Source organism: Marmota monax, unplaced genomic scaffold (assembly GCF_021218885.2).
Source record: "Marmota monax isolate L192 unplaced genomic scaffold, Marmota_monax_Labrador192_F-V1.1 WCK01_AAM20220418_F8-fsc00174, whole genome shotgun sequence".
NCBI classification, from domain to species: Eukaryota; Metazoa; Chordata; class Mammalia; order Rodentia; family Sciuridae; genus Marmota; species Marmota monax.
The window spans coordinates 3,351,900-3,496,078 of NW_026694860.1; the positions used below are offsets into that span (position 1 = coordinate 3,351,900).

Genomic DNA, 144,179 nt, shown 5'->3' on the forward strand with positions numbered 1-144,179 from the left:
AAAAGTCTCAGCAGGTATACTGGGAGCAAGACAAAAAGCCACAACAAAGAAGTGCCCAACCAAGTGAACTTTCCCCTCTGCAATAAGCTGAGGTTTCAGGACTGACAAATTACTTTGAAGAAACTAGAGACCCATTCTACCATTATTACAAATAAAGCTAGTAGAACTATTTTGATGTTTTGTTCTTAACATGGTCAACAATATTTTTGAATGACAAAGGTATTTCTAAAATATCATGTTTGGTTGGCTTAAATGATAGATGAATGAAATAAATTATCTGTGACCCTAAATAGTTCTCCACCGTACCCCACTGATTTGTCTAGCAATAAAATGTTACTGAAACAACAATAACAAATGTAAAACCTGCCTATTTTCCCTTCCTAGTTAATGTGAGAAGAAAACACCTGCCAGTTTCACTCCTACAAAAATGGTTTTAATATAGGGTCACAGAAAATTCAAAGGTTTTATGGCCCACTATAAAACAGCTCTTTGTCTTCTCCCACTAATCCCCTAGTGTCACGTTTAACAAAACAAGGAAACTACAGATAATAGAGGTGTTTGCAGATTAGCCTTCCAAGCCATAAATAACACAGGGTTTTGCTCACCTACAAATATTAAGGCAGCTTATCAATGTTTAAGCCCCTTCCTCTTTGTAATGGTTGCTAACATTTTAACCCGGACAATTTGAGAATTTTTTTCTTTCCTGTCTTCTTACATTGACAGAGTACACATTCATAAGATTCTATGATCAGATTTCGGGGTATAAAGAGTGAGACATCACCTAAACTCCCACCTGCTACCTGAGAGCCCCTGACTTGGAAGATGCATCTGCTTTCTGCTCTTCTTGTTTTGTTCTCTCTTAGTGACGGTTTCAGTCCTAACTGTCCAGGAAGATGTAGCTGTGATTCTGAGCAGTCAGTGCAATGCTACAGAGTGATGGAGGTGCCATCAGGTATTCCTCCCACCACCAAGAGACTCTACATCAGCCATAGCAAAATCCAGCACCTCCAGGTAACTATGTCATTCTACACTCAAGTTGCTGAAGTTTTATTTTGTGAGACAGTGTGTTGGGTGAGTGTGGAATTGTTAAATTTGATTTAAATATCATAATTTAGAAGCCCTAGTTACCAAGTTAGGGCAGTTGTACTAGCTTCTTGTTTGTTGTATACTCCTGAGATGGCATATGCCTCTGGGTATTTCTTTTTAGGAAAAAAAAAAAAAAACATGGGAAAAAAAAAACAGAATCTGCAATTAGTAATATTTTATTTCAATTTTTGAAAAAAATTAAACTATGTTGTTGCAAAATAAAAGAAAAGAAGGGCCTATTTCTTAACAAAAAGAGCATATTGTCACTTTATATCCCTAGGGTTAAGAATAAGTCCTTCCAAGGTAAAACTTTTTATTTTATGCTATGCATGGCAGATGACAGAGCATCATAAGGCTATCAGGATGAACTCAGTATATCAGAATAATTCACATAAACGCACATACCAGTCAAGTATCAGTGTCTTTGTGGAAACTAATACAGAGGAAATATATTTTTGTTGTGTCAAGTTATCTGCATATCTCGTTCTATGTTCTTTTAATTATGACTTTTATTTTTATGCTCACCTATCCAGAGGACACTGTAAAGAGTGCTATAAATTTTTCTAACTTTTACAACATGAAGGAACTTTTATGTTTGATCTTTGCTTTTTTGAAAGGCATCAACAGACTAGGGTTCTCATCCTAGTTTTCTCAGTAATTAGAAAATCTTTGGGCCTCGCTTCTTACCTTTATAAAGTGAAAAGGCTGAATTAAGTAAGTGATTTCAGGCCTCTCCTAGATAGAAAATTCTGTGACTCTCTTGAGTTTCCCTTTCCTCTTTGCTGCTTCTCCCTCACAGAACCATCCTAAGAAAATACCTATTAATTAACCAGGTACAGAGAGGTAGCAGGTGGATATATCTTCCCATCAAATAGAGACAATCCCATCCTGCATTTGGTTAAAAAATTTTCATGTAGGTATCAGAATTTAATATAAGTGCCGTGGTATTTATGTCCAGGCTTAATAGGCATTGTTGCCTAGTTTCCAATACAGTAGTACCTAAAGCCAGAATGAGTCTGACCCTTTAAGGTCTAAGCATTTAAGCAAGACACCTGGTTAAGTGGTAACACATTTCAACTTGAGCTGTCAGTGAGTTGGCTGTCAACTAAGCCTAATAATGATTCTACTCTGCCACTTTGTAGCCCGTAAGATGAAATAATACCTCTCATCAAAATCAGATTGTCATTGACTTAGTTTCCTTAAACCATGGCATTGCTACTCCTCTGACTTTACCCTACTTGTCTCTTGGAAGGACAGTTCACATCAGAAAGACTAATGAAAGACAGAATTATTTTGTTAAGGAAGTAAAAAGCCCTGAGCAATGAAACTTCTCTTTTGAAAATGCTCGGGTTTTAAATGACCATATTTTTCTTGTCTTTGGTGAATATAATGTATATCCTGTTTATTTGGTTTGAACTTACAGAATTAAATGCCTTTATTTACAGAGAAAAAGTGCCTTAAAATTTGAATCTTCAAGATTAATAAAAATTAGATATAATTATGTTTATATTAATAAATATATATCACATTTAAAATGCTTATATGACATTCCTATAAATCAACTATGTTTGGGACTATGAATGCTGTATTTGAGGCTGAATATAAAATATTAAAAATTCATAGTTTCTGCCCTCAGGAGAGATTTTATTTACACAGTTATCTGCAAAATTCCCACTTCTTTGAGGTGCATGCCATTGGGCGATAATAGTCTTTCTTATTCTTTTGTTTTATACTGTGCCTCTGATCCCTTTCCTGCTGGCTGGTAGTCCCCCACTCCCCCCTCCCCCCCTCCCCCCATCCCCCCATCCTAAGGCCTGCATCTTCTTGGGCACCTTTTTTTTTTTCAAGTTAGATACAGTCTTTTTATTTTCCCCCCTTTATTTTTATTTATTTATTTATTTATTTTTTGTGGTTCTGAGGATCAAACTCAGGGCCTCACTCATGTGAAGTAAGCCCTCTACCACTGAGCTATAATCCCAGCCCTTCTTGGGCAACTTTAATGTCCATGTGCATGGCTGGTCCAATGTCCCAGTCTCACACTTCCTTGAACTCATAAAAACAAGTATCTACCTTTATTTCAACTTTATTTCAGCCATCCTGATTTTATCACTTAGTCATATCATAATCATGTATCAGACTTCTCTACCGAGAAGATCTTGAATTTGGTCATTATCTCCTTGTCTTTTAGCTGTCAATTATCTTTGTACCTTGTAAAGACTTCTTACCCTTTATACTTGCCCATGCTCTCCCAGATAATCAGTGTATTTCTTTTCTCGATTCTTTCCCTACTAATTTCCTCTCTGCATTTCACAATTAGTTATCTCAACACCTATCCAGCAAGGCCTCAGTCTTATTTATTCTTATTTTCACTCTTATTTACTTATTATCTATAAATTCACTCATGTCTGGTTTCTATCTATTCCACACAGTTAAACTATTCTAAAGCATGATTGCTCACTTCTATTTTCCAGAAATTCTTACTTTTTTGCCTTCTGTGATACCACACTTTTATGTCCTCATTATTCCTTTCTTATATGTCTTTTCTATTATTTTGTAGTTTCCTTTCCTCTAATTCTCCTCCCTTTTTGGAGTATCTTCAAGGAATCTCAATCCTCAGCCATTCTTTTTCTTCTTACATCAGCTCTGCTTAGGTGACCTCATTGTATCTAAGTGACAATGGCTCCCATAATTGAATTTCTAATGCAGACTTCCCATGTTTCAGATTTATCCAGATGCCCACTGGACTTCTTAGATATATGAGAAGGATCTCAAAACCACATGTCCCAAACTGAATTCAGTCTTTTCCTCTAAGTTTGTGATCTTTTGTGACTCACTTCTTTTACTTAGCATGTCCTCAGGGTTCATCCATGTTGTAGCACTTATAAACCTTTCCTCCACTTTAAGGCTTACTGGATTCCATTATATGTATATACTAAATGTCATTTATTCATTCATCAGCTACTGGATACTTGAATTGTTTCTTCTTTTTTGCTATTATGAGTGATGTTGCTTAGAATATTCGTATTTCAGTCTACCCAAGCCACTCCTATTTTGAGGCATGCAGGCTTAGCTCAGTTCTTTGTGTCCACACATGCAAAACATAACTAAATTTACCTCATTATTACCATTCACACAAGCCAAAGGACATTTTCTCTTCAAAGGCAGAGGACAAATGCAAATGTAGTTTGCACTTGCAGACAGTATTTTCAGACAATTAAAATGATTCTATTTACATCTTTTATGAAAGGAGAAACTGCATCTAATTTCTCCTTGGTAAGACACACATAAACAGTTTATAACAAGTAGTGGGATTATGAATTATTTTTATTTTCTTCCCATATTTTTCCAGGATTTTAAGATGGTTTTTACAGAACAAATGTTCAATTCCAACGTTATTTTACAAACTCTTCACTGGCTTGGTTTACACAGGTCTGAGGCCAGGTCTCTGTGGGTATATGGCACATTGGACCTATAAGGATCCCAAGAAGGGTGTGTGGCCCTCTACTGCTCAGAGTAGAGCCTGCACTGAATGGAAACTAGAAACAAAGCCTTTTGTGGGAAAGCCAGCAGGAGCAACCTTGTGCTCTACTTCACATTACTTGCCTTGTTTTTTAAAGCAACATTGAATAAGCTGTCAGCAGCTCCAAGGTTAGCTCTAGGGCAAAAGCTTCTCTTTTCACATCTCGTGAATACATGCTGAGGCCATGGAAATTAAAAACATTAGGTCTGGCAGATTCTTCCACCCATTAATAGCTCTGCAAACCCCATAGGAAAGTTGAAAATCAGTGGGTATCTTCCTCACTGTTTGTGACACAGGACTTTATATTCTTGCTAGCAGGATGAATTTGGATGGGTGATTTCACTTTCTTAAGCCTTAGTTTCTCTGAAACAGCAATAATAATGCTATGTGTATATATAGGGCTTTATAAAGATTAAACTTTGTAAATGCTTAGAAAATGGTAGCCATTTTAATAATAACAATTAAAACTAATCTTTATTGAGTCTGACAAAAAAGAAAATGAACATGTTTTCTTTACTTAAAGGAAAAAAGCTAGCTACTAGATTCAGGTTAAAAACATGAAGTCTAGTTTTGATTCCCCTTAGTTTCTATACATCATAAATAGAAAGGCAAACAAACAGAAATTTTGACGTCACACTTTGTCTAGTTCCAAAATAAATTGCCTGTCCAGATTCCTGTCATCTCTCAGACTTACCACATAGTCAGCAATCTTTCAGAGATTGCTGTCATTTGCATACAAGTGGAAGTATTAGTAACATCAGGTTCTTCTTTTGGGAGTTCAGCAGTCCAAGAAGTAAAGATCCATGACTACAGCTACTTCTGAATTCATGTGACAGAATGGAACATTTCAGAATGGAACCCAGATTAAAGATCTCTTGAATTTTAAGCAGATCATTTAACTTTTTGTGGCCTGAAATCTACCGCTGAAATGGTAGACTTAGACTTATTAGTTGATAAAATATTTGTTTTTTGAAAACTTTGTGATTTGTGTTCAGTTCTTGAGTCTTTTTTAAAAAACATTAATTTTAGGTCAAATGCAATAGAAAATGAAATGGTGACACCAAGAAAGAAAAAGCTTTAGAGCACATAGACCTTATTCAGTTCTTCACTCTTTCATTTCCTAATACCCTTATCAGGAAGCTAGTGTTGACGAGAGCAAACTTGCAACATTATCAGAAGATTGATGATAACATATAAAAAAGCACTTGGGGGCTGGGAATATAGCTTAGTGGTAGAGAGTTGGCCTGGCCTGCAAACAAAAACAGAAGCACTTGGCATTGTACATACTCAACAAATGCAAGAATAAAATTGCAAGCATTTGGGGAATAGACAAATTAATACAACTGATTAATTCTTAAGAAAATGTCAAATATTGGCAGCAATATACAATGCAAGGCAGCTGCCAAAAAATTTGGAGTAAAAACTTCCATTAATGGAAATGTAAATCCCATCCATTTATGGGATTTTTCTAAAAGAATAATATACTAGAAGATGCTTATGTACCATAATACACATCATATGTCTTTCCACAATATAGATACCTATAATAAATGTGATACAAAATGAACTCACTTTGAAGGTCATACATTGGTATTATAAAAGGGCTCAACTGCATAGTTATATCAAATATTTAAAGACTATCGATAGTAAAATTCATAAAATTGTACACTGAAATTTTCAACTAAATCAAATTCTACAGAAGATTGAAAATTTTGTAAATATTTAGCAACCTGAAGAAAACTTTTAGCAATTCTTTCTGTTTAAATACAACCATACTCTTACAACCAAATACAAATGATTGTATCATTGAAGAAAAAAGGTGGATGTTAAGCTAGGAGGTTGGCAGACGTGGACAGATGGAGGAACTTGCAAAGCATGAGGGAATATATCAGAATTAGTAATTATGTAAATTCTTGGAGAAGAATAGCATTAGTTCTGGAATATTTGGATGAATGAAGCTCTTTAGAGATGGCGGAGGATTCATTTATAAATTCGTTTCTTTGTGGATTTTTTAATTGGCAAAGTGCAAACCGTGGATAGGAAACAGGTAAGCTCATTTTCCAAATTATAATATAGCTGAAAATGTTTCTCAGGTAAGTATATCTTACTGATAGTGGAATCTAGAACATTTGAAAGTTTTAATTTTTTTAAAGGGAAAACATTTTTAAAATGTCATAATTTCAAAAGTCCAAGCAACTCAAATATTCTTGTAGTCTTACAAAGAATTACGAACTGTTAATAGTTTGGTGAAAGATTTATAGATTGTTCGATTTCTGGCTATGATAAGATAATGCAACAAAAGAATACTCTAGTGCACAATAGATCATTGTGCAATTTGTAAATACTTCTGCCTAGAAGCAAATTTGTGGGGTCAGAGAATACACAGTAAGAATTGGCCAATATTATATGTCTAAAGTGTGTGAAAGTGCTTAGAATATTTTTAATATCTTAAATGGATGTTAGAAATCATAAATAAAAGTAGTCAGGATCTAAGTATCAGCCCTTTTCCAAGAGGTCATTTTAAATAGAACCTGAAAGGAAATCTGGAGTATCATTAGCATCATAACAATAATTTATAAGGAATTTTTTCACTACAATCTTGTTTTTTCCCCTTCCTTGCCCCATATCTTTTGTAGCAATCTAACTTCACCAGAATGTTGGCTCTGGAAGATTTTATTCTTCTGGCCAGTGGAACAGAGTCTGTAGAAAATGACACCTTCAAAATTCTGAATACCTTGAAGACCTTAGAACTCTGGAAAAATAAGTTAAGACGAGTCCCCAGTGCTCTCCCAGCCAGTCTCGAAGTGTTAAAACTAAATGATAACTCAATATATGTCCTACATGGATCAGATTTTGAAGGACTGAAGAAATTGAAAGTCCTTGAACTTAAAAACAATCTGATCTCCTCCCTGTCTCCCAGCATGCTCTCCTCCCTTGTCAGTTTGCAAAGTTTGATGGTGGATGATAACAATATAGAGTCTGTAACTGGACCCTTCATTCTTCCCCATCTGAAACACATGAGCATGGAGAATAATAAGCTACATCTTATATCAGGTGGCTTCTTTACTTCTCTGCAGTCTTTGCAGTTTCTCAGTTTCAGTGGTAATTTTCTAACTAAAATTCCTATTAATTTACCCAAATCCTTGCTATCTTTAAAGATGGAGAGAAACCAGCTCAAAGTGGTTAGGTTTCAAGATATGAAACACTTGGAGAACCTTTCCCATCTTTACCTGTCAGAGAACCTCCTCTCTTCCATTGATGGGGCACAGATCCTTGCCAATTTAACTACTCTTGAGGTATCCCAAAACCAACTTCAAACACTGCCCTTCAGACTACCAGTAAGGCTACAGAAGCTTGACTGTAGCAACAATCTGATCCAGAAAGTTACAGCACAAGACTTTCAGGACCTTCCAGACTTGAAACATCTATTTCTGGACAATAACGTTGTCAGCTTATTTGAAGCTGGGGCCCTTCAGAAGTGTTCTCAGCTGTCCAACCTGGCCCTGGAGCAGAACCTGCTGTTGTCTATACCTTTAAGGTAAGTGAGTGTTGTCATTTATTGTAACTACTATGAGCATTTTCCAAAGGTTGGGACATAGCAGCATATTGCACAAACAACAAAATGAGTCAGCAAACATAACAAAGGCTTAGGGATAGAAATTTTAAGCAGAGGTTTAGAATCTGCAGCCTTCAAACTGAATCCAATACTAACTTAATTTATCTCATATGTAGGACAAGATTCCAACTGTTGATATCTATACAAACAGAATGTGATAATATTGTAAAAATCATCAAGACTTCTAAGTATGTGGTATAGATAACCAACAGGCAGAGCATGCATGAGTGGCCACTAGCAAGGATACCAGGAAAAATTGGGGGGGCATAGACATTAAAATTTATATTTTTAAAATCATTTACGTAGTAGTTATGGAGGAAAATCAAAACTTTACAGTGTAATTCTGTATTTGTTTTGAATTATTTATTGAGGAGCGTCATATTCTCAGTGCTCTGACCTTTAAAGGGCTTAAGCTGGCTCTGCTTATTTCTTCATGTGTCTGTATGAGTGAGTGAGTCCATCTGTGATGGTCTTACTTTCTGTTTTTGGCTATCTCTTTAGCTCTTTTTTTCTCTATTCTTTCCTTTCTCCTCACTTCCTTTCCCTCTCCCCTTCCTCATCCTTCTCTTTTCCTGTTTTGAAAACTTACCACATGTCAAGTACCAGGTACTTGGAACACAAATGTAATAAAAGAGATAAATTTGCAGTTTTGTACAGCTTAAATTCTAACAGGGGAAGACTGACAATAAATGTAATATATAAGTAAAGTATATAACATTTAGACCATGTTGATATTATAGTTATAACAACAAAAAAGACACAAATATACCAGGTCTGCAGAGTAGAAGATGGAGTGGCTGGTTGCCATTTTAATTAGGGTAAGCACAGTAATCCTTATGAAAAGGTAAGATTTCAGCAAAGACTTGGAAGAGGTGAGGGATTTAGCCATGAAGTATTTTTGGAGAAATGTGTCTTAAATAGAAGAACAGCCAACACTAGCCTCTAAAGCAAGAACAAGCCTAATACTTGCTATTTAAATAATTTATTTAGTAGCCTTATTTTATATTACTGAATGGTCCTACTTTAAGAAAAAAAATGTATATAAAAATAAAAACCCATAAATCAGGATAAGAGGTGACTATGTCACATAAAGATATGACAGCAGGCTGTGACAGCCATGGGCAAAATGGTATAGTCAATGGACTTTTCTACTCAGTGACTTTTAGAAAGCATTTAGTTAACTAATCCTGCTAAGTTTAATGAGTAAAAATATCTTAATTATATACTCCTATGAGAGTACTTGTATGTTTATAAGGGACTGGAGAAAACACAATGCTTTTATTCAGTGGAGTATATAATAAAATTGCAAACCTCAACTAGCCATAGTTCTCAAATCTGACTTCACAATATAATTATCTAGAAAAGCATAAAAAAGTATACTCATACCCAGGCCTTAGTTCAAACCAGTTAAGTCAGCTGCTCCAGGGTTGGGACCCAGGCATCGATATTTTTGAAAAGCTCCTCAAATTAATTTAATTTGAAGCTGGGATTGAGAACCACTCAGCAACAATGGAGCTTGGGAGGTGGGAGTGGGATTTTCATGAAGTTTAATTTAAGCAACACAACTGTATGTTCCATCAAGGAACTTGGCCACATAAGATAACAGAATTCCTGTGATTTTTAAGCACATCCCAGCATTATCACCCCCACTCCATGACTTTTCTTTATACTAGACAGTGAGAATTATCCAGAAAAGGTTCTCTGTGGTTTTCCTCTGATAAAGAACAAAAACATAATAATATTCATTCCCTATATTTGAGTTTAAACATTTTTATTTATGACCTTTAAACAGCACACCTTTTCTATTTATTTTCATGCTTCTTATTCATACGTAAAATCTGTACTATAAAATTCAGTTGTCTATACATAGTAACCTGCTCCTATTACAATAGGATTTTCATGAGCTCCTTCTTTTTCCTATCATCCTCCATTCCACAATTCATCTAGAACATAATAGTACATGATTTGGGGTGCACATATACTCAAAAAACATAAATAAATTTTGTGTTTATATTCACCTCAATAATAGTAAATGATATCTAGCATTTATTACATGCTTGCTAAAATCAGCAATGAAGTTGCTATAAATACATTTGCTATTCTTTGTACTCTATACAACAATCCTATAAAAGTAAGTTCATTGTTTGACCTATTATTTTACAGATTAGGACACTAAGACTTAGAGGTAATAAGAAACCTGTTGAAATTCATTATCATAAGAGAGCCATGCCATTAACACAGGATACATTTATGTCTTTCCACAATGTCAGAATTTATTGAATAACAATAAATTCACAAGCTATATTACTTCCACTGGTTGTAATTCACTGAATACTCATGGGTCACTTAGTCCCAAGAGCTGACAATCATTCTTTATTCCAATCTTAATTTTATCATCTCTAACACTCAAGTCACAAATTACAATACTTTACATAATGATAAATAGCTTATGGAAGGGCTAAGAAAGGGTTAAGACAGCTACAGGATTTTTAAAGCCACACTGAAAGCAAAGACAGCAGATTCAAATGCAAAGAGTCACTGCAGGTAGTCAGATAAAATTAGGAACCAAAGAATTCTTTCAGGATGCAGAGCTGACAGGACACACAGAACTTATTCTAGGCCAGTGTCTGGATGGCAGGCAATTTGGAAAGAGGCTATGCAAGCAGGGAGATGGAGCCAAGCTGAAGTCTCAGGATAAAGTCAGTAGTTTGTGTTGTCTGCCAGCGTCATAAAGTGTTCACCAGATGGACTGATGACCGGTCAGTCTGTGCCACCATATCACCATCTTAGTTGTCTCTCCTTTCATGTGTGTTTTTTTTTTAATTTTTTTTTAGTTGTAGGTGGATACAATATCTTTATTTTAATTTATTTATGTATATGTGGTGCTGAGGATTGAACCCAGGACCTCACGAGTGCAAGGCAAGCACTCTACCACTGAGCTACAATCCCAGACCTTTTCATGTGTTTTAGATGAGGGTTTTGCATTATTTATGTCTGGTTTCCTTGACCTGGGTTTGATATACTCATGGTTCCATATGCCTCTGATTTAATTTGACAGGTTCACAGGTTGTCTTTTTTTTTATGAGCACAATTCACTTATTTATTAGTTTTTGTCTTATGATTGTGCTATTCTGATGGTGGCTGTTTACTTGTACAAACAGGGATTAGTGGATTTTGCATCAGCATTTGTACTCAAGATGGAATAACTAATAGCAAAGTACTGCTTTGTAAAATGGAGTAACTAAGAGCAAGGCACAGCTTGCTCTCCATGCACATCCTTAATAAATGGATTTAAACACAGTCATTTAACTCCAGACCCAGGGAGTTTTAGCCACCTCATGATCCCACCTTTGTGATTTACTCTACTGTCAACAATACTATACTAAGAATACCCAATATATTCACCTCAATAATAGGTGAATTATATTGGGTTCACTTTTTGCTGCTTCACATTTCACCAATCTGCATCTTAGTGAACAAGTAGAAGTAACATCATGTCTTTTTTATTCTCCCTTCAGTTAATTCAAATTTAGAATAGCTTTTCACAACATAAGGCAGTTAGCATTTAATCTTATTTACACATAAGCACCATCTACTGGCAAAACCCAAAGAATATATGATGGTATTTCTAGAGGCATGTTTACCTTCAAATCACATCAATCTTTTAATATGAATCATATTTACATAGACAAATTATATTGAAGCAAAAAGTAACTGTCAAACATTTATAAAACCAGGATAATTAGTATTTTTTCTTATGACGTCATTTTGGCTGTAACTTCACTAGAAACATGAAAAAGGGGAAAAGGGAGGAAGGACGGAAGGAAAGAAAGAAAGGGAGATGCCTAAAAACATGTACAATTTCTGCAAACAGCCAGAACTGAATAATCGTATTTATTTAAAAGAAAATATGGCTTGTTAATTTTTATTAGCTAACATTTGTATGTGACTTCTGTGTAATGAGCACTTTCATCTGTTAGGGTGGAAAACCAGAAGCTTCAAGAACATAAATAACTTACCTAAAGCCACATAGTGGTAAATAAAATGACCCAAGTTAGAATGCAAGTCTTAAAAGTAGGTATTTTTTGACTCTGGTTTATTACACCATTTTTCCCCAATTAGGCCCTGTTGTCCTCTGCAATGGAAGTAGAATCTTAGTCACTGTTGCAACTAAAGTCTATGAATAGTTCATCTTTCCTTAGGGAAGTAACAAAATAAAACTATGAATAAGAGATTTTCCCATATATTTTTTTGGAGACTCACCTTTTATAAATTGGTATATGAGTAAAGTTGTATTTTCTTGAAGATTAACTTTAATACTGAATTTAATGCTCAAACCACTAAGTATAAAATATTTTCCCCTGGTAAATTAATCTACCTTGTTAGGTAAATTTTATCCCACCTAAGAAGATGATATTTTAAATAATTAAGGCTTTAAATAGAGTCATGTGTCACAAAACAATGATTCTATTAAGGATACACTGTGTATACCACAATAGTCCCATAAGATGATGTCATCCAGTAATAGTTGTGATGTTTGCACAAATGAAATCATCTAATGCCACATTTCATACGATGTATCCCCCTATCATTAAGTGTTGTGTGACTGTACTAAAAAAGCATAAATGCTTTTGTGTGTTGAGGTACTGTGTAGTTTGGGATATGAGTACAAATATAAAATGACCGATTTAATTAAAAAAGAAAAGAAAACCCAAGATCAAAATTTAGGCTAACTGCCAATAATTTAGGCTAACTGAGAACATTTTTAGGAATGATATTCATAAAAGAATAATACTATAATAAGCAAAGGTAGTACTATCATAGAATATGGTTAACTTGTTTGCTTTCTCTCTTCCATATAGCAATAATATAGCTGGGTCTGCCATAAGTTTCTGAATACTAAATACATGAAGGTCCACCTATATGTTCAAACTATATGCAAATAATGTAACAGAAAGAGTCTCTAGTTCATTCTGATTTTTGAAAAGATTTTTTATCAATAGGCATTAGCATGACATTTATCAAGCTGATATCCAAAGTATTAGAAAAAATTTTCCTCCTGATTATTATAAATAAACAACTGATCAAGGTTGGAAACTTAGTGTGCCAAAATTAATTTATTTTTTAAATTATAATTGCTATAATTGCTCAATCAGAACCATGTCTAGACATAAGAACATAATCTGTTTTCACATATTTGGGGTCATTCGACTATATATTTTTCTACTTAATATTATAGAATTTTTTTCTTTTTTCCCCTTTTCTCTCTTTTTTCTCAAGTACTGCTATAGACTCCCTCATGCATCTTAATTTAGTGTGTCATAATCATGTGCAGTTGCTAGTCCCTTTTGATGTTCTCATTATCCCAAATTTGGCAGCGGGAGTCCTTCCAAGTGGCTCCTGTGTTCATGACACATGACTCAGTTGATTTTTTTTTTAATTGAACTCAGGAGCCCTCACCCACTGAGCCACATCTCCAGCTCTATTTTGTTGCTCAGTGCCTTGCTATTACTGAGGCTGGCTTTGAACTCGTGATCCTCCTGCCTCAGCTTCCCACGCTGGTGGGATTACAGGCATGTACCACCATGCCCCACTCAGTTGATTTTTAAAAGTTGTGTTAAAATACACCTAACATAAAATTTACCATCTTAATCATTTTCATGTTATAAATCAAAACTTTAAAGAGCTTTATGATTAGGAACCAGAAAAATCAGGGGGTTAAAAAATAAGACCTATGACCTGAGGTGCCTGGTAGCTCTAGTAGCTTTCCAGGCATGGTGCTCCACCCTGTCTTGGTCTTCTTGGGAACAACCTCCCATCATGCTGAATTGTCTTCCAGGGGCTGTTCCTATGGGGCCAGTCACAGGGCCAGCCCTGTCTCTCTAGTCACATATTATATATGCAAGGAAGCTAAGAATACAATTTTTCTTGATGATTTAGGTTTTAATTTTGTTTTCATTGTGTCTGACAAGATACAGTTATGATGGTTCCACAATTGTTATTTTAATAAATACATTAAATTTAGGTTTAAAAACAAGAAAGTAAGACCTATGAAAAAGAGTTAAAGACCTATAGGATCAGACAAGTTGGTGCTTATATTTAACTTTCTAACATAAAGCTTGCATTCTAACTTGATAAGAATTGTACAGAAGAGGCAGGTGATGCTCAGTTTCTGGTGCCTTGATGGTTGAGGAATGATGGTTGTGGTCTCCTCTCCCATCCTATCTTCATACTTTGCAGGCTCCCCAAGACCTTAGCCAGGCTGGACCTAAAAGGCAATGCCATCCAGGATATTGCTGAGAGGGAGCTCAAGGATCTCAAGCAGCTTCAGGTTCTAAACCTGAGGAACAACAAGATCTCTGCCTTAGATCTCAAAGCCTTGGAGGGTCTGCCTCGCCTCAGGCACTTGTACCTGGATGGAAATCCGTGGAATTGCACCTGTACTCTCCTAAGAGCCAGGGAGATACTGAAGGCCAAGGGCACAGATGTGAAGGGAGGACGGTGTGCAGCCCCAGCAGAACAACAAGGGGAAAGCTGGATGTCTTCCAAGAAGATTATGAAGCAATGCGAACAGCACTTACACTTGACCGAGAAAAGCAAAGAGGTCAAAAAGAAACCCAAACCGGAAGACTCCTCCAGCATCAAACTCATCATGGACGATGATGATTACGATTATGAAATAGATTAAGTATGAGCTTTGTTTACCGCTTAGAAAACAATTTTCAACATTTAATCTCTTAAGCAGAAATATACTAGACTTTAGATATATAAGCTTCTCTTTTGTAAGTAGTTTTTGTTTTCATTTTTTTTTAAAACAAAATGGGAATGAGGGTTAAGATAAGTTGAGGTGGGGATTAAAGTAGTAGAAAAAAACATTAGTAACAGGTTGTTTTCCATTTTAAAAGTAATTTGTTTATGTTTTATTCTGAAACCTAGGCAAATAATAATGTCAAATAAAATCTTACATAACTAACTTCCTGCAAATAGAGTATTTTATCAAGTAAGGATTGGTATGATAGGTCTACACTATAAGCTGGGTACTACAGGCTTTTTGGCTATATGCAATAAAAATGACCTCTGATTGACTTAAGCATAAAAGAACTTACTGGAAGGATTTGGGGTAGGTAAATCCAAAGAAAAACTGAAAAACAAAGCAAGGACATTGCGTTAGTCATTGTCACTATGACAAAATACCAAAGATAAACAGCTTATAAGAAGGAAAGGTTTATTTTGGCTCATGGCTTCAGAGGTTTTCATCCATGGTAGTTTGGCCTATAGCTTTGGGCCCATGTTAGAAAAATACATCATAGTGCAAGCACATAGTAGACAAGGACTGTTCACCTCCAGGCAGCCGGGAAGCAAAGAGAGAGAGAAAGAGGCCAAGGTCCCAATATTTCCTCCATTGGCATGCCCCAGTGACCTAACTTCCTCCAACTAGGCCCCACCTTTTAAAGGTTCCACCACTTCCCAATAATGCCACAGGTGGGAACCAATCCTTTGACATATAGGCCTTTGTGGAAATTTCAGATCAGAACTCCCCCAGGGCTTCTTGCAGAAGGATGTAATGGAGAGACCCATAGCTTCTTCCAGAGCTTTCCTGCTACAGAATGAAGTATCTCCCACTATTTTCAGGGTCTGCTTCCCTCCTTTTCAAGATTCTTGTCCTCAGAAGGAGCAGAGAATTGGCCTAGCCTGACTCACATGTGTGCATGCCTCTTGGCTAGGTGACAGAAAATCTTGTTTGACAGTTTCACCAAGACCAAAGGGAAACCAGAAAGGGAAATGCAACTGGTACCTTAGAAAATACCACAGGTGTTCCAAAAAGGCCTTCCAAAAAAGAGTTGTGCTTTCATTTATATTGTTTCCCTGAGTTAACCACAGTCCCCACAATGCCTTCCTTTTGATCCATGGCATGCTTTGTAATAGAGGTATGGCTGTAGAAAAACATTTTTCTTTCAATCTATTTGTAGATACAATCTACTTATGATTATTAGAAACTATATCCAAAACTAGTTTATGTTCTCATTAGTTAAGATTCACCTACTGCAACACTTAACAAGTTTTCCATCAAAATACTCCTAATGGCAGAGAAAGTAGAAATTGTATGAATGAGCAAAGATGCTAGCAGAAGATAGGACTTTCTCCAGAAAGTCATGTTTTAACTTAAAATCTCATGCTTTATGTTCATATTTTCTTCCTTCAAATTTTATAAAATTGACTTCCCTTGGAGAAGAACCATGTTCATATTGTGGTTTCTTGTACTCCCTAGCACACTGACAAAAAATACCCTCAAAACACAGATGTATAAGAAAACATCTGCATTCATCTGCTTGGAAAGCCACAATAAAATATTACAGGCTGGATGGCTAAACAGCAGAACTTTTCATTTTCTCACAGGTCTTGGAGGCTGGAAGTCCAAGATCAAAGTATATCCATGTTTGTTTCTGGGGAGGGCTCTCTTCCTTTCTCTTTCTGGCTTATAGATAGCCACCTTCTTGCTGTGTCCTCATATGATCTCTTCTTTATGTACACACAGAAAAAGACATTTCTGGTATCTCTTCCTCTTTTTATAGGATACAGACCTATTAGATTAGGGGCCCATCCTTATGATCTTAATTTTAATTACCTCTCTAAGGCCCTATCTCCAAATACTGTTACAGCAAGGATAAGTCTCCGATTTGAATTTGGGAGGAATACAATTAGTCCATAACAGTATTCACCTATCTATCTACCTACCTATCTACTTCTGGTTCTTAATTAAGTTTGTTGATTAATTTACAAAAAAGGGGGAGCAACAAAGTAGAAAGGGTAAGGAAATTTTAAAGCTTGATTATCATATATTTATACTTGTGTACAGATTTTTAAAGAGCCATTTTGGAAAGTAGCTAGAGATCAGAACTGGGATGTAGGGCTTGGTAAAACCTGGAAGAATGAATGAAATTCGAAAAAATTGCTTTAAGGCCCTGGAGAAGAACCATGTGGAGTAGGTTAAGTGTCACTGGATTTGAACAGACCAGTCCTCTTGGCAAAAGGGTCCATCTGAGGCCTGAGGAAATGAATTTATTAGGGACAAAAGAAAAGGGCACTTGCAGAGACCAATTTTTTCTGTATGGCCTTTTAGTGATTTGTTTCCTCATCTGTGAAAACATGATTATGAAAGTGCTATAATTAAAATTTATGGAAGGAAAAAATTTCCTAACACCCCTATGATTAGCAAATCTGCCCCTCTCCAAATGGAGATATTGCTCAACAACCCAAATGCCAATTATATTTCTCATGTAAATAGGGTTATGCAGTGGACAGTGTGAGCCCAACCAGAAGAGATTTCTCTTCCCTTCCTGGAATTGCTAACACCTCAAGTCATGCCTGCTTAGAACTGCAAGAGTCAGAACTGAACCACACAGCCTGTTCTTACCATCAGCCCCCTGCAACACCCATTCCCAAGTGCTCCTTTGGTAATATAAATTCTGACTTAAGCTTTTACATTGCCTCCCTGTAGGGATTTGATTGTTTTCAGATGAAGAATAGTTTCCCACTCAAATCTCGAAGGAATGTTATCCCAGTTTGGAACTCTAGGAAGAATTCCTAAAATAAAGGATCTGAAAAGAGTGTGCTGATTCTCCTTTCTGGCACACACATGTGGTCTAATGTGAAAGAACTACTTTCATTAGAATCAATATTTTCAGTAAAGGAAATTTTTAGTTTTTACTCAGAAATGTTCGTAATTTACAAACTTTGAATGGTTTCCTCACAAACTTTTATTGCTATGCAAAGAGCACAGCAGGAGATGCTGTACACTTGTCTCCCTCCAATGTGTGGGCTTTCAGCTAAGGCCTTTGCAAGGTGGTTCATGAGTTTCAAAATCTGCTTATTGCACCTGTGAGTCTCCTTCTTTATTTCAGAGAGAAGAAGTCTGTGGATGTCTTGGCTTTATAAAGGAAAGATCTCTTCGAGTTTATTCTCAAAAAAACTTCTTTGGGTGCTTCTGTTATAGCTCTTTACCATGTCCCCCTCATCAAATAATGCTCTCGTGGTAAGGCTGTCGTCCAGAATTCTGATCTTTTCTTTTAAAAGAACCATTGGTGCGCACATGTTGGGAGGGGGTTGCTGAAAGCATTTAACTCTTTCATGCCTTTTATATATAGGTTATATGGATTTCACCAGCACTGAAAGGCTGAATTGAATATATATGCTCAGCTGAATATTTAAAGTTCTAGTCAGTCATGGATAATAGTTCAATATAATAATAAGACACATATCACTTAATTAGATATTTTGATCTTAGCTAAAATTGCTTAACCAAATACACAAATAAAATAATTATTGTCTTTGAAGTCACTCAGGACTCAATATTTTTTCATCATATTGTTGTGTGTTGAATTTAATAACTAGATTCTTGCCAGAATATCAATCCAAGGGAAAGGTAAAAGTTTCCCAAAGCACAATTTTGCAAGAATAAACTTTTCATGACTGGTGTCATCCTGTAATAATAATGGATTATCTTAACAGTTTAGGGATCTTGAACTCTCTCTGAGCCCTAGGCTTGCCTTTATTTTAGATGGTATCTGTTTTTTGGCAGGAAAGAACCAATATGATGGATTACCCTATCTTCCTCCTCTCTAAGGCAAGATATTGTTTTAAATATACTCAATGTGATTCTACAAAACACTGTCTTTAGGAATTCAATATAGATGATTTGATTTAATAAACACTATTCAGCTTTTGAAATAGTCACTGACAATTACCTTGAGAGTGAGGGTGTGTTCTTAACAGATCTATCTTGAACTCAGAAAAACACTCTGTAGTTAGCTATTCTCTTCCCCCACCACACAGTCCCCACATCTACCTACATCCTCCCTGATCCTGGACTGGATCACTCTTATTTAGACCTACATGTGCTAGGCGAGTGCTCTACCGCTGAGCCACAATCCAAGCTCCCCCCCTTTTTTTTTAAGATAATGACCCTCTTTTAAGATAATAACCCCTCGGTGCAAGAATTAAAATCAAGAATCAATAAATGGGATGGACCCAAACTAAAAAGTTTTTCTCAGCAAAACAAGCAATCTGTGAGATGAATAGAGAGCCTACATGTTGGGAGCAAATCTTTACCCCTCACGCATCAGATAGAGCACTAATCTCTAGGGTATATAAAGAACTCCAAAAGTTAAACACCAAAAAAAAAAAAAAAAAACACATAACCCAATCAATAAATGGGCCAAGGACCTGAATAGTCACTTCTCAGAAGATGAAAAAATTGTTCATCATCGCTAGCCATTAGAGAAATGCACATTAAAACCACTCTAAGATTTCATCTCACTCCAGTCAGAATGACAGCTATTATGCATACAAACAACAATAAGTGTTGGTGAGGATGTGGGGAAAAAGGAACACTCGTACACTGCTGGTGGGACTGCAAATTGGTGCAGCCAATATGGAAAGCAGTATGGAGATTTCTTGGAAAATTGGGAATGGAACCACCATTTTACTCAGCTATCCCTCTCCTTGGTCTATACCCAAAGGACTTAAAAACAGCATACTACAAGGACACAGTCACATCAATATTTGTAGTAGCACAATTCACAATAACTAAACTGTGGAACCAACCTAGATGCCCTTCAATAGGTGAATGGATAAAAACACTGTGGCATATATACACAATGGAATATTACTCGGCAATAAAAGAGAATAAAATCATGGCATTTGCAGATAAATGGATGGAGTTAGAGAAGACAATGCTAAGTGAAGTTAGCCAATCCCAAAAAGCCAAATGCTGAATGTTTTCTCTGATATAAAGAGGCTGATTAATAGTGGGGTAGAGAGAGAGAGGGAGCATGGGAGGAATAGACGAACTCTAGATAGGGCAGAAGGGTTGAAGGGGAAGGGAGGGGGAAGGGAGGGGGAAGGGAGGGGGAATGGGGTTATTAATGATGGTGAAATGTGATGGACATTATTATCCAAAGTACATGTATGAAGACATGAGGAAAAAAGGAAAAGAAAGGTGGGGGGTAGGAAGGGTGGTGATCACTTGAAAAACAAAGGAGATAAGTAGAATAGAGGAAAGGGACCAAGAAGTGGTGGGTATCGAAGAGAGAAGGAAGTGCAGGGGAGTGATATTGGCCACATTATATTGTTATAGTGTCACATCCTTATGTAACAACAAATCCCAATATTATGTACAACAACAGCACACTGATTAAAAAATATAGATAAAAAATTTAAAAAAAATTTTAAAAAGATAATCACAGATGAGGCTGGTGTTGCAGCTCAGTTGTAGAGCCCTTGCCTAGCACATGTGAGGCACTGAATTTGATCCTCAGCACCACATTAAAAACAAATAAATAAAATAAAGAATGTTTGGAGCATTATTTTCCCTTTAAAAAAACGATAATCACAAATGCTAGAAAATTATTTGACTAGGCAGTAAATTCCCATTTATTATATGCAAAGTAGTTCATGATAATGATTCATCTGGAAATGTAATAAAGTTCCAAAATAGGATCCCTGTGTTAAAGACTGTGTGTGTTAATTTTAATTCATCAAAGATTATGGTTGCAAGAAAATTTTACAAAGATTACTTTCTTCAAATGTTATATCAGCTCATGTTCCTATCAGCAGTGTCTGTAGGTTCCTGTTTCCACAGTCATCAGCATTTATCCTCAGTCATCACTTTTTGCTAATCTGATGGGTAAGAAGATGTGGAGTAAATGTATAGCATTTCTGTAGCATTTTCCTGACTACTAGTGAGGGTGAACATGTTTCTGTAATTTGTTAGTGTTTGCATACATACAAATACATACATACACTAAGATCATGTTGATATATTGTTTTATATAAATGTATATATATATATATATCAATTGATCAAATGATATATATGTGTGTATACATATTATATATATATATATATATATATATATATATATACATCAACTGAACAATGTTTTAGTATTCTATGTTGCTTTGACATTATCTATATAACTTGATTACTCAATTAACCTGATTTAATATTTTTTCAAGTTCTTAATTACTTAAGAAATTTGGAAGTTCTATTGAAACGGTTGAAATTTATATAGTTCTAAATTGTTTAGCATATAATTTAAAAATTTTCCTAATTTAAAGAATTAAATTAAACTCATCTGAAATTATCCATTGCAAAAAGTTCAGGAAGTTTGTATTAATAAGTCTCTTAATGCAAAGGTAAATCCAAGGAACAGACTCAGGGACTTTTAAAAAACCAACCCAAACTGTCAAGCAGGTTATTTAACAAAGAATTTTGAATTCTTATCTAAAAATGCTTTTTGCCTAGCAATTTCTGTAATAAAAGGATTTCTTCACCTTAAAAAGTCAGCATGTATGCTGGTAGCAGGCCCGCCCTGGCCCCTGGGGACTCAACCCCCAGTTCTTTGTTCTGCATGTCAATGTGGCCAGCTCACAAGGCCGTGATGCGGGCTTGTGGTTCCCTGTTTATTTGCCTAGAGCATATGTGTCTCTCGGGAACATCTTGACCTGTTCAAGCCTCCTGATAGGGGACGGTGACGTGAAGGTAACCCAAGGACGCAGTTATTACTCTTCCCTCCTCACTTTTGAGTGATTTCCCGCAGCTGTTAAGAAGATATATAAGGGGAACAAATTTGGCAATAAAGCGCGCACATGCTCCCTCCTGGATGAAGAACCTTGGTGTCCTGTGTATTTTTTAACCCCGCCGTCCCTCGCCGGACTCGGCTCCGTTAGCCGGACGCGGCACATGTAGTTTCTTATTTCTGGGTATTCCAGAACATCCCACCCAAGGTGCCATAGACCCAAGAAAATAGGTCAATAGATCCATGATTACATAGAGTACCATTTATTCAGTGGACTTACAGACAGAAGTGTGGTCCTGGGCCACAGCAAGACCAACTGAATCCCCATAACTTCAGTCAGAAAGAGAACAGAAACTGGTTAGGACAAAAGTGACTTCATTCCAGCTGGAATGCACCTGGTTTATCTTAATGCTAACATCAGAGTCAGACACATTCCTGGGCTCCAAGGTACAGCTGTAGAGTTCCACATACCATTCTAATGGTTTTGTCTAATTATTGCTTGCTGGAAAACTATGCAGGGAAAACTGACCAGGGTCACTCTGAGACAATCATGTTGGTTATGACTCAAGATGGGCACAATCATGTCAAGCCAAATCCATATACTGGGAATTCTGAGAACTCTAGGAATAGTAGACTTTCATAAGTATATTTTAGATTCTAGAAACCAATTGGAATAAAGCTCCTTTTACTAAGGAGACTTTATGACCTAAAACAGGTAGTGGAAATCTTTTCATGTAAATAAATAAATAATATATATTTCAGATTTTGTGGGCCTTGAGTTCTCTGTTGCAACCACTGACCTCTATCATAAACTATTCATAAATGAATGGATGTGGCTGTGTTCCAATAAAGCTTTATTACAAAAATAGTAGGTCAGACCTCTCTTCCCAAATTGCAGTGACTAGGAGTTAAATACTGAAAAATTACAACTTGCTGGAGCATGAACTTATGAGAAGAAACCTTCAAGGGAATCAGTGAAGAGGGTAGGAAACCCTGAATTGTATTTGATGAATTGCTGTAGGCTCACAGTGAACAAGTTTGAAGATTTAAAACCCCAAGGAGGCCCACTCATAGGGGACCCAAATATTTCCATGAGTTTTACCTTTAAGAGTTAGACCAGGTTCTCCAAGTGAATGTTTGAGAAAAACCCCTCCTGCTACCATCAGAAAGGAAAAAAGGACCATTTTAATACATAAGAGAACACTGTTCTTATTAACAAGTCCTGCCCTTAGAGAAACTATATTACCAGCGACTCAACTACTGAAGTTTTTATCAGAGCCTAACCAAGGAAACAGTTCCAACCCATTCTAGCCGGGCTGTCCTACCTAATGCAGGATGTTGACCAGAGTCACAGGCTCACTAAACAACTGAGACCTAATCATAGGAAAACAGGATGTTTTTGCTCCTCACCTGTATTAGTTAACTTTTTGTTGCTCTAACCAAAATACCTGACAGGAATGACTTAAAGAATGCAAAGTTTATTTTAGACTCATGGTTTCAGAAGTTTAGATCAGGGTCTGCTGACATCATTGCTCTGGGCCCAACGTGAGGCAGAACATTATGGCAGAAGGGTGTGGTGGAGGAAAACTGCTCACCTCCTGGTAGCCAGGAAGAGGAGAGAATGCAGGAGGAGCCAGGAACAAAGTACATAATCCCCAAAGGCATGCTCCCAGGGACCCACCTCTTTCTGTCATCCCACCTGTCTTGTAGTTACCACCCAACTATTCCAAATTATTAATCTGTCAAATGGATTAACCCACTGATTAAGTTACAGCTTTCACAGATTAATCGGTTCACTTCCTGAGTTCATGCAGGAGATTTTGGGAGATACTTGGTGTCTAAACCATAACACCACCCTCCCATCTTATCTTTACATTACTAAAGGCCTATTTATGGCAGTTCTTTTTACTCAGCTTACCATGTCTGCCTATCAATAAAAATTGTGAGACATAATAAAAGGAAAAAAATACAGTTTGAAAGAGACAGAAAAAATCAAATATTGACCTGGCAAGGATGTTGAGATTATTAGACTAAGAATTTAAAACATCTATAATTAATCCCTGTGGACTCAGGCAGGATATAGTTCAGTGACAAAGCTCTTGCCTAGCATGTGCAAGTTCCTGGGTTCTATCCCCAAGAAAGAGAGAAATAAATACCCTATGGTCAAAAACACATCATGTAAGAATAAATGGGTTATGTAGGCAGAGATGGAGCTTCCAAGAATCATAAAGAAATGTTAGAGATTTAAAAACTGTATCAGAAAAAAAAAAAGAATGTCTTTGATTGGCTCCTTAATAGACTAGACACAGCTGAGAAAAAAAAAATACCTCTGAGCTTGAGCATATATAATTATTAGAAAATTCCCAGAAAGAATAGCAAAGAGAGAAAAGGTTAGGAAAAGAAGGAACAGAATATTCACGAACTGTAGGACAGCTACAAATAGTGTAACATACACTTAATGGAGAAGAAAGAAAGAAAAAGAAAATATATTTGCAGCAATAACAGCTGAGAATTTCATCAAACCAAAGATCTAGGAAACCTCAAGCAGGATAAATGACGCCCCCATACCTAAGCATATCATATTCTAAATTTTGAAAAGTCAAAGATACAAAAATTATTTAAAGAAGCCAAAGGAGAAAGACATTTTATCTATAGAAAAAGCAAAGATAAGAATTACATCTAAATTCTTCTCAGAAACCATGCTAGCAAGAAGAGAGAGGTGAAATATTTACAAGGTTGACAGAAAAATCCACCAAACTAGAATTCTGTATCTGCAAAATTATCTTTCAAAAGTGAAGGAAAGTAAGGACTTTCTCAGACAAAATTTAGGGAACTTGTTGTCAGCATATCTACCTTGCAAGAAATGTTAACAGAAACCCTTTGGAAAGAAGAAATATAAGATCAGTTAGAAATTCAGATCAATATAAAGAAAAAAAGAGCATTGGAGAATGAATACATGAAGCTAAAATTAAAACTCTTATTCTTCTAATTCTTACTTGATTTAACAGAAAACAGTTTGTTCAAAATGGCAGCAACATTTGATTATGCACATATGTATTTGATTATGTCTGTATATATATTAAATATGTATGCACATATATATGCAAATGAAATCAATGACAGCAATGATAAAAGGAAATGGGAGGGAGGAATTAGGATTACCTTATTATTTTTCAGGATTAATATTACCTGCAAAGTAGTACAATGTTATTTGAAAGAGGACTGGGATTATTTATGAATAAATATTACAAACTCTAGCACAACTACTAAAGACTGTATAAAAAATGGAGGATAAGTGATATGCTAAAAAAGGAGAGAAAATAGAGTCCTATAAAATGCTCAATTAAAATTACAAATGGCATAAAAAGAGTGGAAGGTACAAATAGGAACAAAGAACAATGGAAAAAGAAAACAATAACAACCTGAGCAAATATTGGTCTAACTGTACATCACTAATCACTTTAAACACTAATGGTCTAATTACACAATCAAAAGACAGATTGTGAAAATACATCAAAAAACAAGATCCAACTAAGCCAGGTATAGTGGCACATGAATATAGTACTGGCTACTCTGGAGGCTGGGGTAGGAGGATTACTGGAGTCCAGAAATTTAAAACCACACTGGCAACAGAAAGACCCATATTTACAAGAACATGATCCAATTATGTTATCTAAAAGAAACTGTAAATATCAAGACGCATATGGTAAAAAGTAAAGTGATGGAGAAAGATACACCATGCTAATACTACTCAAAAGAAAGCAGGAATAGCTATATTAATTTCAGACAGACCAGACTTCTGAGCAAAGAAAGTTATCAGGGAAATTTACATAAGGGTAAGGTCAATTCTTCAAGAAAAAATACAAATCTTTTATGTGTATCTGCTGGGAGCCATTAGCCAAGTAGGTATGACAATTTCCTTGCCAGCGTACCCCATGTTGCTGACATGTTGCAGTGACATTGAATGTAGGTGACCTTGCTCAAGGACCAAGGCAGATTAGGGTGTTCCCGGTTTTAAGATAATCGTGTTTAGGGCGTTCCCAGTTTAGGTTCCAGGTTTAAGGTTTAAGATTATTCCTGCTGGGAATAGGGCGTATCCTGCTGCCTGAGTTCCCCTTGAGTTCTCATGGGATTCAGACAGTATATATTTTGGAGATAGAAGCCCAGTGGAGGTGGATTTGGGCAGAGAACGTGGATTTGGGAAGAGAACGTGGATTTCCCCAGAACGTGATTGTAGACGGCTGGTGTGAGTTCGGGAATAAAGAGTTGCTGTTTGAATCTACAAGCTGTGTGGTGGCTCGTGATTGTGTGCCCAGCCAGACTGCGGCATTTGTGCCCAGCCAGACTGCGGCATTTGGTGGCCCGTACGGGGAACTTCTGAAGCTTAGAGGTAAGTGAAATTTCTCACCCCTGAGGAAGAGAGAAAGAATGGGTGAACATTTCAAAAAACAATGTGTTATTGTTTTGATTTATTTTGTTTTTATTTCAAGTTGCCTGTTCCTAGAACTTTCTCAGGCAAACTGGGGAAAATGGGTGACTCAAGGTTTGAATTTGTTCGCCTCCGAGCAAGAGAAATTGTTAGAGGAAGGAGGCACCCCAGTGAGACCAAGAACAATTAGGGCATATGTTGATACAATACAAAAATGTAGCCAATGGCTTTTTAAAGACAAGTTATTAAGTATATCAATGGGACCATCATGGTATCCTGTAGAAGGATTTTTCTTCAAGAAAGAGATGACTAGTTCTGTTTACTACATTTGTCTAAGATCTTGGTTTTTACAGACATCTGATTAATTTACAAAGCTAAAATGTTGAAACATCAACCACTCTTTACTTATTAAGTTACATAAGGTAATATATTTAAGCATGTGTGTTTTCATAAATTGGTGAATGGAAAAAAGGTTTAATATTGCTTTGGTCTGTGTCTTTGCTAAAACAAGGTTACTAAGAGTTAAGATTCTATCATGTGTAATTTATATACAAAGAGTATAAGAAGTTTCAGTTGGGTTTCAATTATAGTATTATAGTATCATAAAAAACATGAAAGTCTTTCATCTTATTAAAGTGGAGTAATTTGTCTAAATCAGAAATTTTATAAGAGTTGTTTCAAAATGTGAATTTATAAAAAGGGTTAACGGTTAAAAAGAGATAGAAAAAGATTCAAGATGTGGAAATATATTTTAATATAAAAGGTTAAAGGAAAAAGAAGTGTTTCTAGATAAGATAATCTGTGTGGTAAAGTAAAAAGTTGTAAAATGCCATTTAAAAAGATTTTGAGGAAACTAGACTTAATTTAAAAGCTTGAGAAAGGAAGAAAGAAGAAAAAGGTATTTGTACATGGCAGATTGAGACAAAGCTTCTCAATGGAGTTAAAAAAAAAGCCTTTGGTTGAAGGGCAGCCATGTAAAATAACATTAAAGCGATTTAAACAGAATCTAAGCCTCGTTTAAAAGAGTGAAGTTGTAGGTGGTGAAAAAGTACATTTAAAAGTACAGTATAGATGATAATTAAAAGGCTTTAAAAGGTTAAATTGAAGGTGGTCGAGATACCTTCATGGCGGAAAAAAGATTGCTTTATTGCATCATTCGAAGCCTAGTTAATCTTAAAGGCATTACTTAAAAAATGGGAAGATAATAGGATAAAAGATATTTAGATAAAGAAGATTAAAAATTTAAAGTGAAAAACTTTAAAGACAGAAGTATAGAAAGTTAAAAAGAATAAAGATAAAGAAGATGTAGAAAGATAAAAAAAAAGTAGGAAGACAAGAATTTTATACCCACAAAATAGGAAAAAAAAAAAACTAGGAGAAAAATAAGCAACTAAGGGTAAAAATACAAACCTTAGGGAAAAAAACTAGAAGATAGAAATAAGATAGAAAATGGTTGAAAATGTCAAGTAAGGTATTACACAGATAGAAAATGCAAAAAGCTAAGACAACTATTAGATACAGACATATACTTATTAAAGCAAAAAGAGGGAATTGGAAGGGGGTATATATCCCCCAAAGATAAACTTAAAATAATGCTTTTTACTCTAAACTTTTTAAATTTGGATTCATCAGGACTTAGTGCTGCGGAAAGGCATATGTATCCAAAAAATGTACATAAGCCTAAAGTACTTTGGAAAGATATTCTAACAGGACAATGGAAAGGTCCTGACCCAGTGATTGTCTGGAGTCGGGGGTCTGTTTGTGTTTTTCCACAGGGAGAACAGCAGCCCATTTGGATTCCAGAGAGATTAACTAAAACAGTTTCTACAGATCGAAAAGAAGATGATTTGACTCAAATCCATAACAGCTGATATCCAGAACTCCAGCTTGGCCATTCTTACATCTGTGACAGTGATTAACCAGGATGCTTTTTTTCAATAGCTATTTTATTATTGCATTTTTCCACATCATAAGGTTCTATTTTTATTTTTTGAGCTCATACAAACCTAGGTTAATGTTTTTCTGATCATTTTTATTTTTTGACTGTGGAGTTTTTAAACATTGCAATGGAGATTTCACCTAGGTAAAGCTACAAGGCCTTTACTATTTTCTTATGTGTTGTACGTTTGTGTACACTCTTGTGTTTTGTGTTGTATGTCTGTATGTGCGTATGTCCATATTTCTTATATGAGGAGCGCTCATGAAAAAATGGATCCGAATTATTATTATTTTTTTATTCACGTGATTTAAATCGTTTAATTTAAATTATGTAAACAGCTGTTAAGGATTGTTTTTAAAGGTGGTTAACAGATCTGTTTGTTTACTAGTTTAAATTAGGTAAAAAGCTGTTAAGGATTGTTTTTAAAGTAGGTTAACAGATCTGTTTGTTTACTTTCACCTTTCCTTTTCATTATATTTAATAATTCTTTTCAGGATAATGTCTCTTTAGCATCATTGCCAGAATTCCTATCTCCATCTCAGTGCTGGTGAAGAACTCAACAAGTAATGCTCAATCAAAGAGTCAACTTACTTTGGGAGGAAACGGATTTTGGGAGGAAATGGACATATTGATAGATTCCTCTGCTTTGAACTGCTTGCAGAACTTGCCTGGACTATGTAACTATCGTTTGATGGTGTCACTAGTGATGCAATTTTTATTTCCTTGCCAGCGCACCCCATGTTAATTGTGGTAGTGCTGACATATCTTTGCTGATGGTGTCACCAGTGATGCAATTTTTCCCAAGGAGCCGTCAATTGGCTTGGTGTCGTGGCATTTCTGTATCCTCCTCCCTCCTGCTAGTGATGGTCTAAAATTTGGGGGCCAATGGCTTATGCTGGACCAGTAGTCAGTGACGGGTATGATCCAATTGCAGTGGTATCAACCTAAGACAGGAGGCTGACGCCTAAAGGTCAGTTTTCCGATGACGGGTAAGAACCATATGTTGAATTGGACAACCTACCAGGCACGGTCCATAAGCCACATTAACCTCACTCCCCCACTGGCACCAAGGCCAAATTTGGGGGCCAACAGAGGTGAGGCAAAGAACCTCACCCCCCCACTGGTGCATAGACCTATCCACAAGTATGGCTGTATGCTGGACCGGTAGTCAGTGACGGGTATGATTCAATTGCAGTGGTATCAACCTAAGACAGGAGGCTGACGCCTAAAGGTCAGTTTTCCGATGACGGGTAAGAACCATATGTTGAATTGGACAACCTACCAGGCACGGTCCTTAAGCCACATTGCTTGTTGTTTAATTAATCAGAAGGGGGGAGATGCTGGGAGCCATTAGCCAAGTAGGTATGACAATTTCCTTGCCAGCGTACCCCATGTTGCTGACATGTTGCAGTGACATTGAATGTAGGTGACCTTGCTCAAGGACCAAGGCAGATTAGGGTGTTCCCGGTTTTAAGATAATCGTGTTTAGGGCATTCCCAGTTTAGGTTCCAGGTTTAAGGTTTAAGATTATTCCTGCTGGGAATAGGGCGTATCCTGCTGCCTGAGTTCCCCTTGAGTTCTCACGGGATTCAGACAGTATATATTTTGGAGATAGAAGCCCAGTGGAGGTGGATTTGGGCAGAGAACGTGGATTTGGGAAGAGAACGTGGATTTCCCCAGAACGTGATTGTAGACGGCTGGTGTGAGTTCGGGAATAAAGAGTTGCTGTTTGAATCTACAAGCTGTGTGGTGGCTCGTGATTGTGTGCCCAGCCAGACTGCGGCATTTGTGCCCAGCCAGACTGTGGCATGTATCCACTTAAAAGAGAATGTCAAAATATGGAAGGCAAAAACTGACAAAAATGTAAGAAAAAAAGAATTTACTATTATCGTTGGAGACTTCAACATGTTTAACAGAAATGGGCAGATCCTGGAGGCAGAAAAATCTGTAAGGACATAGTGGATCTCAAAAACACCATCAAGCAATTATATTTCATTGACATCCATTGACTATTTCATCCATCGACAGCAGAGTACACATTCTTCTCCAAATCACACGAACAATTCACCATGATAGACCACATTTTTGGCTATAAGACATACTCCTTTTTTATCGTAAAATATAATATATTGCTGGGTGTGGTGGAGCACGCCGGGAATTTCAGTGGCTCTGGAAGCTGAGGCAGGAGGCTCATGAGTTCAAAGCCAGTCTCAGCAACTTAGCAAGGCCCTGAGCAACTCAATAAGACCCTGTCTCTAAATAAAATACAAAAAAGGGCTGGGGATGTGGCTCAGTGGTTAAGTGCCCCTGACTTTGATCCCCAGAACCAAAAAAAAGTAGCATATACAATATGCTATAAAACCATATTGATGTACTAATTATATATTATAACTAGCATTTTCTTCTTTGTTAGACCTTTTCAGCCTAAACAGATTTTTTTTGTTCTTTTTAGATATACATGAGAGGGGTGTATTTTAACATATTATACATACATGGAGTATAATTTCCCATTCTTGTGGTTGTACATGATGTGAGTTACACTGGTAGTGCATTCATATATGAACATAGGAAGGTTATGTCTGCTTCACTTTACTGCCTTCTTATTCCCATTCCCTCCTCCCTTCCCTTCTTTACCCTTTGTCTAATCCAGTGAACTTCCATTCTTCCTTCCTTCCCCGTTATTGTGTGTTAGCATCCACATATCAGAACATTGGCCTTTGTTTTTTGGGGATTGGCTTATTTCACTTAGCAGGATGGTCTGCAGTTCCTTCCATTTATCAGCAAATGCCATAGACTCATTCTTCTTTATGGCTGAGTAATATTCCGCTGTGTGTATGTACCACATTTTCTTTAGCCATTCCTCTGTTGAGGGGCACCTAGAATAAATAAATAAATAAATAAATAAATAAATTAATTAATTAATGGCTATGGTGAGTTGAGCTGTTATACACATTGATGTGGCCATGTCAATGTAGTATGCTAATTTTAAATCCTTTGGGTATCTGCTGAGGAGTGGGATAACTGAGTCAAATGGTGGTTGGATTCCTAATTTTCTGACGAATCTCCATACTGCTTTCCACGTAGTTGCACCAATTTACAGTCTCACCAGCAACATATGAGTATAACTTTTCCCCTATATCTTTACCAACATTTATTGTTACTTTAATTCTTCATAATTGCCATTCTGACTGGAGTAAAATGAAATCTCAGTGTAGTTTTAATTAGCATTTCTCTAACTGCTAAAGATGTTGAACAATTTTTTTTTTTCCATATATTTGCTGACCAATTGTATTTCTTCTTCAAAGTGCCTGTTTAGTACCTTTGCCCATGCATTGATTGGGTTATTATTTCTGTGTGTGTTAGTTTTTTTGTGTGTGTGTGTTTTTTTTATGTATCTTGGCGATTAATGCTGTATCTGAGGTGAAGGTGGCGAAGATTTTTTCCTATTCTGTAGGTTCTTTCTTCATGTTCTTGATTGTTTCCTTTTCTATGAAGAAGTTTTTTTTTGGGGGGAGGTGTCTTTTTTATTAATTAATTTATTTATTCTAATTAGGTATATAAGACAACAGAATGCATTTTGATTCATCGTACACAAATGGAGCATAACTTTTCATTTCTCTGGTTGTAAACAATGTAGCGTCACACCATATGTGCAGTAATACATGTACCTAGGGTAATGATGTCCATCTCATTTTACCATCTTTCCTGCCCCCATGCCTTCCCTTCCCCCTCTCCCCTTTGCCTAAAAGTAGTGGTTATATGGGAATTCTCGGTGCTGTATGTCTTTCTTTCTTTTTTTCCAGTAATTTTGTTAGTCAGATTTTTTACTTCTGTGACCAAAATACCTGAGAAGAATAACTTAAAAAAGGAAAAGTTTATTTTGGGCTCATGGTTCAGAGATTCAGTCCATGGTTGGCTGATCCAGTGCTCTGGGCCAGAAGAGAGGCACAGCATCATGGCAGAACTGCATGGCTGAGAAAGCTGCTAGTTCACTGCAGCTAGGAATGGGGGTGGGGAGATGAAGAATGAGAGAGAGAGAGAGAGAGGGAGAGAGAGAGAGAGAGAACACATGGGTGTGCAGGAGTAACCAGGGACAAGATATAATTCCCAAGGGTACACCCCAGTGACCTACTTCCCCCAGCTCCCTCACCCACCTATAGTTATCACCCAGTAATCCATTCAAATTATTAATCCACTAAGTGGATTAATCCACTGATTAGGTTGCAGCTGTAATAATCTTATCATTTAACCTCTGAACTTTCTTGCATTGTCTAAGATAAATTTTTTTGGGAGGGTCAATTCATAGCCAATCCATAACAATAAGTTTATTGACAAGTTCAGCATGCTGAAACATGTTTTCAAGTATCATTTCCTGTCATTATTCTTGTTTTTAGTTTGAAGGTTTTAGGCTTTCATTAGCAAGGATATCATTACAAATATTAATTAAAATTTAGTCTCATTTTGGGGGCTTGTAAATTTCACAAACTATTTTAAATAATCTTCATTTTAAATTCTTAATCTCTGCTCTATTCTTAGAATGTGACTCAATGGAAATCAAAATTTGCCGTTTGAGTCAACATATTTTTCTCAATATTATCATTCTTTTTGCTTCAAGATCCAGCAGTTGAACTTGTACCGTGTCTCTTTATTTTTACTTACAGGATTTTCACCTTTGAATGAGAACATCATCCATTTGAATGGCTAGTTGTATTAGTTCAACCACAGGGTTACAATTGTCTAGAATAAGTAATGTACTATATGAAAATGCTCTTTCTAAATCAGAATATTGAAATTTTGTCTTTTTTTTTTCTGCAATAGATTAAATTACTGAGCTTTCACTATTGACCAGACAGTGCTAAACAGTTCAAAGCCCAACATCAACTTAGTTTTTACAACAAATGAAAGGTCAGGTAACATAACCCTCTCCACAGCGTCATCTCCAGTTTACAGATGAGGATGTGGGAAAAGAAAAAGGATGAGTAGGTTGAACCCAGTTTGTTGAGTCAGAGTCCAACTCCTTATTCACCATCTCAGTAGCCTGACAATCTCTTTAACAATTTTCCTTTCTCTAAAATCAGGATGGTTCCACTTGACCAACATAGTTCATATTTTGGTGGTGAGGATTTAAGTTAAAGTAATGTAATTTTGTAACTGAAAGAAAATAAAATACTTTCCCTATAATGTTTGAGACTTAACATCTTCCTTAAGGTGCATAAATTTTTCTACATTATTCTTCCCCTGGGCTAATTTGGGGGGTGGAAGTTTAAACATGTTTAAGAAGTCCAAATTTTATATTTTGATCTCCCCAAATTCCTAAAAGTGCCACAATTACTTTTTTTTTTGAAGTTACAAAATAAGAAAATCTTCAGGAGAGGGAGGACTCCATGATTTTGGATTGAATGTATATACACAGCAAGACATCCAGTATGGTTTTCTTGTCATTTCTGAATTAATGGCTTAAAACAAAAGCCACTGATTTTACCTCCTTTTAAATGTAGAGAAGCAGCCATAGTTGGGAACAATTATTAAATACAAAGCAGGTTTGCCTTGCTCTGGTTACCACTTTAGCTCCCTGGACCTTGGACTACACTCTGACTACTACCAGAGACTGGTCAGGCAGAACACCTACACACAAGTTACATGAAGTGTGTTTATTAAAGACAGGAAGGAAGGAGGCAGGAAGGGACATCAGAAGCCTAGGATTCCTGATGAGTCTGTACCCCAAGGATCAAGAAAGCTGCCCAGGGAGAATTGAGTCTCATTTGCATGTGTCTTCCACTGAAGGTGAGGGACCCAGAAAACATCCTGGTGCAACTTGAAGTAGCAAGTACTGGGGTAAAGAAGTGAGTACCCGAGAGAGGTGGCAGTGTCAGCTGTGTGGGTGGGGGAATAGTGTCTGAAGAATACATGGCCAAATCTCAGTGAATGTTTAGGGAGCGTCCTTAGCTGAGCATTCTTTGTTATTTTTAGTTATAGATGACAGTAGAATGTATTTTGACATATATACAATACATGGAGTATAACTTCCCACTCTTGTGGTTGTACATGATGTGGAGTTACACTGGTCGTATATTCATATATGGACACAAGAATCTTTCGTCTGATTCATTCTACTATCTTTCCCATTCCCATACCTGCTTCCTTTTCCCCATTCATCTCTGTCCAATCTGGTGGATCTACACTCCTCCCCCATCCCTATTGTGAGCAGCACCCACATATCAGAGAGAATATCTGGTCTTCAGTTTTTTGGGATTGGCTTATTTCACTTATCATGATTGCCTCCAGTTCATTCTTCTTGATGCTTAGCCGAATATTCGGAGGCAGCAAAAACAGTAAGTTATGACCAGTGAGGAAGAAGATTGCAAGCTTCCTCCCAGTTCTGGCCTTTCCCCTCATCCTTTTGTCTATGATCAGAAGAGCCTGTCCAGAGCAGACAGAAGTGTGTGAGGGGTGAGCCTGGTGTCCAGCAGGTATTTCCTCAAGCTAAGCTGCCAAAGGGGAGGAAGACTTTGAGACAGACATGAGATTCAAGTTTTAAAATAAAGTGAAGTAAGCCTTAGAAATTCAAATTAGACTAAATGTAAAAAGGACAATGACCAAAAAAATTAAGGCATGTAGCCCAAAAGTCAACCGACGTTTCCCAGTGGGAAAAGGAGAAAAAGGTAGGTTATGACAAATGCAATTGTGTATATGTGTATGTATGTACGTATGTGTGTGTGTGTGTGTGTGTGTGTAATGAGTATGTATCATGTAGGCTAATACTTGAGAATTGGTTGGGATTTGGGCAATAACTGATTGGGAAACAGGAATCCAGAAGGGGAGAGTTTGAAAAAAAAGGAGAAGAATAGTACAAAATAGATTCTGGGAAGTACCAAAATAGCTTAGAGGACCACGCAGAAGTCCAGCCTGGTTGTACACTGGGTTGTATAAAAGGTATGACAAGGCTTGACGTGGTGGTGACTGGGATCCGATGCCATGCCTATTTTCCTCCCCATTCTAAACTTAACTCCAAGCTCTGGGTCAGTAAATCACTGAATGACAAATAAGTATAGGAGGGAAGTGATTGGATCACCGGGCAACTGAGTTTCTCTTTTATGTACTAAGCAATGGACAAGCCAGTAAGGATTCCGTTTTGAGAGGGTGTGTTTCAGGATCTTCAGTGCCATTAAGAAGAGAGAGTCTAGGCTGGGAGGTTGAACAACCAGTAGTAGCAGAACCTCTCTAAGAGATACATCCCAGTCTTTGGGGACAGTTTCCTTTGGGGGACCTTGGTTGATCCCCAGTGTTTACACTTGCTGAGGACTGCTTTCCACCCTTAGATTCTTTCTAGTATCTTTAATTTCCTAACCACTTAGATCACTTACTCTCCTTGAAAATCGTTTCTGTTCTGGCCGTCAAAGGAGACCGACAGTATAAGACTCCCAGGACGCCGGTCCCTGGAGCCGCCCATTCTACCTAGGACACGTGTGCTTTTTCTGGGGTCCCTCCAGAAATGGTCGATTGCACCCGCTCCTTGCCCTCCACACGACCAGGGGGCGCACTCGGTCCGGGGCCAGCCCAGTTTCCAGGCGCACGCCCTCTCTCGCCGCGCAGGGCTAGGCCTCATCCTTGGGCCCAAAAGCCGCGTCAGAGCTCCACGCCAGCCAATCAGAATTGTCCATGTACTAACGGAGGCGGGGCCGCTAAGGGAGGAGGAAGATGGCGGCGGGGGCGAGGTGAAGTGTTGGCAGTGGAAAGGGGTTCGGGCGCGGGGGGCGGGGGGACGCGGAGTGATGGCCCGCGACGGCAGCAGGGGAGGATAAAAAGCCATCACGCCGCGGGTGTGGGTGGGAGGGAGGGGTGGGCGCCCGAGCGCCACAAGAGTATGACGGGGCTGTACGAGCTGGTGTGGCGGGTGCTACACGCGCTGCTCTGCCTGCACCGCACGCTCACCTCCTGGCTCCGCGTTCGGTTCGGCACCTGGAACTGGATCTGGAGGCGCTGCTACCGTGCCGCCTCCGCCACGGTCCTAGCGCCGCTCGGCTTTGCGCTCCATAAGCCCCCGGCAGTAGGCAGGAACCGCCGTCACCACCGGCACCCGCGCTGGGGGCCGGGTCCGGCCGCCGCCCACCCCCGGCTGCGCTGGCGCGCGGACGGCCGTTCCCTGGAGAAGCTACCTGTACATATGGGCCTGGTGATCACCGCGGAGGAGCAGGAGCCCAGCTTCTCGGACATCGCGAGCATCGTGGTGTGGTGTATGGCTGTGGGGATCTCCTACATTAGCGTCTACGACCACCAAGGTGAGGCATGGTGGTGGGTGGGCTGCCAGAGACATCGCTGACCTCCAGCACCCACTATTTGGCAGGTGTGCCCAGGGTACGCGCATACGGTCGCTCTCCCGGCCCTTCTGTGCAAATCACAGTGACAGAGCTTTCGAGGAAGGGAGCTTTATTGAACACCTATTAAGTCCCTGGATTAGATTCAGTAACTTAATACTTAAAAAAATGTGTCATTATTTACAATATCCCAGTAAGATAGATGGTTTTTGTATACCTTTGTTTCACAAAAGAGGGACTTGAAGTTCAAAAACATTAACTGATTAATCCAAGGTCACAAAGGTAGTACAGGGGAAATTGGAATTTTAGCCAGTTACCCTTTGGTTACACTTCACTTGTTTCCCAAAGAGTTTCGAGGCACTGCTCTTAATTGCAGTCAGGCTTTGTGGTAAGTGCTGGAAATGGGAGTGGTAGGGGCCAGATATCAGTTGACCCAGTCTTATGAAAATTGTGATAGAAATTGAGTAGGCACCAAGGACAGTGGTTCCCTTCTGTCTTTGGAAGCCTGGGATCCTGTGTGATTCTTGGTCCTCAGTGACCAGGACAGTGCTTGATAGGATTGTCCCTCCATAAGTTTTGATTGAGAGAATGAACTTCAACACAGGCAATTTTTATAAGTACAGAAATTCAACACTTATTGCGTGAAAACAAGCCCAAAACACTGTGCCAGACATTCCTTGGAATCTTGCCTTTAATTTCATGGCTTCTCAGGCTTGGGGAGAAAAGTACATACGTAGGTGACATGGGGCATTTTTTGAGTAAAGTAACTACTATGAGAAGAGAGGAGAGAAATTCTGAGTGGAGGAACTTGAGAGTTGCATAAAGAGGAGATGGGATTTGAGCAGGCTATTGAAAAATATCTAATTTATAAGGTTGAGGAGGGCTCTAAATGTCAGGTTTGGGTTTTAATCAAATCCTGACTGCTTTGGTATTTTAACTCATTTTGTCCCATTGTCCCAGATGTTAAAAATGCATGAAAACTTCAAATGAGCAACAAGTATACCACTTATGGTCACTTTGAAATAATGATTATGTTTATAGAGGTCTATTCTTTTGAGAAAAGTAACAGAAGAATGATTAGAGCATTTAAAAAATACATAAAGGATATAGGTTATGATTTAGGTTATGATTTCCAACCTATTTTAAATAAAGTATTCACAAAATTGAAAATTTGGGACTTAATGGGTTAATGATAAAGGTGATGGTTTTGGAGTACTGGTATGGAGGAAAGAAAATGAATGTTTTATTCTCTGTTCAATAACATAGATTACCTGTGTGCTCTAAAGAAGCTACAACTTGATTTTTACTTTAAAATCTTCATCATATAGGTAGATTTAAGTGCAGGGTTTCTTTAGGATAAGTAGTAATCTCTGACTGCCCTATCATCTTCCTTGCTGTCAGCAAGGAATATGATTCAGTATCCTATCATCATCCAATGATGATTTGCCCTATAGGGTAAGGTTTAATATAGCCAGAGACAGACATTATAGAACTTGCTAAAAAAAAACAAAACAACTCAACAGACCAATAGAGATTGTCAGGAGATGATACAATCATTGCCTAAACCAATGTAATCCATATTATCTGGTTAATAAAATAAAGTGAATTAGAAATGGAAATTAAAAATATTGAGCAGTATGCTGGATTGACTTATATCCAAGTGATTCTTTTAAATCAAGTACCTTTATCTTCCTATAGGGGAGGAAAATGTATAGTTAAATTGTTTGACTTTGTGACTATCTCCTAGCTCAGGTTATAATATTGCCACACTTCCTTGTTCCGGCAGTTCCTGCTATTGAATTTCTGATGTGATTCATACATATCTTGTGTCATACTGGCTAAAAGCAAAATGATTGGTAATGAAAAGGTAGAAGTCAAATTGAACCATGTTTTAGCTGAGAACTAAATGGAGGTTTAAAGATTAGAGAATTTTGTGTCCTACTCTAAAAGCAGGTTTTATTATTATTATTATTTAAAGAGATGAAGACAGTTTCACTGCTTGATTAAGAGACCTTCAATTTATCAATTTTGATTAATTCATTCACCAGTTTACAGTTGGGTATCTAAGTACCAGATATTCTTCCAGGCATGGGCATGAAGAAATGAACAAAATAGACAAAAATTCCTGGCTCATAGAACCTTAGATTTTAGTAGGAGTCTTGTCAATTTGTATAAAATATTTAGTACATTATAATTAATATAAAACATTTGGTATTGCAAGTGCAAGGAGGAAAAATAAAGCAGAGAAGTGGGACAGAAATAGGAGTGTTGAAGGTCAGTAATGTAGAAAGGGGTGCCATTCTAAATAGTGTGGCCAGGGAAAGCCACAGTGACTTGAGTATAAATCTAAAAAGAGGTGGAGCAAATCATGAATATGTAAGAAAAACTGGGCTTTTTCAGGGAAGTATAGATAATTAAGCTTGATTCAGTTTTTTCCATGAAATGTTTGTTAAACCTATATCTTGGTAAATATTTAACTTTTAAAAATCCTATTAACATACTCATAAGTGTTATGTTATTGAATACTATACTGTAATACAAGGAGTAGAAGAAATAATGCTCTTAAGTTTACACTCAAGGAGAGCTATCTAAAAAATTAATACAAGCTAATATATAAATGTTAAGTGATTGAGAAGAGACTTTAGAGAAAAGGGAGAATTCCTTGGGGAGCAGCATTATTCCCCATATGTCCTGGAAAGAAAAGGAAATGACATTTGAGCTGGACCTAGCAAAAATAGGTAGAATTTGGATTAGCTTGAAAGTGTAGTGTTCTTTGAGTGTGTGTAAATAGGAGTTCCCCAAAGGCATCGTTCCCAATAGCAATAACATTGAATGGAATGTGGTGATTAGTAAATGTAATTAGTGAAATTAGTGAAAGTTATTATAAGATGAAGTTTGGACAACTGTTCTATTATCTGTTGCTTTGTAAAACTCTGCCCAGAAGTATAACTTTTTAAAAAAGTTCATGTGTTGATGCAGTTCAATTGGTCAGTTTTCTATAGTCACTCATAGTACAACTGCAGACAAGTTGGCACATAAAGGATTTTTTTTCATGTCTGATGCATGGTTTGTTATGACTGGTATAGATGAGAGCAGGTTGCTTTGTCTTTATATGGTTGTTTCATAAGGCTAGTTTTAGCTTCCTCATTTTATAGTGGCCTCAGGCTAATCAGACTTCTAACAAAGTAGTGGACTTCCTCTGGATCAAGTGTTCCCAGAGACTGAGTCCAAGACCAAAGCTGTAAGACTTCTTATGACTGAGCTTGGGAAATGAAAGTCATGCATCTGCCTTGAGTTAAGGAAATGGAGAAAAGGATTTCAGTTCTCAGTTGAAAAGTGGCTTAAGCAGAAAGGTGGGGAGTTGACAGGGTTGATAGCAGCCATTTTAGAAACAAGCTTACCACCTTTATTTTTTCCTGTCCTATATCCCTTTATCCAAATATTTGTACTTAAACAAGTATTCATTCTAATTATGTGGGTTATAAGTTATTTTTAATCTTTAGACAAAAACCTCCCATTTTGATACTTAACTTGGCCTGATGTTATAAAAAAGCCCCTACTTTTTTTTTTTTTTTTTGAACTGGGGGTATCAAACCTGGACTTTCTGCATGCTAAGCAAGCCCTCTACCACCGAGCTACACACCCAGCCTGATCTTTTTGTTTTTTATTTTCTCTGTAATTAATCTTTTTTTCCATCTCTCTCTCCTTTTCTTCATACTAGGGATTGAACCCAGGGATGCTTTACCAAGGAGTTACATCCCCAACCAGTTTTGTTTTGAAACAGGGTCTAAGTTGTTCAGGCTGGACTGAAATTTGTAATCCTTCTGCTTCAATCTCCCGACTAGCTGGGATTACAGGCCTGCAACTCCATGCCTGGCTACCTGCCCTATTTCTTTTTCTTTTTTTCACATTTTTTAGCAAGAATGTGTTGTTTTTATTTGTTTTTGTATCAGAATAGTACATAGCAGTTGTGTTCATTTCAACAGAGTCATACATGCATGGAATTTGATTTACTCCATTTCAGTCCCCATTCCTCTCCTTCTCTCCCTTCCCTCCCCCATTCTCCTTCCTCTACTGATCTTCCTTTATTGTGTTTATTTATTTGTTTTTGAACAGTGCTTTTTACATGTACATAAAGCTAGGATTTCCTGTGGTATGTTTATATATGCACATAGTATGATTTTGTTAAATTTATTTAGCTTTTCCTCACCTTTTCCATCCCTCTTTCCTCCTCCTAGATCATTTTCTCCACTGATTTTCCCTATATCTTCATGATATCCGATCCCCCACCATTTTGCCCTTATTTTGCTCTAGCTTCTGCATATGAGAGAAAACATTCAACTCTTGATTTTCTGAGTCTGGCTTATTTCACTTAGCATGATGTTCTCCATTTCCATCTATTTACCAGAAATGCCATAATTTCATTCTTCTTTAAGGCTTCAAAAACTTCATTGTATATATATACTTCATCTTCTATTGATGGGCATCTGGGCTGGTTCCACAATTTGGCTAGTGAATTATGCTGCTGTAAACATCGATGTGGCTGTATTGCTATACTGTGCTATGCAATATTTCTTGATTATAGTAATTTCTGCTGGTATTTCTTTCATCTACTTAAAATCGGAGTTTTCTTAGATCTGATCAGGAATTTTTTGAGCTCAGAATTCTAGTAAGAAGATTGGTATTTTATTTACATGATTATAACTTAAGAAATTATTTTAACTGGACTTCAAAAACCAGTATGTGGGGCATGACTGTGCCTTAAATGACTTTTGCTGTTTGAGTCTTAGGGGTGTTATGCTTGCCTGTGTTTTACTTCAAGTACACCTAACGTCAAGTTATCTAATTATATTTTGTTATCTTAAGTGTTAGAACTTGTTGATTGGCTGGCTGTATTGGTGTCATGCTAGTAACCTTGCTGTAGGTCAGTCTTTTTCAAAACATTTGTGAATGAGTAATTGGGGATGCTTCTAAGAAATACTGATTGAAAATATTTACTGTTCAGACTGAATGAAGATAGTAGGACCAGGACATCTCTGTTTTAATCAAGTTATTTGTATCATTAAATCAACAGTGATCAAAGGGTACTCTGCAACTTGTTTTATATAAGATTATGCATCATGTTCTTTTTTATAAGTGAGGTTAGTTTAGAGTGGACTTAGTGTTATTTATTATAAATTGAAACGACATAAAGTAAGGCATTGCTTTCTACATAAGAATTCAGCAAATCTTTAGCTGTTTTATAAATCAAGAACCCAAGAATTAAAAAGACAAGACCTATGTTCAGCTATTAGCAGTTCTAGAGTTTGAACCAGATTTTATTCCAAAGCTTTTTTGTGTGTGTGTTGGGGGCCTGGGTATTGAATGCAGGGGCACTCAACCATTGAGCCACATCCCCAGCCCAATTTTGTATTTTATTAGAGATAGGGTCTCACTGAATTGTTTAGCACCTTGCTGTTGCTGAGGCTGGCTTTGAACTGGAGATCCTCCTGTCTCAGCCTCCCGAGCCACTGGGATGGCAAGCATGTACTACCAGGCCTCGCTCAAAAGCTTTTGTACTTTTGTATTGATTTCCAGTAAGAGACACTGACCACAATAGTCATTTTTTATACTAATTATGTTGGTTCATCTTAAAGCCCTGGTGAAGTGGTACTTATCTACAAGTGATAGAAATTACTTATTAAAGAAATTATTAAGTCAAAATAGAGTTCTCTTAATACACCAATATATAAGTTCCTCCTGAATCATAGGACACACTTTTATTTAAATCAACTCAGTTTAATTTTATAGAGCTCTTGCTCTATATTGAGCTATTAATTTATCAGATAAGCACAGTCTGTGAAGATTTTTCATTTTTAAAATGTGCAGCCTGAGCTGGGAATGTAGCTAACTAAAGCACATGTCTTACATGTGGTAGGCCCTGGGTTCAATGACTGGTAAACAACAACAACAATAAATGTGCAGCTAGAAGCTGAGAAATCCACATGGCTTGTTCATGTTATTTATCTCCTGTGCTGATGTGCCTGGACTTAAAATCCAGTACTCATTCTATCATCATGCTGTGCCACTATTATACATATCTGTTCCCTTGCTAGAGCACATTGATTCCAGTATGATTGCTGTTCTGTGAGGTTATCTGGAAGTTCTCTTGAAATAAAATAGTTAAATGGCTTCTAGGATTTATTTGGTTATGACTACTTTAGTTATATAAATTATTAATTTTTTTTATTTTAAATAATTATGTCATAAGTATATGTTTTCTTCTCTGAAGAGTCCCCTGTAGTAGTGTTACAGTTGGGTTGTTAGAGAAGTTAAATGAGGGTAACCCCTAGGTCACTTATTTAGGTGTCTAATTAAAAAAAAAAAAAGGCAGTTGACTGAAGAATGGGTATTTGTTTATATATAAGTGTTGCTTTACTTCTATAGCTGGTGAGATGCTTGATAGCCAGGACAATTTTTCCCCTGGTATTTGTGATCTTACTTTTCTTCCTTCCTTTGCCCTTGTTAATACTTGTAGATATTTCTTAAAAGATCTGTCACTGTATTCAAAAAACCTAATAAAAACAACACAGAGGAGGAAAAGTTTATTTTGTCTCATGGTTTTAGAAGTTCATTCCATGGTCTGCCTACTCTGTAGCTGTGGGCCTGAGGTGAGAAAGAACATCCTGGCAGAAGGGCATGACGGAGGAGAACAGCGCAGAACATGGTAACAAGGAAGCAGGGAGAGTCCACTTACTAGGGACAAAACATAGCCCAAAGGCACGCCCCCAGTGACCTGCCTCCTTTAGCCACACCCCAAAGTTACAGTTATCATCCAGTTAATCCATATCAACTCATAGGTCACAACTTTCATAATCTAATCTTTCACTCAAAATTTATTGCATTGTCTCACACATGAGCTTTTGGGGGATGCCACATATCCAAATCATAACAGGAATGAACAACAACAGTAAAAATTCTGATTTCATATTTAAGACATATTCGATGTATATTTTTATTTTTATGAGCCATGTCCTCAGCCCTATTTTTTTTTTTTTTTTTGAGAATTTTTTTTTTTTTTTTTTTTTAGTATTTATTTTTTAGTTTTCGGCGGACACAACATCTTTGTTTGTATGTGGTGCTGAGGATCGAACCCGGGCCGCACGCATGCCAGGCAAGCGCGCTACCGCTTGAGCCACATCCCCAGCCCCTCAGCCCTATTTTATATTTTATTTAGAGACGGGGTCTCACCGAGTTGCTTAGCGCCTCACTTTTTCTGTGTCTAGCTTTCAACTCACAATTCTCCTGCCTCAGCCTCCTGAGCCACTGGGATTACAGGCTTTTGCTACTGCACCTGGCTCAATGTGTATTTTTAGAGTCTCATTTTATAGAATTGATCCTACATTTCACATAAATTTTAAGAGTCAGTATTTAAGGAGTACAGACAAGATTTGTAACTGCCTACTTCTTTAAACTCCTTGTTACTTGGTTCCCTTAATTTGAAAAAAAAGGAATGTCATGTCTATTACCTAGTACATGTTTGGGTTTAAGGGCAGACCAACTATAGAAATCTGTAAATAATTTCAAATTGTCATTTTATCTCTTGTAACAGAGTCTTTTTTTTTTTTTTTTAACTTTTATCTTATGTTGGATTTATTCCTGTGCCTTGTGATAAGTTTTTGTTTCCTCAGTTTCTTCTGGAATATCTTTTTCTTTTGTGCACCTCCTCTTTTGGTGTAGGAGCAATTTGTTTATTTTCATTGAGGATCATCTCAGTGTGGCAGGGAAAACTCATGTATGGGTTAATCTGACCATGAACTCTAAGTATGGTGGCACATCTTGAGGTGCATCTGGAATTGTTCAATGACTAGAGAATCTACATCTAAACCATTATGTTCAACATTTCTTTCTGCATTTCTAAGCATGTGCAGCAGAAATACAACACTCTTTTTGGGTCACCAACTTTGTGTCTAGCACCACTGGACACAACTCCCAACTTCATTGTCGAATGGAATGCATTGTTTCTTTAAAGTGGCATCTTTCAGATACTTGGGACTTTTCAGATACCTGTACCTTTGTTGGTCTGGGCATTTTCATGGGTGTTCTTAAAGTGAACATAAAGATTTGAACATCTTGATTTGCATGTTTTTTTAGGGTTTTCTGAGATGAGAGTAGGGAACCATTTTTACAGATCACTTCAGGCTGCTTTGTTGGAAGAACTCGTGCCACACAAACTTGAAAAGATTTTAATAAGGTGTCTGAAAGAAGAGTATAATCTAATAGGTAGATCGGGCGTATTTAATTTTATTCTCCTTTAAAACATTTTTTGCTCCTGACAAGATAACCACATGTGCTTAGATTTCTTCCTATTTCACTACTTGTTCTATCTGAATCTTATGTCTGGCTTTTCTTCCTTTGTTTCACTTCTAAATATCTTGTAGAGTTTTAAGCTGTATGTATGTTGTTGTTTTTCTGCTTAGCTGGGCCAGTGTAGCCTGAAAACAGCCCTGAGTGAAAGGGTATGACTGCTCCTATAGCAGGAAGTTATCTGACCACTGTCCCAGATAAACTTTCCAGTCTCGTGATTGTAATTATCATCTGTGTGCTGACATGCAGTTTTGTATATCCAGCCCTAATTTCTTCCACAGTTCCTAATTTCTATATCCAACTTCTTTGTAAAATCACTTTTATTTTATTAGGCTTCTCAACTACCTAACCTATTTAAAACAATACTCTTAAATGTTGTCCCAGACCTCCCCCCTCATATTTTCCTCATCCCACAAAATACTACTTCCATTCAGTTTCTCAGGCTAAAAGCCTCATATTGTGTGAGTTCTCTGACTTCATGTTCTACTTGTAATCTATCAATAAATAGGCCACCTTGGCCATCCTTCTAGAGTATATGCCAAATCTACCACTTGTTTTGTTCTCCTTTGCAGTTAAGTCTTAAGTTTAGGTTGCAATCATCTTTCACTTGTATTCCTTCAGTAGGCCCTTGCTCTTCATTTATACTCTGGCCCCTGTATAATCCATTCTTCATCCACTAGCAAAGTTAATCTGTTTTTGATAACATCACTCAAACTTTAAATAGATCACTGCAATAGCTTCACGTTGTACTTAGAATGCTTATAAATTAATTACCCAGGCCCACATGTGCCTTAATGTTATAACCACTTAATATCTGTTGTCTCGTATTATATACCTCTGTATTTATGTATTGCTCATAATGGTATATTTCTTTTCCTTAAATACCATAAATTCTGAATTCTGTGAGAATATTCAATTATTTCTATAATAGTAATCAGTTGGTGAAGTACTGTTTTATTTTGGTGCTGGGGATCAAAGCTAGTGCTTCACACATGCTAGGGAGTATTCTACCGCTAAGCTGTACCCCTGGCCCTTGAAGTACTGATTACTGTATTTTAAGAATTGAGCAATATCAGCAAAGTCCTTTTTTTTTTTTTTTAAATAATGCAGTGTTAAAAATAAACATGAGTCTGTCACCAAGAAAGTATATATGTTATAGAAGTGAAAAGAACAGGTTACAAAGTTGCATAATCATGTATACCAGGTACATCATGTATACCTTGTGCATGTGGACAAGAATTAGTGAATATTAAAAAAGTGAATAGTTGTCTTATGATGGAAAGTTAGGGACACTTCAAACTATTGAAATTGTGCAGTTCTCCTATTGTCTAAACTTTCTTTTTATAGTTTTTAATACTAGAATTTAAAACAGATGTTTCTTTGACTATTAGAAGCCTACATTTGGTTCTTAAAGCGCATAGCTAATGTTTCTCAGAAAATACCAAAAACATTATAGTCTTAATGGGGTGTAGCTTTCCTAGCATAATATTTCCCTCTTTTATGGAAATTGGAGATTTTTTTTGCATTTTGTTTTCAAAAATGACTTTCATGTGCCTTTTCTATATATATTTTATATTGTTTATTTTTTGGAAATTGAGTCTTCATGAGATATAGTTGCAGAATATGAGATGATATAGTTGCCATATGTGAACATAATGTGAAATTCCTTACAGCATTATTGCAAAGACTTATTTTAGATTCCCGGATCACTCTTAAAGAATTCAAAATACATATTTTGTTTACCCTGTAAAACCTCAAAAGCCTTTTATGAAAGAGCTGTTGGGGGGTGGGGAATAGAGCTGTAATTCTACTTTTTTCAAAAAATATTAATTATTTCTAAAAAGGATCATTTTTACTTGACAGTATTTGATTTCTTAAAGAGAGGAAATTAAAATTTAGTAGAATTGTTTAATAGTATTGTTCATTTGTCAGAGTTAAAAATAGTTACTGAACTGAATAGTAATTTAAGTCAGGACAAATTCTTAAGACACTTCAGGACAATTGCTTGACCATTCTGCATCTATTCTTCATCTGTAAAGGATACAATAATATTATTCTTGAAACTCAATACTATATAATTCTGTAAAATAATAGTTTTCTCAAAAACTTGAGAATGTTTAAATGCTTTTTCCTTAAATCACTTATTTTTGAATGAGTATGATCTTAACTTCTGTTTGTATAAAATTACTTTTGTGATAATTTGTTTACGTTTATGCCATTATTTTGACTTTAAATTCTGGAAGGCAAACAGAATGAATTATATGAGAAAAAGAATCTACATATACTATGTTATCGCTATAGAAATTTCTTATTTCAATCAAAGCCTCCCTTATATCTTTTTACAGTTCGTGTATATCTTGTGAGGTATGCATATGTGTGTATTGCCTTTGAATCCTAAAGAAAACTGTAAGTTGATATTATTATTTGTGGGTAAAATAACTACCATAGAGTAATCAGATTTCTTGATGGGAGTCAAGCTACGAAATATTGGGAATCATCTTTCTCATAATCTATTTCATCTAAGAACATAGCAGAAACTACATTTATTTAACTATTTTGTGGTGTTGGGGATCAAAACCAGTACTCAAGTGTAGGAGGCAAGCACTTTACTACTGAGCTCTACCTTCAGGCCTGAAACTATACTTTTTAGTTTCATCTCTTCATCTGGATCACCAAGACAAAAGTTCTGTTTAAAATAACCTTATGAAAATCTTCTTTATAAAAAATATTTTGTAACTGTGTCTGTTATATTCTTTTTAACAGAGTTCCTGCCTGTGTGCAATAAGGAAGTGTCTGCTTTTATTGTGAGAGGTTCCTGGAAACAAAAAAAAAATTTTTCCATTCAATGGCATGTCCCTTTTGATGGCATCTTATGCATTGATAATTCCATTTATAAAGTAAATATTGAACTTCTGTTAAATGGAAGTTCCCTTAAAGGAATAGATGAGAGGAACACAAGTTTACAAGTAAGAATATAGTTAGTTCCTGTTGATGGTGTGGTTGGTTAAGATATTGCTGTTTTAAAAATAATAGTATTTGTTTTCAAGGGGTTTGAATAAAATGTGGAGGATGGAATAAAATGGGACACATCTGAATAGGGTATTTGGACGGGCTCTTAAGGGAAGTGACATTTCAGCAGGCGTGTGAAGAAACAGAATTTTACAGGTATGCCATTCGGGAAGTTAAAGGATAGGGGTTAGAGTCACTCCATCTATTTTTTGAGAAACATAAGGCAGTTCTTGCTTGCTGGGATACAGTACTCAAAGAAATATTTTGATGTTTGTTTCATAAACATGAATTATTTGCCTCCACCAATTGTCGATACACAGGCTGGAATGCTGTGGTTGAGCTGAGCTGTTTGTTATTAATACACTAGTCACTTTAGGAGCCATTGAAGATACTGAAGTTGGATTGTGCCAAGATTGAAGATGACCTCTCTTCTTTAAGAAGACATTTATTTGTTGAGTTTTTGCTCTGTGCCCCAGGCACTGTGTTAGGCCTCAGGAGAAAAACAGATAGGATCCTTTACCTGTATAGTTCTTGTATATACAGGTAAAGTACTTCTGTCTCATTACTTTTATTGTTAACACCACCTAAATATTCTGTTTTTTACTATCTAAAACTGAATTTTTTTCCTTTTACCCAGTTTTTTTTTTTTGTAGAATTTGCTCATTTTTAAAAAATATTACAATTTTCTGCAACCTAGGATAAAAGACTTGGAATGTTGTACGTTCCCCTGTAAGCCATGTACTATGTCCTCTCAGTTCTTTGTGGTGAGTCCTTCTTTCCATTGCCTCAACCTGTAGTAGTCTGCTGCCTGCCTATGATTAATGCTAGGAAAATTTCCTTAAAGGTATAAATTTCTACACATTTCCACATTGCTCACAAATTATCTGTTACCTGTCTGGTAGGCAATATGGAGTATAAATTAGAACTATCCTCTTGCCCTTCTCTCTTACCCTTTGCATCAGCAGCATTTGTCTTTTGAACTTTCCAAACAGTGCTTTTTCTTAAAGATTTTCCCCTTCTATGATGGTGGAATGCGATGATCATTATTATCCAAAGTAAGTTATGAAGACACGAATTGGTGTGAATATTCTGTGATACAACCAGAGATATGAAAAATTGTGCTTTATATGTGTAATAAGAGTTGTAATACATTCCACTGTCATATAAATAAAAAAGAATAAAAAAAAAAGATTTGCCTCTTCTAATGTCCTCTCCATTTTTTTCCTCTTTACCTTTCTTGAGTTCAGCTGGCCCAAGGCTTGTTTCTTTTATAAAGCCTTATTCCACCCAAAGAGACTGCTTTTATAACTACTGCCACACATATACTACCACTTTGAAGTGTGCAGCAGATTCTTCTACCTGTCTGTCTCTCCACCCATAGAGAGAGGGGAGAGAGAGAGAGAGAGACAGACACACACACACACACACACACACACACACACACACACACACAGTTCTCGTTTCTGTCTCCCAGCTAATCTTTACTGCTACTTTAACTACTTACCATTACTATTAACTACCATCAGGCCTGAGAGTATATAAAGTAGACCACTTAGATCAAAAAAGCAGTGTTAACTAGAAAACTGCCTCTTCAAAAATAATCAGAAACTTATATTTTGAGGTAGAGCTGTATATTACATGTACATTAAATGTATGTCCATTGTTCCTTTGTCTTCCTCAGTGACCTGATGGTAAATTTTTTTGTGTGTAGTTGGAGGAACAAAAACTGTTTTATATAGTTTATTTCTGTGCTTTTTTCGAGTTTATTAAATTTTGATTTTATTACTTTTGTCTATTCTGTACTTTTTACATAATTCATGTAAGTTCCTCTTAAGGTTAAAAAATCAAATTGAAATGGAGCTAGTAGTATTTAATATACATAGTAAATGTGCAGAGAAAATAATGGAAGGTTGGAAATCAGGAATAAATAAATTCTTGGACAAGCTTTTTAAGGACATTGCTTTTTTTTAATCTGTAAATGTTTCAAATAAATGAGCTTTTAAAATTCCTTTCAAGGTCTAAATTTCTGTTCTGTTTACATAGCTTTTTTTTTTTTTTTTCCCTGACTTAAGACTGAAGCCAGACTTTTATATTAACAAATCTCATCATGTTTTCCTTATATATTCTGATTTAGGGTTAATTCTTTTTGTTTTATTTCAGATTTGTTCAGTTCTGGATTTAGTATTCTTTTGACAATCACCCATTAATCACTGAAGAAGATAAATGAACCTAGTTATGATTTGCATGCTTTTTCTTTTTTTCTTTAAGGTATTTTCAAAAGAAATAATTCCAGATTGATGGATGAAATTTTAAAACAACAGCAGGAACTTCTGGGCCTAGATTGTTCCAAATACTCACCGGGGTTTGCAAATAGTAATGATAAAGATGATCAAGGTAAGCATGAGTGTAAAATTGAATATGTAACACTTGAAGATTTATGTTTATGTTTCAAAGCAAAATCTGACATTCATTTTTCATTGGTTTTTGCTCTGTTAGTCTTTATTGTTGGCATCTTTAATCATCAGATTGAGACTTTCCCTCTTTGTATTTTTAAAAAATGATTTTCAATAAAAGATAAAAACAGTTTATAGATACTAAAAAGTGAACATGTGCTAGAGATATTGGTGAATCAGACATATTATTCAATAGACAATCCAAAGAGTGTTTTTAGATCAATAAATGAATATGTAAACACAGGAAAACTGGCTTTTCTTGGGGTGGGAGGAAAGACCATGGAAACTATATCAGACTAGAAAAACTTTGCATTTCTATAGATAAAAGATTTTATATTGTTATCAGTTAACAGAATTCTGTCAGTTGAAAAGCAGCTCTTAGGGAATCAGATAAGGTGTGTGCTATTGATAATGCACACATAGTTCACTGAAACACAGTTTTTTCCTACAATTTTCACTCTTCTATTTTGTTATTACTACTATGATTATATATATGAATATATATATGCATAATATATATATTATGATTATATTACTACTATGATTATTATATAATCATATATATGTCATATACTATGACATATATATGATTATATATGATTATGAGTAAAATTCCTATTTTATAGAAAATTTATGCACAGTACAAAGTCATTCTAAGCACTTGGAAGATAAGACAGTATAATAAATATATACATAGACATTATTTTGAGTGCTTGATCTTTTCAGAGAACAGCCAAGTATGTTTTAATATTGAAATTTTAGGGCATTAATGATTCTTACTATAAGAACTCTATTTTGTTCTGAACTTACTATTCATAAAACTGATTTTGAAATAAATCTGGAAGAGTGTGTTTTTAAAATGTCTTATTTGTTTTTTCCTCCAGTTTTAAATTGCCATTTGGCAGTGAAGGTGCTGTCCCCAGAAGATGGAAAAGCAGATATTGTGAGAGCTGCTCAGGACTTTTGCCAGTTAGTAGCCCAGCAGCAAAAGAGATCTACAGATTTGGATGTAGATACGTTAGACAGTTTACTTAGTAAGTAATTTTGTACCACAAGTGTATATTATGAAAGGAAGTATTTAGGTTCCTTTCATAGTATATAGCCTGATATTTGTTTTTATACTCTATTAAATTTAAAGGACAGACATGTGAAATGGTTTTGAAAGAACAAAATTTGTAGTCAGCTCACATACATGAGAACTTTTTGATAAAGAAAAGGACTTTTGAGTTTTTTTAATACTAATGAATATTCTGAGAAATAGGACTTCTATTTACTTTTCCCCCTTTCTTTTCTTTCTTTCTTTTAATTTTCTTTTTGGCATGGGGGATTGAACCTAGGAGTGCTTAACCACTGAGCCACATCCCTAGCCCATTTTGTTTTTTATTTTGATTAGTGTCTTGCTAAGTTGCTTAGGACCTTGCTAGGTTGCTGAGGCTGGCTCTGAACTTGCCATCCTCCTGCCTCAGCTTCCTGACCTCCCCCCCCACCCGCTTTTTTTTAGTTTGAACTTAATAACTTTTTACAAGGTAATCCCAAGAATATAATCTTACCATCATCCATGATTACTTTTTTTAAAGTATTTTTTCTGTACCAAATAAACCACTATGTTTTTCGTATTATACCAAAGTATAACTCTATGTCTTTCCACAATGTGTAAATGCCTTTGGTTTTTTTTTGCTTGCTTATTCCCTATTGAGCTACTCTAAGAACTTTTTGCTTTAACATCCTGATCCTTCTAACTAGAAAGGCAATCTTTCTAACAAGTACATGTCCATTCATAGGTTCTATAGCCATATGGTATCAGGGCTTTTATTTTTTATTTATTCACATTTAGTGTCCGTTTACCTTACTAAGTATCCATTTTCTAACTCAGTAACTCCTCATTCTTTGTTTCTTCTACTTTGACATGGCCATCATTGAGTACAGTCCCCCTCTGTTCTCTTGCTCTAACTTCCTACTTTGACTTTCACTTGTTGCCTTTATTCGTTTGTGATTGTGTAACTATAGTTGGGCTCACTGAGAAGTGGACCATTGTAGAGGCACTATGGCTAGAGATTACTGGGATATTGACTGTTTCCAAGGAGGCAGTAATTTATGAGTACATCCTTAAAGTTGTCCTTGGCCAAATAGATGGTCTTTAGGTTGGTTGCCTGTGGGAAAGTGCTAACGTGTTGAACCCAGGTGTTGCCTTCAGGTATTGTAAACTTATAACAAAAGAGTATGTATGCTGTCCTTAACCTAATTAATATGACAGAAACAAATACTCTGAATACTGTCGTTCCCAAAAGTTCCCTTGTAACTATATTCAGTTTCTACTTCTACCTCCCAAACCAGGTAACCACTGGTTTGCTTTCTGACATAGCATTGTGTTTTCTAGAACTGTTATAGAAAAGTTATCATATAATGTATAGTCTTTATCTCTTACGTACTCGGCCTAATATTTTTGAGGTTCATCCATGTTGCTTGCATTAATAGCTCATTACTTTTTATTGTTGAATAGTATTCTATTTTATGGATAATACCACATTTGTTTATCCATTCATTAGTTTATGTATATTTGCTTATTTTCAGTTTTTTAATAATCAGGTGACTATTGACATACATGTCTTTGTGTGGACATGTTTTCTTCTCTCTTGAGTAGATACGTAACAGTGGAATTGCTGTATGTGGTGAGTGAATTTTTTTTTAAAAGGTATTTCTGTCTCTCTTTTTTTTTTAATATCTTTATTTTATTTTTATGTGGTGTTGAGGATCGAACCCAGCGCCCTGCGTATGCCAGGCGAGTACGCTACCGCTTGAGCCACATCCCCAGCCATGTTTAATTTTTTTAGGAAACTGTCAAACTGCTTTCCAAATAGACTATATGTTTTACATCCCTACCAGCAAGGTAGAAGGTTCTAATCTCTCCAAATCTTTGCTAAAAACATCTTAAATGTATTTTGGCCAGTCTAGTGTGTGTATAATAGTATTCTGTCTGGTTTTAATTCACATCTTCATAATGACTAATGATGTTGAACATTTTTCATGTGTTAATTTGTCATCTTTATCTTCTTTGGTGAAATGTCTGTTCCAATGTTTTGCCTATTTTTAACAGGTTGTTTGTGTTATTATTGAGTTTTAAGAGTCTATATATTCTGGGTACATGTCTTTTATCAGTGATAAGATAGGTACACTTACAAATACTTTCTCCTAGTCCATGGCTTACTTTTTCATTTTCTTAACTGTTTAAGTTTTTAATTTTTATAAACTCCAGTTTACCAGGTTTTTTTTTTTTTATGGATTGTGTATTTGGTATCATATTTAAGAGATCTTTGCCTTACCCAAAGTCACAATTTTTTTTCTTGTGTTTTCTTCTAGATGTTTTAGAGATTTTGTGATTATATTTAGGTCTATAATCCATTTTGTCTTAACCTGTGTTAACAGTATGAGGTTAAAAGTCCTAGTTATTTAATTGTTTTTTGGCTATTTTGGGTCCTTTGCATTTAAATGTAAATTTTAAGGTCAATTTTTCAATTTCAAAGAAAGAAAGAAAGAAAAAAGACTGCTGGGATTTGGGGTTAAGTTGAATCTGTCCCTCAATTTGAGGAAAATTGTTGTCTTAAAGATATTGAGTCTTCCAATCCATAAACATAGTTTCTCTCTCTATTTGGGTCCTAATTTTTCTCTCAGAACTGTATAATTTCAGGCTTTAGGATTTCAACTTCTTTTTAATTTTTAAATTTTTATTTATTTATTTTTATGTGGTGCTGAGAATCGAACCCAGTGCTTCACTACATACTAGGCGAGGCTCAACCACTGAGCAACAACCCCAGCCACTCAATTTCTTTTGTTAAATTTATTCCTAAGTATTTTATTCCTTTTGATGCCATTGTTAATGGAATTATTTTCTTAACTTTATTTTCAGATTATTGATAATACTTGTAAATAGAAGGTTTTTAAAAATACTTATTTTATATCTGACAGTCTTGCTAAAATTTTCTTAATCTTGATAGCAGTTCTTTCTGTAGAGACTTGGAATTTTCTAAATATAAGATTATATTGTCCATTAAGATGACAACGACCATCTTTGTTTGGTTCTGTTGTTGTTTTGTGTTTGTGTGTGCATGTGTTTTTTAAATTTGCTTGTGGTTTTTTTGGTCTGGCTTCCTGTGTCTGCATAGTTGAGTGGTCATTCAGTGATTTGCATACAGATGCTCAGACACCTTAAGTTTGTAAGGCTTAGGTGATTTCTGTGTGGAATTGGAAAAAAATTGAGAACATTTTTAAGTCTCTTTCACCTTTACTTTTCACTTCCTGCCCTGCCCTCTCTCCCTGACTCTCTCCTGTGTAAATAGTTTTCCGGTCAGCTGTAGAAGTATGAGATTTTATCTGAGATCTTATTTCCAGGATCTTCCTGTTAAATTTTTGGCCAAGGAGTCTTCAGCCTCAGGCCAATAGATATGAACTTCCTTATTCCTTCCCCTTTGAGTCTCCAGATATGGATTATCACCATTCTCTTCCTCCTGGCTACAACTTTCAGTTCTGAATTGAGTCCTTTTTTTTCGCTATAAGAAGCAAATCTACTGATTTTTGCCATCAGCCCTGTGCTAGAAAAGTTATAGTTCTCTGCAATTGATTGGGTATAGAGTTGTGGGGGATTGGGAGCAATCCCAGGTAAGAAGGCCATAGACTTCTGCCATTCTTACCTGGAGTTCTAGCTGATTTCCTAGCTGGTTTTAAGAAACACATATACACACACACACACACACGCACACACACACACACTTTTTTTTAAAGAATGATTTTTTTTTCCCCCTTTAGCCAGTATCCAATGCTTTTGAAGGACAGGTTTTGTCTAATTTAATACTTATTTTTTATGGAGAGGATTTGGAATCCTCTTCAGGAGTATTATTTGACATTTCTTTTCTTTCTTTCTTTTTTTTTTTTTTTAACTAAAGAGGATTGCTTTTTAGATGGTCGAGGAGTTCTGCTTAGTCTATTTGCTCTACCACCATGAACTTTAAAGGGGATTTGTCATTGAAACAATACCTCAATATCTGCCTAATTCCTCAGTATTACTGCCTAATCCAATCTCCTTGCTTGAAAATGGTCAAGCTCTAGGATACTGTGTGGCAAGCAAGTGAGCTGAGGGTATGAGGAACTGTTAGAACCTGGGTCCCTCAGATTATAGTATCTTATCTGCTATACCAGTGACTCTTTTAAACTTTATTTTGAAGCAGTTGAAACTTCCTTATCTACCTCTGCCCCCCTGAAAAGACAGGTCTCATAGGAAAACCAGTTCATAATATAGATAAAGAATGTTCATGTATTTGTTGAGGCTGGAGTAGTCTCTTTTTCCCCTTTGAAGTTGCTTAGGCTCTAGGGAACATTGAAGGCATTGATCTTGTGGCCCAAATCAACAGTTGGGCCACAAGATCAATATTGCCCTAAGAGGAGTATCTTTCCCAGGATGCCAAGCGAATACCTAAAGTAAGTCTTAAAAGATAGAGGAAGTTGGTGTTGGTGAGGGTGGGGTACTTATTGGGTTTAGGGTGAAAATTGGGTTACTTTCCTTATCAAGAAATCCAGTTAAATGGACTTTTGAGAAAATTTCTACATTTGGGATGAACATAAATATTAAATTATATTCAAGAGTGATGTGAGGGGAAAACATACAGATAGAAACACAGGTAAAGCTTCTGAAGAAAATGGATATGTCAGTTTATTTAGCAGATTTTATCCTTGGTCATTGTTTTGGTAAGCAATGCATGTTAATTTCATGTGTGTATCTTTATTTCCAAGGTTCAAATGGTTACCCTGATCCTGATTTAGTATTGAAGTTTGGTCCTGTGGACAGCACATTAGGCTTTCTTCCCTGGCAAATCAGATTGACTGAGATTGTGTAAGTAATTAAGTGTAATGACTTGTTTTGATTCAGCCCAGCACTTGTTTTCTTGAGCCCAGTACTATATCTGGTGGAATTTCCAAAAAATTATGTTACTACATTCTTTACCTCAGGTACTTCACAGTACCAGTGGCTAAGTAAATACCCAGATAAACAAATAAGTTAGACCTAAGAGAAAATATTGTTGTATACATGTTTGATATTGACATTGAGTAGGAGATCAGGAGGGAGCAATATCTCTGTGGACCTGAGTTGTTGATTCTACAGAAAACATGACTTATCCAAGTTATATAAAATGGATATAATTTTTGTATTTAGAATAAAGTGGTACATGTAGATGATAGGAATAGAAACAAAAGAAAATCTGGGGCACATTTTAAAGAAATAGAACTGGCCCCACCAGAACAGAGTATTAGGCAGTAATATGAAATTAAATTAAATAGTCTAGGGGTGTCAAAGGTTGGAAGGCTTTAAATACCAACATAAGGAATATGTATAATTGTAGACAGAGACTTAGAAATAGTTCAACCTGTGGCTAATATGGGAATGGTGGTTTTAGAAGATTTTGTTAGGCAGGTATATATTAGAGCAAATTGGGTTTGGGAAACGATGGAATATAAGGACAAGTGAAGAGGCCACAGCTGTAATTTAAGAGAAGAATATAGTGAAGAAAATGAAATTGTTTATTTAGAACATGGTTTGTCAAACTTTTTCTGAAAAGGGTCATATAGTAAATATTTTAGGCTTTTTCAAGTCAGTTAGCCTCTTGCAACTATCCTTCACTATTCTAATGACTTAACTCATCTAGTACAGCTAAACAACCACAGACCATACATGAACAACTGGGAATGGCTATACTCTGAAAAATCTTTATATATATATTTTTTTATAAATAAAATCAGGTGCTGGCTCCAAGGCTGTTATTGCTGACTCCAGCTTTAGAATAAAGGAGAGACTTGGTAGCATTAAAATGTATTTAAATTCCTGATCTTAGAAGGATCAGATTCTGCCAAGAGAAGTATTTACCAAGTGTGATCACAGACCTAGCACTTTTCTAATTATGGTAAATGTGAGATAAGAAAGGAAATGGTTTCTACTTGGTAAAACCGAAGTGGTGATGTGTATTGGAGTGTTATTGAGAGGAAACCAGAAAATAAAGGGAGCAGTGCTTTTTGAAAGGAAGATGTGGATTATTTTGAAGTCATAGTCTGTTTATGTGGAAACACTTAGTAGTAAAAGGTGTAAATTTTTTTTGGTGACTGAAGTCAAGACTAAAGATATGAACATCTTTTCATTTGGGATCATCAGTAACTAGGAAGTCGTTTTGAGTATAAGAACAGAGAAGCTCTCCAAAGTGTACCAAAGGTCCTCAGAAATGCAAGCTTGGGGGCAGGAAATAAAAAAGTATCAAATAAATAGGCACAGGGTTCATGTGGTGTGGTAAAGTAGGTAAGGACTGTAGATCATCTAGTCCTACCTCCTCATTCTACAGGTGAAAAAAATGGGGAAGAGACATTTTTCAAGTTTGTAACAAAGTGGATAAGAACCTAGGTCTCCAAACTGGGTGTCCCTAGGGTGAGCATACATGTGTTTTATTTGGTTTTCTCCAGGGATTTTCCAAGTCATTCATTTCAGGTGCCTTTTAGGTAGACTTTAAGAATGGCAGTAGTGATAGTTGAGTGGTCTGGAGGGAAGAAAATGTTTTAAAGCAGATAGGATAGATCTTGGTTTGAATTTTGGCTATGTAGTTTTATAATGTGGTTTTGGAAAGTTAAAACTTCTGTTTTAACTTAAAATGAAATTTGTCAAATGGACATTTTAAGGTAGAGGTGGGGATTTAAATCTGATAATGGAGAACAGATTCTTGAATATAACAGACTCTTCCATTGGACCTATTATTTCCATACATCTGTCACAGGCTCTCTCTTGTTATGTTGAGGCTTGTTCTCTGTCGATTCTCCATCAGACTGAGCATAATGATGGCAGGGAAGATACCTTAATGATGGAGAAGTAGAAGATTCGATCCCTGATAGAGCAAACTGGGACATAGACAGCTTCTGAAGCACTGACGGGTAGTGACTCTCAGTGCTTCATGAAAAGTTAATAGGAGACAAAGAGTGTTGATGAGAAGTGTAAACTGAGGCAGACTTTGGAAAGTGGGGAGTTTGAGGAGGATGGTTGAAACCAGCTTTAGCAAGAATGCCATTAAATGTATCTTTTGAGGATATCATTTAAGTAGAAGATGAAGATATAAGATTGATAATAGATATTACCCAGAGATATTATTTGATGTTATGAAGAAATGATTGGAAATGTGAAGAAAGTGGGTGACTTGGTTCAGAATTTCTGTCGTCAGAGGGAAAAAACATGGCTAAAAGGAACCACAAGGTCAGGGCAGGAGTTCTTCTCTGAAAAGTTTGTGCACTCTGTGTGTTTGTGTGTATGTGTTACATGTAACCATTAAATTCTGAATCTGACTGTGTATTTGATTCTGCTACCATTTGGCATTTCCAAATCTCATTTTAAAGCTGTATAAATAGAGATTTTTTTTCATGTTAATTGTTGAAAATTATTTTAAAATAATTAAAGGGGAACCCTCTGATTGTATGTTTACTCTTGTCTTTAAAATGCTCATTTTCACACTATAAGTATCTCCTTGAACAGTTGAAAGTGGTAGAGTTAAATTAAATATTCATTTATTGTTTACTCACCATATATAACTTTAATATATCATCATGTGGGGCATTGTGATGCTCTGCTCAACATTAAGCCTGGCTTTATAAACTGTTCACATAGTACTGGCTTCACTCTGTGATGAGTACTACAAGTGGATTCGAGTGAGATCTTTATACACATAGATCTCCAGCTTTATGTTAATCTAGGTTTTGCTTTAACGGCTTATGAAGCTAACTTAATATAGTTGCTTTTCTCTTCTGTTTTACAATAAGTTTAGCAGTCTTTTAGTAGAGATGGCTTAACATATTCTGCTTATAATTTATTTTCTTCTGTCCTTAACCTCATTTTCATTGTTATCCTTTGTTTCCCCCACCAAATTACAGTTTATCATCTAATTGCCTTTTTTTTTTCTCTTGTGCTTTCTTTACAGCTCTTTGCCTTCCCACCTAAACATCAGTTATGAGGACTTTTTCTCTGCCCTTCGTCAATATGCAGCCTGTGAACAGCGTCTGGGAAAGTAGTGATCCCTGGTTGCATAATTTGATTTCAGGCTTTTGGAGAAAAGGACCCAAGTGACTCTGATGTTTACAAAGCACCTATGAAACCCTGTGCACACCTGGTTCATATTCCTCATAATTTATCAACAAACACAAAAAAGTGTCTTACTTGAGAGTGAGTGTATGGCTGTGTGTGTGTGTGTGTGTGTGTGTGTGTGTGTGTATGGAATTAAACTTATAAATGGGGGAAGTATTGGATAATGAAATATATAGATCTACAACTTTGAGCATATAGCAATGTTATAGGAGCCAAGATTTCAGATATAAAGCTTTGGGCCCCTACTACTTCCCTGTTTTTGTGGGGAGTAGAGGGAGAGAGTGACTAGAACTGTTTGGGTTGTTTGGGGAGAAGGGAATAATTTTTTTTCAGTCTTTCCTAGTGACCAAACTTTAATTTTTAAAAATAATATATTATTAAATCAAGGTATTCTCAGTTTGAGGGAGTTGCAGGGGAGTGGAGTTCTGTGTTGCTCACTTGTTAAAAGCTTGCTCCTCTTCAGAGGAGAGAGAATATCTATCTTGAGATATCCGTCCACTTTCATTTCTTACTTCATTGTAGTTAAACAATGTGACTTGAGAATGTTGCTCTGGTGTCTGTGTTCTGTGTTGTGAAGAACATTTGAAAAGAACTCTTGCTACTCTGAAATGCAGAATTTAAAAAATTTAAATGTTGAATTAGGCAGTCAAAAGGGAAAAAAGTTGAATAAGTTGTAATCTTAAAAGTAAACATGGAAAATTTCCTAGAAAAGTTTTGATTTCCTATTTTGTGTAATGAGTATGCTGCATACTATCGAAAGTTGGTTTAAAAAATATTTCCAGTAACTATTTTTATTTAAAATGAGCATTTGAGAGAAATTATTAGGGCAGCTCTTTTCCTTAGTAGTTACCTATTCATCTTTAAAATAACACCTGGGATTTTTTTTTTCTTTTCCAGTAAATTCCAGTGGTGACTTTGCATAAAAAATTAAGTAGGATTGAGACCTGTGTGTGGGGAAGAATATTACCAAAGTCTACAAAAATAATTTAGATTAATTTTATATGTTCTCTTTTATGACAGAGAACTCATTGGTTCTGTTTTTTTAAATGAATAAATGATTTCTTGAAAGGTGTTTAATATTTTCCCCTCACTGCTGATCCTTGGACAGAAACCATACTTTATATTTGATGGTCTGTTTTCAGAAAACTCTCTTACAACAAGTGTACAGTAGTTATCTAAAATTGTACTTTTAAAATGGAGTAGTGTAAATACTAGGTCTCAGAAGTCTGAAAAACAGCAAAGAAGACTGAATTTGGAAAGCATGGTCTGGAATTGCTTGTCAGATTCTAAAGTAATGAAGAATAAATGTTTCAACTTTGGATTATAAAACCCCATTTATGATTTTAAAAATACACTTGAAATAAAAATGATTAAACTAAATTTTGGTCCATTGACATTCCTTTGCACTTCATAGTTCTTTATTCAACCTTTTTCAAAGTCTTAATTTATTGCCAAAAGTTTTGTGTGAGACTACAGCATATCTAAAATTTATGGGAGACTTTTTCATTTGTTTCTCTGTGCTGTGATCCATGTTTCATTAAGAGTCTCTGTTTTTGTTTTTGGCTAATTTAAGACAATTTTTGTCTTTTACAAATACTATAGATATGTTATTTATAATCATTCTGGAGTATATTCAGCTTTAATGAATTAAATTAATTGTCCCAGTTGAAGTGAAGGGTTGTAATGTTTGTTAAAATGAAATTAGTCAAATAGATTACCCATTGGGATATAGCTCAGGTACCTAAAGAGTTAATATTGAGTTTTTATACTTTTCTCCTGTTTCATAATAGTGTTTGTACATCAAAATAAATCTGTAGCCCATCACCTGAGTCTAGGAAGAAATACTTGAAACATGTTGCTAAAGGTTCTGAATTTGAATATAGACATTCCAGGACCTTCTCAAATGAGTTTGACTTCTTGTACAATCTGTACAATTTGAATAACATTGGTCATTCTATCATTCCTGCCAAAATTATCACAGGTTCTGCATCTTCAGAGCTCCCTTTGCACTCCCCCTACAAGAATTGATAGCTGGAAAGAAAAATGTTGTCTTTATATGTATTGAAGTTATTTTCTTTCAGTTTTTCTCAACACTCGCCACAATGGAAAAAATTACCAAATTAAAGCTACTATATGGATGGCAGCTTGTAGCATAGCAAGAAGTTGGAGAGTTCGAATCCCATTCCCAATTCTGGTTGTGCTTTGCTTCTTAAAACTAATTGGTTCTGTTATAAAGTTTAAAAGCTGGTTTTAATGTGAATAGCAAATTCTGGTATATTGTGACAAAGGCTTTAGAATGCCTGTCTCTGAGAAGATGTCATATTAATGAGCAGTGCCAAATACACTGTACTATCTTATAATTTAATCTTTGAATGTATATTACTTAATTAGCTCCCTCCTGTGATGGTACCATGCATAGAGTCAGTTAAATCCTTGTGATGTTTTGTATGGCTGTAGACTTTGGCGCAACATGTAAATAATGTGTACAGCAAGTTTTTATGATTAAGGAATTAAATTTATTGAATTTTATTATTGAGAACAACATGTATGAATAAAATCCAATAAAAGAATATACTCTTTTCATGGACTGTAGTATTATGTGAATGTTACATTTATTCTGAACATTTAGGGGCTGCAAAATGTAATGAGAAACTCATGACTAGATAGAAATACTATTTTTAGATAGTATGCCCTTGATTCAAATGTATTCTCATTTTTAACAGGTTAAACATTTGAAATCTTAAAATGTTATTTACTTTTTGATAGATAAAATTCAGTTTTGCAATTGCTAGAATTGTCAAAATTCCACGATAATTAAAATCTGAATTGATTTTCATTGTATATGGAATCGCCAGGCTAAAAATGTATATATGTATACCCTTTTAAAAAGGAATCTGATATTTCTTGTCAAGCCAGGAAATTGAAAGGTAAGAGCTATGGTTTATCTTATGCTGCATAGAATATTACTCACTTTCTTACTTGAAAACCTAATTGTAAGGTTTTTTTTGTGCATAGTTTTCATCTAAAATTAAGTTTATCAAAGTCGACTTTAACCATGGTTAATAGTAAATGCCTTTAACTAAAATTGCCAACCGTTACCAATATTTAACAAGTATTTTTGTTAAAAAATTAACAAAAAGTAATTACTTCTACTGTAGTAGAAGCTTAGGATAGCATGAAATAAAACCCAGGAAATTAGATTAGTATCAGCAGTTGCTCAAGATTCTAGCTGATAGATTGGTAAAATTTGTGGAAAAGGGGAATGCAAAGAGAATTTGCTTAAGTTTTAAAAACATTCATGTTTCAAGAAAATCAGAGGACTGAGAGGAAAAATAAACTGGTTGATTACATTTTTGGCGACAATCCTTCCAGAAATATTTTGTATTTTTATTTAAGAAATGTATCCTGCTGTACCAGGTTTAATAAATTCTTTTAAACTATAAGCCAGAAACTGAGAGTTTTGCATTGTTTTGTATTTTGTTATTGTGTCTGGATATAAACAATTTTATTAGTCCATGAAAATAAAATATTTGGAAAAAATATAGTTCACATGCAGTTACCTTTAATGAATAACCTTGGTTCAAATTCTCAAAATAATTTCATGCCTATTCTTTAACAAGTCAGGGATTATATTACTCATTCCAGTGGATTGCAAAAAATAAAAATTAAATGTAATCCTAGTTTCAACTATTTGGATTATTTGCTGTTGACCATATTTATATTGCTTTTCATTAGTACTAGTAATTTAAGTTGCTGTTTTGGGAACAACAAAATACCTTTTTGGTTTAGGGAAGGAAAGCCTGAGTAAAATGAAAAATTCAGAATACAGGATATCTGTTTCCAATCTGATGAAAATTTATTTCACTAGCTGTATCTTTTGGGGTTTGATTCTAGGAACTCTTTATTTTCATGTGTATTTACCATGTTAATCTTTGTTAGCAGCTATACATACTAATTTTTTTTCACATTTAGTGGAGAAATATAGGGATAATTGTAACTGCTTTCTCAAGTAGATTTCAGTTAATTAAAATAGAACATGAAAAAAATACATGGAAGCTACTTCAAGATGTTTGACAGCACGTGTCTCCTGTAGTACTTCTCAGCTAGAGTGATTTTATGCCCTCACTGGACATTTGACAACATCTGGAGAAATTTTTGTTTGTTGGAACTTGGGGAGAAAAGGGATATTACTGGTGTCTATTAGGAAAAGGAAAAGAGTGTTGCTATGGTGCACAGGACAGTTCTCACCAAGGAATTACTCAGCCTTAAATGTCAGTAATAATGTGTAGAATCTGGTCTAGAGTGATTTCTGTAGTTTTGTCACTTTTTTTTAATTTAAAAAGTGGTAATGCTAGATGTTGCCTCCAGTATGCTATAGGTTAATTAAAAAAAAATCAGTTTGTTTATATTTGAATCTGTAGCTCTCAGTTTAGAGATGAGGGAAATTGTATATTTTAACTATATGAAATAAATACCTTTTTCTGCTTGTGGTTTTTATTCACTATATTTACATTTTTCCTTGACATTTTGCCCATACCAGTTTTCCAAAGGCTGTCAGCTTGTTGTCTTAAGTTTATTTGAAGCAAGTGTTTTTTGAAAGATAGTAATATTTTATCTGTAAATTATAAGAAGTCTCATGCTTCAAATTACCGATTGTGTAAACATTAATTTATCCTATAGGTAATTGTGATTTCCACAATTAAACTGCTTACATTGTTCTTAAGAATAATCTTTAAAATGCTTGTTTTAGACATATTCCATGCTTGTTTCGAGGTCACATTTCCAAGAAAAATGACTATTAGCTTTCCTTTGCTGTTACAAAATAATTGAAGGAAAATGAGGAAAGGTTTATTTTGGCTTGGTTTTTCAAGTTTCAGTCAATGGTCAGCTGGCTCTGTTCCTTTTGAGTTTTTGGTAAGTCAGAACATGGTGGGGTGCAAAGCTGCTCATTTCATGGCTGCTGAGAAGCAAAGAGAGAACAAGCTGGGGTCCCAATATACCTTTCAAGAGCACACCCAAATGACCCATCTTCTTTCTCTAGGCTCCACCTTCCAAACTTTACCAACTCTCAAAAACCATGCAAGCTGGAGACTAAGCCACATGTGACTAGGGGGACACCGGAGACACAAACTACAAAAATGGCTAATTTTTTTTTCTTTTATGTTAAAATAATTTGGTGGCCCATTTTTTGCCTTCTGAAAGTAGCATTGATCAAAGTGGTTTCAACCTAGTGGGATTTCCACAAGTTTATTAATTGCAGTGCAAGTAAGTAATTAAAGGGTATGATGTAAAGAGATTTCACTTGGGCTGGAGAAAGATGACTTCCAGTGGACAATTATAGGGAAATACACCTCCTTGTGTTCAGGTACGTATGGGATAGAAATGTATATGAAAAAAATAGTTCTGATAACTATCATTTACTTTGGAGTGTGCAGTACAACATCAAATTTAAAGAATTTTGATTAATGGGAATGCACAGAAAATCTCCAGGCAAATGATTTCGTTAAATATTAATTTATGAGTTACTTGGAAGCTGAAACTCATACATAAACATGCAAAATATCAAATTGCTTGTAAAGCCAAACCTTATCAGATGTTACGATCAACCAAAGTGCTAATAGCATATCAATTTCTGATGCTTTTAATTAAAGAGTCATGGCTTCCTTGCTGCCTAGTTACCTGAGCCCTGGAAAAGAAAAGCAAGGTTAACAAATGTGTGCACTTTTGAATGTGGATTTCTTTCAATTAAAAAAGATAAAATTTGAGTTAACACAAAACAGTATTATCTACTTGCCTGCTAAGCTGGTGATTATGTCCCAAAATTCTCTGCATTTAAAAAAATTTGTGTTGTCCAGAAAGATGAATTTCACAGTTGGTAGTGGGCCTGGGTTTTCTGCCCCTAAATGCCTTCCCCTTTGTAAGGGAGAGGTAGGTATATTTCTCTTGTCACAACCAATAGCTTTTATTCCTTTCTTCAGGATTCTTTTTTCTTTTCCCTTAACTTTTAAATATCTTGAAAGCTTTTAACAATATATCTCCTTATTTCCTCCAAATTCCTCTCTTACTTTGTGCCCATATCATGTGTCACCTAAGGTACTATGTGATTTACTTAATTATGGAGTTATCTTTTTTTTTTTTAATAGCTTGCCTGCCAGCAAAAAGTAAGTTTATTCAAGACAGGATTTTAAAAATTTTATTTTAATTGACAAAACAGGTAGTGTGGATTAGTATTGACAAGGAGAACCCTTTTTCCTCAGCAAGATGTTCTGAGGTTGTGGTAGACACATAAATGCATAATTGTTCTGTAGTACAGTAAGTGTGTTACTTAGCTTTATATTGCTGTGACCAAAATACCTGAAAAGAAAACTTAGAGGAGGAAAAGTTTATTTTGGTCTCAGTTCATGATCAGCTGACTCCCATTATCTGGCCCTGAACTGAGGCAAAACATCACCGTGGAAGAACATGGTGGAGGAAAGATTCTCAGCTCATGGAAGTCAGGAAGCAGAAAAAAGAGCCAGAAACAAAATATAACTCCCAAAGTTATGTCCCCAATGACCTACCTCCTCTAGTCATGCCCTATGTGCCTTCAGTTACCAACCAGTAATTCATTCAAATTATTAATCCATCAAAGGGATTAATCTACCCATTAGGTTATAGCTCTCATAATCTATAATTATTTCACCTTTGAACATTCTTGTATTGCCACATGAACTTTTGGGGGTATACCTCATATTCAAACCATAATAGTAATCATGGTCACTTCACCATGTTGGATTAGGGAGTATTCTAATCCAGTGTGGTAGTTGGGAGGGCAGGAGAGAATTCCAACAAGAAGTGATATGTGAACTGAATAGAACTGCCTGTTAATAGCACAGTGAGAGCAAATAAGATCTTAAGAAGAATTTTAAAAAATACAAAGTGAACAGGGAGGGACATCTCAAATATTTGATGTTACTGGAATGTGAAAAGTGTGGAGGAGAAAGTAATAAAAGGGAAGCCAGAGAGGGATTCATGAATCTGAATGCAAAATTTTAAAGTTTAAACTTTACTTTTACAGGTAATGGATTAGGGGTTGAAATGGTTGGGATTACACCTTTGATCATTCTTGCAACTGCAGGAAGAAGAGATTTGAGAGGAACTATACATTGAAAGAACAAATTTTGTGTAAGGAAACCAGTCTTTAACCTTCTCATCTCTACATGCATTATTTCAATAATCTCATTCATTATTGTGGCTTCAGTTTCCATGTACAAATGAATGATCTTCAGTTTTTTTTTTTTCTTTCTGTTCCCAGTCTCTACTATTGAGTTCCACATGCTGAGCACCTTATAGAGATTTTCTGGATACCTTCCACATCTAACCCAAACTGACCTTACTATCTTCCTTCCAGACTATGACACTTCTCTTTCTGCTGTTTCATCTTAAGTTCTCTCAGTGATTCTGTCTATAAAATCTTATTCATGTTTGAAATACACATTTTCTTGTCCCAGATTCACCTACTTGCTCAATTTTAATTCCTCATTTCCAAAGCTTCTGGCATTAGGTCATTATGTCTTGCTGAACTAGTACAAAAACTTCCGTTGTATGCTGAATTATGTACAAATCCATCTTTTTTTAGAGAATTTTTTAATATTTATTTTTTATTTTTTAGGTGGACACAACATCTTTATTTTATTTTTATGTGGTGCTGAGGATGGAACCCAGCGCCCCAGCATGCCAGGCGAGCCGGCTAAGGCTTGAGCCACATCCTCAGCCCAACAAATCCATCTTTTACTTTAACTCCTCCCTATCCCCTATGTGATAGTATTTGGAGAGTGAGCCTTTAGGGAGGTGATTAAAGTTAAGTTAGGTCCTGAGAGTGGAACTATAATTCAATAGAATTGGTATCCTTATCAGAAGAGGGAGCTAAATCAGATATCTCTCTCTCTTATTCCCTTATTCTTAGGGTTCTTGAGTTATTTTTGCTTATTTACATAATGAACTTTACAATAAACCTATTCACTTACAGAACATAAACTTTCTTTGTTATTTTTATTTATTTTAGGTTAAATTTATATAGTAACTTGAAAAGAATTGACATTTTTATGATAAAGTTGGCTTTCTAAGAACAAGGAGCTTCATTTCTTCAAGTTTACTCTTGAATCATTCAGCCTTTCAAGAGTGTTTTAAAGTTTTATTTATATGTGTTACAAAATTTTAACCCAAGTTTATATTTTTAAGTATTTCATCTTGTTTCTGTTCTTTTTGTAGTTTTGGTATGTTAATTTAATATTCTGCCATCATACTGAATTCTCATATTTTTGAGCTTTACCTTTGTTTTCCCTAGATTTTCTGTTTATTCTTATAAATTAGCAAACAAATAATTTTAACTCTTCCTTTCCAATTCTGTGTCTCTGTTTTTGTTTTGTTTTAATCTTTTTCTAATCATGTTGGCTACTACTTCTAATAAAAAGATTGGTGGAGACATGATATCCATGCCTCATATTGAACTTCGGTGACATTGCCTCCAGTGTTTTCCCATTAGTGAGATGCTGATTTGGGTCTATGTGTGTGTACATCTATAGATCTATGTTTTCGTTGATTAATTATACTAACGTAATTATGGTAAGGAAATAGTCCTCATTTTCTGTTTAAGTATTAGTACTGGATACTAAATTTTGTTGAGGATTTTTTAGATTACATAGAGATGATCATAGGATTTTTCTTAGATCATTTGTAATTTGTACTAATGGGTTTAGTAATATTTGAATTATCATTAGACTCCCAAAATAACTCACACCCAGTGGATGAATTATTCTCTTTTTTTTGTAATGTGTTGTTTGATTCTATTTGACAATATTTTGATTAGAATTTTGCATTGATCTTCTTAAGTATGATAGGTCAGAAGTTTTTCATTTCTTTGCAATATAATTCAGGTTTTGGATTCAATATTATATTTTCTTCATAATAATAACTAGGAAGATTTTTCTTTCTTCTTTTTTTTTTAACAACTGTTTAAATTTCACTAGGATTATTTGTTCCTTGAAGATCTGGGAGATTTCTCTAAAATCACCCAACTTGGTGTTTGTTTCTAGGTTAGTCCTTTGATAAGGTTTAAAATTCCAATTTATACTTCCTGTTTTGTCAAATTTGGTAAGATTTGTTTTCCTAGGAAATTATGTTTAATCTAATTTAAATTTTCAAAGACATATATTAAGTACTTTCATGATTTAAAAAATATATTATTGATATCTAAGTCATTTTTCTCTTTTTATTTCCTATTTGCATATTTGTGTTCTTTCTCTCATTTCTTCTCTCCCACTCCTTTTCTTTGATTAGGTAACTAGCAATTATTTCTTTTGGTGATTAACTTTAAAGAATCAGATTTTTAAATTATTAGTTCTGTTATTTTGTTTCTAGACAATTACTTGTATGTTACGTTTATTTTTGCATTTTTTTCTTTCAGCTTTATTGCTGTTTTTATAGTTTTTGAATGAGTAATTCAATATATGATTCATTTTTATTAATATAAGTATATTATAATTTCTAAAGTTTCTACAAATATTGGTTTTAACTTTTTACATTCTAATATGTGATTTTTTTATTGTAATTTTTTTTAAAGAAAACTTGATAGTTTTGATTTTTTTCCATTCTGATCTGAATTATTTGTTTAATGGTGAATTTTGAGTTTTTCTATTTTCAGGTGAAGTAACAGTTTTGGTTTTTAAAAAATTCTTTTTTCAGCTTTTAAATAGACAATACTGTGATCAAAAATATTTGCATTTTTCTTACTTTATACAACTCTGAAGTTTTCTTTGTGACATAATATACAGTCAAATTTCTTGAATGTTTCACATTGTTTGAAAAGAAGATAAGATTCTCTAATATCAGGGTACAATTTTGGAGATATATATACTTTAGTGAGTATGTTTTTAGTTATTTACTTTAGTGAGTATGTTTTTAGGTCTTTGACATACTTATGTTTTGTTGTGGTTGTTTTGTTTTTTTCCACTTGATTTATTTGTTTCATTTGCTTTTGGATCTGAATTTTCCTTCATCCGATATCAAGTTCACAATGTTTGCTTTACTTTTATTTGCAATTGCCTAGTCTACTTTGCCTATTCCTTTATTTTTATTTAGCCTTTTTTTTTAAACAAGGCAAATGAGTTAGGCTGATTTATATTTATTGATACAAATTACTGGTGACTCTTAAGTAGAGTGTCAATCTGAGACTTCCAAATTCATATGAGCCACAACTTAGGTAGTTTTTACATTTCTGTAGCAATGCTAAATATTTTACTATTGATGATCTTGTCTAACTTGCATTTTCTTGAATTTCATGAGTAAGAAATATTTGGTAGTTTTATCAAAAGAATATGGCTAACCTAAATCAACAACTTAATAAAATGTAGTTTCAAAATCATGTAAGAGAAAATGATGAGCTTTGGAGTAAGAGTAGAATGTATATTTTTTTATTATACATCGAATTCAAATGGTCAAGCAGCACACCCAAATCTGCTAGAATAGCAGTCACTAGGGGAGAATAATATCTAGGGTATGCCATTGTCTAGGCTAGTATTTACATAGAGGTTTAGCAGGGCTAGGTATTCTATTCTGGGCAAGTGATTACTGGGGTAGTTGGACTTCTATGGTGCATGACTATTTTGAAAGCAGGCTTCCTGCTGGTGTGATCAGGGGTTGGGGGAATGTAGCCATATCCTAATAACTCAGGCCTTAGGCTAGGGTGCATATATAGAGTGTGGGCTGAAATACTTCTCTTCCTTTGCTGTAATCAGGGACCTGGTTCCAAGTGATATGATATGCCAGTAGCAGGATTTGTTTACCCTTCCTCTAGTATGACCAGGACAACAGGGTCCAAGATTTGGGGTTAATTGATAATAAAGGCCTTAAGTACTAGTAGACATAGCTATTTTTCATGAAGTATTGCAAGTTCCAACTCCTTCTCTGAGAAACTAGCCTCTTAGGCAAATTAATAATTAATCCTCTATTTCCATTACAGAAAAATCATTATCAATTAATATTTATCTCAAAGCAATGTATGTGTATGTAAAATTCCTTAAATATTTTAAATGTTTTCCTTTGATTGGTCACCAGATCATGACTTAAATCTGGTCAATTGTGAGTAAGCTACACAATTTAAAAGGCACAACTTAATTGTGCCTTTTAAATTTGGTAGTTGTTACCATGGGGGGAAAAATACAAATTCTCTTTTTAAAGGAACTAAACCATATGGATATGAAATGTGCTTCCTTGAGGGGAAAATATTTTGTGCAAATAACTTCTAGCACACAACATGCTTCCGCAGACTTGTTACACTAGTTTCCATTATACTTTATTGCCAACTAGCCAAGCTGGCGACCTATGCTGGGTTCACAAAATCTGGCTACCTCAATAACTAAGAAAATGGGGAAAGAAGCACACAACACACAGAAATACCTTTTGCTTGCAGGAATCAGAGATGGCTCTCAAGGACTGCTCTCAACCTTAAGGGTCTATTGGAAAGAGAGAGTGAACCACCTGAAAATCCTCTATTTATTGGGGAGAAAGATATTTGAGAAAGTTCAACCCAAGTGAGGCAAGGGATTGGGTTTTGGGGGTGTAGCCCAGTCTCATTGGGTGATGCCCACTCCCAGAGCAACATTCCCCTGCCAAGTGGAGGTGGGATCCACCTGCCCTCCCCTGGGAGTGGAAGCCAGTCCCACACCTCCCTGCTCAAGGTTAAGGATCCGTGCTCACTTCTGTGTGGCAGCTCCCAACAGTACTTCAATTTCTCTCACAAATGGCACAGGGCAAGCATTTTTGATGTACTCCAAGGAAGAGGAGGGTAGAGAGAAATAAACTTTGGTTGTAGTTTGGGGCAGATATTTAACTAATTTCTTCACATTTTTAAAAATGTTAATAACTTTTATAAAAATGAAACTGATAATTCTATTTCTTTTCCATGTTTCATGCTTCCTAAATTTTCAATAATTTATATTATTTTTATCAAGTGAATATTATATTAAACAAAGCCATGTTTCTTTCTATATTTCACACATATGGCATATATTTTATTTTACTAATATAAAATATTTTTTGTTTAAAAATATTCAAATATCTATATGAAATTTGTGTTTTTTCTCCCAATGATAGCTGAAAAATCAAGTGTGTTAATGTGTTTGGTATTTTTATTGACATGTTCTTTTGTTCCTTTTTGTTATATCTTTCATGATAATACAATGACATGCTTATGGTGAGGAGTTTTTTTTGTTGTTGTTGTTACTGGGGATTGAACCCAGAGGCAGTTAACTACTGAGTCACATTCAGCATTTTTATATATATTTTTGAAAGTTGCTGAAGCTGGTCTCAAACTTGCAATCCTCCTGCCTTAACCTCTCATGGTGGTTCTTGATGAATATGGATAAATAAGTGACTGCAATATACCCTCTCTAAGGCAACTATAATCCCTATTTGAATATGTCTCTGGAACCAAATTTGTGATAATTAATTTAATGTCAACCAGACTGTGCCATGTAATGCCCAGATATTTGATCAAATGTTATCCAGGGTATGTCTGTGAAGATATCTTTGGAAAAGATTAGCTTTGGAATTGGTAGACTTAAGTAAAGCAAATTGACCTTCTTAATGTTGGTGGGTCTCATTTAATCAGTTGCAAGCCTCAGTGGAATAAGAAGATTCACTGTCTTGGTGAGTAAGAGAAAACTCCTCCTGTCTGATTACTTTGAGCTGGGACATTTTCCCTGCTTCCTTTGGACTCAAACTAAAACCTGGATTCTTCCTGGATCTTGGGTCTGCTATCCTTCAGGCTAGAATCTATACCACTGACTTTCCCGAGTCTCTAGCTTGCTGGCAGTGGACATTGAGACTTGATACCCTTCAAAATTGCATGAGCCTATCCTTATTATAAATATCTCTCTTTTGCTTTAAGTGTGCACACATGAACACAAACACACACACACTATTGGTTCTGTGTCTCCGAAAAGACTTAAAATACCTAACTACCGTTTGTTTTCATATGTAATTTAAAATACAAATATTCAACATTTCCTTGAACCCACTTTCCCCTTAAGTTAAATGTGTTATTCTTATTTTGCTGGGTACTTCTGTATACATATAAAACTTGTATAGAAATGAATATTTAAACTATATACAGAAATAGATTATTATGGTTATATCAGGTTGAATAGTAGCCACCAAAAATATCATATCTGAATTCCTGGAATTTATAAATGTTACCTCATTGGAAAGAAGAGGATTTGTAATTAAGGTAAAGATCTTGAAAAATGAGATTAGCCTGAACTATGTCCCTAAAGGCCATCATATTTTTCTTATAAGAGTGAGGCAGAAGAAGATAACAGACATGCAGAGGAGGAGACACACAGATGAGGAGGACAAAATTTCACTGCAGGGGGGGACTGGCGTGGTGCAGCCATAAGTCAAGGAATACCTGCAGCCACTAGAGCTGGAAGAGCAAGGAAGAGGTTCTCCCCAGAGCCCTCAGAGGGGTTGTGGCCCTATTGACACCCTGATTTAGAGTTCAAGCTTCCAGAACATGAGAAAATTATCTTCTATTTTGTATGTTTTAAGCCATAGAGTTTGTGAAAGTTGGTTACAACAGATAGAAAAATATGGAAAAGTTACTTAATTGATCATTATAATGGCTATTGTAATAGAATATAGCCTGACTGGTTAATGTGTTTATGTGGAATAACTTTACAAGTAACCAATTTGTTTTACCATGTAATTAATTAAAGTCTCTATTCAATCTGCTGCTATTTCAATGATCTGAGTTTATGCAAATAATTGTAGTAGCGTAGCCAAAAGTTTTTGAGGCTAATTGCTTAAAAGGCAGAGTCCTTTTCAGGCTGACAAAATGTGAATTTGGATTCTAAAATGATTAAGGTATGGATTGTCCTCTTATGTCATTCAACTGACAATCACCTGGTGATACTTGCTTTTTTTGAACAAAATAAGGTGGATGCCAATATCACCACCAATAGCATGAAATCCTAATATCCTTCCAATAAATTCCCTCTTTACTTTAAAGGCCAATATCATTTTCTTTCAATTAAAAGATTTCTAAAAGGCATAATGGTTTTTAGCACCTATCTTTGTTCCTAATATTCTCTTAGCAGTTTAGGCTCTGTTAAATCCAATAAGGTTTCTGATTCCGAGATAATGAGCCATCATGTATAGGCTTAAACTTACTGGTGTTGATTATCTCCTTTCAAGCCATATAAAATTGCATAAAGTAATTGAAGCTTGTAAGCAAGGTTTTTTTTTGTGTGTTAGTGTGCATGTATGTGTGTGTGACAAGCTACCAGGTGCCTTTGCATAATTATATCATGCAAAGTAACAAGAATTTTGATTAGTGCTTAATATGTTAAATAAGGTATTTTTTGTTGAAAGAATAGATGAATTATATGGCATATATAGGAAATTATATGATAGATAAACGTTACTGAAAGCTTGCTTCATACCAATAATTGTTTTAAGCATTTTACATACTTATTTAATTCTCATAATAATTTTATAAGGAAGGTACCTCATAAAATTATTTCAATTTGCACATAATAAAATGGGGGCATTGGCAAAAAAAAAAAAAAGAAAAAGCACAGCTGATAGTTTTATTACTCCCCAGTGCTTCAATCATTACTAGTAAGTCTGGCCTATAAGTCTATAAGATTTTCTAGCTTCTTAAAATGCAGCTAGGTCAGGTAACTTTGCTGCTATAAGGTTTCATGTGCCCTTTGCTGCTTAAGTATGTATCTCAAAACAGCATCGCATGCAGATGGTGCAGCTGGCCTAGCAGATGTAGATTGAAGCCATCTGCAGAATTTCACAAATGAATCTGTAGTTTAATTTGTTCATATGTATAAAAGTAATAGTAATGTGCTATCTTAATGTATACATTAATCTTTTTTTTTAAGGAACACCTTTCTCATCTAGAAAATCATTTGGGATTACTTAAGGCAATCTCAATTTTATAGCTCAGCTGGAAACATAAGGAGAATCTTGATATAGCAGTGCCGAATAAAATTAAGTCAGTTATGGTTGAGGTTTCATGATCAAATTGGCAGAAATAGATTTCTTTTTTGGCTTCATACCATACTTTGACCCAGTAACATTTTACCTCTTTCAGGGTGGTGGGCTACAGGTGTCATGTAGATGGAACGGATGGTCTGAAGCCTGCGTCTGTATTTCTGGGATTCTCTGGCTTCTTCAGTATTATGCATTCATCTCAACTTCTTTTGATCTTTAATTTCTTATTCATTCTCATATTGCCTCTTACCACTTCCTCTTTTTGACCCCACTTTTTCTCTGAAGCTGAATCCTTTAGGTATATTCCAATCACCCAGTGCTGCCTAATGAAGTACCTCACAATTTACTGGTTTAAAATAACTGTTTTCTTGTTATTTTTTCACTGTTCTATGTATCAGAAATTTAGACAGAGAAAAGAAGATTTATCTCTGTTCCATATTGTGTCTGTGGGGCTAGAGTGTCTGGTGCCTCCCATAGGAATTGTCCCGTGGTGGGACTGACTTGAATGGCTCTGCTGGGGTCATATGTGTAGTGCCTTTGCTCTTCCTGTTGGCTCTATTTCTCATTTCTTCTCCATGTAATGATATGATCCCTCCCCCACCCCTTCTCTTTCTCTCCTTCTCTCTGTCTCCTTCCCTTCCTCTCTCCATATTGTGTCTACAGTGGGGTTAGCAGAAGCTGCCTTATTCTGTTGGTCAAAACAGGTACAGATAAGGGGAGGGATTACACAAGGATTATTTTAGGCACTATATGGTATGATAGCAGCATCCCAATCATGTTTGTGTCTAGACATTGTGCGCATGCACAGGCAGATATCTGTTGAGAGCCACAGTCGAAGGGGCCCCAGCAAACTTCCAGCTGCCGGCTGATGATTGGCTCACAGCGGCCCCAGCAACATCTAGCTGATTGGCTCCTCTGCGGTGATTCTCATTGGGCTGTTTCCCTGCCCTTTCAGACCAGGGAGCTGCTCATTGGGGGACTTTTTTGGCTCTGCCCACGTGACCCAGCCAATCGGCCTCAAGAGCAGGAGGATTGTGGGAGGTGGAGAGAAGCTTGAGTTGGAGAGAGAGGCTTGTGGAAAGCCGGTGGTGGCAGTTGAGGCTCTGAGGGTTTTTCCTGAGAGGCTGTTTTGTTTGGCGTGTGTGGTTCTAAAAATAAAGTTAGTTTCTTTTGACAAGTGGCTCCTGATTGTGCCCAGCCAGACTGCGGCAGATATCTGATGGAAGCTTTCACTCCATTCTCCTTCTATCAGGTTAGATCCTTGTTTCAGTCACCTATATACAGATGTAAAATTAACCACTTCACATATTATTGTCATTCAGTTACTACTTCTTTCAGTTGGATCAGATTTCAGTCAGGGATTAACACAGAATTTAGAGAATGATGAGTTATGTCTTCAAAATAAAGGTAAGATAAAACAAAGTGGGTTTACTTCTACTGCCTTGCTATTTTAAAAAAATTATATCACTTTTTTGTTCATTTCTCTTCATTCCTGCCATCTTAGGTATTTATATATTCAATTGTTTTTATCCTCTGGTGTCTTTAGCTAAATATTTCTGTGTTTTTACTAAACTCATTTTGTGAGGAAGAGACTAAAATATAATTTATTCTAAATTGATTTTATTTTTTAGAGAGTTTTAGGTTTACAGGAAAATTGAGCTTGAAGTACAGATAGTTACCATACAATTCTAACTAATCCATTTCTCATTACTATCATAAAATACCTCAGGCTGGAGAGCTTTACAAATAAAAGAGGTTTATTTTGGCACATATTTCTGGAGGTGCAAGGTCAAGGGGCCTTATTTAGTGATGACCTTCTTGCTGGCAGAATTCCAAAGTGGTGGAGTGCATCACATCACAAGAGAAGACGAGTACATGTCTGTCTGTGCGCCTCTCTCCCTTTGCTTACAAAGCCACCATGATTCAATCATAGACTCTACCCAATGGATCTTATTTAATCTAATCACTTTCCAAAAGCTCCACTTCTAACACCAATGTCTAGTTCCACCCATTTAACACCATTAACATATGACTTTGTGGATTAAACTTCCACATGAGATCAGGGAGATGAATCACATTCAAAACCTAGCATAGCCCTTGTTCTCACTGCCCCCCAAACCTCTACCTGTATCAATGTCCTACACCAGAGTGACGTGCTACATTTGTTATAATCAGTGAACCTATGTCAACACATCAAGACCACCCACGTTCCTGGCTTACATTAAGGTTCACTCTTGGTTGTGGGGTACATTTCACAGGTTTTGACAAATTGTCTAACAGCATGTATTCACCATTATAGTATCATACAAAGTATTTTCACTACCCTAAATTTCTGTGCTCCACATGTCATTCCATCTTTTTCCATAAATTGTGGCAACCACTGATCACTTTTCTGGCTCCAGAACTTTGCCTTTTCCAAATGTCATAGAATTGAAATCATACAGTTTTTAGCCTTTTCAGGTTGACTTCTTTCACTTAGTAATATGCATTTAAGTTTCCTTCCTGTCTTCTCATGGCTTCAGAGCTCATTGCATTTTAGTACTGTATAATATTCCATAGTCTGGAAGTATCACAGTTATTTATCTATTCATCTTCTGTCTTCATTGGCTAGGCCTACCATAACAAAATACCACAGGTTGGTGACTTAAAAAACAGAATTTATTTGTTTACAGTTATGGAGGCTGGAAGTGCAAGATCAAGGGCCAGCAGAGTTCAGATCTTGTTGAGAACTTTCCTCCTGGCTTGCAGATAGCCACATTCTCCTTGCATCCTCATGTGACCTTTCCTCTGAATGCACATGGGTGGGGGATATAGGAAAATCTCCTCTTGAAAAAGACCAGACTTATTACATTAGGGCCTCACCCTTATGACCTCCTTTAGCTCTAACTTCCTCCTAAAAATTATGCCTCCAAATTCAGGGTTATGGATTCTATATATGAATTAGGGGTGTGGGGGTAGAAATAGCTGGGTTTTATTTTGTTTCTGTGGACTTAAGTTTTCAATTCCTTTGGGTAAATACCATGGAGGATGACTGCTGATAATGTGGTAAGGGTGTTTAATTTTGTAAGAGACTGACAAACTGTCTTCCAAGGCAGCCATGCGATTTTGCATTCCCATCAGCCATGGATGAGAGTTCAGTTTGCTCCTGTCCTTGTTAGCATTTATGTCAGTGTTCTGCATTTTGGCCATTCTAATAGGTAGATAGTGGTATCTCATTGTTTTAGGGTTGCATTTCCCTAATGACATGATGCACAGAATTTTATCATGTGCTTATTAGTCATATATCTATCTTCTCTGGTGATATGCCTGATGAGAACTTTTGTTTATCTTTTAATGGATATTTTTATTTTCTTGAAAGTTTTTTTTTCTGCTAAGCCTAGGGTTCTTTGCATATTTTGGATATGCAGCCTTTTATCAGATATTTTGTACATATTTTCTCCCAGGCTGTAACTTAATTGCATCACTACTTTGATAATTATATATATAAAATATATATATATATATATATATATATATATATATCCTAGATTTTTACCCTCTCTTGTGTTTTTAATTTATTTTTATAGATCTGAACTTTAATTTAGTATTATTTGTCTTAACCCCCCCAAAATGTTTTTGGAAACACTGTTTTTTGATAGAGAAGTTCTTCTGGAGATGAATTCTCTGTTTTTGTTGAAAATTTCTCTACTTCACTATCACTTTTGTAAAATGTTTTTGCTAGATATATTGTCCTAGGTTGTTTATTTTTTTTCTTAGAGCACTTTATAAATATTATTCCATTGTCTTTGGGATCCATTATTTCTGAGAGGTCATCCATAATTACTGTTATTCCCTGCATAAAATATCTTTGTTTTATTTGGCTGCTTTTGAGAATTTGTCTTTACATTTGTTTTTTAGCCATTTGACAATGTGCCTAGTCATCTATCTTTCATCTCTCTCTTCTGTCTACTTTCTACTACTTTCTATCTCTCCTTATGTGCTCCAATTACATGTGCTTGAGGTTTCCTTCATATTATCCATAGATATCAGGTGATTTGTTCAATATTTTTATTGTACCGTTTCAGATTTCTATTGATCTGTCTTCAGATTAGCTGGCTTTTAATTCTTCTATCCTAACATACCATTAAACATATTAAGTAAACTCTTACACTCATCAAATAAATTTCTTCTTCCAACATTTTATTTTTTATTATTGTTATTTCCATTTTTATAATTTCCATATTTATGTTGAAGCTTTCCATGTTTCACACATGTAGTCTACATCACCCACTACACATTTCAGTATATTGAGAGTTATATAAAATTCTTCTTTAGTAATTCTGAGTTTCTGAGTCTTCTTCTATTGACCATTTCTTTTTTTTTTTTTTTTTACCATGGCTGATATTTTCTTTCTTTTCCACATCTCATAACTTATTTGTTTATTTATTTAGGTTTTCTGTTGAACACTTTGTGTCAAAGACTTAAAGGAAATAACTTTTATTTCTAATAATGAAGACAGTTATCATTTCATGCCACTGTTTGTGTATGTATGTGTATGCACGCATAGATTTAATCTAATATTTAGTTGAGTAGGCTTATTGCAGCTTTGATTAAATTAAGTTCAACACTGACTTAAGGTATTTAGAGGGAAGGGTAAGGATTTTTCTCTAAGAAAAGATTCAGACCTGAGAATCAGTGAGACTTCAGGGTTTTTTAGTTTTTAGAACTCATATGCCATCTTTCCGAATCATAAGAAACCTGTGCTTTATAGTTCAGATTATAGCTTTCTAGGCCTCTGAGTCAGCTTTCCATTACTGTATCAAAACGACCCAGACAATCAATTTAATAGAGGGTCAGTTTATTTTGGCTCACAATTTCAGAGGTTTCAGTCCATGGTTGGTAGCCACATTGCTTTTGGGATTGTAATAAGGCAGTGTTATGGGCCAGCCTATATGGGCAATAAAGAAACAGACTCCATTTTACCCTGAGACTCCTTATCATGTAAGAAAATGATAAAACTCTGCCTTTGCCATCCTTATCCTGCTTAGCACACCCTGCTTAGAAACTCAAATGTTTGTTCTTTTCTTTCTTTTTTTTAATATTTATTTTTTAGTTATAGTTGGACACAATACCTTTATTTATTTATTTTTGTGTGGTGCTGAGGATTGAACCCAGGGCCTCGCACATGCTAGGCGAGTGCTCTACCACTGAGCCACAACCTCAGCCCATAAATGTTTGTTCTTATACATTGTAAAATTGTTCTCTTTTTGATTCCCATTTTTCTAGGGCAGTGTACCCTGTCAGAGAATGATTAGATATTAGTAACCATTCTTTAACTTGTACTCAACTAGGATCATTTCGATCCACTTCTTCTGCTTATGATTTTAAATCTCATGATATTCCTTTATGGTTTTGGATCATAGCAATAGCCACTTGTGATTAATATGGTTTTGAACTATAAAGGTGTGTTCTAACCCTTGGAGGGGATTAAAGGATGCAGACTTGCATCCTGCCTGTTGGCCTGCCAGCTGGTGAATAAAGATGGTTCCATCTCCTGCTTTAAAATTGACTTGGTGATTTATTGCAATCTTGCTATAACAGCAAAACTTCACAATTCATGGCAGCCAGAAAGTGAAAGAAAGAGACAAAGAAAAGCCTAGGGTCCCTTTATCTCTTTACAATATCCTGCTCCCCATAACTAGCTTCCTTTCTGTAGGTCCACCTCTGAAAAGTCCCACCATCTTCCAATGACACTATGGGTGAGAAACAACCCTTCAATACTGGTCCTTTTGGGAGTACCTATAAAAACCATAGCATTTTGATTTCTTTATATACTCTAGAGATTAGTGCTCTACCTGATGTGTTAGGGTTAAAGATTTACTCCCAGGATGTAGGCTCTCTATTCACCTCACAGGTTTTTTTTTTTTTTTTTTTTTTTTTGCTGAGAAGAAACTTTTTAGTTTGAGTCCATCCCATTTATTGATTCTTGATTTTAATTCTTGTGCCACAGGAGTCTTATTAAGGAAGCACAGGCCTAATCCGACGTGATGGAGATTAGGGCCTACTTTTTCTTCTGTTAGACACAGGGTCTCTGGCTGTTTTCCTAAATCCTTGATCCATTTTGAGTTGAGTTTTGTGTATGGTGAGAGATAGGGGTATAATTTCATTTTGTTGCATATGGATTTCCAGTTTTCCCAACACCATTTGTTGAAGAGGCTGTCTTTTCTCCAATGCATGCTCTTGGCACCTATGTCAAATATAAGACAATTGTAGTTTTGTGGGTTAGTTTCTATGTCCTCTGTTCTGTACCATCGGTCTACCAGTCTGTTTTGGTGCCAATACTATGCTGTTTTTGTTACTATTACTCTGTAGTATAGTTTGAGGTCTGGTATAGCGATGCCACCTGCTTTACTCTTCCTGCTAAGGATTGCTTAAGCTATTCTGAATCTCTTTTTTTTCCAGATGATTTTCATGGTTGCTTTTTCTATTTTTATGAGGAATGTCCTTGGAATTTTGATCGTAATTCCATTAAATCTGTATAGTGCTTTTGGAAGCATGGTCATTTTGATAATATTAATTCTGCCTATCTAAGAGCAGGATAGATCTTTCTATCTTCTTCTTTTTAAAAAAAATTTTATTGTTGGTTGTTCAAAACATTACATAGCTCTTGACATATCATATTTCACACATTTGATTCAAGTGGGTTATGAACTCCCATTTTTACCCCGTATACAGATTGCAGAATCACATTGGTTATACATCCACTGTTTTACATATTGCCATACTAGTGTCTGTTGTATTCTGCTGCCTTTCCTATCCTCTACTATCCCCCCCTCCCCTCCCCTCCCCTCTCCTCTCATCTTCTCTCTCTACCCCATCTACTGTAATTCATTTCTCCCGCTTGTTTTTTTCCCCTTTCCCCTCACTTCCTCTTGTATGTAATTTTGTATAACAATGAGGGTCTCCTTCCATTTCCATGCAATTTCCCTTCTCTCTCCCTTTCCCTCCCACCTCTTGTCCCTGTTTAATGTTAATCTTCTTCTCCTGCACTTCCTCCCTACTCTGTTCTTAGTTGCTTTCCTTATATCAAAGAAGACATTTGGCATTTGTTTTTTAGGGATTGGTTAGCTTCACTTAGCATAATCTGCTCTAATGCCATCCATTTCCCTGCAAATTCCATGATTTTGTCATTTTTTAATGCAGAGTAATACTCCATTGTGTATAAATGCCACATTTTTAATCCATTCATCTACTGAAGGGCATCTAGGTTGGTTCCACAATCTAGCTATTGTGAATTGTGCTGCTATGAACATCAATGTAACAGTGTCCCTGTAGTATGCTCTTTTTAGGTCTTTAGGGAATAGATCGAGAAGGGGAATAGCTGGGACAAATGGTGGTACCATTCTCAGCTTTCCAAGAAAGCTCCATACTGCTTTCCAAATTGGCCGCACCAATTTGCAGTCCCACCAGCAATGTACAAGTGTACCCTTTTCCCCACATCCTCGCCAGCACTTGTTGTTGTTTGACTTCATAATGGCTGCCAATCTTACTGGAGTGAGATGGTACCTTGGGGTGGTTTTGGTTTGCATTTCTCTGACTGCTAGAGATGGTGAGCATTTTTTCATGTACTTGTTGATTGATTGTATGTCCTCCTCTGAGAAGTGTCTATTCAGGTCCTTGGCCCATTTATTGATTGGGTTATTTGTTTTCTTATTTTTTAATTTTTTGAGTTCTTTGTATACTCTGGATATTAGGGCTCTATCTGAAGTGTGAGGAGTAAAGATTTGTTCCCAGGATGTAGGCTCCCTATTTACCTCTCTTATTGTTTCTCTTGCTGAGAAAAAACTTTTTAGTTTGAATAAGTCCCATTTGTTGATTCTTGTTATTAACTCTTGTGCTATGGGTGTCCTATTGAGGAATTTGGAGCCCGACCCCACAATATGCAGATCGGAGCCAACTTTTTCTTCTATCAGACGGCGTGTCTCTGATTTGATATCAAGCTCCTTGATCCATTTTGAGTTAACTTTTGTGCATGGCGAGAGAAAGGGATTCAGTTTCATTTTGTTGCATATGGATTTCCAGGTTTCCCAGCACCATTTGTTGAAGATGCTATCCTTCCTCCATTGCATGCTTTTAGCCCCTTTATCAAATATAAGATAGTTGTAATTTTGTGGATTGGTCTCTGTGTCCTCTATTCTGTACCATTGGTCCACCCACCTATTTTGGTACCAGTACTATGCTGTTTTTGTTACTATTGCTCTGTAGTATAGTTTGAAGTCTGGTATCGCTATACTGCCTGATCCACACTTCCTGCTTAGAATTGCTTTTGCTATTCTGGGTCTTTTATTTTTCCATATGAATTTCATGATTGCTTTATCTATTTCTACAAGAAATGCCGTTGGGATTTTGATTGGCATTGCATTAAACCTATAGAGAACTTTTGGTAATATTGCCATTTTGATGATGTTAGTTCTGCCTATCCATGACAGGGTATATTTTTCCATCTTCTAAGATCTTCTATTTCTCTCTTTAGGGTTCTGTAGTTTTCATTGTACAAGTCTTTCACCTCTTTTGTTAGGTTGATTCCCAAGTATTTTATTTTTTTTTTGAGGATATTGTGAATGGATGGTTGTCCTCGTTTCCATTTCAGAAGATGTGTCGCTGATATACAGGAATGCCTTTGATTTATGCGTGTTGATTTTGTATCCTGCCACTTTGCTGAGTTCATTTATTAGCTCTAGTAGTTTCTTTGTAGACCCCTTTGGGTCTGCTAGGTATAGAATCATGTCACCTGCAAATAGTGATAATTTAATTTCTTCTTTTCCTATTTTTATGCCTTTAATTTCTTTCGTCTGTCTAATTGCTCTGGCCAGTGTTTCGAGAACTATGTTGAACAGAAGTGGTGAGAGAGGGCATCCCTGTCTTGTTCCAGATTTTAGAGGAAATGCCTTCAATTTTTCTCCGTTCAGAATGATGCTAGCCTGATGCTTAGCATAGATAGCTTTTACAATGTTGAGGTAAGTTCCTGTTATCCCTAGTTTTTCTAGAGTTTTTAACATAAAGGGATGCTGTACTTTGTCAAATGCTTTTTCTGCGTCTATCGAGATGATCATATGGTTCTTATCTTTAAGTCTATTGATGTGGTGAATAACATTTATTGATTTCCATATATTGAACCAGCCTTGCATCCCAGGGATGAATCCTACTTGATCATGATGCATGATCTTTTTGATATGTTTCTGTATCTGATTTGCCAGAATTTTATTGAGGATTTTTGCATCTATGTTCATTAGAGATATTGATCTGTAGTTTTCTTTCTTTGAAGTGTCTTTGTCTGGTTTAGGAATCAGGGTGATGTTGGCCTCGTAGAATGAATTTGGAAGTTCTCCCTCTTTTTCCATTTCCTGAAATAGCTTGAAAAGTATTGGTATTAGTTCTTCCTTATTTTTTTTTTTTTAATTTTTTATTGTGGGTTGTTCAAAACATTACAAATTTCTTGACATATCATATTCCACACTTTGACTCAAGTGGGTTATGAACTCCCACCTTCACCCCATACACAGATTGCAGATTCACATCAGTTACACATCCATTGATTTACAAATTGCCATACTAGTGTCTGTTGTGCTCCGCTGCCTTTCCCATCATCGACCCTCCCCCCTCCCCACCTCTCCCCTCCCCTCCCCTCCTCTCTCTCTACCCCCTCCACTGTATAGCCCTGAGGGTCTCCTTCCATTTCCATGCAATTTCCCTTCTCTCTCCCTTTCCCTCCCACCTCTCATCCCTGTTTAATATTAATCTTCTTCTCCTACTCTTCGTCCCTACTCTGTTCTTAGTTACTTTCCTTATATCAAAGAAGACATTTGGCATTTGTTTTTTAGGGATTGGCTAGCTTCACTTAGCATAATCTGCTCTAATGCCATCCATTTCCCTGTAAATTCTATGATTTTGTCATTTTTTAATGCAGAGTAATACTCCATTGTGTATAAATGCCACATTTTTTTTATCCATTCGTCTATTGAAGGGCATGTAGGTTGGTTCCACAGTCTTGCTATTGTGAACTGTGCTGCTATGAACATCGATGTAGCAGTGTCCCTGTAGCATGCTCTTTTTAGGTCTTTAGGGAATAGATCGAGAAGGGGAATAGCTGGGTCAAATGGTGGCTCCATTCCCAGCTTTCCAAGAAATCTCCATACTGCTTTCCAAATTGGCTGCACCAATTTGCAGTCCCACCAGCAATGTACAAGTGTACCCTTTTCCCCACATCCTCGCCAGCACTTGTTGTTGTTTGACTTCCTAATGGCTGCCAATCTTACTGGAGTGAGATGGTATCTTAGGGTGGTTTTGATTTGCATTTCTCTGACAGCTAGAGATGGTGAGCATTTTTTCATGTACTTGTTGATTGACTGTATGTCCTCCTCTGAGAAGTGTCTGTTCAGGTCCTTGGCCCATTTGTTGATTGGGTTGTTTGTTCTCTTATTGTCTAATTTTTTGAGTTCTTTGTATACTCTGGATATTAGGGCTCTATCTGAAGTGTGAGGAGTAAAGATTTGTTCCCAGGATGTAGGCTCCCTATTTACCTCTCTTATTGTTTCTTTTGCTGAGAAAAAACTTTTTAGTTTGAGTAAGTCCCATTTGTTGATTCTAGTTATTAACTTTTGTGCTATGGGTGTCCTATTGAGGAATTTGGAGCCCGACCCCACCGAATGTAGATCGTAGCCAACTTTTTCTTCTATCAGACGGCGCGTCTCTGATTTGATATCAAGCTCCTTGATCCATTTTGAGTTAACTTTTGTGCATGGCGAGAGAAAGGGATTCAGTTTCATTTTGTTGCATATGGATTTCCAGTTTTCCCAGCACCATTTGTTGAAGATGCTATCCTTCCTCCATTGCATGCTTTTAGCCCCTTTATCAAATATAAGATAGTTGTAGTTTTGTGGATTGGTTTCTGTGTCCTCTATTCTGTACCATTGGTCCACCCGCCTGTTTTGGTACCAGTACCATGCTGTTTTTGTTACTATTGCTCTGTAGTATAGTTTGAAGTCTGGTATCGCTATACCGCCTGATTCACACTTCCTGCTTAGCATTGTTTTTGCTATTCTGGGTCTTTTATTTTTCCATATGAATTTCATGATTGCTTTATCTATTTCTACAAGAAATGCCGTTGGGATTTTGATTGGCATTGCATTAAACCTATAGAGAACTTTTGGTAATATCGCCATTTTGATGATGTTAGTTCTGCCTATCCATGAACAGGGTATATTTTTCCATCTTCTAAGATCTTCTTCTATTTCTCTCTTTAGGGTTCTGTAGTTTTCATTGTATAAGTCTTTCACCTCTTTTGTTAGGTTGATTCCCAAGTATTTTATTTTTTTTGAAGATATTTTGAATGGAGTGGTTGTCCTCATTTCCATTTCAGAGGATTTGTCGCTGATATACAGGAATGCCTTTGATTTATGCGTGTTGATTTTAAATCCTGCCAGTTTGATGAATTCATTTATTAGCTCTAATAGTTTCTTTGTAGAGCCTTTTGGGTCTGCTAGGTATAGAATCATATCATCTGCAAATAGTGATAATTTAATTTCTTCTTTTCCTATTTTTATGCCTTTAATTTCTTTCGTCTGTCTAATTGCTCTGGCCAGTGTTTCGAGAACTATGTTGAAGAGAAGTGGAGAGAGAGGGCATCCCTGTCTTGTTCCAGATTTTAGAGGGAATGCCTTCAGTTTTTCTCCATTCAGAATGATGCTAGCCTGAGGCTTAGCATAGATTGCTTTTACAATATTGAGGTATGTTCCTGTTATCCCTAGTTTTTCTAGAGTTTTGAACATAAAGGGATGCTGTACTTTGTCGAATGCTTTTTCCGCATCTATCGAGATGATCATATGCTTCTTATTTTTAAGTCTATTGATGTGGTGAATAACATTTATTGATTTCCGTATATTGAACCAGCCTTGCATCCCAGGGATGAATCCTACTTGATCATGGTGTACAATTTTTTTGATATGTTTTTGTATCCGATTCGCCAGAATTTTATTGAGGATTTTTGCATCTAGGTTCATTAGAGATATTGGTCTGTAGTTTTCTTTCTTTGAAGTGTCTTTGTCTGGTTTAGGTATCAGGGTGATGTTGGCCTCATAGAATGAATTTGGAAGTTCTCCCTCCTTTTCTATTTCCTGAAGTAGCTTGAAAAGTATTGGTATTAGTTCTTCTTTAAAGGTTTTGTAAAATTCTGCTGTATACCCATCCGGACCTGGGCTTTTCTTAGTTGGTAGTCTTTTTATGGTTTCTTCTATTTCCTCAATTGATATTGGTCTGTTTAGGTTTTCTATATCCTCCTGACTCAATCTGGGCAGATCATATGACTTAAGAAATTTATCTATGCCTTCACTATCTTCTAATTTATTGGAGTATAAGGATTCAAAATAGTTTTTGATTATCTTCTGTATTTCTGAAGTGTCTGTTGTGATATTGCCTTTTTCATCCCGTATGCTAGTAATTTGAGTTCTCTCTCTTCTTCTCTTCGCTAGCATGGCTAAGGGTAGTTCTTCTTTAAAGGTTTTATAAAACTCTGCTGTATACCCATCCGGTCCTGGGCTTTTCTTAGTTGGTAGTCTTTTGATGGTTTCTTCTATTTCCTCAATTGATATTGGTCTGTTTAGGTTGTCTATATCCTCCTGACTCAATCTGGGCAGATCATATGACTTAAGAAATTTATCAATGCCTTCACTATCTTCTATTTTATTGGAGTATAAGGATTCAAAATAATTTTTGATTATCTTCTGTATTTCTGAAGTGTCTGTTGTGATATTGCCTTTTTCATCCCGTATGCTAGTAATTTGAGTTCTCTCTCTTCTTCTCTTCATTAGCATGGCTAAGGGTCTGTCGATCTTATTTATTTTTTCAAAGATCCAACTTTTAGTTTTGTCAATTTTTTCAATTGTTTCTTTTGTTTCAATTTCATTGATTTCAGCTCTGATTTTAATTATTTCTTGCCTTCTACTTCTTTGCTGTTGTTTTGCTCTTCTTTTTCAAGGATTTTGAGATGAAGTGTGAGATCATTTATTTGTTGGTTTTTTTTTTTAAGGAATGAACTCCAAGCAATGAATTTTCCTCTTAGAACTGCTTTCATTGTGTCCCATAGATTCCGATATGTTATGTCTGTGTTTTCATTTATCTCTAAGAATTTTTTAATTTCCTCCCTGATGTCTTCTATAACCCATTGATCATTCAGTGTTCATTCTCCAAGTGATGCATGATTTTTCCTTCCTTCTTTTAAAGTTGATTTCCAGTTTCATTCCATTATGATCAGATAGGATGCATGGTATTATCTCTACTCCTTTATAATTTCTAAGAGTTGCCCTGTGACATAAAATATGATCTATTTTTGAGAAGGATCCATGTGCTGCTGAGAAAAAAGTGTAACTACTTGATGTTGGGTGGTATATTCTATATATGTCAATTAAGTCTAGGTTATTAATTGTATTATTGAGTTCTATAGTTTCTTTATTCAACTTTTGTTTGGAAGATCTGTCCAGTGGTAAGAGAGGTGTGTTGAAGTCTCCCATAATTATTGTATGGTGGTCTATTAGACTCTTGAACTTGAGAAGAGTTTGTTTGATGAACCTAGCTGCACCATTGTTTGGTCCATATATATTTATGATTGTTATGTCTTGTTAGTGTATCGTTCCTTTGAGAAGTATGAAGTGTCCCTCTTTATCCCTTTTGATTAACTTTGGCTTGAAATCTATTTTATTTGATAAGAGTGTGGACACTCCTGCTTGTTTCCGAAGTCCATATGAGTGATATGATTTTTCCCAACCTTTCACCTTTAGTCTATGTATGTCTTTTCCTATCAAATGCGTCTCCTGTAGGCAGCATATTGTTGGATCTTTTTTTTGATCCATTCTACTAGCCTGTGACTCTTAATTGGTGAGTTTAAGCCATTAACATTTAGGGTTATTATTGAGATATGGATTGTTCTTCCAGCCATATTTGTTTATTTATGTTACTTAACATGGTTTGTTTTTCCTCTTTGATTATTTTTTCCCTTTACTGTCCTACCTCCCACTGTTGGTTTTCATTGTTATTTTCCATTTCCTCTTCCTGTAATGTTTTGCCGAAGATGTTTTGAAGAGATGGTTTTGTAGCTGCAAATTCTTTTAACTTTTGTTTATCATGGAAGGTTTTAATTTCATCTTCCATCCTGAAGCTTAATTTCGCTGGATACACAATTCTTGGTTGGAACCCATTTTCTTTCAGCGTTTGAAATATATTGTTCCAGGATCTTCTAGCTTTCAGAGTCTGTGTTGAAAGATCAGCTGTTGTCCTGATTGGTTTACCCCTAAATGTAATCTGCTTCCTTTCTCTTGTAGCTTTTAAAATTCTCTCCTTATTCTTTATGTTGGGCATCTTCATTATAATGTGTCTAGGTGTGGATCTCTTATGATTTTGCACATTCTGCATCCTGTAGGCTTCTAGTATTTGGGATTCTGTCTCATTCTTCAAGTCTGGGAAGTTTTCTTGTATAATTTCGTTGAACAGATTGCTCATTCCTTTGGTTTGGACCTCTATACCTTCCTGTATCCCAATGACTCTTAAGTTTGGTCTCTTTATGTTATCCCATATTTCTTGGATGTTCTGCTCATGGTTTCTTAACAGTCTCGCTGAGCTGTCTATGTTCTTTTCAAGTTGAAATACTTTGTCTTCATTACCTGATGTTCTATCTTCTAAGTGTTCTACTCTGCTGGTGATACTCTCATTTGAGTTTTTAATTTGGTTTATTGCTTTCTGCATTTCTAGGATTTCTGTTTGTTTTTTATAACCTCTATCTCCCTGTATAGTTGATCTTTTGCTTCTTGGATTTGTTTATGTAATTCATTGTCAAAGTGATCTTTCATTGTCTGATTTTGCTGTCTAATGTCTTCCTTGAGACTCCAGATCATCTGAAGCATGTATATCCTGAATTCTTTATCCGACATTCCATCTGCTGCAGATATTACCTCTTCTAAAGTTGAGTTGACCTGCATTGCTTGTGGTCCTTTCTTTCCTTGTCTTTTCATACTGCTCGCATTTCTTACTGCTTGGTGAAACTGTTGTGTTATTGAATTTTCCCCCTATATATTTATATTGCTCTTGTATAGTTGCAAAGTCTCCCTTTTGTGGAGAAAGACAATGTTAACAGTTCTCAATATCAATAGTACATCATCTAAGCACACGTTTTCCTTATTACTACATTTATAGTTAGACTCTATGTCTACAAATGTTGGTTTTGATTATCGTTTGCAAATATAGTCATTAGTTTCATGAAAGGCATACCGTTTCTGGTAGCTTGAAGAAAACTGAATTTCAGGTGTAGGATGTTATGTTTATGGGGAAAGGAGTGAGGGTATGGGGTTAATCTAACTTAGTAACTTTGGAGAGCTCTAACCAATAGATGGGTAATTTATGGAAGAATGTATAGATTCAAATTCCTATCTGTATTTATAAGATTACCCTACTTATGAATAGTAAAATTTAGGGGGTTGCAAGTGGGATACAGGGAGTAAGAGGGAGGAAAACAAATAACAAGGAAAGGAAGAGAAAAAAGAGAGCGGGAAAAATAAAATATGAGAAAAAAGAAAAGAAATAAAAAGGGGGAAGGGAGGTGGGGCATATGCAATTCCTCTATAGTATATTATTCTGGTGATTCAGTTGTTAAAGACCTTTTTTGTGCACATTTTTTGGTTTCACATATGTTGAGGTTGCGAAGACCCGAGGGGGAAGGGTAGAGGAGACTGGGTGAATGGCTGAAAAGAGAGAGAGAAGAGAGAAAAAGAAAGAAAAAAAGAAAATAAAAATGTCTCTCAGAACTCTGTTTTCATTTCTTCCAGTTGGTGGCGTTGTCTCTTCCTAGCTTGAGTCTCTGGGTTTAGGATGGTGGTGGTAGTCAGTGTGAGAGGACTTGAGCTTCCATCTGTGGCCTCTCTACTCTTATTCTCTGAGATGTAAACCAGGTGCCTGATCCGCTGCAGAACTGCACTGGTAGTCACGCCAGCCAACCAGTTGGTGGGTTTTAAGGGTTGGTGGGATTTTCCAAGATGAGTTCCATCAGTTTTTCTCATAAGGTGTTTGATGAGGTGGGGGTGTTGGGGAAACCTTATGTTTGTCAAGAGCTCTGTCAGGTGACCGCACGGGCGGGCGGCAGGGCCCCTCCTCCAATTGGGGTGATCTGTCTACCGCGCCGGCGGGCCGCTGGGCCTGTTCTCCAGGTCGCAGGTTTGCCTACTGTGCAGGTGCTGGCGGTGACTGGGCCCTTCCTCCAATTGGGCTTATCTGTGTACCACACCTGTGGGCTGCTGGGCCCCTTCTCCGGGACACGTGGTCTGCCTACCTTGCAGGAGGCGGCTGGGCCCCTCCTCCAATAGGGGTGATCAGTCTCCTTTCTATCTTTCTATCTTCTAAGGTATTCTTTGATTTCTTTCTTTAGAGTTCTGTAATTTTTCAATATATAGATCTTTCACCTCTTTCATTAAGTTGATTTCCAAGTTGTTTTTGTTTTTGAGGCTATTGAGAATGAGGTAGTTTTCCTTGTTTCCTTTTCTGAGAATTTGTCACTGATATACAGGAATGTCTTAAACACACACACACACACAAACACACATAAATACATAAATAAATAAATAAATAAATAAATAAATAAAAAAAAACCCAATCAACAAATGGGCCAAGGAACTGAACAGACACTTCTCAGAAGATATACAGTCAACCAACAAATATATGAAAAAATGTTCATCATCACTCGCAATTAGAGAAATGCAAATCAAAGCCACTCCAGTCAGAATGGCAGTTCTTATGCATACAAACAACAATAAGTGTTGGTGAGGATGTGGGGGAAAAGGTACACTCATATACCGCTGGTGAAATTGCAAATTTGTGCAGCCAATATGGAAAACAGTATGGAGATTTCTTGGAAAATTGGGAATTGAACCACCATTTGACCCAGCTATACCTCTCCTTGGTCTATACCCAAAGGACTTAAAAACAGAGAGCATACTACAGGGACACAGACATGTCAATGTTTATAGCAGCACAATTCACAATAGATAAACTGTGGAACCAACCTAGATGCCCTTCAATAGATGAATGGATTAAAAATGTGGCATATATACACAATGGAATATTACTCAGCAATAAAAGAGAATAAAATCATGGCATTTGCAGGTAAGTGGATGAAGTTAGAGAAGACAATGCTAAGTGAAGTTAGCCAATCCCCAAAAAACAAATGCCAAATGTTATAAGGATATAAGGAGGCTGATTCATAGTGGTATAAGGAGAGGGAGCATGGGAGAAATAGATAAACTCTAGATCGAGCAGAGTTGTTGGAGGGGAAGGGAGGGGGCATGGGGTTAGAAATGATGGTGGAATGTGATGGACATTATTAACCAAAGTACATGTATGAAGACATGAATTGGTGTGAATATACTTTGTATACAACCAGAGATATGAAAAATTGCACTCTATGTAATAATAATTGTAATGCATTCTACTGTCGTATATAAATAAAAAATTTTTAAAAATACCAGTCTCTGAAGAGTTTTCTTTGTTTTCTAGCCCAATACCTGTATTTTGTTTGTTTGTTTTTCTTTTTCCTCAAGAGATTTCTCCATTTTGCTGCCCTGGCCTCAGTCTTTGGAATACTGCTACCTTTCAGTTGGTGAAATTGCAAAGTTTCTGTGTAAGTTTTTTCTCCTCTGTGTGGACCTTCAGCAGTGCCTTGCTTGCATTCAACTAAGATCTGATATATATATCAGAGGAATTCTGCTCCCTTCTCTTTCCCTGTTTCCATCCATAGCTGACTATTGCTTAGTGTCTGGAGAGAGCACTGTGTCTTTCAGGGTAGAACTCTTTTGGCTCTCCTGACCTGCATCCCGTCTTAAGCATACTATACTCATCTACTTGAGGAAGATCCATGGGAAAGAGTTGATGGATGTGTTCAGATATCCAACTATTAAATGGTCATTTAAAATACAGTTTGTGCTAACTTCTATCTATGACAAATTCACCTTTTTAATTTTCTGGATAAATGAAAGTAGCCATTGATCCCTTCCTTCAGAGAAAGAAATTGTTACTTTATATCACTTAGTTCACTTTTCTGAAGTCTAGTCCCACAACTTTTGGAAAGTGTCTCTTAAGTGACTTGCCTCAGTTAACTTCTGTGCTTTTGCATATTCAGTTTCTTTTATTATTTTTGTGACTCCTGCCCCCACCAATATTCAACATTTTACCTTGTTAAATTTTGTTTATTCTTCAATTTTATTCTACTTAGTTCAGTTCCTCTCAACTTAACACTTTCACAAAATCTACTCCAATGTTACTTCCCAAGTTTACCTTCCGTTACCTACGACAATTTTTTGTTATTTCTCTTAAAAGTATTTTGCAGCTTTTCATCATAGTACCAATCTATTTTATTTATATTTTTATATGGTTAATGGATTCAAGTCCATTTCTTCCAGCAGATTGGTTAGTTCTTGACAAGCAAGACTGTCTTTTGCTCATGACTGTTCCCTTCTTACCTGGCAGGCAGTTCCAAATTTTACCAGGTACAATGATTGACACTGTTTATTTAGTCACTTTTACATATAAAAATAATTATCCATCATTGATTATTTGATATTTACTTGGAAATTGTGTTCTAATGCAAAATTAAAATTATAGACAAATGAAGTTTAAAAATATACTGAGTCTAGAGATATTAAAAAACTGAAATGACTTATTGAATTTATAAATATAATTCTTAGAATTCTGAAAAAATTGACAAATTTTTTTTCTTGGAAATTTTTTCTTTCTTTTTTTTTTAGGTAGTCATTTTAAAACCACATGAAAATAGACTTTTATTTGGGTATATCCACCATGTGTGCAACTGGGAGATTCAAAGGTATTGGGGTTTTTAAGGAATAGTGACACACATATTGAAGAAAAACAGGGGACATTTTCTCATGTCTCTAAGAGCAAGGGACCTTCCCATCCCTGCCCTCAGCCCAGAACCTTGCCTGCCACTTGGACTGTGTCATGTACCTTTTCAAAGCAATAAATGGAAAGGAAAATGTAGTCTTCATGGTTGGCTTAGACCAATTAAGACTCAGACTAGGGCTTAGAGATGGAGCCAGTTTGCTCTGAATTTATGATTATATGGAAGAGGTGGATGTCTAAGCAAAATCAAGGTAGTACTGTTAGAAATAGATGTTAGCAGAAAATAAATGACTGCTAAACCTCATTTCCATAAATGAATTTACTTATTGTGACTTTGGAAAGCTGTAGCACTGAGGGAGAGTTACTTCACTAGGGATGGGTGCCAATGTTGGGGAGGGAGAGTCAAATGAGGTGGAAAGCAGAAGAATGGTAAGGCCCAGGTAGGAGCAGGATCTGGAAGGGACTCAGGCGGAGACAGGGTCATGAGGCTAATCCTAGAGGGATTCAAGCAAACTTCAAAGGACAGCTTGGCTGGCTGCAAATTTTGCCTTGGGCTATCATGCTCAAATGTTTATACAGAACATAAATAAATCAGCAGCTCTAGGCACTGTAGCAAGTCATGAGGTCAGGACTATGAGCTGTTTCTTAAAATAATTAAGTCAGGAGGGAAATTTAACCTCTCTGGATATTTATGGGATTTTATTTACTGCAAAAAGGCATACACACACACACACACACACTCACACACACATATTGAAGAAAAAAAGGGGACATCTTCTCATGTCTCTAAGAGCAAGGGACCTTCTCATCCCTGCTCTCAGCTCAGACCCTTGTCTGCCAATATATGTGTAAAGAGCAGGGTCAGCTACATAATTTACAGTTTTCAGGGAAAAATAAAAATTCAGAGAAGCTTGGATTAAAAATTATACATACACAAACTCACACGTATGTATGTGTGTGTATATATATATATGTATTTTTAAAGACATTAATAGCAGGACATTAAATCAAATGTAAGTTCTTAAAGCATGGTGCCCTGTACAACTGTAGAAGTCCCATGCCATGAACACATGTCTAGTGGGGAATGTTGTTCCCTGCAGAGTCTGATGAGGCACCAAGTGATTCCCATACATCTCTTTAATGAACCATGTATATATTTTGATAGGGCAACCCCACTGTAGCCATATAACATCAAGTAGAATATGGTATCAGAGCACAATATAGGGAATCAGAGAAGCAATTTCTGGTCCAGTTCTGCAACTGAGGACAAGTTAGTTTGACTTTTTCAGATCTAAGTTTACTCATTTATTAGACTTGATCTAGACGAGTAGTTTCCAAACCTTTTATTTCAAAGCGGTAGAACCTTGTTTCCATTAAAAAAATGTTATCTGGAGTCTGCTATGGTCTGAATATATCTCCTCAAAATTCATGTTGAACCTTAATCTCTAATGTAATGGTATTAAAAGGTGGAACTTTTGAGTGGTGATTTGGTCATGAGGGTGGAGCCCTCAAGAATGTGGTTAGTGCCTTTATAAGGGGCCAAAGAGAGCAGAGTTTTTCCTTCCCCTACAGAGGACACAGTGAAAGATGGGCATCTATGAAATAGGAAGTGGGTCTCGCCAGACACCAAGTCTTTCATAACCTTGATCTTGCATTTCCCAGTCTTCATAAATATAGAAAATAAATTTTTGATGGTCTTACTATCCTGTTTATGGTATTTTATTATAGCAGTCCAAATGGACTAAGACAGAGTCCTAAATACAAAATGATAAAAGAGAAACTTCTAACAAGCTAGAAATCCAATTAGCTGAAATGGCATTTGGTACATGGATCTAGACTCTGAAATAAGAGAGAAGCCCAGTTACCAAGATAGAGATACAAGGCTGAAATGAGAAAAGCAGTAAGTTTGATAAGATGCCAGCTTATCTGAAGTATGGATTATTTCTGAAATTTCTTTGAATAGTGCTCTGAATCTCAGAGCCTCATGAAAGAATGGAATTGGAGAATAGAGAAGACTAAGGTAGAACAAGATGAGTCCCCATGCAAGTCAGAGAGATGAAAAGAAAATGTCCATGGAAGGATACAAGAACACAAACATGAAACACTCAGTAATGAATTGAACACAAAGAATAAATTTTAAAAAAAGAAGAAGAAGAAGAAGATCCAGGAGGATAACAGAAAACAGAACAGACTGTTTCATAAGCATCTATTATAGGTATACAAAATGAATGGAATTGCACATACAGGTCAGTATATAGGGGCATATATGGAAATCAGAAAGTAAAATCATGCTGGGATATAACACTGTGGATTTGAGCTTCCTGTGGCAGTTTAAAAGCAGAGTTGCCAAGGCAGGTCCCTAAACCGATTGAATCTGAGTCTCTGTGACTGGGTTTTGGCAAATATTATGGATTGAATTATACTCTTCTGAAACTTCATATATTGAAGTACTAAGCCCTAGTAACTAAGAATGTGTCTGTATGGAGGCGTGGGGGGGGGCAGAGCACTTTAAAGAAGAGATTAGGTTACAGAGCTTAAAGAGGAGGTGTGGCCATTAGGATGGACCCTACTCCAATCTGCCTGATGTCCTTATGACAAGAGGAAATTTGGACATAAGAACATCAGGAATGCACATGTACAGACAGAGGATGACCCAAGGGCACAATAAGAAGACAGTCACAAGAAGCCAAGGAGGACTCAGGAGAAACCAAATCTATGAAAACTTTGCTTTTGGACTTCAAGTCTCCAGAACTGTAAGAAAATTAATTTCTATTGTTAAAGCCACTAGTTTATGGTATTATGCTATGGCAGTCCCAGCAAACACATTTGTCACATGTGATATTTAATAATCTACACAGGTAATTCTGATATCCACATGGAGTTGAGAACCACATTGTTAGAGTTAAGATGTAGACCCAGCGGAAAGATAAAGGAAAAGTGCTGAAAAATTGTGTAAAAGAAATATTACTTTACACATAAAAAGGAATTAGAATCCTTGTGTCCCCTGTGCTGGCTCCTGTGCCTATTAATTTGGTCTGTAACTGTGAAGCAGCCGTTTTTGTACAGAGCCCTCAGCTGTCCACAGGAAGCCCTTCATTTGGTATCAGGGTGTTTCTTTTGTTGTATGGAGTCAGATTGGCCATAATCTGTTTTGTTTTGTTTTTTGGAATCTTGCTCTCCACCAATGGCAGCTGGCACATGTTCCTGTTTGTGTTCTTTGTTGGTTCTCTCTCCTGTTGTCATGTTGGAAATTGTGCAAGGGACAGAAGCCAAAGACCAAAGGCTTTTCTTACCATTAAACAAATTATTTTTAAGCTAGACAACATAAGGGCCATTTTTTTTTAATGGGGTGATTTTGTTGCTATCCATGACTAGTTGTATAAATCCCATTTCTCAAAAAGAGTTGCAGCTTTAGCAGTTTCAATGAAGCACTTATTAAGCATATTTGGCTCTGATGAAGGCAGATTCATTTGCTAATGATCTTTATCTGACTGAAAATAGCAAGTCTTGAATATTTTAGTCTTTGTGCAGAGAATATTAATGTTTTCTTTATTTGTTCCAGAGATACTGAAGCAAAATGGCTTCTGACAAATCAGTCAACTGAAACAAAATCTGAGGTTACCTTAACTCCTGTCTCTTGCTACTTAGCATGATATTCAACTAAAATTTCAGCAGCCCATTTTCTCTGTGGTTCCAATGGAATATATCTAGACCTTAATCATTTGCTTAAATACTTCAAGCTTCTTTTAAAGGAGATAACATCTTTTGTTAGATCAAGGAATGACATCAGCAAGATGGTGGGATAAGAGATCCTGGCCTTCATCCTCCAACAAAAACAATGAGCTACCCACAAATAAGAATAGCCCTGAGAGCTCAGGTGTCTATTTATGAACATTTGGCAACCTAGTAGAGCAAAAAACCAAACCCAAGAATAATTGCACCAAAGGGGTACAAAGAAAAGTTTACTTTTGCCTGCATCATCCCATCCTCCAGGCTGTGAGTTCCCCTTTCAAGGAAAAGGAAAATAAGGTAAATGACCAGTTTCCTCAGACTTTGAGGACATTTACCAAAAGACCTGCTTTGATTTTACCCTACCCAGATCATTGGGGAGACCAGTAGAGCTGAAATAACTAAAAACAAAGAAGGGTAGGAGTTCTCATTGTTTGTCATATAGTGAGTGGGTGCCACTGTGGTCCCCAGTGGTTTGTGTCCAGGTTTCACAACTGAGGACCTCAACAGCTCTTGTGGTGTTACACCCACAACCCTTCATTGCTAGCTTTCACCGTCAAGGACTCCATGGTGTTTGCCATTGTGGATCCCAGATATCTGTTTCACCAGTTGCTTTCACCTCTGAGAATTGCAAATTTTTGCAGGCTCCACTTGTCTAAGACACCATCCTTCTCCCTTTCCTGTCAGGAGCTGCTCTGGACAGGAGCTATGCACACACCTTTAAGTCTTGAGTAAATAGGCACTGAACTGGTATTGCACACATTGCAATGCAATTGGACCTTACTTCCGCTTGGATAAGAGAGGTGCAGCTCCAGAAGTGGGTGTCACTCGATGGGATTGGAATACACCCACTTATTTGTTGTAACCCTACCCCTTGCCTCATTTGAATGGCTTCTCCCCAATAAAACCTGGGTTCAAGGTGTGCTCTTTCTCTTTCTTGCCCCCTTGTGGGAGCTGTGGCTGAGGAGCCGTCACTGAACCCAGAAAGGTACTTTCTGTGTCTGTGTGTTTATTTAGTCAGCCCAAATTCAACTGGAGTGACTCTGACAGGTTTAGTCGTGTGTCATGACACTTTCCCCCTTTACTAAGCTTCCCAGGTAGTACCACTGTGGGTCCCCTCTCCCTGGGACACAGCATGCCACTCACTGTATACACATACTTGCAAATGCTCTGGGTTGCTGACACAGGCTCTGGCTTCCAATGCTACATGCACACTCACAGTTGCCCCTGCAACCATCCGTATATAGGTAGCTGACTCTAACTTTACTGTCAGCCCCCACTGTCATGCAGGTACCTGTGACTGATCCCTACAGCCACGTACAAATATGCTACAAGCCTCAGCCCCAGATGCACGCATGCAGCTAGTCTTGACTCCTGTTCTTGGCCTCTCACCATGTTCATGCCTGAAATTGCTCTCTGAAACTGAGCTTATAGTGCTGCCAACTCTAACCAATGTAGACACACATGTACCTGCAGTTGGTCCCTATAGTCAAGCACATGCACATCATTGTCTCCCAAAATGTCCACTATTGTCTGCTACGGTCCATTGCTGCTGAACCCAGAGGCATTACTGGGGACCTCAACAGCTTCCTCCTTATTGTGGAACTCTGAAGTCCACCAAAGGTCATGTGGTTACCAATGTGAGGGATCCAGCATCCTGAGCTGATATGATACTGTGCCCCATAATTCTTATGCCCCTTGTGCAACAAAATACTCCATGGTGCTCTCACCTTACTGAAGAAAGCCTTACCAAAGTCAGTCCATAAAGTCAGGAAGAGCTCTTCAATATGCACCTATGCAAGTCTACAAGAATCATAAAGAATCATAATAAACTTACAGTAACCAAACCCCAAATAACAAATAACCTGACAAATAACCTGACAAAGAATTCAAAATGTTGAAATGATGGATATATTAACTTCATTGTAAGAATTATTTCACAATGTATAAATATATCAAAACATCATGTTACACAACTTAAATAGATCCAACTATTGTTCATCAATCATACCTCAATAAAGCTTGAAAAAAGGGACTGGAATTTATCTTATTTCTCAGTTATCATCTGATATTTCTTCTGTTGACACTACGGATTTTTTTTTGCAATATTACTTTTAAAAATATTTATTTATTTAATTTACAGTAGAACACATTTTGACATATTGTACACAATATGTCAAAATGTCTGTACATGGTGCAAAAAGCCACTCCAGGAGTGTAATCATATAGGTATATATGGTAATAATGTCTGTATCGTTCTACCGTCCTTTCCATCCCCACAATCCCACCTATCCCTTCACTCCCCTCTGCACAAACCAAAGATCCTTCATTCTTCCCTATCCTCCCACCCCACTATGGATCAGCATTCGCTTATTAGAGAAAACATTCAGCTTTTGGTTTTGGGGGATTGGCTTATTTCACTTAGCATGATATTCTCCAGGTCCATCATTTACCTGAAATGCCATAATTTCTTCTTCTTTAGGGCTGAGTAATATTCCATTGTATATGTACCACATTTTCTTTATCCATTAATCTGTTGAAGGACATCTAGGTTGGTTCCATAGGTTAGCTATTGTCAATTGAGCTGCTATAAACATTGATGTGGCTGTGTCACTGTAGTATGCTTATTTTAAGTTCTTTGGGTATAAACCAAGGAGTGGGATAGCTGGATCAAATAGTGAATACATTCCAAGTTTTCTGAGATGTCTCCATACTGCTTTCCAAAGTGGTTGCACCAATTTGCAGTCTCACCAGCAATGTATGAGTGTATATTTTTCCCGACATCCTTGCCAACACCTATTGTTGCTTGTATTCTCAATAATTGCCATCTGACTGGAGTGAAATGAACTCTTAGTTTTGATTTGCATTTCTCTAATTGCTAGAGATGATGAACCTTTTTTCTTATGTTTGTTGATCGATTGTGTTTCTTCTTCTGTGAAGTGTCTGTTCAGTTCCTTAGCCCATTTTTGTTATTTGTTTGGGTTATTTGTTTTTTGGGTATTAAGTTTTTTGAGTTCTTAAATATCCTGGAAATTAGTGCTCTGTCTGAGGTGCATGTAGGAAAGATTTTTTCCTATTCTACAGTCTCTCTGATCACATTAATGATTATTTTCTTTGCTAAGAAAATTTTTAGTTTGAATCCATTCCATTTAATGATTCTTGGTTTTACTTCTTGCACTTAGGAGTCTTGTTCAGGAAGTCAGGTCCTAAGCCAACATGATGAAGATTTGAGCATACTTTTTCTTCTATTAGGCACAGGGTCTCTGTTCTAGTGTCTAAGTCTTTGATCCACTTTGAGTTGAGTTTTGTGCATAGTGAGATATAGAGGTTTAATTTCATTTTGCTACGCAAGGATTTTTAGTTTTCCCAGCACTATTTGTTGAATAGGCTATCTTTTTTTCCCCCAATTTATGTTTTAGGCACCGCCATATTTATGTGGGCTTTTCTCTGTGTCTTCTGTGTACCATTGGTCTACATGTCTATTTTGGTACCAATACCATGCCATTTTTGTTACTTTTGCCCTGTAGTATAGTTTAAGGTCTGGTATTATTATGCCTCCTGCTTTACTCTTCTTGCTAAGGACTGCCTTGGCTATTCTGAGTCTCTTATTTTTTCAAATGAATTTCATGATTGCTTTTTCTAGTTGTATTAAGAATGTCATTGGGATTTTAATAGGAATTGCATTAAATCTGTATAGTAATTTTGGTAGTATGACCATTTTGACTATATTAATTCTGCCTATCCAAGAGCATGGGAGATCTTTCCATATTCTGAAGTCTTCTTCAATTTATTTCTTTAGTGTTCTGCAGTTTTCATTGTAGAGGTCTTTCACCTCTTTTGTAAGATTGATTCCCAAATACTTTATTTTTTTGAGGCTATTGTGAATAGGGTGGTTTTCCTAATTTTTCTTGCAGTGGATTCATCACTCATGTATAGAAATGCATTTGATTTATGGGTATTGATTTTATATCCTGCTACTTTGCTGAATTCATTTATTAGTTCTAGAAGTTTTCTGGTGGAATTTTTTGGATCTTCTAAATATAGAATCATGTCATCAGCAAATAGAGATAGAGGTCTTCTTTTCCTATTCCTATCCCTTTATTTCTTTTGTCTGTCTGATTGTTCTAGCTAAAGTTTCAAGGACTGTGTTGAATAGAAGTGGTGAAAGAGAACATCCCTGCCTTGTTCCAGTTTTTAGAGGGAATGTTTTCAATTTTCCTCCATTTAGAATAGTGTTGGCCTTGGACTTAGCATAGGTAGATAGCTTTTACAATCTTGAGGTATGCTCCTGCAATAGGGTCCTGACTTAACATCTGAGCAGCCATCTTAAATGTTAATCACCATCTTACCTGAACTTCCCCCACTTCCTTTAGTGACCGAAGCCTAAGCCAATCTCAGAATGACAAAAGCCTAAGCCAATCCCAGAAGGACAGACCCTTTGACTTTGGAAAGCCCCATGGTGCCATGATCCATGCTATTCCCACCCACCTAGCACTGACACAAGCACCCACCCCCTAGCCTATCCCATAGAACCACAACTAAAACTCCAAACCACTACCCCACAAAAGTGGAACACCCAAACATCTAGGGGCCTCTCTCTCCTCTCTATAGAGAGATGGTCTTTATTTGTCAGCTTTCACAAATCAACTTTCATGTGGATCTCTGCCTGGTCTCCGTCCTTCATTTCTCACTCACCTGTCTCTTGCTTTCTCACTTTCATCTACTATCCCTAGTTTTTCCAGTGTTTTGAACATGAAGAGGTGCTGTATTTTGTCAAATGCTTTCTCAGCATCTATTGAGATAAACATTATTCTTTTGTTTAAGTCTATTGATGTGATGTTTTCGTTTATTGATTTCCATATGTTGAAACAACCTTGCATCTCTGAGATGAACCCCACTTGATCATTGTGCACTTTTAAAAAATTTTATTTATTTATTTATTTTGTAGTTGTAAACGAACAGAATGCCTTTATTTGTTTATTTTTATGTGGTGCTGAGGATCCAACCCAGTGCCTCTTACATGCTAGGCAAGCACTCTGCCACTGAGCTACAACCCCAACCCTGCACTATCATTTTATACTTTGGTATGCGATTTGCCAAAATTCTATTGAGAATTTTTGCATCTATGTTCACTAGGGGTATTGGTGTGAAGTATTCTTTGCTTGATGTGTCTTTGCCTAGTTTTGATATTGGGATGATAGTAGCTTCATAGAATGAGTTTGAAGTGTTCCCTCCTTTTCTATTTCATGGAATAATTTGAGGAGTATTGGTATTAATTTTTCTATGAAGATCTTGTAGAACTCGACTGAGAATCCATCTGGTCCTGGGCTTTTCTTGGTTGGTAGGCTTTTGATGGTGTCTTCTATTTCCTTGCTGGAAATTGATCTGTTTAAATTGTCTACGTCCTCCTGATTCAGTTTGGGCAGATCAAATACCTCTAGAAATTTGTTTGTGTCTTTGGGATTTTCTATTTTACTGGAGTATAAATTTTCTAAATAGTTTCTAATTATCTTCTGTATTTCAATAGTGTCTGTCATGGTATTTTCTTTTTTATCATGAATTTTAGTAATATGAGTTTTCATCCTCCTCTTTTTAGGGTGGCTAAGGATTTATCAGTTTTATTTACTTTTTCAAAGAACCACCTTTTTGTTTTGTCAATTTTTTCAAATTTTTTGTTTCAATGTAATTGATTTCAGCCCTGATTTTAATTATTTCCTGTCTTCTACTACTTTTGAGGTTGATTTATTCTTCTTTTACTAGGGCTTTGAGATGTAATGTCAGGTCGTTTATTCATTGATTTTCCATTCTTTCAATTAATGAGCTCAATGCAATAAACTTTCCTCTTAGCACTGCCTGCATAGCGTCCCTGAGATTTTGATATGTTGTATCAGAATTCTCATTTACCTCTACGAATTTTTTTTATCTCCTCCCTGATGTCTTCTGTTATCCACGAATCATTCAGTAGCATATTGTCTAGTCTCCGGGTGTTGGAGTAGCTTCTATTTTTTATTTTATTATTGATTTCTAATTTCATTCCATTATGGTCTGATAGAATGCAAGGTAGCATCTCTATTTTTTTTGTATTTGCTATTACAGTTTTACCCTACAATCTTATAATGTCCCTGCAGGTTATCAACACCTTATGCTTTGTGGCATAACATACAGTCTATTTTTGAGAAGGATCCATGTGCTGCTGAGAAAAAAAGTGTATTCTCTTGTTGGTGGATGGAATATTCTATATGTATGTTAAGTCTAAATTATTGGTTGTATTATTGAGTTCTATGGTTTCTTTGTTTAGTTTTTTTTTTTTTTTTTAGAAGATCTGTCCAGTGGTGAGAGAGTTGTGTTAAAATCACCCAATAGTAATGTGTTGTAGTCTATTTGATTCCTGAAATAGAGAAATTTTTTTATATATACACGGATTCTCCATTGCTTGGGGCATAGATATTTATGATTGTTATGTCTTGTTGATGAATGATTCCCTTAAACAATATGAAATGACCTTCTTTATCTCTTTTGACTAACTTTGGTTTGAAGTCCACTTTATCTGATATGAGGATAGAAACCCCTGCTTGTTATATGGTCCATGTGAGTAATAGGTTTAATCCTATCCATTTACTTTAGTCTGTGGAAGTCTTTCCTATGAGATGGGTCTTTTGAAGGCAGCATATTGTTGGGTCTTTTTTTAAATCCAATCTGTCAGTCTATGTGTCTATTAATTGATGAAAAAAATATATATATATATAGTGTTCATTGCTTGAGATTCTGCCTTCCAATTGATCTAGTCTGTTTATGATGCTTTCTATTGAATTTTTTATTTGGTTTATTGTTTCCTTCATTTCAAGGATTTCTGTTTTGTTTTGTTGTTTTTTTTCAGAATCTCTATCTCTTTTTGAAGTAATCTTTTGTTACCTGTATTTGCTTTCTTTTTAAAAAAATTATTCTAATTTGTTATATATGACAGCAGCATTCAATTGAAATGAATGCATTTCAATTCATATCACACATATGTAGCACAATTTTATTGCTCTCTTATCCCTTTGTTGGACTGATCAGTTGTTGCCTGTATTTCCTCTCATATTATTCTGTGCTTCACAGATCATTTTAATTATGTATGTTCTGAACTCTTTCTCTGCATTTAATCTACTGTACTGTTGATGGATTCTATTGCTGTAGCATCTTGGTTTGTTTGGGGCACTTTCTTCCCTTATTGTTTCATGTTGTCTGTGTGTTTTCCTCTCTAGCAGTGCAGAGCTGAGGTATTACAGTTTCTACCCTACAATCTTGTAATGTCCCTGTAGGTTACCAACACCTTGCCTTTAAGGGGAAGATCAATGTTTACAGCATCCAATTCAAACAATATGCAGCCTTAAACCAAATAACTTCTATTTAGACAATTACAGTTTTGTGGCAATAAACAGAAATGATATGTTCGATTAATATCCACACTATAAATGATAGGTTTGCATATGGATCTATAGTCTCTAATGGTGGACAAAGTGGGAGTGTAGGATGTGGGGTTTATGAGGTAGGAGGTGAAAATATGGAGGTATTAGGTCATAGAATAAGAGAGGAATTAAGAGAAATAGACTAGTAGGGATACCTCTGGTATAACCAAGCCTTCAGGGACCTTGGTGATAGTCTTCCAGGTCCTGGCTGTTGTCTCCAGATGGAAGGAGTCCGGGGGAGCCATGTGTTGGTAGATAGGGGTCTGCAGTGTGGTTGGTCTCCTCCTCCTCCTCAGGGCATTGGGCAAGGTGACACTATGCATCTCCATGCAATGAATCCTTTGCCTTGGCTGCTAGGATGCTCAGAATCAACATGTTCTACTTCTGTTGAACATTATTATCAACTACTCCTTCATATTATAATTTTTAGTATTATGTGCATTCAACCCAAATTCCTCACTTACTTATTGTGGTTTTTGAAATGTTCAACTGGGCATATTTAAATTATCTTTTTAAAAAGTAGATCTTGCCTCTGCCCACATTAAATTGAAGAGTAGCAGGGATACAATGAGAGTTTTACCCAGACTTCAGAAGCTTGAGGAGTTATTCTCATTGGCAGGAATAACCCAAGTCTAGTGACTCTTGCCTTCCATGTCTTCTTTAAAAAAAAAAATTTTTTTTTTTTTAGCTTTAGGTGAACATAGTATCTTTATTTTTTTATCTTTATTTGGTGCTGAGGATCGAACCCAGTGCCTCATGCAAGCTAGGCGAGCACTCTACCATTGAGCCACAACCCCAGCTCTCACCTTGCATTTCTTCTTTACACTGGGTTTTGATACCAACATGTATTCCTTCTTGGCTCCCTTTCCGCCTTCCCATGCACCTAAGCAAAAGTTTCTCTAAGCAGAGTTTCTCCACCCACTCCATCTTTCTATTCAAATCAATTCATTAAAATAAATGGCATAGGTTTGCCAACTATATTACTTTATTAAAATTTTCCTTAAATTTTTTTTTTAATTTTTTGTTCCTTTTAGTTGTATAGGACAGTAGAGTGTATTTTTACACACTTATACAAACATGGTATATCTTATTCTAATTAGGATCCTAGTCTTGCGGATGTGGAGATTCACTGTGGTGTATTCATATATGAACATAGGAAAGTCAGGCCCATTCTACTGTCTTTCCTAGCCCATACCCATACCCATTTCCTTCATTCCCCTTTGTCTAATCCAGTGAACTTCTATTCTTCCCCTCTTGTGTGATAGCATTCACAAATCAGACAGAATATTTGACCTTTGTTTTTTGGGGATTGGCTTATTTTACTTAGCATGATAATCTTCAATTTCAACCATTTATTGCCAAAGGTCATAAAGTTATTCTTTTTATGGCTGAATAATATTCCATTGTGTGTGTGTGTGTGTGTGTGTGTGTGTGTGTGATCACATTTTCTTTATCCATTCATCTGTTGAAAGGCACCTAGGTTGGTTCCATAGTTTAGCTATTATGAACTGAGCTGCTACAAACATTTATGTGGCTGTATTGCTGTAGTATGCTGATTTTAAATCCTTTGGGTTTATACCGAGGAGTGAGATAACTGGGTCAAATGGTGGTTCCATTCCCAGTCTTTTGAGAACTCTCTATACTGCTTTCCAGAGTCTTAGCACCAATTTGCAGTCCCACAAGCAATATGAGTGTACCTTTTCCCCACATCCTTGTCAACATTTATTGTTACTTGTATTTTTGATTGTTGCCATTTTGACAGGTGTAAGATGAAATCTCAGTGTAGTTTTAATTTGCATTTCCTTTGTCCATTTATTGATTAGGTTATTATTATTATTATTATTGGTGTTAAAATTTCTTTAGCTCAACCTAGTCTGTTATGTTTATTCTACCTGGGACGTGGGAAATGTACCACAGAGCACAGGGAAGTGCCCAGACGTGCTCTTTCTTTCCCTTTTGTTTTTTTACCAGTTCCAGGACAATTTTCCCATTTCAGATTCTCTGGGTACTTTTACTATCCTCTTCTTTCAGCCATTATTCAGAGTCATAGCATCTCCACCAGGTTATACCCGTGTTAGTGATGCATATGGACTGTCATACAGACTTCTGTGCAATTTTCTTGCCTCTGACACACATGATATTCGTGGGATATAGTTGGAAATAATTAATTTCCTGACACTTAGGCTTTTGGAACCAACAGTGTTTGCTGATAACTCATTGGGAAAGGTAAAAGGTTCCTATACCCTTTATGGATTCAAAGAAAAGAGCATTAATTTAGAAAATTATTCTCTTTTTCATTTGAGTCCTTCCAAGTTATGTAGCCACAATGTGGTTTTATAAGTTTCTTCCATTCATGAATTATCTCCATTAGCTATTTGTTTCAGTTTATTTCAATTAAATATTAAACTATATGTAAAGGAGAGTTATGAGCTATTGGGATTTTGCTTCTACTAATAAGAAATTTTAGAGTAATACCCCTGGCTGCACAGGCGAATCACTTGGAGGAGGACTTCAAAACACTGATCCTCAAATGGATTTTATTGCCTTCCACTGGAAACTAGTGGTAAGAAATTCATCAGATATTCAGTGTGAATGATGCTGCTTAAATGTGCACTGAAATAAATAATCCAGAGCGCAGCAAAAGTAGAGGCACAGAAGTTATTACTTAATACAATTAACTTCCCCCCTTACACCTTATCAGGGCATACCAAAGACTCCCATTTAGGTCCCTGGTGTCACCTGTGGGTTCATGAGCATTCTCTGAGTCTCCCTCTTCAGTCTTCTCATCTTCTCTTAGCAGCTTCTTTGATTCTCTTGTCTGTCCCTCCCTGGGGACACCAAGGAAGTTGTCCTGGCCCCAGTCCTTTCATGTGTCTGATAAGTTTCCTACTTCAGATCTGGCTGGAAGGAAATGGATATTTTTCTTAAGATTCTGCTGACTCTGAGAGGAGGAGAATTGGGTTCTGATCTAAAGAACTGGGGGACTGGAGTTGAGGATGGAGGTAGACAGGAGACAGGTAGACAGGTTTCCCCCAAATTATGACAATGACTAGTTGCTCCTCAATTATGACAAATGTGTCATAAATAAAATTAATTTTCTGCCGGGCACAGTGGCTCATGCCTGTAATCCCAGTGACTCCAGAGGCTGAGGCAGGAGGATCATGAGTTCAAAGCCAGCCTCAGCAAGAGAGGTGCTAAGCAACTCAGTGAGACCGTGTCTGTAATAAAATACAAAATAGGGCTGGGATGTGGCTCAGTGGATGAGTGCCTCTGAGTTCAATCCCTGGTAACCCTCCCCCCAGAAAGAAGAAAATTAATTTTTTCTGTAGATGACATTCTTAGATGAGAAATTTTGTTTAATTAAAATTAATTTATTTCTCCTATTCGACCCTATTCCTTGCACAAACAAACACATAGAAAAAGAATCTTAACAGCATTACATTAGGGCTCATTTTGTCATATAGAACACCCTCTTGGTTGAGGTTGATGCCATCAGAATCATCTGGGTTGGGAGACGCCATGCCCAGATAGTTTCCTCTTGATTGCCAATCTCTTGCAAGACAAACACAGATGTTACTTTGTTAGTGTGTAATCCTCTCAAAGTATCTTGAGGCATATAGATTAAGTTAAATATTCTCAACTGAGGGCAATTTTGTTTCATAGGTGATATTTGTCAATATCTGGAAACATTTTTGATTATCACTGTAAGGGAGAAAAGTTGCTACTAGGAGTTTTGTAAAGGCCAATACTGTTACTAAGCATGCTAGAGTGCACATGATAGCCCCATACAACCAAAAAGTACTGAGTTCAAAATTTCTCCAATGTAGTTTCATCCATCTTTTGATTAAGGAAGTAAAATCACTAGGTCTTACTTTTGGACATGCCCTGGTAGGACTGAGCTCTAACGTGAAACAAGATCACTTTTCTGTGACAAAAGGCCAATGGGGCCTCACTTCCCAGTGTTCTCTCTTTATATAATGCTCTCTCCTCTCTCCCTCTTCCCCATCCTTAACCCCACCCCCACCTCTCTCAGGGGAAATCAAAATTAATATCAAGAATGTTCAAAAGTACAACCTTAGGGAGGATGTGCATTGAAGGCTAGCGATCCATTCTGGTGCTTTGTCTTTGAGATGGGAGGCCATGCTTGGACTGTACAGGTTTTAGAGAGAAAGGATGATTCTTTCCTTTTCTTCTTCACTCCTATCTGGCTCCTCCAGCAGGGTTAACAGATAAACTAAAGGATGCTTGGCTGTCTTAGCCCAGGTTACCATAACAAAATGCCTAAGACTAGGTGGTTACACAACAGAAGTGTATTTTCTCATATTTCTGGAAGTTGGTAAGTCCAAGACCTGGGTACCAGCTGATTCAGTTCCTGGTTTGATTCATCCTGGCTTCCAGACAGCTGCCTTTCCTCTGTGTCCTCTCAAGGACATTCCTTGCACAATTCCTTGCACATTCCTTTTTCCTCTTCCAAGAAGTCCACCCACCATATTAGATTAGGATCCCATCCTTATAATCTCATTTAAATTTAATTACTATCTAAAAGTCCTATCTTAAAATAGAGTCACAAGAGGGGTTAGGGATTCAACATGAATTTTGGGAAAAATACAATTTGTCCATAGCAGCAGTCAAATTCAAATTTCAGATAAACAAATAATTTGTTAATGAATAATTATGTTAAAATTATTTGTCATTTAAATGAATAAAATTTAAAATTTATTTGGACACCCTATGTTTTTATTTGCTAAATCTGGTCACTTTGCTTCCTAGTTCATTAGCTGCTTTAGACAGCACAGACTGTTCCAGGATCAAAACCACAACAGGGGTGTGGTGAATTCCAAAGTCACATTTCTACAGGGCAGGTCTGATTTGGCCTTAAAATAAAAAAAAAAAAAATCCCCTTTCCATTGCTTGTCTGCACTTAAAGAAACGTCTCTTTACTAACATTGGCATGTTTGTTCCAAGTGCAAGTATGCCCTTTCCAGAATGTGAATAGAATTAATGTTGCCATTTACAGTTGAGATGTTAATTGTTTTTGTTTTTATATGATCCAAATATTGAATAATTTGGAACGCAAAGGGTAAGTTGTTGTTAGGAATTGCACAATTTTCAGTGTCAACCTTAATATCTTAATATTATTTGTTGATTGTTAATAGTAAATCATTATTTAATTACCTCACTTTTAATATGACATATTGCTTGTACTATGATATAAATCATCATTATTTACCTTGTCAAAGACCTTATTAAAATACTACTAGTTATTCAATTTTCAATATACCCAAAAGGCCATTCAAGGTCTCTGTCTCTGGAGTGTCTAGCTTACATTTATCCATTTATTCATCACAAATGTTTTTATACATATAATGAACACTTGATACTCACAGTGTGCAAATACCTAAGATCTTTCACTAGCTTTTGGAACTTCATACTTTGACAGGTGTACCACACTCACATGACAGTTTGATTTGCTTATATATTTGCTAGGTAAGAAATTAACCAACACTTTTGTGGTTGAAGCAACCGCATTTATATCTCCCAGTTTCTGTAGTCCAAGCATCAGGGTACAACTTCTCTGGGTTTTTTTCTGCAGTGAGTGCTGACCAGGGCCGTGTTCTTATTATCCCAGCAGGGAGCATCCCTGCTTCTAGGCTCAGTGATGCGATTGTTGCAGTGCCCAGTTCCTCCAGGGTTGTTGGCCTGAGGGCTTCAGTTCCTCACCTGCTGTGGACCAGAAGATGCTCTCAGTTTGTCTCCACCTGGGCCTCTTTATACCATTGCTCAGAACATGGCAGATAGTCTCCATCAGAGAAATCAAGTGTAAGGGAGGGAGAGAGAACAAACCAGTAAGACAGAAGCCATCATTTGTAACCTGATCATGGAAGTGACATCCTAATACTACTCTTGCTATATTGTATTTGTTAGAAGGAAGTTTCAAGGTTTAGCCCTTAGGAAAAATTAATCTGAGGGGGCAAAAACTGAAGTATCCTTTGATTTTTAAAAAATTCTGACTTCATTGAAATTCTTATTTAAAGTTACCTTGAAGGACAACAAAGAAAATAGGGGAATTCTTCAGGAATAAAGAGGTTGGAAGTTGGACAACATGCTGAGACTAGGGTTGAGAGGAGTGAGGGATCAGATTTGATTTAAACTGGACTTAAAGACAATAATGGGTATTTCCTATAAAATTTCCACACCTATATAAATCTGTGGACTGAATGCCTTTGCCATTTATGACATTTATTCACTTTAAGAGTTGATATGTGATTGAGAGGGGACTAACACCAATGTTTGAAACTAACTGAATAATCGTTTTATGGATTTAAATCTTGGTGTGTCTAATTTAAATTGGTTGTTTGTAGAATCCTATAAAACCTATTAAATCATGTTAGGTGGAATTTGTTCCAGAACAATTATTGATGCTTCCACCAGACTTAATATTCCTTTCTATAATTATTTTTCAATATATGAAATGCTGTAAAAAGACCAGAACAAATGAGTTTTTGCTTATTTAATCAGCTATTTTTAGTGGTTAAAATATGATGTTTATTGGGAATGGGAATGAAAATATTAAAATCTCAAAATTTGAGATAAATTCTTGGTAAAATAAACAAAAATAATGATATTTCCCATGCCTCGTCCTTGTTGCCACTTGTTTCCTCTGCCTCAGACAATTCAGCAATCCCCCAGCTCCCACTGCTGCTATCTTGGTGGGAGACAGTGTTCTCTCTCTGCTGGTCTCCTGCAAGAACCTTCTAATAGCTTCCCTACTGCCACTCCCACCCCTAAATTAACTCTTCCTCTTTTTTTTTTTTTGGTACCAGAGATTGAGCCCAGGCCACTTACCACTGGGCTATATATCCAGTCCTTTTTATTTTTTATTTTGAGATAGGGTCTCACTAAGTCGCTGAGAATGGCCTCGAACTTGAAATCCTTCTGCTTCAGCCTCCTGAGTCGCTGGGATTACAGGTATGCTTCACCACACTTGGCCTAAAACTCTTCCTTTACATAGCAGGACAGTGATCTTAAAACAACAAAAGAAGTCAGATCACACCACACCCTTTTCAAAGCCCACCTAGAGCTGCTCACTCAACTTGAATAAAAAACACACAGATTCCTTAGATTGCCCCAACCTGTCTGTCCAGCTACACTCCCTCTCACTTTACTCCACTGGTTTTGGTCCTTATCCTTAGTAAATTCTAAAGGGTAATTCAGGTGGGTCCAGCGCACCAATAAACAAATAAAAACAACAAATAAAAAACCAACTCTGTCTTTGGTGATCAGAGTGCTCCTACCAAATACTTTTAATAGATAAGTTTCTCATTAGCTGTTGCCTGAATCAATTCAGGTTTTCTCATGTGTTAAATTCTAGTTTATTCTGTCAAATGAACCACAGTTTTTACATAACTGGGAAGCCAATTTCTGTAGCTTTCTCTGCCATTACTCTCTAAAAGGAGTGACAATGACGTGTTTGGCTGTTCAGCTAGTTTTAGCTAAGAGTTATAAGATTCATAAAATATTTCTTTATTTGAAAATGTTTAGCAGTAACATCTGTGCCAGGAATTTCATGGTATATAGATACTAGGTATGTGAGCCTGAAGCAAATTTCTTTGTTATTAAATTCTCTCTCCTTCTGTTCATCAGTCCTCATGAGCACACATATTCTAGTTGTCAGAAATGACCTACCTGTAAACAACTTTGGAAGCAACTAGTTGCCTCTAACTGCTTAACTCTTTCCTTAGAAAGGAGATATAATTTCTTGGCCAAACAATATACCATCACACTGGGTATTTTTGAAAGGGGTGGAGAAAATGGAGTTATTAATCATTCTTCGTGTTCTGCAGAAAATGCAGTTTCTCTTTTCAGTAAAGCAAATCGTTTCTATTTGTTTATAAAAAGTGAACTCTGACCCTCCTCATGACTTTTGGGTCACTCACGCCTGGAAGCATGTCTATGATGACTCACAGGACCCAGTTCTATCCTTCCATAGGTTATTCTTTCTCCCAGATGATTTTATGTGGTGGAGAGAGTTGAGGCCAAGCTTAGGTTATTTTTCCTGGAGATTGCATGTTGTGACTCTTGAGTACTCCTAAAACACTCCCTGCCTGAAGGACTGCAAATTCTCAAGAGGAAAAAAAGAATTTCACATAAGCCTTAGAAATATCTATTAAGATATACTGAAAAGAAAAAAAAATGTACTTTAAAGCTTTCATCATTTTCTCCAGATAGTCAAAAAAATATCTGTTAAGCAATTAATGTGTGTGTTCAACACTTCATTAGGACAGTTAACAAACACTCTGGAGACCCAATAATGACCTATACATCACAGTAAAGAAAGCATACTATATAGCATAATGTAAGAAAGAAATCAGAGAGTGCAGGAACCAAAGGATGAAGATCAAGAAGACTGCAATAATCAGCACAGCCCTCCAGGGTTCTCAGCAATGGGAATGATTTGCCTAGGAACTGAAGCCTTAATCACTCTCCCTGTGAAGCCTATAGGACAGTTTTGTTATTTTTCTTTCCAAGACAGCATTCTGCCCTCTCAAAAATATGATCATTTATCCCGGCTCCATCTAGAGTGGCTTAATCCCTGAATCCTCCTCTTTATCTAGGGACTCCAGATATTCTCAATGTAAGGCCAGGTTTATAGAACTATCCAATCTCATCTGTGCCTTCAAAGCGGGGCTCAGGTTTCCTTTAAGGCAAATAATAACTTCTTACCAATAATCTGCTTAGAAATTGCAAAGAACAGATCATCTCCTCTGTCCAAGAACCTCAGGAAGGGAGATAAATGACATTCACCTCACTTCCAACACTACTCACAAACTGTTACTCATGCAAAATTCCTTTCTCTTTGGAGACTTTTTAATCTCTCTCTTCTTCATAGCTGTCAAATACCAAACTCCTGGTGACTCTTCCATAGTCAGTAATGACTATGGACCTTGGCTCCCTGTCTTCCTCTTTATCCCAAGCCCCACCATGGTTCTTAAAAGAAGCACAGACTTTGAAATCAGAGCTGGGTTTGAGACACAGCTCTGCCATCTACCAGTGACATGATCCTGGGCAAGTCACATAACTTCCTTGACTCTTAGTTTTCTCATGTGTAAAATATAATAAGGGTGTTTATTTCAGAAAGGCTGTGCAGCTCTGCATGAAAATTGATAACCCTATGCCAACTCATAGAAAGTGATAAATAAATGTTCCTATGAGAATCACTATGATGTGGGAAGTACACCCAACCCTCATTAATGGTTCTTATCTCCACAGCTCTACCAGTCTCCACTCTACTAAGACATCTTTAGCTTTATGTCAACAATTTTTATTGCTCTTCCTGAAAAATCCCAAACCTCTACATTTTTACATCACTTTTTTTCTATTATTCTAGCCCTCTTATTTCTATAATTACAGTAAACCTGTTCTTCAATTTTTTCAATCCTCCGTTCTTCCTTGTTCTTTTTTCTCTTTTATTCTCTAAGAAGTAAAAATCTCATGATGCTATTTATAACAATCTTTGACAACTCTTACTTTCCTCTGCTTCTTTCTGGTAAAACCTTATTCCTAAATCAAATCAAGTGATCACCTCTTGTGTTTTTATGCCCAACTACTAGAGAGCTATTAGGACAAAAATACATTTCAGTGTCTGTAAGTTTTCAGGGTCTTAAACCTAGCTCTGGTGAATTACCTCTGCCACGCCTCACACATCCTTTGACCTTCAACACATTTCAAGTATCTTATCTACCCATATCACTTCCTTGAAAAATCCTAGATGAGCATCTTCACATCTAGATCACAAGAGGAACTTTGTTAACCTTCTGCTGCTTCATGACTCTCAATCCTTTTCCAACTCCCCTCCCTCCAGTAATATAGATCCACAAGTACTTTTAGTAGAAAGTTCTATATCTCACCCATCTCTGTTTCATTAGGGATGTCTTTCCATTGTTCCATCTCTTTTGCTTTATCCTTTTTTCACCTAGTTGTTCTTTCTTTCAGAATATAAATGTATTTTAACATGTTCCTTCTTCATATGCTTCTCCTCCCCAGACACTATTCACTAGTTTCTCTGTAGCATTCTCCTAGTATTTCCTGTCTCTCTGGCAGGCTTTCTCAGCCACCATTGTGGACTCTTCTTTATTTTCCTCCTGTACTTCTCCTTTATTCTTCAGTAAACTAACATTTTTTTGGGGGAGGGGGATTTTATTCTCAACCCTTTCCTATCATTACTAGATCACACTAAACATAGGTGTGTTAGTCAGATTTCCATTTCTGTGACAAAATACCTGAGAAAAACTACTTAAAGGAGGAAAGCTTTATTTTGGCTCACAGTTTCTGAGGTTTTACTCAGCAGTTTCTTGACACCATTGCTGTGGTCAGGCAGAACATCATGGAGAAAGGATATAGTGAACCAAAGCTGCTCACCTCAGGGTGGTCAGAAGTAGAGAAAGAGTTGGGGGTGGGAAATGGGAAGAGGCTGGGGTCAAGATATAACCTTTAAGGACACTCCTTCAGTGACATACTTCCCCCAACCAGCTCCTATCAGCCCATTCAGCTATGAACTTGCTATAATTCCACTGATGAGGTTAACACCCTCATGAACCATTAACTTTCAAAGAACCCCACTTATAAACCTTGCTGCACTGGGAACCAAGCCTCTAACACAAAAGCCTTTCAAAGACACTGGACATTCTAGATCCAAACCATAACACAGAAACTGTGGACCTTTAGTTGAATTAGTGTTCAGAAGGGGCTCGTCAGAAATATATGGATTGAAGGGCTGATGTACAAAGTGGAGATGTTATAAATGCTTAACATCAGTACATTGGGTCTATTCATTGTTGGTATGTGGGTTTTGTTTATTGTTTTAAAAAAAACGCAGAATTAATGACATAGATAACACTTCCTGATCTTTGTTCAGTGTTTGGAGAAACTATCAAGACACACACAAAGTGTCCTTCTGGAGTTTCTGAGATTAGAGGGCTTTTTGAGCACCTGCAGCCTTCCCTTGAGTACTCATGGGTGCTTGATGCATCTTGACTACTGACTGTAGCTTTCTCTGTATGTTGCCAAAACAAGTCTAGATGCTTTAAATTAGTTTCCCTTGACACTCTCCTTCTTTCTAGATTTTTCTTTCATAGAGCCAGAATAGCAGCAACATGGACACAGGTAACATTCTTCAAGTGATCCTGGTTTATATTTTGGATGTTTTCTCAAGATCCTGCTTCTTTTTTAACCATTTCACTAGAGTTAAATAATTTATTGTTTTATGTTTCTCTGTTGTCCTGTAATTTTAGTACATGCAAAGTGAGTTCCAGATGCAAATTGTGATTTGGCTTGTTAGTTTGGATCTGGAAACCATTTGATTTAAAACTCTAGAGAGAATGGCTTTACTTTCTAGAGATTTGAGTCACTGTGTCTCTGGTGACTTGGGAACAGTGGTAAATATGTTTGAAAACAGAGTCTGGAGTAGTAAAGGAAGAGACATCCTTCAGTCATCAGAGGATGCAAAGTAACCAGAAGCAGATTAATTACACAGCAGCAAAAGACTCTTCCTTCAGAATCATCTTTAAAATTGTTGCTCAAATTATGGCTAAAACATACCTTCCCTTTCCTTTTCCTGGCTCATCTCTTGTTGCCCTATAAGTGAGATTAACAAGCAGAAAAAAAATGTGATTTCTTACATTCTTGAGTAAACAGAAAGTTCAAGCCTATTGTATTTTATACTTTTTGTGTAAATATTATTAATAATTTGAATTTTTCTTATAATTGAAATTCAGAGTAACTCTTGCTGTCATGTGATCCTTGCTGGGGGTTAGCTGACTTTATTATCTATTTTAGGCCATCCTCATTTTATTTTCACAAGTAGACCTAGTGTTATGCTATAAATGCTCAAGTGGCCAGGCTGGAATTTTTTTTCCACATCATCTTTTTTTTTTTTTTTTTCTCTTGTGGTATTGGGGACTAAACCCAGGGCCTTGTGCATGCAAGGCAATTTCCATATTATCTTTAAGAAAGGAAAGGAACTAGAACTTACTGATCATGCATAATGTGCTGGACACAGTACTAGTTGTTTTCTGTGTACATTCTCACTTAATTCTTCTTCATCACTCTAATCTCATGAAGAACAGATTATTTTCACCATTTTACATGAATGTACTGGAGTTTAGAGAGCTTATGGAATTTGACCAATGGAGCATGGAATGTGGGGAGCTTAGATTTAATCCAATTAGGATTGATAGCAGAAGCCCATTATCATTCTTTTACCCAGTACTATTCCTAGTATGATTAGGGAGTACTCCAAATTTAGTATTTACTTTCTCTTTAACTTCTTCTTTTTAAAAAATATTTTTAGTTGTAGATGGACACAGGACATTTATTTTTATGTGGTGCAGAGGATCGAAACCAGTGCTTCACGCGTGCTAGGCAAGCTCTCCACCACTGAGCTACAACCCCAGCCCCCATCTCTTTTACTTCTTATTGATTCTTTCTTCTTTTAAAAATTCAGTGCTTTCTAATGGACTCTCTATGTCTCCTGTAACTGCTGGGGACACTACTATGTGAATACATATACATCCATTGTCTCCATTCTCTGAAACTTTTTCTTGTCTGTTCTCTTCTCTTATCTAGAATCATGGCCTTCCTGGTTGAGCAATGAGACAAAGGTTAAGTGATTGTTAGTAGTGGTCTAACAACTAAATTCAATGGGCAAGAACATTGGTTTTGAAGTATTTTCTTTGATTTTTTTCATATTTTTATTTTGTGTTTTTTTCTTTCATATTTTTTATTGGTACGTTGTAATTTTACATAAGGATGAGATCTGTTGTTCCATATTTGTACATACACACAATATAACAATATAATTTGGCCAATATCATTCCCTGTGAAGTTTTTTTTTTTAACTCATTCATAATGGTTGAACAATGCTGACTTATGAGCCCTCAACAAATTATTCTAGGTTGTTAGTCAGGGCTGCCTATGAAGCAATACAAACACAGGGGCTATAAATTGGCATGCTCTTCATGCACTTTGAAATCAACCTACCCAGTGAATGGGGGAGCACTACCATCTGCCCCAGGTGCATGGAGAGCAAGGCTTGTTAGTACAGAAGAATTCTTAGCAAAGGGAATAGTTGGCATTATATAGTGTCAAATTAATTAGATGATGTGATGTAACTTATAAGAGGTTGTCACATCACTCAACAATCTTTTTAAACTTATTGTTCTGTCCTGTGCAAATCCACTGTCTTGACCTCCTAACACCTGCTTTGTACCATCTACTGCAGCCATAGTGTCGTGTCTTTACTTTCTTGCTAAAATTCTTTCAGACCTATGTCTACTTCCAGAGCATCCCACCATTCTGCTAGCAAAGAACTTAAAACAATTTAAATGAGGTGTGCAGCTGGATAATATATCAGAGCTTCCCTGTGTGACTATTGAATGCTCATTTCTTCAGAAAAGGATTATGGAAAGCAGAAGGCAAAGGCTTCTTGTCTTAACTTTTGTCTTCTAATTTCTAACCCTGGAGGAGAGGGAGGAAAGAATGTCTTGGTTTGACTAACATTTTGGAGAGACAAGGATTTGAGCCTGTGGCAGAGTCCACTGTGGTGCTCACCAAAACTTGTTTCTTTTTCTCTTGGAAGTACAGTCAGATGACACTTTCTAGACGTCCTTGTCATAGGAGACCATAAATACGTCTGGCCCATGGAATGCTAATAAAAGTGATGGGCACCTCTTCCCACCTGGCCCATAGCACCTACCAAGCAGTTCTCCATGCTCCATCTTCTTTTCTATTTGTATGGAGAAGACTCTAAGGACCTAAAGGAAAGGATAATCACAAAATGCAAGGAAAATAGGTTCCTGAATCACCACATGCAAAGTTTCCTGCTGAATACATAGAGGAACTGTTTAATGAGGGAATGCAGGATGGGAGGGGACAGAAAGACTTGATATGTAGTGAGTGTATGGTGTCTCAGAACACCATACAAGCAGAATAATTCCCACCCCCTTATCTCAGTACAAATTATATAGAAATGTTTGACATGAAGGCCCATGTGGATGGGTTGGGACCATTTCTCAGAGGTGATCTCATGGACTGATGTCAAACATCATATGGAATGCTAGATGAAGATGTGGGCCAGCTAATGAAGAATGAGTAGGTAGCTTCAAGTGGCTTCAAGAAAGTATTACCTTTTTTCATCCCTACCAACTCCTCAACATTTTCTAATACCCATCTCTCAATGTATATGCAACTCATGCAAAGAGGTCTCTAATGGACTAAGACAATTCTGTTATTCTGAGAGAATAGGAACTTGAAATAAAAAGTGGGTTGACTTAAAAAAATTAAGAAGTGTATATATATATTTTCACCACTGATTATGGGGACTGAGGTTCATTTTCAGTCTCCTCATTTGCTTATCTTTCCTTTTTTGTACCATGAGCTCCTAGATGTAGGGCCTGTCCAGTTCAACAGGGTGTCCAGCACATGGTGAGCATTTAATGACTTTAAGAACATCTGTAGATGAGAGAGTGGTTCCATATCTGTCCATCAATAGCAGCCACAGGAAATAACTTCACATCAGCAAGAGGACAGAACCAGGTTAGAAGAGCCTTCTATGAGGATTTTGTTCTTTCCTTCTAAAGGCCAAGAGTTAAATGTCACTGATTCTTGGGAGACAGCTACTGGTTCTTAAAATTAAAATGGCCAGTGACAGAACAATGTCACCTTTGTGAAAGATTTCCTCTTCTCCATGTTTAACTCTTAGGGTCCCAAGCTCAGAAGACAATAAGATGATGTTCAGTGGCAGTCTTCTATCATGATTCTTGTTTTTATAGAAACAAACAAGCCACACACATAAGCTTTTACATTACACATACTGTGTCTCTATAATTTTATTTTAATCACAATGAGCAAAAGCAAGAATTAATAGTATTTCTATATGAGTAGGAAATGCTACATTTGTTAATAACCTAAGAGTGCTTATTTTTGATACATTATGCAGGATAATTTTGTTACCGTGTTTTTTTACATGATAATTATTATAGTCACAAAAATAAGGTTGACATTGTCTTGATGGGTTGTTATTGAGTGCTTGCTTGGTGTCTCAATTGTTTTTAACCTACTTTTGGTTTTAAATCTATGCTTAGCAAGGCAGGAAGTGTCATTCTCTCATTCCTCTTGGGATCACACCTTGAGAAGTGGATGGGAGCAGCACAAACTCCCAGAGCTATCTAGAGGAACCAGAGTGTTGATGGCTTGTGCCTAACTTCTCTGAAGAACAGTGTAGGAGGAGCTGGGGTTGTGGCTCAGCAGTAGAGAGTTCACCTAGCATATGTGAGGCCCTGGGTTCAATCCTTAGCACCACATAAAAATAAATAAAATGAAGGTATTGTGTCCAGCTACAACTAAAAAATAAATATTTGAACAGTGTAGGAGATGCTAAGACTAAGTGAAACTCCGAATTTAAAATGATTTGAACTGTGGTCCCCAAAACAGTATGTACCCCTGGAAACTCAAAATGTGAACTCATTTGAAATAAGGGTCTTTGAAAAAGTAATTAACATAAGAATATTGACATAAATTATGGTAGATTAGGTCAAACCCTAAATCTAATGACAAGTGCCCTTAAGAGATAGAAGAGGAGATATACAGAAAGAAGGTCATGTGAAGATGGAAATAAAAATTGAGCAATACAGTCCTCAGCTAAGGAATGCCAAAGGTTGCTGGTCATCATTAGAAGCTTGAGGAGAGGCATGGAGCAGATTTTCCCTCAGACACTACAGAAGCAAACAACCCTACATACACTTTGATTTCAGATTTCTGGCTTCCAGGACTGTGAGAAAATGGATTTTTGTTGTTCCATGTTACCTGTTTTGTGATAATTTGTTATAGTAGCCCCAGAAAACATGTATTAGCAAGTACAGACCCAGGGGACCTGTGAGCAACCTTACAGTATCCTCCTGCAGGTCTATGCACAGAGAGCAAGTAATCTTTCTAAACCAAGGGGCTAGAGAGTTGGAGTTTGTCCAAAAGGACCCCAGGGAAGGAAAAAGAAGGACCAGAGTGTGGAAACTTTGGGCCCAGGGAAATAGCTTGGATTCCCCTGATGTCCAAGGGGAGTCCATGCCTGCATAGCATAAGAGCAGCTCAGCCACTCCACAGGGAATCTATCTAGGGTCAACAAATAACAGTTGGATGCCAGGGGCCTGGAGGGATGAGGGCCATCGTGGAAGAAATCATGAGGCTCTTTGGTTCCCAGCATATAGCCTAAGGAACTCTGTGCCCACTGCCAAGGCCTGGTGTGAGCTGCTTTTGGTGTTTTGTTTCCAAGGAAGCAAAGATAAAAGAGAAAGGGAAGCCTGTCAACTGAATATCTACTTAAAACATATCAAGTATTTGTCTGAAATGCTCTTTTATACTGGAAGGGAAAGTTACCTTCAACCTGAATGCCTAATTTGACCTTCAGTATTAATCATATAGAAAACAATGTACTGCTTTATACAACTGAGTTATTTGTGTGAGTTCAAGAATTCTATACTTTATCTCTGTCTTATCTGAGATGAGGTCTTTCTCAGGAGACTCCTGTATCTCACAGGACAAGATTTCATGGTAGTTTTAGCACCGCTGCTCACCCCTACCCTGTGATCTTCCAGATGGCTCAGATGTAGTGGAATCCTACAGGGAACCCCCTGTGCACTCTAGATGAAATTTTTGTCTAACATTTAAGAGTGCTCAAAGTGTGGGGAGGTGTGTCTTTACTTTCTTTTTTTTTTTCCTACCCAATTTTGCTGAATCATAAAAACTTTCAAATATGATGAATAGTTCAGAGAACTGCGGCGTGATACTCCCACAGACTTAGATTCAAGAATTACTAATGTTTTGCTATTATTTCATGTACACACTCTATCTATCTCCAGATATGTTTATGTCTTTAAATAGATAAATATAGATAGATATCTTTTACTGAAGTATAATTTACAGATAATAAACAGCATATGTTTCTTTCTGATATGATTTATCTCAATCTTTTTTTATTTGTTCTTTTTAGATATAAATGACAGTAGAGTGTATTTTGACATATTATACACATATAGAGTATAACTTCCCATTCCTGTGGTTGTTCATGATGTGGAGTTTCACTGGTTGTGTATTCATATATGAATATAGAAAAGTTATGTCCAATTCATTCTACTGTCTTTTATATCCACATCCTTCCTCACTTTCATTCTTTACCCTTTGACTGATCCAATGAATTTCTATTCTTCCTTCCCTACCTATTGTGTATTAGTATCCACATAGCAGAATATTTAGCCTTTGTTTTTTGGGGATTGGCTTATTTCACTTAGCATGATAATCTCCAGTTCCTTCCATTTACTGGAAAATGCCATAATTTCATTCTTCTTAATGTCTGAGTATATTCCATTGTGTATATATACCACATTTTCTTTATCCGTTCATCTGTTGAAAGACACTTACGTTGGTTCCGTAGCTTAGCTATTATGAATTGAACTGCTATAAATATTGATGTGACTGTATCACTGTAATATGCTGATTTTATGTCCTTTAGGTATATACTGAGGAGTGGGATAGCTGGGTCAAATGGTGGTTCCATTCAAAGTTTTTTGAGGAATCTCCATACTGCTTCCCAAAGTGGTTGTACCAATTTGCAGTCCCACCAGCAATATATGAGTGTACATTTTCCCTGACACCCTCACCAACAGTTATTGTTACTTGTATTCTTGATAATTGCCATTCTGACTGGAGTGAGATGAAATCTCAGTGTAGTTTTAATTTGCATTTCTTTAATTGCTAGAGATGTTGATCATTTTTTCATATATTTGTTGACATTATATTTCTTCATCTGTGATCTGCCTGTTCAGTTCCTTAGCCCATTTATTGATTGGGTTATTTGGGTTTTTGTTTAGTTTTTGGTGTTAAGTGTTTCGAGTTCTTTATATATCCTGGAGATTAATGCTGTATATGAGGTGCAGGTGTCAAAGATATTTTCCTACACCGTAGACTCTCTCTTCACGTTCTTGATTGTTTCTTTTGAAAAGCATATATTTAAAGCATAGAATTTGATGAAATTTGTCTTATGTATACAGCTCTGAAACCATCACAATCAAGTTAGTAACCACTAACAACAACTTTAAATTCTAAAAGTTTCCTTCTGTTCCTTTATGATACCTCCCTCCCTTTCCACCATTCATTTCCAGGCTACTTCTGATCTCTTTCATCACAATATTACATTTTCTAGAATTTACGTAAATGGACTTAAACAGTACGTATTCATTGGAGGGTTTTTTTTAACTTAGCATAATTATTCTGATATTCATCCAGGTTACTACATATTTTAGTAGTTATTTATTTTATTGCTTAGTAGTGTCCTACTGCATACAAAGCATAATTTGTTTATCCATTCACCTGTTGATGTAAATTTTAGTTGTTTCCAACAAGTACAGTGACTAAATATTTTTATACAGGTTTTTGTGTGGACCTATGCTTTCTTTTCTTTTTTTTTTTTAATTTTTTATTGTGGGTTGTTCAAAACATTACAAATTTCTTGACATATCATATTCCACACTTTGATTCAAGTGGGTTATGAACTCCCACCTTCACCCCATACACAGATTGCAGAATCACATCAGTTACACATCCATTGACTTACAAATTGCCATACTAGTGTCTGTTGTGCTCCGCTGCCTTTCCCATCCTCCACCCTCCCCCCTCCCCACCTCTCCCCTCCCCTCCCCTCCTCTCTCTCTACCTCCTCCACTGTATACCCCTGAGGGTCTCCTTCCATTACCATGCAATTTCCCTTCTCTCTCCCTTTCCCTCCCACCTCTCATCCCTGTTAAATGTTAATCTTCTTCTCCTGCTCTTCATCCCTACTCTGTTCTTAGTTACTCTCCTTATATCAAAGAAGACATTTGGCATTTGTTTTTTAGGGATTGGCTAGCTTCACTTAGCATAATCTGCTCTAATGCCATCCATTTCCCTGTAAATTCTATGATTTTGTCATTTTTTAATGCAGAGTAATACTCCATTGTGTATAAATGCCACATTTTTTTTATCCATTCGTCTATTGAAGGGCATCTAGGTTGGTTCCACAGTCTTGCTATTGTGAATTGTGCTGCTATGAACATCGATGTAGCAGTGTCCCTGTAGCATGCTCTTTTTAGGGCTTTAGGGAATAGACCAAGAAGGGGAATAGCTGAGTCAAATGGTGGCTCCATTCCCAGCTTTCCAAGAAATCTCCATACTGCTTTCCAAATTGGCTGCACCAATCTGCAGTCCCACCAGCAATGTACAAGTGTACCCTTTTCCCCACATCCTCGCCAGCACTTGCTGTTGTTTGACTTCCTAATGGCTGCCAATCTTACTGGAGTGAGATGGTATCTTAGGGTGGTTTTGATTTGCATTTCTCTGACAGCTAGAGATGTTGAGCATTTTTTCATGTACTTGTTGATTGACTGTATGTCCTCCTCTGAGAAGTGTCTGTTCAGATCCTTGGCCCATTTGTTGATTGGGTTGTTTGTTCTCTTATTGTCTAATTTTTTGAGTTCTTTGTATACTCTGGATATTAGGGCTCTATCTGAAGTGTGAGGAGTAAAAATTTGTTCCCAGGGTGTAGGCTCCCTATTTACCTCTCTTATTGTTTCTTTTGCTGAGAAAAAACTTTTTAGTTTGAGTAAGTCCCATTTGTTGATTCTAGTTATTAACTTTTGTGCTATGGGTGTCCTATTGAGGAATTTGGAGCCCGACCCCACCGACTGTAGATCGTAGCCAACTTTTTCTTCTATCAGATGGCGCGTCTCTGATTTGATATCAAGCTCCTTGATCCATTTTGAATTCACTTTTGTGTATGGCGAGAGAAAGGGATTCAGTTTCATTTTGTTGCATATGGATTTCCAGTTTTCCCAGCACCATTTGTTGAAGATGCTATCCTTCCTCCATTGCATGCTTTTAGCCCCTTTATCAAATATAAGATAGTTGTAGTTTTGTGGATTGGTCTCTGTGTCCTCTATTCTGTACCATTGGTCCACCCGCCTGTTTTGGTACCAGTACCATGCTGTTTTTGTTACTATTGCTCTGTAGTATAGTTTGAAGTCTGGTATCGCTATACCGCCTGATTCACACTTCCTGCTTAGCATTGTTTTTGCTATTCTGGGTCTTTTATTTTTCCATATGAATTTCATGATTGCTTTCTCTATTTCTACAAGAAATGCCGTTGGGATTTTGATTGGCATTGCATTAAACCTATAGAGAACTTTTGGTAATATCGCCATTTTGATGATGTTAGTTCTGCCTATCCATGAACAGGGTATATTTTTCCATCTTCTAAGATCTTCTTCTATTTCTCTCTTTAGGGTTCTGTAGTTTTCATTGTATAAGTCTTTCACCTCTTTTGTTAGGTTGATTCCCAAGTATTTTATTTTTTTTGAAGATATTTTGAATGGAGTGGTTGTCCTCATTTCCATTTCAGAGGATTTGTCGCTGATATACAGGAATGCCTTTGATTTATGCGTGTTGATTTTATATCCTGCCACTCTGCTGAATTCATTTATTAGCTCTAATAGTTTCTTTGTAGAGCCTTTTGGGTCTGCTAGGTATAGAATCATATCATCTGCAAATAGTGATAATTTAAGTTCTTCTTTTCCTATTTTGATGCCTTTAATTTCTTTCGTCTGTCTAATTGCTCTGGCCAGTGTTTCGAGAACTATGTTGAAGAGAAGTGGAGAGAGAGGGCATCCCTGTCTTGTTCCAGATTTTAGAGGGAATGCCTTCAATTTTTCTCCATTCAGAATGATGCTAGCCTGAGGCTTAGCATAGATTGCTTTTACAATATTGAGGTATGTTCCTGTTATCCCTAGTTTTTCTAGAGTTTTGAACATAAAGGGATGCTGTACTTTGTCGAATGCTTTTTCCGCATCTATCGAGATGATCATATGCTTCTTATTTTTAAGTCTATTGATGTGGTGAATAACATTTATTGATTTCCGTATATTGAACCATCCTTGCATCCCAGGGATGAATCCTACTTGATCATGGTGTACAATTTTTTTGATATGTTTTTGTATCCGATTCGCCAGAATTTTATTGAGGATTTTTGCATCTAGGTTCATTAGAGATATTGGTCTGTAGTTTTCTTTCTTTGAAGTGTCTTTGTCTGGTTTAGGTATCAGGGTGATGTTGGCCTCATAGAATGAATTTGGAAGTTCTCCCTCCTTTTCTATTTCCTGAAGTAGCTTGAAAAGTATTGGTATTAGTTCTTCTTTAAAGGTTTTGTAAAATTCTGCTGTATACCCATCCGGACCTGGGCTTTTCTTAGTTGGTAGTCTTTTTATGGTTTCTTCTATTTCCTCAATTGATATTGGTCTGTTTAGGTTTTCTATATCCTCCTGACTCAATCTGGGCAGATCATATGACTTAAGAAATTTACCTATGCCTTCACTATCTTCTAATTTATTGGAGTATAAGGATTCAAAATAGTTTTTGATTATCTTCTGTATTTCTGAAGTGTCTGTTGTGATATTGCCTTTTTCATCCCGTATGCTAATAATTTGAGTTCTCTCTCTTCTTCTCTTCGCTAGCATGGCTAAGGGTCTGTCGATTTTGTTTATTTTTTCAAAGAACCAACTTTTAGTTTTGTCAATTTTTTCAATTGTTTCTTTTGTTTCAATTTCATTAATTTCAGCTCTGATTTTAATTATTTCTTGCCTTCTACTTCTTTTGCTGTTGTTTTGCTCTTCTTTTTCAAGGATTTTGAGATGAAGTATGAGATCATTTATTTGTTGGTTTTTTCTTTTTTTAAGGAATGAACTCCAAGCAATGAATTTTCCTCTTAGAACTGCTTTCAATGTGTCCCATAGATTCCGATATGTTGTGTCTGTGTTTTCATTTATCTCTAAGAATTTTTTAATTTCCTCCTTGATGTCTTCTATAACCCATTGATCATTCAGTAACCTATTGTTCATTCTCCAAGTGATGTATGCTTTTTCCTTCCTTCTTTTATCGTTGATTTTCAGTTTCATTCCATTATGATCAGATAAGATGCATGGTATTATCTCTACTCCTTTATATTGTCTAAGAGTTGCCCTGTGACATAATATATGATCTATTTTTGAGAAGGATCCATGTGCTTCTGAGAAAAAAGTGTAACTGCTTGATGTTGGGTGGTATACTCTATATACGTCAATTAGGTCTAGGTTATTAATAGTGTTATTGAGTTCTATAGTTTCCTTATTCAACTTTTGTTTGGAAGATCTGTCCAGTGGCGAGAGAGGTGTGTTGAAGTCTCCCATGATTATGGTGTGGTGGTCTATTAGACTCTTGAACTTGAGAAGAGTTTGTTTGACGAACATAGCTGCACCATTGTTTGGGGCATAAATATTTATGATTGTTATGTCTTGTTGGTGTATGGTTCCCTTAAGCAGTATGTAGTGTCCCTCTTTATCTCTTTTGATTAACTTTGGCTTGAAATCTATTTTATTTGATATGAGTATGGACACGCCTGCTTGTTTCCGAAGTCCATATGAGTGATATGATTTTTCCCAACCTTTCACCTTCAGCCTATGTATGTCTTTTCCTATCAAATGCGTCTCCTGTAGGCAGCATATTGTTGGGTCTTGTTTTGTGATCCATTCTACTAGCCTGTGTCTCTTAATTGGTGAGTTTAAGCCATTAACATTTAGGGTTATTATTGAGATATGGGTTGTTCTTCCAGCCATATTTGTTTATTTCTGTTACTAAACATGGTTTGTTTTCCTCTTTGATTATTTCCCCCCCCCTTTACTGTCCTACCTCCCACTGTTGGTTTTCATTGTTATTTTCCATTTCCTCTTCCTGTAATGCTTTGGCGAGGATGTTTTGAAGAGATGGTTTTCTAGCTGCGAATTCTTTAAACTTTTGTTTATCGTGGAAGGTTTTAATTTCATCCTCCATCCTGAAGCTTAATTTCGCTGGATACACAATTCTTGGTTGGAACCCATTTTCTTTCAGTGTTTGAAATATGTTATTCCAGGATCTTCTAGCTTTCAGAGTCTGTGTTGAAAGATCCGCTGTTATCCTGATTGGCTTACCCCTAAATGTAATCTGCTTCCTTTCTCTTGTAGCTTTTAAAATTCTCTCCTTATTCTGTATGTTGGGCATCTTCATTATAATGTGTCTAGGTGTGGATCTCTTATGATTTTGCACATTCGGCGTCCTGTAGGCTTCTAGGATTTGGGATTCTGTCTCATTCTTCAAGTCTGGGAAGTTTTCTTGTGTTATTTCATTGAATAGACTGCTCATTCCTTTGGTTTGGAGCTCTGTACCTTCCTGTATCCCAATGACTCTTAAGTTTGGTCTCTTAATGTTGTCCCATATTTCTTGGATGTTCTGCTCATGGTTTCTTAACAGTCTTGCTGAGCTGTCTATGTTCTTTTCCAGTTGAAATACTTTGTCTTCATTGTCTGATGTTCTATTTTCTAAGTGTTCTACTCTGCTGGTAGTATTCTCCATTGAGTTTTTAAGTTGGTTTATTGCTTCCTGCATTTCTAGGATTTCTGATTGCTTGTTTTTTATAACCTCTATCTCCCTGTATAGTTGATCCTTTGCTTCCTGGATTTGTTTGCGTAATTCGTTGTCGAAGTGATCTTTCATTGTCTGATTTTGCTGTTTAATGTCTTCCTTGATACTCCAGATCATCTGAAGCATGTATATCCTGAATTCTTTATCTGACATTCCATCTGCTGCAGCTGTTACCTCTTCTAAAGTTGCGTTGACCTGCATTGCTTGTGGTCCTTTCTTTCCTTGTCTTTTCATACTGCTTGCGTATCTTTCCTGCAGGTGCGGGCGGCGGCTCTGCTCTCTCCTTATTCCAATTGGGGTGTCGTGGCTACCCCCCCGGCAGGTCACTGGGCCTGTTCTGGGAGCTGGTGGCGGCTCTGTTCTGCCCCTACTCCAATTGGGGTGATGAGTGTACCACGCCGGCAGGCCACCGGGCTTGATCCACCGGTCGGTTGCAGGTTTGCCTACCCTGCAGGCGCGGGCGGCGGCTCTACTCTGCCCCTACTCCAAATGGGGTGACGTGTCTGTCGTACCGGCAGGCCACTGGGCCTGTCCCGCTGGTCGGTCGCAGATCTGCCCACCTTTCGGGCACGGGTGGAGGCTCTGCTCTGCTCCTACTCCAATTGGGGTGTCGTGACTACCCCGCCTGCAGGACGCTGGGCCTGTTCCTGGCACAGGAGGCGACTCTGCTCTGTCACTACTCCAATTAGGGTGGTGTTTGTACCACGCCGGCAGGCTCCTGGGCCTGATCCGCCAGTCTGTTGTAGGTCTGCCTACCTTGGAGGCGCGGGCGGCGGATCTGCCCTGCCCCTCCTACCAGGCCTGCGGACCCCTGGGCCTGATCTGCATGTTGATCACTGGTCTGCTCACCCTGCGGGCACGGGGGGCAGTTCCGCTCCGCCCCCACTCCAATTGGGGTCACGTGACCACCACACCGGCAGGGCCTGATCCGGGCGTGGGAGAAGGATCTGCTCTGCCCCTACTCCAGTTGGGGTGACGTGTGTACCACACTGGCAGGCCACTGGGCCTGACCCGCCAGGCTGTCATAGGTCTGTTTACCTTGGAAGCGCGAAGGGCGGCTCTGCCCTGCCCCTCCTACCACGCCCATGTACCACTGGGTCGCGGGTCTGCCCACCTTGCGGGTGCGGGTGGCGGCTCCGCTCCGCCCCCTCTCCAATTGGGGTCACTCGGTCACCACGCTGGCGAGCCGCTGGGCCTGCTCCGGGCGCTGGCGGTGGCCCGGCTCCTCCCCTCTGGCTCAAGGACAAATTGAGGAGACTCGGGTGACTGTGCCTCACGCCCCGTACCAGGAGACCAACTGCTTATGTCACCTCTGGTATTGATGAAGATCTCTCCTCTGCCGCTTTCTGCTGACATCAGATCTCTGCCATGTTGGTATCTATGCGAATGGCAGCATTTTGTTCCCCTTGCCGGGCAACCAAAGCAACGGGTGAGTCCTGACCGGCCCTCAGCAGGACCCGGACCGAGACGCAGTTTCCGCGGGCTCCTAGCCCCGGTCCAGGGAAGTTCCGGGAGCTGGAACTCGGCCGCTCCGTGCTCGGTGTAAGCTCCTATAAGTGTAAGCTCCAAGAAGCAGTCCCCACGGGCTCAGTTCCAGGAGCTGGAATTCGGCTGCTTAGTGCTTGGTGTATGCTCTGATAGTAGCAGGGTCCAAGAAGCAGCCTCCGCAGGCTCCGCAGCCCTGAGCCAGGAACTCGGCCGCCCCGCGCTCGGTGTTCGCTCCGATAAGATCAGATTCTAAGAAGCACCCAGGCGCTGAACCCTAGCAATCTGTCTGCAAGCCACAGGCGAATTGCAGCCTGAAATTACCTGTTCTATGGCTGAATGAGCTGCGGTCAGTCGAAAACAGGGAAGGTGACGTCAGTTTACCAACATGGTGGCTGCTGGCCTCCTCTGTGGTCTGACCGGTGTGGAGAACCGAGATGGACCGCTTCCTTCCCCCGTCTCGAACCCAGAATTCAGCCCTGAGTACGGTGCTTGCGCGGCTGGCAGAAACTGCAGCGCTGTAACCCTGCGTCTCTATCCCAGTGCGCGCTGCAGACTCTAGCCGCGGGGCGATTTGCTGAATAAGCAGTGTTACCCTCCGTGGGACAAACCTCTGGCGTTTGAGTCCCCGTAGCCGATCCTCGTGTGATGGAAATCCTTCCTCCAGGTTCCGGAGCACCCCACTATTGCTGGAAATTCCTAACAAGATATCCTTTAGCCGTCCTGACTTGTCATACTCCCACACAGTGAAGCAGCACACGGGGGCAATGCACTCCCCTCGCCGCCATCTTCCTCTCCCTATGCTTTCATTTCTATTGATTATATACCTAGGGGTGAAATGACTAGGCCATTGTGCCATTTATTTATGTTTAACATTTAAGAAACTACAAAGCCATTGTCTAAAGAGCTTTGTCCAGTTATATCTATCAGAAGTGAATGAGAGTACCAATTGCTTCAAATCTTTGCTAGCCTTTAAGTTCATTTAAGTGCAATATTTCAGTCATGCTAATAGCTATGTATGGAACTATCCTTGTGGCTTTAATTTGCATTTCACTAAAATCTAATGATGTTGACAGTCTTTTCATGTGCATAATCCGTCTTTTCATCTTTTTATTCACCTTTTCCATGTGTTTTCTTTGGTGAAGTATCTGCTGAAATCTTATCCCCCTTTTAAAATTAGATTAATAATCTTAAATTATTGAGTTGTCAAAGTTCTTTTACATTTTAGAACAATATCCTTCAATGGATATATGTTTTACAAACATTTTTTTCCAAGTGTGTTGCTTGCTTTTTTATTTTTTACTAACAGTGTCTCTTGAAGACCAAAGTATATAATTCTGATGATGGAAAGGAATCCAATATTTGTCTTCTTTTATCTACTTTGCACAACTGACATTAAAGAAAGTAGAGTGTGATAGATATGCACATAAATTTTAAATTCAAACAGATCTCAAGTGACTCCAATCTTTTCTACTTGCAGATTAACACCATTTTGTCTTATTTTTCTCATCAGAATCAAGGTAAAATATAATCACTTTATAAGATTCTTTACAAAATTGAGAAGGATTCAGCAGGGGTAGGGGACACTTAGTTTTAGTGATTGGCATATGGTTAAGTATTCAATCATTTAAAAATAAGCTATTATGTTCCTGAATTTGCAGCATGATTTTACCTTCTAAGAATATGGAGGAGCATATTAATAATTTAACTAAGTTCATCAAACTTTGATGAGGACATCTGACCCAGGGAAGGGACAAGTCCATGTCACTCCATTCTACACCTTCTTTTCCTGACACACAAACCCAAGGATATGCTTTCAGGACTAGATGAGAAGATGCGTGCTTATTCTTGCCCTAGTCACAGGTGTGGTTTGTTCAGGAGAGAAACTAAGAGGAGCATATTAGAGTAACACAAGAGTATGCCTGGCTGGTTTCATCCAGGACCTTTCAATAGGTATATGTGGTCACCACCATTTTACAGAGGATTGTAAAAGGCTGTTGAATGTGATCTACTTTCTCAGCAGGGTGGAAGTTTTGAGTTAGGGACAATTTGCGGAGAACAGTTTCCCAGAAACCAGGGCTGGTTTTGGAATATGCTTGTAGCCTCAGAATGAGTCTTAGGAACAGACCTGTAAAAAAATGTTTTGAACACTCAGATGATCAAAGGACTGCCTGGTCCACCCATATGGGAATCTTATCTTTGGTGTCACATATTGCTGATAGCTTGTTCAATGATTGTTTTCTCCTTCTCCTAGTCAATGGAATGCAATTTTATTTAGACTGCAGCTTAGTTTCAGGGATGAATCATGAACGAAGTAAGTCACTCCTAAAAATTCTGTTCCCTTTTGTCAGGATTCTTATGTTCAACCAATGGGACATAAAAGGTCAGCTGGGGGATTCTAGGGAAAATCTTTCTAGATCTTTAATGGAAAAGATATCTACAGAGTTACAGAGGGAGAATGTTCCTTTTCTTTTCTATCACATCCTTCCCACTGTGGACCATTTCACTAAAATGGTGATAGTTGGAGTTTTTGTAACCCTCTTACAATGGTCAGATAAAGAGAATCACAGAGGTCCATACACAGAGTTCTTAGGCCATTGAGCCACTACCAACTCCAGAGGTACCTGTCTTCATATTTTTTGTTAAGCAAGATTAAAACTGAGGGGTTATTCTCTTAGGTTTTTTTTGACCCTGATTAAATACATGTATAATCCAATGTTCAAGTCAGAGTTTGAGAAGATAATTTAGTAAAAGGCCTAGTTAAAAAAGCTTGCTTAAAGTTGCTCACAGGTTCTGGACTGCACTTACCAAAGAGTCTGACTCCACTGATATTTTCTGTCTCTGAATTAATCTGGCATAGAGAAAGATTATGAGAACATAGCTGTTTCTGATTATGTGTGTCTCAGATAAACAGGCTCACTGTGTTGGGCAGCAGATTTTCTTAGTAAAATAGTCTCTAATTACATTATGTCAAATTGTTTGTAGATAAGGTCACACTTACTGTTAGAAACTGAATAATTGATTCTATAAAAATAAACCAATCAACAAAGAAAAATGCAAACAATATTTTTCTGATTGTTATTTTGTTAGTTCTTATATTGGCTTTTTTTAAAAAACAGTGTTTCTTTGCCAGCCTACTTAAACAAAAACAAAACAAAACAAAAAAAAACTTGTTGAAATCTGCTGTATGCTTGACACAAAAAAAATGTGTTTTGCTTGCCCTAATGGCTAATTACTTCAAGTGGGAAAAAAATCACAAATACACACTGATTAACGACATAAGCTTGGAAATTACCACCCACACATGAAGTCACTCTTCAATGAAAATTTTTCATAGAATCACATGATACCACAAAGAAGCTTAAATCTTTTTATGTGGTAATAACTCTGGCATACTTTAAAATAAAGTATAGGCTCTGGAACTTCTGACTGGACATATGTACCTATTTAATGAGTCTTAGAAAAAGTTATTGTAAGCCAGTATGTTCCATAAAATCTACACATAATGCCATTTCACATTTACCATTCTATAAACTTATAAAGGAACTCTCTCCTCATTTAAAAAGATATCTTCTTGATTTTGCTTTGATTATAAAGGTGACAAAAAGTCAAAGTGACAAAAAGTCAAAGTACACACTTAAATGTTCAAACATGTAATGTGAAACTTCCCCTGTAAGTTCATCCTCTCAAAGGGAAGCATTGCTAACTTTTTAAGGCACAGACTTCCAGTCTTTTATATGTGTGTGTGTGTTATTATTATTATTATTATTATTCTACATACTGTTTTATAAACTGCTTTTGTCATTTAAAAATATGTCTTGAGTCTCTTTCCAAGTCAGAAGTGATATATGGCCATCCCTCAGTACTGTGGAGGATTGGCTCCAGCACCCCCCACAGATACTGTAATGCTTGCCTGCTCAAGTCCCTTATATAAAGTGACAAACATACTCTTTTCACATAATCTACACACATCCTCCAGTATACTTTAAATCCTCTAGATTATTTATAATGCACAATAATGTGTAAATGCTATGTAAATAGTTGTTATGCTATATGGTTTAAGGAATAATGACAAGAAGAGAAATCTGTACATATTTTTTAGAGATATAATATTTTTTCCAAATATTTACCATCCATAGTTGGTTGAATCTACAGATGCAGAACCCATAGATATGGATGACTAGCTATACTTCATTTTTTAAAATGGATGGATATATCATACTTTATTAATAAAATTAACAAAAAAACTATTTTAAATAATTCTGCACGAACATCAATGTGCCAGCATGCTTTTGTACTTGTATGACTGTTTTTCTGAAGATAAATTCTAAGAAGTTGAATTACTTTATTAAGGGATAATGCTTCAAGATTTAAGTTCACACTGGTAAATTTCTCTAGGAAGTTTATATCAAGTTGTGTTATTGTACCCAGTGAATGAGAGGATGCACCCTTATTTATATCTTGGTATTGCTGAGCAGAACCATCTTTTGTTTTGTTTTGGTACTGGGGATTAAACCCAGGGGCACTTTGTTACTGAGCTACATCCCCAACCATTTTTGTTTTTTATTTTGAGACAGGGTCTTGCTAAATTGCTGAAGCTGGCCTAGAACTTGCAATCCTCCTGCCTCGGTCTACCAAGATTCTGGGATTAAAGGCATGTGTGTCTGTGCCTGGCAGTAATCATCTTTTGATAATATGTCTATCTGAAAGACAAAAATAATACCATTGATATTAGTTCTGTATTTAATTAATGATTACTGAGGTTGAACATTTTTCATTGACTTATTGGTTACTTATATTTCATACTTTGCTAATTGCTTGAGCATATCCTTTACCTGTTTTCATAGGAGTGTTAATGTTTTACATATTGATTTGTAAGAGTTTTTATATTTTAAGGGTATTAATTTATCAGTATATTTGTAGAAGTTACTTGTTTATTGAAGATTACCTATCCAATTGACTGGGAGTTACTTACTCACAGAGTCCCAGTCTTCTTTGGAAAATGAGCTGAGTTAAACAGTCTTCTCTTTTATTCTGTAGCACTTTGGACAAGCATTTCCTAGAATTCTCGTAGCTAAGCACTGTGAGTGTATTTCAGATTGATTCCTTCATCAGACCTGTAGCTCATGGGAGGCAAGGACAATTTTTGTTCTCTTTGTACCCTAGTACTGGACATGTCACCCTTAGAAAGAAGTCACTGAAAGTGGTAATACAAGCAAGGCTATTTGGCTTTATTTTTTCTTTTTATTTCCAAAATGAAGCCCAAGCTGAATGTACCTAATAGTAGGATAGCATTTTGCTCTTTTCAATCAGTGTGAAATGCTTACAGTGTGCCAACATGATGACAGAGGCAAGTGCTTTAGTCCTTTCTCCCTGCCATAACAGAATAGCATAACTAAGTGGCTTATCAACAAAAAACATCTATTTCTCACAACTCTGAAGTTCAAGGTGATAGAAGATTTGTTGTCTGGTGAGGGCTCACTTCCAGGTTCATAGAAGGCCATCTTTTTACTGTGGCAGAAGAGATAAAGAACCTCTCTGGGACTTCCTTTATAGGGGCATTGATCCCATTCCCCAGGGCTCCACTGTCACATTCCAGAAGCCCCTCTTCCTAATTCCATCACCTTGGGGATTAGAATTTCAACATATGAATTTCAATGAGACACAATCATTTATACCATAAAAGATGATACCCCCCAAAGAAGGAAAGGATCCCCATGGTTATTTGCTTATTTTTAACTCAAGGGAAAGAGGTCTGCTCCAAAATTTGGGAAATAAGTATCAAAATATTAAAGTCATTTCCTACATATAGGGTGATATATATGAATACAGAAAATTAAAATAGTATGACTGACACTGAGAAGATTCATCCTTACAATGTCTCAAAAATGGCTGATAGAACAAGGACAACATATTTTGAAACTCAATTAGATTTTTACTCATTTATTTCTATATCTAGATATAAATACATCTAGAATGTACAGATTATATTTGTAGCTTATTCTCTTTTCAGTGGTCATGCTGATGACAGATTTGTAAAGAGCTGTTGCTAAGCAGTGTAACTAGAAGCATGTAATGAAAGTTTCCTGTGACTACTTAAATGTAAAAAATTATTATCTTGATTTTACTACTTTGTTATCAACCAACTACTTTTTTGGGGCGGGGGGTGCCACAGATTGAACTCAGGGCCACTCGACCGCTAAGCCATATCCCCAGCCCTATTTTGTATTTTATTTAGAGACAGGGTCTCGTCTCACTGAGTTGCTTAGCACCTTGCTTTTGCTGAGGTTGTCTTTGAACCCCTATGTCCTCCTGCCTCAGCCTCCTGAGCTGCTGGGATTACAGGCGTGCACCACCACATTGGCTCCAATCTACTTTTTTTTTGGTACCGGGGATCGAATTTAGGGGCACTCAATCACTGAGCCACATCCCCAGCCCAATTTTATATATTTTATTAGAGACAGGGTCTCACTGAGTTGCTTTAGCAACTTGACATTGCTGAGGCTGGCTTTGAACTCGAGATCCTCCTGTCTCAGCCTCCCAAGCCATTGGGATTACAGACATGTGCCACTGTGCCCAGCTCCAACCTACTTTTAATGTCTGGGGTGATTCATCCTTCATACTTATCTAATTAAAAATTTTGTATAATCATCTAAAACTGACCTAATAATCCAATAGAAGACCATGGGGGCAAATCTCCTTCAGATAAAAATGTTTATATAGTGACAAAGAGATAAGATTTTGATATTTAACATTGGGTTTCTGTCATTATCTGGCTGTGTGATTTTGATCATGTTCCTCCTTCTTTCAAGATTTGGAAGTCACAGCCAATGTGATAGGAAAAAAAAATGCAGTGTAAGCATGAGGAAAGTCAATGTTTGCTATAAGATCATACTATGTTTTAAATGTTGAAAATCCAAAAGATCTTAAAAATTATTGGATATAATAAAATAGTTCAGCAAATTTGACATAAAGTTCATCAAAATACAAAAATCATTTGTATTGTTATGCTAGCATAAGGAGATAAAAGCAAAAATAGCAAAATAGATTCCATTCTAAGAGGGACCAAAAGCCAAAGGTAACCTAGAAATGAGTATGTGCAAGTTATCCATGGAGAACATTAAAATATGTTAACTTGACTTAAGGAGAAAACCTGAACAAATAGAAGAATGTAGTATATTAATAGATGGAAAGACTTGCTACTATAATTCTATAATTTATGTTATTTCTTTCCAGAAAAAAAGACTTCTAACAAGAATAAAATCTCAATAGGATTTTTCACAGAGCATGACAAATCTACCTGAAATTCATATGAAGAAGGCTAACAGGCCTCTCATAGAAAGGGCTTAGAGGTGCTGAAACCATTTTGAAGAAGGTAGGGACAGAGACTTGCCCTTCACATGGGAAAAGATATTATGAAGCTATGAAAAGAAAGGTGATGCTTTTTTTTTTTTTGAGAGCTTTTTTTCTCCAGAGATAAACAGAAAGAGTAATGGAATAGATTGGTGCAAGCAGAACTCAGCCAAAGCCCACAGTTACACGTACGCTAGATCCACGACAGAGATGCCACCATAAATCAGCAGAGAAAGGTTGGACCACACTAAGTAGTGTCAGTACATTTAAAGAACTTTGCATAAAATCAAATTCCAGGTAGGTGGGCTGGGGTTGTGGCTCAGTGGTGCAGTGCTTGCCTCACACGGTAAGGCCCTGGGTTTGATCCTTAGCACCGCATAAAAATAAATAAAAGATATTGTGTCCACATACAACTAGAAAAAATATTTTAAAAAATTCCAGGTAGATTAAAGAATTAAGTGTGAAGAATAAAATTTTAAAACTCTTAGAATGTAGATGAATATCTATTATCTCTCTCACAGGAATTTTTAAAACATAGAGATGTGAAAGCACAAGAAAAACATTGATATATTTTATAATATAAAAACTGAAAAGCTTTTTATTTTTTATTTTGAGAATGGTAGAATTTATTAGCCAGAGGTATTATCTTTTTTAAAAAAATATATTTCTTTTAGTTGTTAATGGAACTTTATTTTATTTTTTATTTTTTTTTTCATGGTAGCTTGTAAAATTTTTTTTTATTGTTGGTTGTTCAAAACATTACATAGTTCTTGATATATCATCTTTCACACTTTGCTTCAAGTGGGTTATGAACTCCCATTTTTAGCCCATATACAGATTGCAGAATCACATCAATTACACATCCATTGATTTACATATTGCCATACTAGTGACTGTCATGTTCTGCTACCTTTCCTATCCTCTACTATCCCCCCTCCCCTCCCCTCCCCACCCCTCTTCTCTCTGGAACTTTATTTTTATTTATTTATATGTGGTGCTGAGAATCAAACCCAGTGCCTCACACATACCAGGCTAGCACTCTACCACTGAGCTACAACCCCAGCCCCCAAATGTATTATCTTACCACATGACTTCTCACAAACTAGTTCATGTAAAAGAATGTATAGATCTTAATTTCTAAAAAGCAAAATTCCACAAATAACCAGATTATCGTATAATTTCTATGGTAGTGTTTAGTTGAAGGGTTTTTACTTTTTTGTGAACTCTGTTTGTAACTTTAAGTTGCTTTGTCCTTTATACTATTTAATTCATGGGAGCTTCTCCTACTGCCCACACAATCTCAGTCCTTGGTGTTTGGAAAAACTGCTCTTCTGCATCCAAGACAGTACTTTTTTTGCTACATCCTTATGTGGCAGAAAACAGAAGGGCTAAAGGAGCAAAAATCTGAAAAGACTTTTTATTTTAAAAAGGTATTTTAAAGGCTCAAATACAACCTACAGACTGAAAAGATATTAGCAAGAGAGAATTAATATCTAGGATACAGAAAATACATAGTTGAATCAGTAAGACAAAAGGAAACAACTCAATGTAAAAATGGGCAAAAGATGTGTATGGATATCAATAAGAGTAGAAGAGCAAGTCTAAGAAGAAACAACTCAAACCAGGTAAAGTGTTGCAGGCCTATAATCCCAAGTGACTTGGGAGGCTGAGGCAGGAGGATCTCAAGTTCAAGGGCAGACTCAGCAACTTTGTGAAATTCTCAGCAACTTATCAGGACCTTGTTTCAAAAAAAAAAAAAAAGGTAGGGGGGCTGGGGTTGTAGCTCAGTGGTAAAGCACCCCTGGATTCAAAGTCCCTCCCTCCCAGCAAAAACAAAAACAAAACAAAACAAAAAATCCAAAAAGCAAAATGAATAAACACCCCTACCTTCCTCCCCTCCGCAATTTCTAGTTAGGAAAGTGAAAATAAAACAATAATGAAATAACCTAAGATTGACATAAATGGAAAAGCTCAGTAAATAGCAAGTTTGGGGAGTCTGGAGAAATGAGAACTCTTCTCTGCTCCCTTCAGAGTCCAGAGGAAAGAGAGCTTAGTGTCTGAGGATGTGGATCCCGAAGGAAGCCCGCCTTCCTTACCAGCCATGAGACGTTTTGTCAAGCTGTTTCAAATACGCATGCCTCAGCTTTGTCATCTATGAAACACAAATAACAAAGGCCGAAACAAAACTTACACAGAGCTTACTTGATATGCTCTTACTTGATATGGCAGGTTTGAGTGAGGACTCGATGAAAAGCTTTACACAGAGGAAGCACTCTACAAATGCTAGGTATTTTTTCTTGGTAATATCTGGAAAAGTTAAAGCCGTCCATACACTTCAATCTGACATTTCCCCTTTGAAGTGCAAACTCTTGAAAAACTCTCTCACCTGTGCTCTGGGGGCCTATACACAAATGTGTATTATTATATACAGTATTGATTATTACAGAAAAAATTAAAACTACTCAGGTTTCCATCCATAGCAAAATAGATAAATTGCGGGGTATTCATTCACTCTTATAAGAGCAACATGTAAAAACATGCTGATTTTCTTCTAACAGAAAAGCAACATGCAAACTGATTAAATATATGCATATATACACATATGTATATATATATTAAGATTTTATTTATTTAAAGCTTAAACATGCAAAACAGTACGATGTGATTATGGACAAATACAAGTGTGGGAAAAATATAAAAACAGGTATGGGTAATATCAACAACTGCAAGATAGTGATGCTAAGAAAGGGTACTTAGGGTTCAGGAGAAGCAGGGATGCAGGCTGATGGAAACTCAGCCATGATGCAGGTGCACCATCTGGAATATACCACCTCCTCTGTTCCAACAGAAGCAGATAAACACAACAGGGGAGGCACTCACACACTTTCTACCTCCTCAGCTCACAAACAACACCAGTCATTCCTGTCCACGTTTTGTGGACTAGAACTAGTCATTTGTCCTCACCTAACTGAAGGGCATTCTTTTGATGAACCTGACAATGTTTCCCATTCTTGGCCTGCAGTCTAAAAGGAGATAGAAAGCATTCAGCTCCAGAATAAGTAGTTTCACACCATTTTATTTGCTCTTGATCGGAAACTCCTCAATAATTCAGTCTTCCTGGATCTTTCAATCTTTGGACCTTGCATTGGATTTGCGAACAAATTTCTTGAATGCCTTAGTGGGGCCCAACTGCTTGTTTCACAGAATCACCAAATGGGAGCAGAGGTTACCAGGATTTTATCCGATAGTGACTCCCAAAGTCTGGAGTGTTTCTACATCTTTTGAAAGTTTTTTAAAGGTGTCTAGAATATTTTTATGTTTTAAAAGTAAACATTAAATAGTAATCATTGTAGTTATCTTTTAAAATAATTTAGGCTTTACTCCTTAGTGGCATAATAAAGTGCTTTGATGAGAGAGTCTTTGAATGAGGTGCATACTGACTGGTAGGTCTTCCCTGAGCTTGGGATGCTTTGAAAGGCTCATTCATCAAAGCCAGCAGTTTTGGCAAACTCTGAGCTACAGCTTTAATTAGCATCATGTTGCTTTCTTCAGTTTGGAATTTTGCATAAGTTAAAGCAGCCAGGGAAATATTTTACTAAAATCCACCTGCTCACTCAGCATCACCTACCTCTTTGGTTTTCCATAAATAGCTCAGGATGAAGTTGGCAACTGACTTGTTTCCATACTCACAGCTTGGGTGACTCAACTGAACATATGGAAAGATAGAGTTTGGGGGCTTTATGACTCTTCATAGGCCATGGAAGTGGGTTCCCAAGGCTGTTTTCTTAATACCTTCCTTGATCTCCATCTGGCGCTCAGGTCTGGAGCTGGCCTTGTTATTAAGTTGGAAATTTAGCTGGCTTTGATGTTGTACTGGAGTGATCTTTCACTTTTTTTCTGAATATCCTTAGAAACAAATATTCTCATAAGTTAGTTTCAGAACTGCCCAGATCCTTTATCAAAGCACCTGTGTCAATTTATCTTTAATTAGTTTAAGTGTTAAATAATTTGGCTGTATCATTAAATCAGTTTCTGTAAACATAGTATTGAAATAGAGCAAAACATATTCTGAGAATATAGGATATATCTGTATTTTATGTTTTATTTCCCCAATTATCTTGACTCACTTCCATTTAAGTCGTGTATAAGACTTGAGAATTCCTCTCTAGTACCAGAGGGTAGAGGCAGAGGCAGGTGGATGGGTGGGCCGGTTGACAGTTGTGATAGTTCTTGCCATTCACCATGGTAGAAGGTGGCTTAGAGCTTTATGCCAGTTGTGTGGTTTCTCTTGTCCTTCATCAACTCTGGAAATGGGTATCTCTCTACAGACATACTCCATATTTCACAAAGTCTATGGACCCCCTTTGAACCAGTTAGGCACTTCAGCAACTGGATAAAAAGGGAAGTAGAACCTTTCTTTCCAGATTCCGTGGTTTTCTCTCCAGTATAACTGGAGCAGAGCAAAACTGTGTCTACCTTAAGTAATCAGAGTGTGTGTCTCCCAGATACCCTTTAATGGAGGACTTATAGACCAACTTCCACAGAGAGCCTTCAGCTGCTCTTTCAGGGTTTGCCTCAATTGCCAGGAGTGGTCTTACTTAATGTTTTAATTGGGGGCATTGATGCAGACATTGTCTTGGACATTTTGGCACCATGGGGGTCAACTCTGATAGGCAATATTTTCTTCCAAGTTCCCTATGGCGTCAGCCAAGGTTTTCTCATGCCCACACTAGAGAGACTTTCCTTCCACCCAATCTGCTTCTTTTCCTTTAAAACTCAATGTATGCCACACTCTGTCTCAGCTGGACAACTCAACCTGCAATATAAAGCAAGACTCTTTCCTTGCCACTCAGCCACATGCACCAAGCACAACGGTGATTTTTTTCCACATTTATTTATTTATATGGGTTGCTGAGACTCAAACCCAGTGTCTCACACATTCAAGAGCAGTGGCTCAGGTAGGTGAAGGGATGGGTTTAGCACCTGGCAGGGCCATAAGATTGTAGATTCCACAGACACTGAAACCTAAGGATGGGGGAGCTAGAAGGGTCTAACAAGTTCAGGGAGTCCAGCTCTTTCAAAGGGGCTGGGTCAGGGGTTGAAAAGTTGTCATAAAAGTGGCTGATATGGCATGAGGACAGGAGGGGACTTACTTCTCCCTATAAGTAAAGTGCAACTGGCTTTAAGAGGCTGCTAGAGGACTGGGGCTGGGTCTCTTGTAGTATAGGGAGCAGTGGTCCAAAGGGAGGCTGGAAATCAGCCTGGTATCACAGAGCAGAAGAGGGTGGTCTAGGAAATAATTAAATCCCCAACAGGGAAGGACAAAGTGGTGCCTTTTCCCATATTGGGGAAATGAGAAGCACTGACCTGGAGCTCTCAAAAAGACTTAGCACAGGTTGGCTGCCTGGAGTGGAAATCAAAACAGAAAATAAAAATGGCAATGGAGGTGGATAGCTGAGACAGCCAAGTGGAGCTTTAAGAAACTAGTCAAAAGGGGTTACTCATAAAGTATACTCCAGTGTGTAACCCCTGTCATGGGGGCATCTTCCAAGAGGTCACAGACACTTACTTCAGGTATGAATCAGCTTTAGACATCAGTTTTCCAGAGAGAGCAAATACTTGTAAGAAAACTTCCCGTACTCACTCTCCTTTCCCTTCCAAACTGCCAAACTCAGAGAGGAAGCCATTCCAGTGATCAGGATAGCAGAAGGAGCTGGCAGACTAAACGGGAGAAGCCAACGGAGGACCCTCTCCCAAAGCAAAGCCATCAACAGCCACTACCTGGGAGTTTCTAGGTGCTGGGAGATGATATTGCACTGTATCTTGTCTATTACTTACACTTACTGGTGACTATTTACTGGTAGACTTTTATTCTCAAGGATAAAGGCTTTGATTCTTGTCCAGGATTTTATTCAAGGAAGGGGATGGACATAGACAATGCATAGATGATGCATAGATGATGCTGTCAGATGCTGCAAATCTCTCAGCAGATTTGCAGGTGCAATGTTGAGAAAAAAAACGTTGCTGAATGAATCAATGAGAACAGTGCTGTGGTAAATACTACGGGCTGTGGAAGCTGACCCCCTGGGTTCACATCCTCACTAATTAGCTCTTTGACCTCGGGCAAGTTGTTGAACTTCTCTATGTCTCTGTTTCCTCAATTGTAGAATAGGAATAATAATAGAACCTACTTTGTAAGATTATTATAAGAATTAAATTAATCAACACATAATGAATACATAGAATAGTGCCAGACACATAATAAATGCTCTTGTAAATATAGGTTATTATGGATCTAGTTCATTTTTATTACCTATTATGCAAGAATATAGGAATATAGGAGGATTCCAGAAGATGCAGCTCATTACCATTCTGTTGGTAATGTTATGCTCGAATTCGGGACCCCCAAAGACCACCAGAGACCCAAGATCGATGTAAGCAGCAAAGAGGTGTTTATTGCGAGCTAGCTCGGTCCTGCGCACGCACACACAGCAACTGGTGATGCTGAGAGGCCCCGAGCCCACGGTTTGCAGCATTTTTATACATTCTTTGGAGAGGGCAGGGACTTCACATACATCATAGCCTCTTTTAGCAAATCATCACACACCTCGGGAAAATCAAATAACAATTCTAAAACATGATTAGCACATTCACTGGCAGGAACAAGTTGGGTAGGGGTGATTGGTCAGTACAAAAGGTGTATTCGTTTGAACTAATTGGTTTAAGCCAAGAGGGGTGTACGTGCTGAACTACATGTTTTCCCAATATGTTATCAACCACCATAAACTACTGGGAGGGTTATCTGGCATCCCAGGTATTTCCCTGTCTCATGCTGATTGGTGGCTGCTAGGGGGCTGCTATGGATCCCCACTTAGCCTGACTGAGTCAGGGACACCTGGCACAGCAGATCTCTCCTGTTATTTGTAGATAAACAACTTAGCAGGGTGGGAATATGCTTAGGAGTGCTCTGTGGGTTTTCCCAAGGACTAAGGTCATGTCCCTTCCTTGGACAGGCTTTGCTCTGAGGTAGAGGCTGGTTTTTCAGTAACATTGCAGGTTTCCTTTATTCCTTAAAAAAGGTGCGATGTTTTCAGAATCGACTGTGTGGACACTGACAGAACTCCCTAGCAGGCCCTGAAAGATGCTATTTCATTTTACATGAGGGAAAACTGGACTTGCACCA

At 36.9% G+C, this 144,179-nt stretch overlaps 2 protein-coding genes across 3 annotated transcripts; both read left to right on the forward strand.

Moving 5' to 3' along the window:
- The first annotated feature begins 822 nt into the window (after window positions 1–822).
- LOC124080490 (nephrocan) lies at window positions 823–14,910 on the forward strand. Its single transcript, XM_046426410.1, has 3 exons — window positions 823–1,011; window positions 7,243–8,144; window positions 14,463–14,910. Exons 1-3 carry the CDS (start codon window positions 823–825, stop codon window positions 14,908–14,910), a joined length of 1,539 nt encoding a protein of 512 aa, XP_046282366.1.
- A 21,099-nt stretch (window positions 14,911–36,009) lies between these two features.
- On the forward strand, window positions 36,010–62,039 carry Nus1 (NUS1 dehydrodolichyl diphosphate synthase subunit). Of its 2 annotated transcripts, XM_046426431.1 has the most exons (5): window positions 36,010–36,449; window positions 50,109–50,234; window positions 51,178–51,327; window positions 56,075–56,174; window positions 59,284–62,039. In XM_046426431.1, exons 1-5 carry the CDS (start codon window positions 36,035–36,037, stop codon window positions 59,372–59,374), a joined length of 882 nt encoding a protein of 293 aa, XP_046282387.1. In that variant the 5' UTR covers window positions 36,010–36,034; the 3' UTR covers window positions 59,375–62,039. The 2 variants fall into 2 exon arrangements, with proteins under 2 accessions (XP_046282387.1, XP_058429235.1); XM_058573252.1 differs by lacking the exon at window positions 56,075–56,174.
- The last annotated feature ends 82,140 nt before the right edge of the window (window positions 62,040–144,179 follow it).

Excerpts from the sequence above, each read along its gene's own strand:
- LOC124080490 (XM_046426410.1), top strand. The coding sequence starts at position 823 with ATGCATCTGCTTTCTGCTCTTCTTGTTTTGTTCTCTCTTAGTGACGGT. Across the intron at positions 1,012-7,242 it reads GCAAAATCCAGCACCTCCAG|CAATCTAACTTCACCAGAAT; the intron begins GTAACTATGTCA and ends TATCTTTTGTAG. Across the intron at positions 8,145-14,462 it reads CTGTTGTCTATACCTTTAAG|GCTCCCCAAGACCTTAGCCA; the intron begins GTAAGTGAGTGT and ends CATACTTTGCAG.
- Nus1 (XM_046426431.1), top strand. The coding sequence starts at position 36,035 with ATGACGGGGCTGTACGAGCTGGTGTGGCGGGTGCTACACGCGCTGCTC. Across the intron at positions 36,450-50,108 it reads TAGCGTCTACGACCACCAAG|GTATTTTCAAAAGAAATAAT; the intron begins GTGAGGCATGGT and ends TTTTTCTTTAAG. Across the intron at positions 50,235-51,177 it reads TAATGATAAAGATGATCAAG|TTTTAAATTGCCATTTGGCA; the intron begins GTAAGCATGAGT and ends TTTTTCCTCCAG.